The sequence below is a fragment of the Castor canadensis genome, chromosome 5, assembly GCF_047511655.1.
Source record: "Castor canadensis chromosome 5, mCasCan1.hap1v2, whole genome shotgun sequence".
NCBI classification, from domain to species: domain Eukaryota; kingdom Metazoa; phylum Chordata; class Mammalia; order Rodentia; family Castoridae; genus Castor; species Castor canadensis.
The window spans coordinates 93,188,553-93,303,683 of record NC_133390.1 but is presented as its reverse complement, the minus strand read 5'-3'; the positions used below and the strand labels follow the sequence as shown (position 1 = coordinate 93,303,683).

General features: G+C 35.8%; 1 long non-coding RNA gene and 1 pseudogene across 3 annotated transcripts; both read left to right on the top strand.

The window, feature by feature from the left end:
- Positions 1-2,691: 2,691 nt before the first annotated feature.
- On the top strand, positions 2,692-51,966 carry LOC141423288 (uncharacterized). 3 transcript variants are annotated; one of them, XR_012448021.1, is made up of 6 exons: positions 2,692-2,801; positions 5,346-5,402; positions 29,698-29,845; positions 47,771-47,982; positions 50,203-50,275; positions 50,990-51,966. It is a non-coding gene; the product is annotated as an uncharacterized lncRNA (long non-coding RNA). The 3 variants fall into 3 exon arrangements; XR_012448022.1 differs by having other exon boundaries at positions 29,698-29,853; XR_012448023.1 differs by lacking the exon at positions 5,346-5,402 and having other exon boundaries at positions 2,694-2,801.
- Positions 51,967-57,885: 5,919 nt separating this feature from the next.
- On the top strand, positions 57,886-61,885 carry LOC141423464 (zinc finger CCCH domain-containing protein 14-like; annotated as a pseudogene).
- The last annotated feature ends 53,246 nt before the right edge of the window (positions 61,886-115,131 follow it).

Here is a 115,131-nt window from a genome sequence, read left to right as displayed (position 1 = left end):
GGAAGGTTCATAATAACTAATTCTATGGATATAAAAAAAAATAAAGGAATACATCTATGACAACATATGATACCATAGATCACATAGTCTATGATAACAGATGAAGTGCACCAATTCCTTTAAAGAAACAGATTGCCAAAACTTATACAAAGAGAAATAGATTATGTTAAAAATACATGTTTATTTCTACAGCAAATATATATACAGAAGAAATAGAGTATCTTTCTCAAGTACCAAGTCTGGATGGGATCACTGATAAATATTACCTAACATTTACAGAAAAAAAATTAGTATTTCTTCACAATCTTTTCCAGAAACTACAAAGAGGAGGAATATCCTAACACATTTTAAGGGACATTGTTACTATAATAAGAAAATTAGAAGAGACATTGTAAGAAAGGAAAACTTCAGAACATTATTTCTACATGAACTTAGGTTTTATAATTAGTTCTTAGATAAGACTTTGAAAATTTGATATCTCTCCTCATGAGAGAAAAAAATGGGAATTTGGGCTTTGCTATAATTAATATCTTCTGCTCTGTAGAAATAGGAAAAAAAGCCTCAGACAAGATGACAGTATTTGTAAGGTTTATATCTGATATAGAACTAGTGTTCAAAATATGCAAAGAACTCCAAAACCTCAACAATAAGAAAATTTAAAAAATTGAAATAAGTAAAGTATATGAAAAGACACCTTGCCAAGAAAGACCTACAGATGACAAATGAACATATAAGCAGATACTCAACAACATTTGCCATTTGAAAAATTGCAAAGTAAAACTTTATCCTACTACAAACCTATTAGAATGGCTAAAATTGAAAAAAGCCAGACTTATCAATTACTAATGATGATACAGGAAAGAGAAAACTAATTTATTGCTGATGGAAGATAAAACAGGTACCACTTTGGAAAACAGTTTAGCGGTTTCTTCCTAGGCTCAACATTGTTTTACCATGACATAACAACTGTGGTATGGTATCGAGTTAACACATTTGAAAACTCATAGCAGAAAAAACAGCTTGCAAATATTTATATCACCTTTATTTATAAACTTCAAAACTAGAAGATGTTACCAATATGAGGATTTAGCAATGCAATGCAGAATGTAACAAAATAATGTACCTATATTACAAATGTGTGAAACTACCTCCCTGAATCAGGAGAAAGTACTGACCTAAGCAAATTGGAAATGAATATTGTCTGTAAGACTTAAAGGGTAAAAAAGAAAAGAAATTGAACTTAAGAGCTGTACTCTGGTTGGTAAAGTTGTGTCCACAGAAGTACAGGTTGATAATTCTGATATTGCATGCATATATACTGAAATTGACAATTACATGAAGAATTGAAGATGGTAGTGTCACCAGAGGACAGACGAGGGAGCTCCCACAGTTTCCCAGTTTCCATGCAAAATCACAGTCCTTGAGATCCACAAACATTAAGAAGCATTTCAAGGTGTCTCATAACAAGAAATCTCACAAGGAGGAAATTTTAGCAAAGATTTATTTTAGAATAACAGGATAAAGTACAGACAATGGGGAGGGGTAGACAGAAAAAGAAAATGCAGTAAATGGAAGCAAAGACTCAAAATGGTGGCCTCTACTTCTTAGTCTTGTACTGGAGAGCTGGGAGAATACACAAGGTCAAAGATAATGGGTCTGGGTGGCTAAGATGGCTGTTAAACAAGGGAGGGATCATCCTGGTCCACCCAAATCACAGAGACAATAGTTGTACTTTAGAACTTTCCTTTGATTATTCTCCACCCATCCAAACAAACTTGGAGCTTGTTAACATCTCAGAGGAAAGCAGAAGCAGATAGCAACTCTATGTCTCACTGTTCCTATAACTTAGCATCTTAAAGGACATGGGAGGATGCTAGCTCCGCTGGCTCTCCAGCCTTTTCTTCCTTGTTCCAATGTCTGAGTCTGGCCCCTTAAATATTTATTAAATAATATAATTTCCCTGTCTCCTCATCTAACTCTTCTGCCTCTTCCCTCCTGTCTCTTGTCTCCTGCCTCCCTAAGAGCCAAGTTTCTCATTGTTTCAGTGGGAGATTATACACACACATATTTCTTTGATATGTTAGCTGAGAGTCTCAAAACAAGGATATCTCAGTAGCAGTGAGTATACCTAGTGTTCAGATCTTGGCTTCTTATATAATTTCCTACAACTGAGTTCCTTGAACAAATGATTGACTTTAGGACTGAAGCAAGTATTATATAAGATGTGCTTGGAATATGCTACAGTGATATAAAGAATTGTTCAAAAAATCCTACCATGTTTTAGGTATGTCAAAAAACAAAAGAACCTACTTAATGAGCTTCAAATACCCCAAACTGGAACAATTTGAGCAACAAAATAATCAAGTATTGAACTGTAGCATAAATTATGAAATAAATATCCCTGATCCAAAGTGGTATAAATGATTGATGGAAAGAAGGAAGGAAGGAAGAAAGAAAGAGAGGAAAGGAGGAAGGACTAAAATACCCTATGGTTTTTCCGGCTCTTACTTTTGTGAACTTGGACTAGAATTTATGCCTTTGGTCCTCCTGATTCTCAGGTTTTCAGTCATGAAATAGAAGTACACCACTAGCTCTCTTGGATCTCCAACTTGGATCATGGAGCTTCTCATTCTCTAGGTTACAGAATCCAATTCCTTAAAATAATATACCCTGGGTGTGTTTGTGAGTGTATTTCTGAATAAGATTTGCATTTAAATCAGAAGACTAAGTAAAGCAGACTGCCCTTCCCAGAGTAGATAACTCTCTAATCTTTTGGAAGCTTGGATAGAACTAAAGATAAGGTAAAGAAGAATTCTCTTTCTCTCTTTCTCTCTCTCTCAATATATGATCTGTTTTTGTTTGTCTTCAGAAATAATAATAACATACTGCTATAAGATGCTTAACAGGAATATATGTGAATCTTATTTTTGTCATTTTTTCATGAAATTAAAATTATTCTAAAATAAGAAGTCTATTTTAGAAAATTGAATTGAATGTATTAATTAATTCTTTTCAAGTTTGTAATACAGGTTAAATGAAGCTAATTTGTGTAAAGTTCTTAGAACAATGCCAAGAACAAAGTAAATGTCAACAAAAGGCACCTGTTATTCTTAAAGTATTATAATTCATCATTTTTTACTAAGAAACAAATCTTATCACTGAGTACTGTTAGTTATTTTTGATATCACTGGGGATTTTTATTATTTTTGCATATGATAAGCTTTAGAAATTGAGGAAAAATGACTGAACTGCATTATTCAATGAGTATTTATGGAGGATATGTCCTGTGTTTTATATTAGTCTGTCTATTACAAAAATAGAAAAAGGAATGGAAGATTTTTTAAACAAGTCTACAGCTTATCTGGTGAGACATTAATTTTGGACTTAAAACAACTACTATGCACCTTTAAGAAATCTCTTAAAAGTGATTTGGTATCTGGGATAATTTTTTTTTTAATTCCGGAAATATCAGAATACATGTTTATGTACTTTCTTTTACATTCAATAATAATTTTATTAATTATTGATGTGTTTATTCCTTTTTTATCAATTTTTCTCATCCCATCTTTAGTGACTCATCTTTTTTGTCAATCATTTCATCTTTATCTGTATATAACCACATATATATTGCACTGTAATCTTTCATTCCAATTTTTTTGGTTGTAAACTGTATTTTGTATCTATTCAGATTTTCTCCCACAAAATACTGCTTTCAGATTTTTATTTTCAAAGGTTGTATATTCTTTTCCTTCAAATGTTCAATGACATTCTTCGGTATATGATTTTCTGTGTCTATTGGCTTCACTCCTGAGCACATACAACATTCAAATAGCCTATTATAACTGAATCTCTTGCTCATCATTTTGCTTCTCTCTTACTCAAACCATTGATCTTTTTTTTTTTAGTTTCACTTAAAATTATAGTTGCCATTGAACTTGTATGATGGTTCCATCATATCTATTAAATTTTTAGGAAAATGGCTGTTAAAAATATGCTCAGTGATAGTGTTGAATCATTTACAAAGAAAACAATGAAAAATACTTTCAATTTTACTTATAAAACTCTGATGCTGAATTGGGAGTACTGACAGCAAGCTTCCAGGTTCTTCAAAGAGGCAACTCTGTTTTATTGCCTGAATCAGCTTCAGGAAATTTTCAGTTCCCAGTAGCTCTATTTCTCTTTGAAGAGGATCATCTATCAAATGAAATGTAATAAATTGAAATCTGTCAAGTCTTTAGATTCTTTGAGTGGAGTTGAAATAATTATTATTTGCATTGAGGCAGGCAATGAAGATGAAAATGTTAAGACTATTTCATCACATACCGATAAGCAGTAGGTCAGTAAAGTCTTGGCTGGAATTTCTCCAGACACTCAGGTAAAATTTAAGGAAAAAATTCCTGCAGCTCACTTATAAGTGAAAGGGAGAGTGGGAAGGCTGGGAAGGCACTTATCTTGTTTAAAAGGACCAATTTAGCACTGAAGATTGCTAATGGGGGCAGCGAGATGAGACACAATTTATAAGCATTCCTGGCACAGGGTTGAAGGTTTTATAGCTTGGCGAACTGGGGGTTATGGGGCTGTGTTTTAATTTAAATGAAAATAGCAAAGATTTAACATCATTCCACTTTTCTTGTCAAAAAGTAGTTTTGCTTTTTTTACTTATGGAGTGTTGTGTGTGTGTGTCTAGCTCAGCTCAGTGACATAAAAAAATTCCAGAGACCTCATGACTATCCCCGAGGCGGATGGATCCTTCACTGGTTTGATTGTGTCATGAACTTAAACCCATGTTGACATGGTGTTTCTGGGGTCAGTCCACTGCTGGTCTCACAAGGCTACCTAAACTCCAGGAAAACAAACCTAGACTTCAGTTTTAAAAAAAACAAAACAAACCTGAGAAAGCTTTGGAATTCTAAACTGGGGTCTTTTCTTCTTCTATTCTCTTGCTTTTATTTAGAACTTTAAAGAATAGATTAAATTCATATCTTTTATTATGACACAATGTAAATAAAAAGAGTTACTATTAATTTAGTGCCTGCTGTGAGTTAGGGACATTTTTAATATTTCACATACATTGTTCCATTTATTCCAGGAGGAGTTATTGTTGTAGTCATTTTGCAGTTGATATAAGGCAAGGACTTCTGAAGTCATACAATATATATACTTAAGATCACTCAGCTCATAAGCAAAGGAGACTGAATTTGAATCTAGTCTTTCAATTCTATCTTTCACCAGATTTTCATTTTATTAAGATCTAAATTCAGAAGAGCTAAACCTACTCAAGAAGTGCATGACTTTAAGCCTAATGTTTTGCTATTCTCTTTGCATGCCAACTTATGCGTGTAAAGGGAAGAATCTTTCTTCTCCCTGACTCTTTTTTTGCCTGGCAGAAACATCTGCACAAGGTAAGTAATTAATATGGTTGCTACCTCATACAATGTGGTTCAGAGAAGAACTATGAGCATTAGACACAAGTATGTTATTGATGCTTCAGAGATCCTGCCAGTGCCCTATCAAATATAGCACTCCAGGGACTCTGGCTACACAGGAGTAATACTTTCCATGGAAAATACCATACTTGCTTTCTTTCTTGACTGGTAACATTCTGTACTTACTCTGAAATAGACTCAGAAGACTAGTGTAAAGAGAATGTAGTAATTTTCTTAAAGAAACCAAAGTCAACTTCATTTTGTCCTTTTTAAGCCTTATCTGCTTAAGACCCAATGAAACACTCCCCCCATTTGCAACCAAAAATAAAATTCCAAATTTCCCTTCATTTCCTGCCTAATCCTTTGAGTCATACTTCTCATCCCTATCTTTACCAGTTCAGCCCTTTTGTGACTAACATATTATTCCTCCCTCCTCTTCTCTTGCTACTTATCTCAGGGAATCCTGACTAGCTTTCTTGTTGAGGATTACAGTATTCACTACCAGAAGCTGAAAATTCTTTCCAGCAGTGGAAAGAAAGCAGGATTGTGGAAACATATAGAAAATATTGTACTGAGGAGGCAAGGTCATTGATGAATGACCACCACCTGCTCAAGAATAAAAAACTAAAGCTTTGTGGAGAAACAAAACAGCCCAGTGTAGAGAAGAAGGTGCAGATTGTGGAGAAGAGCTGATGTAAGCAATGTGTTACAATGAGAGGTTGGATTTTAAAGTCAGCAGCTGGTATCAAAGATAGCTGTACACTTATGATGTTACTCCACTTCTATAAGTCTTGGTTTCCTCATAGATTACATTAGAATTACACCAATATCTAATATTCATGTGAGCATTAAATGAGTTAATTATTTAAAGTCAAGTCTGTTTCTTTCCAGATTTTTATTGAGATAAAAGAGATGGTTTCTGTCCTTTAATTGTGAGCAGTAGATCATCTTCCCCACACTACCTGTACCTTCTATAGGATCTTTCCTTCCTCAGTCCTGGGAATATCTTGATGTCATGGTGAGCTTCATGTCAGGTTTGGGGATTTCACTGGGAGTCAGTAGGCTTTCTCTAATTCGTGGTACCATTCATAATATCTACTAAATACATTTGCATAATGAAAATGGATATTTTTAAAACATGCCTGGTTTAAAGCAGTCTCATTGGGCACTTAAAATATTTTCAGTAGAAGTACTGTAATTGGAGGGTGGTGGAAAAGACAATTTCTACACAGCTCAGTTACTGATATATGTGAGCAACTCATTTTTGTTTTGTTTTATTTTGTTTTTTTTTTAAGACAGCTTTCTCTTACAGGTGGGTGGAACAGATTCTGTTGCGGGGAGGGTGTTGGTACCAATGGGAGGAGGGAAATGGCAAGGAAAAGGGGATAGGAAGATGAATACAGTGCAAATAGTGTGTACACGTGTATGTAAATGCAAAAATTATACATGTTGAATCTGTTCCAAGAATCAGGAGAGGGGGGAATGAAAGAGAGTGGTGGAGGGGGTGAGTTCAAATATATTTTTGATACATTGTAAGAACATTTGTAAATATAAATGCCACAATGTACCCCCATCCAGCACAAAAATAAAGAAAATAAAATAAGAAAAAGAAAATTTTTTCTTACATATGGCATTTCTTACAGTCATTGCTGCCTTTAAGGAAGAGAAGTTTTAGTCCCTTGTCTCACTCACAAAAACAGTGAACGTTAGATTGCAGCTAAAGTATTGCATTGATCTAACCAATAACTCCAGAATTTTACTGTGAGGTATTCACATGTAGTAGGAATTACTGCTGTCTAATAATGACTCTAATTATCTTTTTATACTCTGGGTCAGTTCATTAAAACTGTGCTACTCAGTGACTACTCTTTTATCTTCTTCAGTGCACCCATTGTCACAACCTTTTTGCCAAATGCTCATCTTCACATACTAAATTGAGGTTTGCCTATAATCTTCAACTGGCTCTTTTATACATTTAGATATGTCTTCACCCAAAGTGCATTTGCTGCACTTTGAGAAATCTTTAAAGAAATCTTTAAGAAAATAATTTAAGCTATTACTAGCAATACTAAAGTGCATTTCAACATTATTGAAAAATGTAAATCTTTACTTCAAGGCTTAAAAGCTTTCTCTTTTTTTTCTCTAACAAGAAATCTACATGACTTGGGTTATTCATCTACCTTAAAGTAATCTTGATGACAAGAAATACCATAGTGAGAAAATGTCTTTGGTCTTGACAATACATGAAAAGAGATCCAAGGAGAGAAAGATGGTGTAAAGCAATAAAATAGTTTTGAAAAATGAATTTCCATTTTATTATTATGGGTTGTATTGGATTGAAGTGTGCCCTCCAAGTGGATATGTCCAGAGTTTTACCTCTAGAATTTGTGATTGTAACCCTATTTGGAAAAAGAAGTTTGCAGATGTAACGAAGCTAAAGATCTTGAAATGTTATCGTCATTAACTACTCTACTGAATACTAAATTCAATAACAAGATCCTTAAAAGAGACAAAAGAGAAGACACAGACACATGTAACAGAAGGCCATTTGAAAAAATGTCAGAAAAAGGCAAACATTGGAGTGACACAATCTGAAAAATGAAAGGAAAGCCAACAGCCACCAAGAGCTAGAAGAAACAAGGAAGGATTTCTTTTTCAGTCTTCAATGAAAGCACAGCTCAGGCCAAGCATAATGGTTAACAGTTGTAAACCCAGCTAATTAGAAAGCAGAGATTGGAGGATCATGGTTGAGAAACTGCCTAGGCAAAGTTAGTGAGATCATATATCAAGAACATGCCAGGCACAGTGATCCAAGTTTATAATCTCAGTTACTTAAGTGGAGTTAGGTGGATTGTGGTATGGCTAGCCTAGACAAAAGAATGAGACCATATCTGAAAAACAAACTAAAATCACCAAAATGAAACAAAAAACAGCTCATTTTAATTGGTTATGGCAGCTACAGGAAGCCAATACACTGGTTAAATAAGAAGTATTCAAGACATTCTTATTCACAACATTATCTCTTGGGGGATGACTTTTTAAATTGGCATAAACTTATTGAAAATGTAATTTTCACTTAGAAGCTAGCTGTATTGGACAATATTTGGAATGTTTGGATATCATGTATAAGTCCCTGGGTTAAATTGCCAGTATAACAAAAAAATAAAATGTAATTTTCTATACTGAATATAAATACCATTTGGAGCTGGGGCCCAGGTGGCTTACACTCATAATCCTAGCTACTCAGGAGGTAAAGATCAGGAGGATCACAATTTGAAGTCAACCTGGGCAAAGAGTTCTTAAGATTCTATCATCAAAATGCCAAAAACAAAAAAGAGCTGGTGGTGTCATGGCTCAAGTAGTAGAGTGCCTGCCTAGCAAGTGTGAGACCCTGAGTTCAAACCCTAGTACAGCCAAAATAAATAAATAAATAATGAATAATAATAATATTTGGAAAATCTCTGTGGAATAAATGATTAATCTTAATGTTTTTAAGTTTATCATCTATGTCTATGATATTTTGTAGTCTAATGAAAAATAATAAATTACTTTAGAGAGTTATATTAATATTTATTCAGAAATATGCTAGTACCACTTTATTTGCACAAGTCTTTGTACCTATAAAAGATTATTTGCTTTATATGGAAAGACAGTTGAGCTGGAAATTGGCTCTCTTTGATGATGAAGCTGACTTTTTATTCATTGATTAGTTTAAATAACTATTTATAGAATAGATTCTGTATTTCATCTTATTTGGCAAAGATACAACAGGGATTGTATGAACATCCCTTTTCCTTGTGAATCTTATATTCTATTGGAGAGATAAGAGGGACTTTTAACACATATAAGAAATTACATATTATCTTTAAAAACCTTAAGAAGAAAAAAATGTAGTGTGTTATAGGGGTTATAAGTTTAAATACAATGGTCAGATCTCTGGAAAGACATGAGGAAATGTTTTGATATGAGAGGAAAATTTTTTCCCAACATAAGAAGTCAGTGCTATAACCCAGGTATGACCACTCAAGAAATAGCAAGTAGGCCAGTGACAGCAGCAGATGCCAGTAGAAGATAAAGTCAAATTGGTGATAATATCAAGATATGTAAGACTCTTGAATCATGTGAGGATTTTGGCTTTTTTCTACAAATAAAGTACAAAATAGTGGAAGATTCAAACAAACATAATATAATCAGATTATGATTCAAGAGGAACATTTTTGAGGGCAGAAAGTGATGACAATTATAAGACGGTTGGGTCAAGAAAATCAGGAGGCTACTGGCACAGTCTACATCCAGGTTGTTTGCATGAAGATAGAGCAACATGGATGTGAGCAGGGGTAAAACTAAACATGTCTGACTGCTGGATTAGATTTGACATGAACATGATAAAATTTGAACTTCATATTTCCTAGGTACTCCAACATTTCCACAAATGGGATATGAGCACCCTTCCTGAGTGACCAGGTGCACCAGTGGGATAAGGCTGCTTCCTGGCACAAGTTTCCCTTCTTACCCACACTTGACTTTGACCTGGTGACATGTAAATGCAGTAGTAAAATCCCTTCATGGCTTTGCCTAAGCACTCCAGTCTGACACCTAATAAAAGTGTTTGCCCAAAGTCCCACCCTTTTTATGGGCCTACTACCTGAGAACTGTGCTCAAAACTCCTGTCTCTAGACCTAAGAGTATAACATAATAGATTCTTTAGCTTCACTCATTTCTTGAATTTAATTTCTGCAGCCATGTTGAAATGATCTTAAAAAGGATCCTAGTGTCTCTAGACAGGGGACATTATTCTCCATTTACAACTCAAGGTGAGGAGAAGAAAGAGAAGCTGAAGGAGATCAAGAAAGATGGTCGATTGTTGTCATCCTAAAAGCCCAGCAGCAACTAAGTACCCCAAAGAAGGAAGATCAGGGAACCCCAAAACACACCCATGGGGTCCCACAACCAGCAAGAAGCAAAATCCTCTCTGAATCCACAAATAGAGAAGCAACTAATCACAAGAAGAATAGGATGGGCAACACGCAGATCAAAATTCCCAATCACCCTAAAGTCTCTGTGCAGCTCCAGGCTCCATTACTCTGCACTTGGAAGTAAATCCTGCTCCCCAGCACACACAGGAATTCAGAGCCCCATGCTCCCCTCTACTGCATTTCCTGCTACCTGCACCCCGAAATGCCAGGGAAGCCTGGGCCCCTGCGTAAGAAGGACCAGGGCTCCCACTGGTCCATGAGTAGCAGAAGGCACAAGCTTGTAGACTTGGTTCTCCCATGACTGCAGCAGCTGCTACAGCTCTTGGAAGCCCATGCACAAGCACAAGTAGACCCAAGGGTTTCTGCTGCCTTGTAGGTACTAGATGATTCAAGCCCACCATCTTTACTGCCACACATACAAGTATCTGCTGCCCCGTCAAAGAGCAGAAACCCAGCTCATCCACTGAGTGGTAATCTGCCATTCTGTGGGTGCCAGGAGACCTGCTTCACTAAGGCACAAAAAGGTGCAGTGCTTCCCACTGTGCCTGAACATAGGAGAGCCCCCACTTGTCCATTAAAAAGTGAAAATGCCAGATTCCCCACTGAGGGGAGGAAAGGTGTAACCTATTACTCAGTAAGTGGCACCAGAAGGCCTACCTCTTGAGGTGCACAGAGGCCCAGCACTTCATGTTGCACTGCCCTTCAGGAGAAGGGCAAGAACTGTACAAGAATTGTCCAAGAACTAGAATCCCAGCTCCTTCACTGAGTAGCAATCCAGTACTCTGCAGCTGCCAGGAGGCCAGTATCCCAAGGTACACAGAGACAAACATTCCCCATTGTGCCTGACAGCAGGAGAGTACCCACTCCGTTAGAGAGCAAGCATACTAGATTCCACACTGAGGTGAGGAAAGGTGTAAACTGCTACTCTGTAGAAAGCACCAGACGTCTGCCTCCCCAAGGTGCACAGAGGCCCAGCACTTTAACCTTGCCTCCCTGTAAGACAGCCCATTCTCTCCTGTCCAAGGGCTAGAATCCCAGCACCTCCAATGAGTGACAATCCACTACACTGCAGGTGCTAGGAGGCCTGCCTCCCACAGGGCACAGAGACCCCTAGCTCCCCACTGTGACTGTAAGGAAGTACCTGCGGAGAGAAAAGAGGTAATCTGAACCACCACAAGAACCCTGAAAGAGGTAGTGTTTCCAGCACACTCCTCACTGAGGAAAACTACTGGAACTCCAGGAGAAAAAAACTCAAAACCCCAAGAGATTAAAACCCAAACCAAAAATAACTCCAGATGTGTAAATTTCAATACAGAATGAAACAGCAAGACAACAACTCTCCCTCAAAAACCAATTCCACCATAAGGATCTAAACACCTGTGTAGAGGAAGAAATATCAAATAATGAATTCCAAAGACAGAGTCACCCAGGTGCATGAAGTTACAGAACACCATACCATCAGGACCAGAAAAGAAACATACCAAGACACATCATAATCAAAACACTCAGCACACAGAGCAAAGAAAGAATTCTGAAAACTGCAAAAGAGAAAAGACAAATCACATATAAAGGCAAAGCCATTAGAATGACAACAGAGTTCTCGACTCAAACTCTAAATGCAAAAAGGTCATGGAATGATGTAATTCAGGCCCTGAAAGAAAAAAACTGTCAAACTAGACTAGTCCATTGAGCAAAATGCTTCCTAATTGAAGGAGAAATTAAAACCTTGCATAATGAGGAAAAACTAAAGTTTTTCCTCACTAAGAAGATACTTACAAGACTTTTACATGTAGAAGAAGAAACTAGAGTGAGACAAGAAGACAGAAGAAAGAAAAAACTCTTTTCAGCAAGCAGAGCAGTAAAAAGGAATAGGTAAATCTAAACAATAGGGAAACAAGAATGGCTGGAAATAACAGGCACCTCTCAATATTAACACTAAATATAAATGGCCTCAATGCCCCAATCGAAAGACACAGAATAGCAAACTGGGTTAAAAAAACAAGACCCAAACACATATTGCTTACAAGAGACTTATCTCTTTGAAAAATGAAAACTGGCTTAGAGTCAAAGGGTAGAAAAAGGCTTTCTAAGCAAAAGGACCCCATAAACAAGCAGGAGTAGCTCTACTCTTATCTGACTCTTAGTCTGACTTCAGACTAAAATGAATAACAAAAGACAATGAAGGTCACTTCATATTAATTAAAGGAGCAATTCATCAAGAGGAGATATCAATCCTTAACATATATGCACCAAACACAGGGGCACCCAGCTACATTAAAAAAAAATTAAAAAACATTAATGGACCTAACAGCACAGATGGATTCTAACACAGTGATAGGGGGAGAACTGAATACCCCACTGTCATGAATAGATAGGTCATGCAGGCAAAAGATCAACAAAGAAACTTCAGAGCTATTCCAAACATTAGACTAAGTAGACATGGTTGATATCTACAGAGTATTTCACCCAACAACAGGCAGTATGCATTCTATTCTGCAGCTCATGGAACTTTCTCCAAAATAGATCATATTTTAGGACATAAAACAAGTCTTAACAAATTCAAGACAATTGAAATGGTCTCCTGTATCATATCAGATCACAATGAAATAAAACCAAACCTCAACAACAAAAGAAACCACAGAAACTATTCAAACGCAAGAATACTGAACAGACTGCTGAAAAACCAGTGGGTGACTGAAGAAATGAGGGAAGAAATCCAAAAGTTCCTAGAATCCAATGATAATGAAAATAAAACCTACCAGAATCTGTGGGATACAGCAAAGGCCATGCTAAGGGGAAAGTTTATAGCTATAAGTACCTACATTAAAAAAACAAAAAACCCGAGATCTCTCATATAAACAATCTAATGATGCACCTTAAGCTCCTAGAAAAACAAGAACAAACCAAAGCTAAACCCAGCAGCTGGAGAGATAATAAAGGTCAGGGCTGAGATCAATGAAACCAAGACCAAAAAAACTACACAAGGAATCCATGAAACAAAAAGTTGGTTCTTTAAAAAGATTAACAAGATCGATAAACCCTTAGGCTACATGCCAAAACAGAGAAGAGAAAAGACCCAAATTAATAAAATTGGAGATTTTATTATCAGGGACATGACCACAAATACTAACAAAATCCAGATAATCATTAAAGAGTACTTTGAAAACTTCAACTGGAAAATTTAGATGAAATGGATGAATTCCTAGATGCATATAATCCAACTGAAATTCAATCAAGAAGATATTAAACACCTAAATAGTCCTATCACATGCAATGATATTGAAGCAGTAATAGAGTCTCCTTACAAAGAAGAGCCCAGGACCTGATGCAGTCATGGCTGAATTTTATCAGACCTTTAAAGAAGATCTAACACCAACACTCCTCAAACTTTTCCAGGAATTAGAAAGGGAAGGAAGGCTACCAAATTCATTCTATGAAGCCAGCATTACACTCATTCCAAAACCCAATAATAGACCAATATATTTTTAAATTTTTTTATTATTCATTTATTCACATGTGTGTACATTGTTTGGGTCATTTCTCCCTTCTGCCCCCTCCCCCTCCCTCCCTCACTTCAGGCAGAACCTGTTCTGCCCTTATCTCTAATTTTGTTGTAGAGAAGACATAAGCATAATAAGGAAAACAAAGCATTTTTGCTAGCTGAGTTAAGGATAGCTATACAGAAAGATTCCTAGCATTAGATGCAAAGATTCTCAACAAAGTACTGGCAAACAGAAATCAACAATATATCAGAAAGATCATACAACATGACCAAGTCAGTTTCATTCCAGGGATGTAACGATGGTTCAACATATGTAAATCCATAAATGTAATGCAGCACATAAACAGAAGCAAGGACAAAAACTATATGATTCTCCCAAATGATGCAGAAAAAGCCTTTGACAAAATCTAACAACCTTTCATGATAAAAGCTCTGAAGAAACTAGAAATAGAAAGAATGTTCCTCAACATAATAAAGGGTATATATGACAAATCTAGAGCCCACATCATACTAAATAGAGAACAACTAAAACCATTCCCGTTAAAGTCAGGAGCAAGACAGAGCTGTCCACTTACACTACTGCTATTCAGTGTAGTTTTGGAATTCCTAACCAGAGTAAGACAAGAGCAAAAAATAAAAGGGATTCAAATAGGGAAGGAAGAAGTCAACTTATCCCTATTTGCAGATGATATGATTCTATACCTAAGAGACCCTAAAAACTCTACCAAAAAAGTATTAGAAGTCATAAACTCTTTCAGCAAAGCAGCAGGATACAAAATTAATATACAGAAATCAGTAGCCTTCCTATATACCAACAATGAGAATACAAAGACATCAGGGAAATAATCCCATTTAAAACAGCCTCAAAAACAATAAAGTACCTTGGCGTAAACTTAACAAAAGAAACCAAAGACCTTTTTAATGAAAACTATAAACCACTGAAGAGAGAAATGAAGAAGACATCAGAAGATGGAAAGACCTTCTGTGCTCATGATTTGGTAGAATCAACAATGTGAAAATGGCCATATGACTAAAAGCAATTTACATGTTCAACACAATCTCTATCAAAATTCCAATGACATTTTGCACAGAAATAGAAAAAATCAATCTGAAATGCATATGGAAACACAAAAGACCTCAAATTGCCAAAGCAATTCTGAGCAAAACCTCCAGTCCTGGAGGCATTGCAGTATCTGACTTCAAGCTATACTACAGAGCCATAACAATAAAAATGGCATGATACTGGCACAAAAACCAACAGGAAGACCAGAGGATCATAATAGAAGGTTCAGACATAAACCTACGCATCTATAGCCAACTGCTATTTGACAAAGCAGCCCAAAACACATGACAGCCTCTTCAACAAATGCTGCTAGGAAAACTGGATATCTCCATGTAGAAGACTGCAACTAGATCCTAGTCTTTTACCCTGTACCAAAATCAACAAAAAAGTGCACCAAAACCCTTAATATAAGTCCTGAAACTTTGAAACAACTCCACGAAGCAGTAGGACATACACTGAAACAAATAGGTATAGGGAATGAATTCCTAAACAGAACTCAAAAGGCTCAGCATCTAATAGAAGCAATGAACAAATGGCACTGTGTCAAATAAAGTTTCTTTACAGCAAAGGAAACAGTCACCAGATTCAAGAGACAGCCCACAGAATTGGAGAAAATCTTTGCCAGCTACTTATCTGATAAGGGACCAGAATCTACAGAGAACTCAAAAAACTCAGCCCCCGAAGAATCAACACCTCAGTGAGGAAATGGATACATGAATTCTCAAAAGAAGAGGTATAAATGGCCAGTAAATATGTGAAGAAGTGTTCAACTTCCCTGGTTATATAAGAGATACAAATAAAAACAACAGTTAGATTTCATCTCACCCCAGTTAGAATGGCCATAATTAAGGGTAACAACAAATGCTGGCAAGGATGTGTGAAACAAGAACCCTTATACACTGTTGATGGGAATGAAAATTAGTACAACCACTATGGAAACAGTATGGAGATTCCTCAAAAACCTGAAGATAAAACTGCCATACAAACCAGTGATACCACTCCTGGTCATCTACCCGGAGGAACGTAAGAAAGGCTACAATAGAGACACCTGGACTCTGATGTTCATCACAGCACTATTCACAATAGCCAAGCCTTGGAAACAGCCCAGGTGTCCTATATGAAACAGAACTAAGAAACCCCTCGCAATTGCTATAAGTGTGGCAGGAAGGGGAGTGAGGGGGAGAGATGATGGGGGTTATGTAAATAATGTACAATATAAGTCCAATTGGAATTGTCACTATAAATCCCCCCTGCATTAATGAATATACCCTGATAAAATATTTATTAAAAAAGAAAGAGAAACTGAAGATGACTCCAAGGTTTTCAGCTGTCTAACTGGAGAGATGGAGGCTATCACTGACTGGAATCCGTGAGAAAGCAGATAAATTAGGTTTGGAGGGACAAGATAAGGACATGCTAAATTTCAGATAACTACTTGAAATCCAGAATATTGAGTTAAAATTTAAGAGAGTTGGGCTAGAGAGTGGTCCTCGGTAGAGATGTATGTTGAGGGGTCTTATCCATACCTGTGATATTTAAAAGCATGCAGCTGAAAAGAGGACTAATGTGAAATAACACAGAGAAAATAAAAGATCGAAGGACTGAGTACTGAGGGACACCAAAGTTGGATCTCTGTGACATAGTTTGTGAACCAAAATTTTGTGGTTTCACATAGTGAGCACTCATCAAGTGATTTAGTTTAAAAGGAAGCAGGAAAATGGGTCAGTGATTAAAGGAGTGGTTATGTCAAAATAACTTTTAAGTGAGAAAAATTATAGAATCATTTCTCATAGAAATCTTCCAACAAAAAGAGAAAACTTAAAAATGCAGGAGTGAAATGAAGTTGTAATGATGTCCTACATTAGGCAGAAGGAAGGAATGTGAGGGTGTAAGTGAAATGTTTGGAATTAAGGAGGACCAAAAACATTTAGACTCCAGAAACAAAAATCAGTGTGTAAGATCCAGATGGTACCATTGGATGAAGACACAGCGTTGAGAATGCCTTTGATTGTTTTGATTTTATTTGTGAAATTAAAAGTAAGATTATCATTTGAGACTAGGGTGGGTTAGAATTGATCAGGAGATAGAATGAGGACAAGATACAAAATTAATCAGGGAATGTGTAAGAGCAAATGTATGAAGAAATATGAATGATTATTGTGCATAGTTAGAAGTACACTTGAGGGCTAGGTATACAGGGAAAGTGGTAGAGGTCTGGGTTCAATCCACAGTAAAACACACACACACACACACACACACACACACACACACACACACACACATGAAACTTGAAAGCTTGAAGAAACTGGCTATGAATTTGAAGTAGTACTAGTCAGCCACGTTCAGTTCTGTGAGAACAGGTGAAAAAAGAAGAGCCTCCAATGTAAGATCCTACCTTGCATTTAAATGTCAGTCTTTTTAGTATTTTACAATCTGTCTTGGTTCTTTGAACTTCTCTTTCTCTCATTTTGCTTTATTCTGTTTTGAACAACTATGACACTATTGGCCAGTTACTTTGTAGATGGTCCCTCAGTTTGAGTCTGTCTGATGTTTGCTCAGAATGAGGTTGAGTTAGGTATCTTTGTCAAGAATATCACAGAAGAAATATTTTGCACTTCTAGGTTCAGCACATCAGGAATACATGATGAAAGCATTGCTTATTACATGAAGTTGACTTTGATCTTGTTTCAGATCATATCTGCTAGGCTTCTTTACTATACAGTTATTTCCATGTTTGTAACTAATATTATCATGTGTGTGCAAACTTCACCAAGATCCCACTTTCCATGAGAAGTTTATGCACAGATATTAGTGTCTTTCTATGATCTTGTCTACAATAATTGTTACTGTGGCATTAGCATAATAGTTATCTTCTTTTTCTATTTTCTTTCACTTTTATTAACTGGAATCTTACTATAAGGAAGAGTTGCCATTTCTCCAACATTTAATTTTTTTAATTATTTTGTTGTTTATATCATAATGGTCTCATTTATTTCTATTATTATAAAAAAATACACCATCTATATTGCTGGTGAAATTCTTCCATTTCACCACTGTGAGCTTCTTCAGGTTGTTCCTTATGTCATTCATTCCAACATGACTTTTTGAGCACTTTCTTATTTTCTGGAGGCACAAGATAATCTCACTTAGTCTTGTATGTTCCATTTCTCCAAGGATCTCGTTTTATTTATTGATAAATGGAACTTAAACTCCAAAATTTGAGTTTTAGATGTGTTTATTTATTCAAGGTTGTCTTTTGGACAAAGGAAGATGGACATCTGCACATCTTCAACTGAGTCTTCACAAAACCTTTCCTATGTGTGTGTATGTGTGTGGAAAGAGAGAGAGAGAGCAAGAGAGACAGAAAGAGAGAGAGAGAGCGAGATCTGGTGTCTCCCTTTTTATAAGTTCACCAGTCCTATCATATTAGGGCCCAAAATTTATAATCTCATGAAATTTCAATTATCTCCTTAAAAGCCCTCTCAAAAAGCAGTCACATTAGGGGTTAGGGTTTCAACATATGAAGGATATAATTCATTCTGTAACATCTTCTTACTAGTATTAATTTGTTGAAGATTTTGATAGTACTTTAAAAGTATGATATGTATAATTATTATACAATTTGAAATATTAAATTATTATATTTTATGTAATACCTAACTTTATTATAAAATTAAATCTAATTGGATAGATGTTATGTTATATTTGATATACATTAATATTTCCATGAACTATTGTCCTTGGATTATTTTCTTTGTGTTAAGAAATTTACTTAGGTGCATATATTTTTGTTAATTCAATAACATAAATCCTTAAGGTAGCTATCAATGTGAGCTTATGTATAAATGTACTGATATTGTTTTATCTATTCTTAATGAGATCTAAAAATTGGTCTTTACATTTTTTCAAAGGAGATTCAGAATAAAAATTTGACTCAGTTAACTATCTACCTGAATAATCTTGGTCATTGTCCACAGCTGACAACAGTATTATGTATGCATGGACCTGGTATCAGGATGCAATAAATGAATGATAGATGTAAGATCTGAGCCCTATGTGAGTGCTCCACAATGTGACCTACATGATGAAGTGAAAGATATATTAATTATAATCATGATTCCCAATTTTTTTTACTTTATAAGTTAATTTATAAACATGTGATAACTATCAGGAATAATAATAAAAATTCTAATATGAAAGTTATCAGAGTTCTTAAGCTTCATGTGGCTTATTCAATATTGTTTCCCATTTACAGGAGAAAAGTTAGACTTCAAGGCAAGATCATGTAATATTTTAAAATCACACTGGCTATGTATTCTCAAGATAAGATTAAGCATCCTAGATTGGTATATGGGGAGATCAGCAATACCAAGGAATATCCCTATAATTACAAGTAATCTTGTCTTTGCACATTTATGCAAACTTAAGTGGCAGAAACCAGATTTTTAGCCAAGATGACATGAAATCTTGATCTACCTGGCTTATTGGAAGCATTGCCTATTTAACCTAAATGATGAGAATATAGTTTCTATTTCTCTATTTACAGATTTGTGTCCCGTCCTGCAGGACACATCAGCGTGGGTAGCGAACCTAGAAGGGGAAGAATGAAGGGACAAGAGACACGAAGGAGACAGCAAGACATGAGTTCTGATCAAGCTGCAAAATTTTATTGTTCACACAGGGGTATTTATGTGCTGAGGGAGTGAGGGGTATGACGAGGTGCAGGCTGGTTGGCTGGTTCTGCTATAGGACTTCTGATAGGGTACACGTTAGCGCCGGCGGCAAGGTAAACTCCCGGAAGAGAAGCGGGGATGGCGCCATCTTGTGCTGGAGATGGAGAAGTTGGGACAAACAACCGCAAAATGTTCCAGGGCAAGGTCAAGACAGAATGGCTCACAAAGGGAGCCTTGTCTCTGACAGATTTGGTTTAATTTAATGATGCTTTTCTAGTCATCCCCACTCCTTCTTCTTGTATTATGTGGTTAAAGAATAAGAATAGCCATTATAACACTTTCAATGGATTCAATCTAAACATCCTTCAGAAGTTTTATTCCATTGGTTACTATCAAAGGAAGCTACTTAATTTACCTTGCCAATGATCTTCATGATTCATGAATGGATTTAACTAAAAAGCTTTATAAATATGGAAAAGTTAATTTCTTTCAAAATTACAAAAAATTACTTCTATAAAAATTAATATTGTTATTAATGTTGTTTTTGAAAATAGGAGGCTCTCCCCTCCCATGAATTCACTGGATATCTTCTATGAATACCCCTTTTCAGAAAAGGATTTTAAAGTCATTCACACAATAATACACATGACAGTTGCTACCCTAGAAGCTGACTAGTTCCTATGACTACGCCTTCAGATTCTCTCCTCTTTCTTTCTTCATCAGTTTTCTAGAAATTAATTGTGTGATCCGTTTCTTATTTCACAATATACTTTTTACTTTTTTTTTTTTTTGGCAGTATGAGGGATTAAACTCAGGAATTCTTGCTTGCTAAGCAGGCACTCTAGCAATTGAGTCACTCTGCCAGCCCTACAATTTAATTTTTAGTGAAAAATTTGTAGTGGATTACATAGCCATGTGTCTGTAAAAGAATTTACCAAGACAAGCGAGTAAAACCGATAGTGTTTTATTAGAAGACTGCTAAGAGATACAGCAGGCAGCTAAGCAGCAAGGAAGTGCTGCTGCCCCATAGGGGAGCCAAGGCAGGCTCTTGTGGTATTATTTGGTCTAGTGGGCCTTGTTGATTAGTTGCTTGTTTTTCCTGAGAATGTGGTTTGAATCTAACTGAACATTTCCTGTGCTTGACCCTTACTTCTTCATTTAGCTTTTCTCTTGGTATTCTGTTCCTGTCCTGCCTCCTTAAGGGACTTTCCTCCACAAAACAGTTATCTTCTTTGAGTGTCTCTTTAATAACCAGCAGATTCTTTTGTCCATAGTTGTCCTCCAAGAGATAATTGTCTAACATAATTTAAAACACAGAGCATCAAGAAGATAGAATAACTGGGCAGGGGACAGCAGTTGTGGCAACCTCTTGGCAACCTAGCAAAAACTGTTTGAGCTAAGTAGGAGGTTCAAACATTTTTAAGGGCAGTATTCAGCAGTTATGGCAGTGAGAGATTGGTTTCAATCTATAAAATTTGTTAAATAAGTTTGTACATTAAAAAAAATAGTAGCTTTGAAGACAGGAGTATAACTATTAAAAGAAGAAAACTGTAATGAACCAGGTAGTACTGGGTTACAATTGAAAATAGTAGTATAAACTTAGGTCTTTCAACACATATGGAGACAAATTTACATAGAAATGGATAGAAATATAGTTGTGTATATACACACACATATTTGTACATATATGTGCATGTATTTGTGTATATATATTTGAATCTATGTATAAACTTGCATAAATATACATACACAAAAAGCTTTGGTCCTAGGAGCAGTTCATTGCTGTAGGAAGAAGAACATTTAGAACCCAGTTTTTACTCCAGAGGAACCTGCACACCCATGTTTATTGCAGCACTAATCACAATAGCCAAGTTATGGAAACAGCCAAGATGCCCCACTACTGACAAATGGATCAAGAAAATGTGGTATCTATACACAATGGAATTTTATGCAGCCATGAAGAAGAATGAAATGTTATCATTCACTGATAAATGGATGGAATTGGAGAACATCATTCTGAGTGAGGTTAGCCTGGCCCAAAAGACCAAAAACCGTATGTTCTCCCTTATATGTGGACATTAGATCAAGGGCAAACACAACAAGAGGACTGGACTTTGAACACATGATAAAAGCGAGAGCACACAAGGGAGGGGTGAGGATAGGTAAGACACCTAAAAAATTAGCTAGCATTTGTTGCCCTCAACGCAGAGAAACTAAAGCAGATACCTTAAAAGCAAATGAGGCCAATAGGAGAAGGGGACCAGGAACTAGAGAAAAGGTTAGATCAAGAAGAATTAACCTAGAAGGTAATACACATGCACAGGAAATTAATGTGAGTCAACTCCCTATATAGCTGTCCTTATCTCAACCAGCAAAAACCCTTTTTCCTTCCTATTATTGCTTATACTCTCTCTTCAACAAAATTAGAGATAAGGGCAAAATAGTTTCTGCCGGGTATCGAGGGGGTGGGAGGCAGAGTAAGGGAGGGGGTGGGGGCAGGGGGGAGAAATGACCCAAGCATTGTATGCACATATGAATAATAAAAAAATAAAAATTAAAAAAATAAATATTATTCATTTAAAAAAAAACCACAGTTTTAAAAATTTTAATTACTCCTCCACTAAAATGAACTGAGAATCCTAGAATCAAAGGCTGATTCTAGGTTTTAACCAGGAAAAGAATGAGATGGACATGAATAATTTATGTTAAAAAGTAAGAAAGTACTCAGAAAGTTGAAGGAATTTGCCAGACTCGTAGAAGAGCCACGATGTGTACAATTTGAACTTCAAACAGGCAAGAAGTATACAATTTGATGCAGACCTTCAATGTAAAGGATCATACTGATTTCACTGAATAAAGTAGGAATCCATGAATGCATGCTGACATAAACAAATAATAAATAGAAATAGCAAGAAAAAGAATATTTGGTAGTCTGATACTGTTTTCCACATAACATATAATAATTTCAAAAGAAAAAAGATATGATTACAGTAGAAAGCCTTGGTAAATACTCCTTTAGTTAAGTAATCCTCCAAATTAACTGGCCTGCAATCTTTAAAAGTGCCAAGGGAATGAAAGTTAAGGTAAGGCTCTGGAAGTCTCAAAACTGATGGGAACTTAAGAGGCAGCACAACAACAAATGCAGTGTGTGATTCTGGATTCTCTTTCCATAAAGGACATTGTGGGAAAAAACTGGAATGCTTAAACAAAGGCTAAGTTCATTCAGGAGAGGCAGAAAATGACCCCATAAGCTACTCATCTCTGACTGAATATATCGCACTGTGAATGCAGAATATTTATATGAGTAAACCCTGAAAACTACCTGAATTTTGAAAGCATTCCTTAAAACAGGCACAGGTCCTCTGACAAGGTGTTAGGCAAAATCTCTGACCAATCACTTCTAAGACAAGGTGTTAGGCAAAATCTCTGACCAATCACTACTTGTACACTAAATTATGCTAACAAGAGACAACCCTCAGAGACTAAACTAAAGATAAAATCAAGAATTAAAAAACAACTGAGAAATAAATAAAGTAAAATAAAATGTGAAAGATAAAATTAAAACACCAACCATTGTTTTAAAAAAAATTGAGAAGAGACATCAAAGGGTACACACTGCATATAAAAAAATTCCTAAGATTTATTCCAACAAATTCATTATACAAATAACCAACAACTACCAGGTAAGGGGAAAGACCCCACAGTTAATTTAGTATATTATTTAAACAGTTTTCAACCACAATAAAACCATAAAAGACAGGGGAAAAAAATGTGACTTCTAATTTGGGAAAAAAGTTGTCATTAAAAACTCTGAAAGGAACCAGAGATTAAACTTAGAAGAAAAGCACTTCAACTATAATATATATGTTCATATAATCACAGTAAATTATGTTTTACATTTTAAAATAAGTACAGTGGAAATGATCAAATAGATAATATTAAAACAGAAAAAAGCCAGCATACTTGAGACTGAGGCAGGAAAATTGTAAATTTGTGGCCAGTGTGGGCAATTTGGCAAGAACATGTCTCAAAATAAAATTTTATACATGGAATGCAGATGTAACTCAGTGGTAGAATGTTTGCCTTGCATGAACAAATCCCTGGTTTCAATGCACAATACTGCAGAAAGAGAGGCAAAGATAAAGAGAGGAAGAGGGAAAGAGAGAGACAGAAAGACAAACAGGGAGGGGAGGAGGAGAAACAGATCATAAAAAAGAATGAAGGAGAAATTCTAAAGTTGAAAGCATAACAAAAATATATTCAAATCACTGAAGATGTTCAACAGAAGATTTAAAATGGCAGAAAATCCATAAACTTAATAGTTAATCAGTATATATGCTTCCAATCTGAGAAACAAAGAAGAAAAAATGGAGAAAAAAAAAAATGAAAGGAGCCTTAAAGATTTTAAGATAACAGAACTCCCAGACAGAAAGAAGAAACAGGTAGAAAAAAATTGAAGGAATGATGACTGTAAGTTCCACAAATTTGATGCAAAATGTTAACCCATTATATCTAAAATGTAAATTAACAGCACAGTAAAGACTAGTTGTATAATTGAGTTTAAAAGAGAGCATACACATATGCTTATCTCTTATGCAGAATTTATTTAAAAATAAATTTTAATTATAAAATATTGCCATGTGACTAATATGTAGAGTTATTATATGGGATAATAAAAGCATAAAGGAGGGAGGTGAGAATTAAGGTGTGTATAAGAGTAAGGAAATATCATCAGATAATAACTAAAATATATAGGAATATATTTCATCTCAATAAATTTGACAACTAAGACAATAAACATTTCTTGAAAGACTAACAAGCTTAACTTATAAAGATACATATCAAATATATAGCATATATAATATGTAACTTATATAGATGATATATAGTTTATATATATATGCATGTGTGTAAATTGCATACATATGTATTTAAAACTGAATTGTTGCTTTGAAAAACCATTCCTAGACACAGATGACATCATTAATAAATATTACCAGATGTTTAAAAAATAATACCTAATATATGTTAAGTGCTTCCAGAAAATGAACAAAGAAGAAATATTGCCAACTCATCCAAAGAATGACATTACCCTGACACAAAAACTAGACAGACATCATTAAAAAACCTGAAGAAAAGCATTCTTCTTAATAACTGACACAAAAATGCTTAATAAACAATACCAAACAGAATCTGGCAAGGTGTAAAGATGATATCTACCTGACCAAATGCAGTTCAATAAAGCAGTCTAGTATGTTTTTTTAGCATCCTAAATTGAATGGTGTGTTTACCAGAATAAAGGACTAAATTCACATGATCATTTTTTTATTCATATGTGCATACAATGTTTGAGACATTTCTCCCCCCTTCCCCCATCCCCTCCATTACCTCCTCACCCCCTCTCTCTCCCCCCTCAACCCTCACTACCAGGCAGAAACTATTTTGTCCTTATCTCTAATTTTGTTGAAGAGAGAGTATAAGCAATAATAGGAAGGACCAAGGGTTTTTTTTTTAATTTTTATTTTATTCATATGTGCATACAATGTTTGGGTCATTTCTCCCCCCTTCCCTCTACCCCCCCTCCCCCACTCCCTCCCTTTCCCCCCTTTACACCTCACTACCCAGCAGACACTATTTTGCCCTTATCTCTAATTTTATTGAAGAGAGAGAATAAGCAATAATAGGAAGGACCAAGGGCTTTTCCTAGTTGAAATAAGGATAGCTATACAGTGAGATTCCTCGCATTGCTTTCCTGCACATGTGTATTGCCTTCTAAATTGATTCTTCTCAAACTAACCTTTTCTCTAGCTCGTGGTCCCTTTCTCCTATTGGCCTCTGTCGCTTTAAAGTTTCTGCATTAGTTCCTTTGCATTAAGGACATCAAATGCTTTCTTGCTTTTTGGGTTTCTTACCTATTCTCATACCTCCTTTGTGTGCTCTCTCCTTACCCTGTGATCAAAGTCCAGTCCCCTTGTGTGTTTACGCTTGATCTAATGTCTGCATATGAGGGGGAACATACGGTTTTTGGTCTTTTGGGCCAGGCTAACCTCACCCAGAATTATGTTCTCCAGTTCCATCCATTTACTTGCGAATGATAACATTTCATTCTTCTTCATGGTTGTATAAAATTCCATTGTGTATAGATACCACATTTTTTTAATCCATTCATCAGTAGTGGGGCATCTTGGCTGTTTCCATAACTTGGCTATTGTGAATAGTGCCGCAATAAACATGGGTGTGCAAGTGCCTCTGGAGTAACCTGTGTCACATTCTTTTGTGTATATCCCCAAGAGTGATATTGCTGAATCATATGGTAGATCTATGTTTAGATTTTTAAGAAGCCTCCAGATTTTTTTCCAGAGTGGTTGTACCAGTTTACATTCCCACCAGCAGTGTAAAAGGGTTCCTTTGCCCTTGCATCCTTGCCAACACCTGTTGTTAGTGGTGTTACTAATGATGGCTATGCTAACAGGGGTGAGGTGGAATCTTAGTGTGGTTTTAATATGCATTTCCTTTATTGCTAGAGATGGTGAGCATTTTTTCATGCGTTTTTTGGCCATTTGATTTCTTTTTTTGAGAAAGTTCTGGTTAGTTCACTTGCCCATTTCTTTATTGGTTCATTAGTTTTGGGAGAATTTAGTTTTTTAAGTTCCCTATATATTCTGGTTATCAGTCCTTTGATGTGTAGCTGGCAAATATTTTCTCCCACTCTGTGGGTGTTCTTTTCAATTTATAGACCATTTCTTTTGTTAAGCAGAAGCTTTTAGTTTTATGAAGTCCCATTTATCTATGCTATCTCTTAGTTGCTGTGCTGCTGGGGTTCCACCGAGAAAATTCTTGCCTACACCTATTAGTTCAAAGTATTTCCTTCTCTTTCCTGTACCAACTTTAGAGTTTGTGGTCTGATATTAAGATCCTTGATCCATTTTGAGTTAATCTTGGTATAGGGTGATAAACATAGATCTAGTTTCAGTTTTTTGCAGACCGCTAACCAGTTTTCCCAGCAGTTTTTGTTGAAGAGGCTGCTTTTTCTCCAATGTATATTTTTAGTGCCTTTGTCAAGGACAAGATGATTATAGTTGCATGGCTTCATATTTGGGTCCCCTATTCTGTTCCACTGGTCTGTTTTTGTGCCGGTACCATGCTGTTTTTATTGCTATTGCTTTGTAATATAGTTTGAAGTCAGGTATCATGATACCTCCTGCATTGTTCTTTTGACTGAGTATTGCCTTGGCTATTTGTGGCCTCTTGTGTTTCCATATAAATTTCACAGTAGATTTTTCAATCTCTTTAATGAATGTCATTGGAATTTTGATGGGAATTGCATTAAACATGTAGATTACTTTTGGGAGTATTGACATTTTCACTGTGATTATTCTACCATCCATGAGCATGGGAGATCTCTCCACTTTCTATAGTCTTCCTCAATCTCTTTCTTCAGAAGTGTATAGTTTTCCTTGTAGAGGTCTTTCACATCCTTTGTTAAGTTTACCCTAGGTATTTGGTTTTTTTTGAGGCTATTGTAAATGGAATTGTTTTCATATATTCTTTCTCAGTTTGTTCATTATTAGTGTATAGAAATGCTAATGATTTTTCTATCACATGATCATCTTAACAAATTCAGTAAAAACATTGAAAAAATACATGATGCTCAGGAAGGAAATCTGCAACATACTTGGAACAAAAAGAAATGCCTTCATCTTAATAAAAGGTACCTATGAAAAATATAAAACCAGCATTATACTTAATTGTGAAAAATGGAATGTTTTCCCCTAATTTTGGAACAAAGTGAGGATGTCTATTCTTAATTACTTTTGTTTAATGTTATATCAGTGAATCTAGCCTTTACAATAAAAGTAGCAGAGGAAAGCCCTTTGAAATAGAAAAGAAAAAAATAAAACCATCTTATTCACAGATGAAATGATTCTATACCTAGATAATCCAAAGAAATCCATAACAAAACCATAATGATTGACCATTTTATCCCAGTTGCACAATGAAAGATTGATAGACAAAAAACATTTATATTTCTAAGTACTAACAATGGATAAACCAAAAATAAAATTAGGAACCAATTTTCTTAGTAATATTAGCACAAAAACTAAATAGGAATAAATTTAGCAAAACTGCTGAAGAAAGCTGACAAAATTAGATAGCAATGTTGAAATAATCAAAGAATTAAAGAACTAAAATGCAGAGAATATTATTAAGATGGCAATTATGCTAATTTACGTATGCAACATAATCATAGCAGACCACAATCTCGTATGAGTGTAGACTATTCCCTCACATCTATACAAGGTTAACCCAAGTATATCATACACTTAAACGTAGGAGTTAAAACACTAAAACTTTTAGGAGAAAATATAGGAGCAAATATTTGTGACCTAGGTTTGGGCAAATAATAAATAAATAAATAATAAATAAGATATATCCCTAAATTACATCCTATAAAAGTAATTAATAAATTACCTGTCATAAAAATTAAACACTTTTTACTTCAAAATACAATATCACAAAACATACAGTGTGAGAAAATATTTGTAAATCATAAGTCTGATAAAGGATTGTTACCTTGAATTTATAATGAATGTTTACAACTCAATAACAAAACAAATAAAGTGATTAAAAATGGTCAAAGTATTTGAATAGCCCTTTCACAAACAGATAAATAAAATGGTCAGTAAGCAGAAGAAGGAGTAGCTTTAATCATTTGCAATGAAGGAAATTCATATGAAAAATAGCAACACATATGACATATATAATAAAATAACAAATAAAATGTTTTATCAAAGATGTGGAGGAACTTGAAATCTCTTCCTTTAACTCTGCAATGAAAAATGTTGCAGCCATCTTGGAGAACAGCTTGTAAGTTTTTGGGTTTTTTTTTCAGTACTGGGGTTTGAACTCAGGGACTACACCTTCAGCCACTCTACTGGCACTCTTTTGTGATGGGTTTTTTTTGAGATAGGGTCTCACAAACTATTTTCCTGTGTCTGGTTTTGAACCACAATCCTCCAGATCTCTGCCTCCAAAGTAGCCAGGATTACAGGTGCCCAGCTTACTTATAGATTTATGAAATGTTAAACATACAAATGACTCAGTAATAGCACTACTAGATTTCTATCAAAGAGAAATGCAAGCAAATGTGCAGAGATTTGTACAGAAGCATTCATAAGAGCATTTTAGATAGTAGTCAAAAGTGAAAACTATACAAATCTCTATCAATGGTGAAATGGGCAAAATGTGATATATATCAATACAATGGAATATTATATTAATCAATAAAAAGGAAAGAATGTGAAAGGCTATGCTAAATTAAAGAAGCTAGATTCAAAAGAGCATATATTTTTACTTCCATTTATTTATATTTGTATTTTTATTCCATTTATATGAAAAGTCCATACATGAAAGTTAAGGAAGGACCACAGGAGTCCTTCCAAAAATTATCCAAAAATGTGATAATTGGCCAAGGAGACACTTCTCCTTCCCAGGAAACATCTGTTTACAAGTGAGAGACATCTCCACCCTGGGTCAATAAAAAAGGTTATAAACCCCAATTTCCAACCTGACCCATGAGACCATGGGTTTCCAGGTCTTACTGCATGCCCTATACAGCCTTTCTCTTCTCTACAAATAAAATCTTCCTGATGTCTGCTGCTGGAGTCCACCTCTGCTTTCAGTCTTATAGTGGACCCAAGAACCCTCAACAGCTGAACATTCCTGTATGTTATCTGTGTATCATCTGGTGACCTATGAAGGGACACTTCTTTACCTGAGGTCAGTACAGATTGTGCCAAACTGGAGGGGACTGATAAGGAAGTATCCATGATTACCCAGAAGCTGTCCTCCACCACAGCTTGGCTATGTTGGATCTCTCAGGCTGACTTTCTCTCTCTCTCTCTTGTGAGGAAGACTTTCTGTTTCCGGAACCTGGGGAAAAAGCTTCCAGCCCTTTACAGCTGTTAAGGCAGGCAAACCAAGAAATGTGGGGCTGGCTGGGGGCTTACACCAATGCTATGTGGGCAGAGCTAAACTTAAACTCTCTCCCTTTCAGATCTGACCTGTTTAGGAGGAAGTCTGAAAACAGCTGGTGGAAAAGAAAGTTTCTCTTCAAGCTATATTGTTGCTCTGGCTGGGGCAACTCCCTGGTGACACCTGAAGGCTAACAATGCAACTTCCTGATCTGCCCTGAGGCTCCAAAGGTGGCTAAGTATGGGACCCCTCCAGTGATATCTCTGGCAAACAAACAATCAGATCTCTACACTTTCTTACAGTTCCCATGTCCCAAGAGTGATGGTCACCCCTTGCTTCCAGTGGCTCCAGTACTGCCTCTGGTGGGATTGACCTGGACAGCAGTGATGACTAATAATCCCTCATGAATTGAGCCTAGGAACTCTCTTTCCCCCAATCCTCAGCTTCTTCTTCTTTCCCAAGTAGGTCAGGATGAGTGGCTTTGCCCTTTGTCCTAGATAGCAGTGGACTTCTTCCTTCAGCTGAGTCTGGAAGAGATTCCTACATCCTGCATGACAGACACCAGAAAGTGCTACTCTCTAACTTGAGCTTAACTGTTTTGTTAGGCATCTGGTTGATCTGGTTAAGAAGGTTCCTGTAGTATGCCCTCAGGGGAGAAAGAGTTAAGGAGATAGAGACCTCCATTTTTGTCCCTTACCACAGTAAAAAAAAAAAAAAAATTGCCTTCAGACACTTCCTCTCTTTTCATAGAAAATATATGTCTCACAGGATATATAGGGGGACAAAAGTCTACCTCATCAAAAGTCCCTGACCACTCCTCCACAGGGGTCCTCCCTCTGGCAATGCAAGCCCTCTTGTTTACTTTGATAGAGTGTTTTTTAAATTATAAGCCTTTAGCTGATAGAGGAGAACCAGGTACCTGGGTCACAAGGCAAATACGCAAAAAAATTGATCAGGGTCACTCCAGCAATGTGGCTGCAGCCGGATATACCTACTGTCTTCCCCATGACCTTCGCCACAGGTGGCAGTGGCAGGAGAGCACAAGAAAGAGGGCTGTCCTCTCCCATGTAAACACCCTCTCCCTCTCCTCACCTGTGGATGCCTAGGTAAAAGGAGAAAACCTCTGTTAAGATGATCAATTTTCCCTTGCTTCCCTTTTTAGATGGGGAATCAAGCTTCCAGGATCCTCGAAGGATCCCCTCTTGCCTGCTTACCAAAACATTGGAAAGACTTTGATCCAGAAAGTCTTCAGTGGAAGCAACTCAAGTTTATTGCACCCAGGCCTGGTCACAATATCCTCTGGGAGATGGGAAAAATGGCCAAAAGGAGGGAACATTAATTATAATACCATTCTTCAATTAGATATGCTCTGTGAAAAGGAGGAAAAGTGGACTGAAGTCCTGTATATTCAACTTTTCTTTTTCCTAAGAGACCACCGAAAATGGCTAAGCAAATGCAGGCTAGATACCCAGACCATGGTGACCCTTTACAAAAAGCCCCCAAACTCCCTTAAGGAACCAGAACCTAAAAAGCCATCTAATGCCAAGGGCCTCCAACAATGTCAAAGGGGGACTCCCCTGTGACAAAAATCAAATCTTACTTCTCTGGAGAGACAAGAAATACTAGATCAGGCGCCAAAGCTGAGGATGATTATCACTTAGATAAATGTGGCCCTACAGGCCTATCTCAGACTGGGAGAGGAGAAGGGGAGGGAGAGGGAAAGAAAGAGACATTGCATACCTAAAAGAGAGTCCTGATTCCCAGTTCCTACAGGAGATCAGGCAGTGCCTAGGTATGATCCTAAGTTGGACCCTGAAAATGATAAAGATGAATGGACACATAACCACTTATCCACTGCATTCTTGAGGGCCTAAGGAGAGCCAAGATAAAACCCTTTAATTAATCCCAAGTCACAATTGTATAGCAAGGACCCTTAGAAACCCCAGCAGCTGTCCTATAGAGACTTAAGGATATTTTTAAAAACATACCAACATTGTACCAGAGTCACAGGAGGAGGAAATATTCCTAAAAGATAAATTTCTAACACAGTCAGCCCCAGATATTCATAGAAAGCTTCAAAAACTGGTGGCTGAAGGGAACAGAGATCTAGACCAATTGGTCCATATAGCCACATGTGTATTCTGTAATAGGGACTTAGAAAAAAAAAAAAAAAAGAATGACCTGGAGAGGGAAAAGAGAAAGGATAAACAGCAGGAGGCTCTGATCTCAGTGCTCAGAGAGGGTCCCCTGGGACAGAGTCCAAACCCAAGGACATGATTTCAATGTACAGACAGGCCATTTTAGAAGGGAGTACCCCAGGAGAAAGCCACTTCTGGGACCCTGCCCCATTTGCTGGGGAAATCATTGAAAGGCACACTGTCCTTTGTTCCCCTGGGAACCAGGGAGGCCAGAGCTTCCCACACAATGACAGGTCCTGGGGCCTCCCATCCAGGCTCCTGTAACCACCATAAAAGCAGAGGAGCCCCAGGTGATACTTACTATTGAAAATCACAAGGTCAGCCTTTTTATCAATACTGAGCCAGCATTTCAGCTATTCCTTTCTCTCCCAGACCCAGGTCCTCCAAGAAAATTACTGTTTGGGGCATATCAGGCTGGCCCCTGGAGCACTATTATGCTCAGCCTCTGGCCTGCTCCTGGGGAGATTTCCACTTCTGTCACTCCTTTTTATTTGTCCCAGAAACCCCTACTCCTCTGCTAGGGTGAGACCTTCTATCTAAATTTGGGGTACAGCTCCTTTTACCCCCAGGAGAGTACTTTTGCTTGCCCCTGATAGAGGAACAAGTAGACTCCACAGTGTGGGTGGATGGACATACCATGGGTGGGGCACAAATATCGGTCCCAGTCCTAATTCATCTCAAGGACCCCTCTTGTTTTCCCCATCAAAAACTATATCCTTTAAGGTCAGAAGTTAAGGAGGAAACTAATTCCTATAATCAAAGACTTAAAGAGACAGGGACTGCTAATAAAATGCTCCAGCCCATGTAATACTGCTATTCTCAGTGTCAGGAAGGAACCTAACAAATGGAGGCTAGTCCAAGATCTCCTCCTGATCAATGAAGCAGTAGTGCCTCTCCACCCTATAGTTCCAAATCCCTATATGCTTCTAGCCCAAATACCCCTAGGTACTGCCTACTACTCTGTCCCAGACTTAAAGGATGCCTTCTTTTGCATTCCCTTATTCTCTAAAAGTAACCTATCCAACCATTTGAGGACCCCATATGAAAGGCTCCACAGGTCACCTGGACTGTCCTCCCCTAGGATACAGAGACAGCCCCATCTCTTTGGGGGTGGTTCTAACCCAAGACTTGGCAAAGTGCAATATCCTGGAAAAAGAAATGAGGGCTCAAGGAGAAGACAGAATCTGTCTGATTCTGATGTTTTTTCTACCTAAGACTCTAAAACAATTGAGGACCTTTTGGGGGATGACAGGATACAGTATAATTTGGAGCCTGGGATATGCAGACCTAGCCAGGCCCTTATATCAAATTCTTAAGGAAGCACAAAAAGATCCCCAGCCCTTTATTGAATGGGATGACAAGTGAAAACATGCATTCTACCAGTTAAAAAAGGCCCTTATGACAGCTCCTGCCCTGGATCTCCTGGTATAGGACAAATTTCAATTATATGTCTATAAAAAGGGAGGATTGGCCCTGGGAATGGTGACTCAGCTCCAGGACATCACTCCCTAACCAGTGGGATACTTAAGTAAAGAATTAGATCAGGTAGCCAAGGGATGGCCAGAATGTCTTTGAGCAGTCTCTACAGTTAGTCTTCTAGTGCCTAAAGCTCAAAAACTGGTCCCAAACTGCCCCTGACAGTTTACACCCCACATGACCTAGGGGAAGTTTTAAACTCAAAAAAGAGATTACTCTAATAGTTTAAGGATAACAGCATTGATTACAGCCCTAGCTGGAATAAGCTATGGGGTAATTGCCAATCATGTAACTACGACAAACCTAACAAAGTAGTAGAGAGCACCTCAGACCAGGTAAGCCTTGCCATTAAGGACATACAAAGGTCATTGTCATCCCTTGCCTATATGGTCATGGACCACCACCTGGCCCTAGATTTTCTTTTGGCTAAACAAGAAGGGGTATGTGCCATCACCAATATTTCCTGTTACACATACATAAACATTATCACCTCCTGTCAGCAGGAAGTATACACTGAATAGGCTTCATCATCCCTATCCCTAACAGCAGTTAGGGCAATCATTGAGAGGGGGGACTTGAAGGAAGAACTGCAGGAGGTCCCAAAATGTGATAATTGGCCAAGGAGACACTTCTTCTTCCCAGGAAATGTCTGCTTGCAACTGAGAGACATCTCCGCCCTCAGGCAATAAAAAAAGGCTATAAAAACAAAATTTCCAACCCAACCCAGTGGACCACAGTTTCTGGGTCCTGCTGCATGCCCTTATGTAGCCTTTCTGTTCTCTTCTCTACAAATGAAATCTTTCTGATCTCTGCTGCTGGAATTCGCCTTTGCTTTCAATTTCAGAGTGGACCCAATAACCCTCAACAGCTAAAAATTCCTGTGTGTCATCTTGTATCAAAAGAATCAAATTTATAGTGCCAAAAAGTAAATTATGAGTTGCTTGGTACTGAAGGTGGTAAGAGAGAGTAACTGCAATTTGGGATTGTAAAAAAATGTTCTATCTTAAGTGTGAAGCTCTGAGTTCAAAACCCAGTCCTACCAAAAAGAAGAAAAAAAAATCCAGCTATCTACTACTTTGTACTTGTAGATGCACACCTTTGTATATTTACTAAAATTATTGAATGGTACACTGTACATTAATTACTTATGTGGTATGTAATGCAAATCATATTCCATGTGGTAGACTAAGACCCCCAAATGTATCCAGATCTTAATCCCTTGGAACATTGAATGTAACATGTGGTAAGCAGATTTTGCAGATGTAATTAATGTAACAATCTTGAGATGAGATTTTCCTGCATTATTCATGTCATCTCTAAATGTAGGCAAAAGTGTTTTTATGAGAGAAAGGCAGAGAGAATTTTGGTGACAATAGCAGAGAAGGCAGATGTTAATGAAAGAAGAGATCAAAGTGATGCAACCACAAGCTAAGGTATCCTCACAACCACCTGTACTTTGAGGAAGCAAGAAATAGTTTGCCCATTGGAGCATCAGGAAGGAGACAGGCCTGCTGACACCTTGACATTACAGTATTGATGAAAGAATAACCTCACAGACTAATAGAATACAGAACCCAGAGCCAAGCGTGGTGGTGTAACTTTAATCCCAGTACTCAGAAGAAGGAGTTAGGACAGGAGTTAGAGACAAGACTTAGCTACATAGTGAGATCCTGTCTCAAAAAGAAAACCCTAAAAACCTGCAAGCACTGAGTCTTAAGTTCAAACTTCATTACTGCAAAAAAAAAAAAAAAAAAAGCAACATATATAAATAACAGAAAACCTAGAAACTGACCTAAGCAAATATGCCCAACTGATTACTTGATAAAGGTGCAAAACTTTTTCAATAGAAGAAAGATCACTTTTCTGACAATTGGACATCCATAGGTAACTGGACATCTCTTACCTTCTACAAGAAGATCTTGAAGTGTGTAATATGGAACTATAAAATTTTTATGGAAAGACAAAGGAGAAATATCTTTGAGATTTTGTACTAAACAAAAATTACTGTGCCAGGCACTAAAAGCTTAATTCATAAATAGAAATAAAAATTAATTGTACCTCATCAAAATTGTAAATTTTTCCTCTGCATAGATTTTTTTTAGTAGGATAAAAAAGCAAGCTTCAAAATGGGAGAAAATATTGGAAAATCACATGAACTAACATCTCAAATAATTAAAAAACTCTCAAAACTCAACAATAAAAAATTTAAAAGTCCCAATTTTAAAATAGGCAAGAGAAATGAAGACATTTCTCTGAGGGTAATACACAAAATGCATGTAAGTACCTAAAACTATTTAACATCTTTAGCCATACATGTGCATACATGATATCTAATGCACCTTAGATATGTGTACTTCTCTGAAAGACAAAAAAAATATTGACAACATGCAATGCTAGCATGGGTTATAAAATATATCACTGCTGCATTATTATGGAAATGTAAAATGGTAAAGCCAGTCTAGAGAACAATTTGTCAGTTTCTTAAAAAAAAAATGTAAGTACTTAAATAGCTCAGCAATTTAACTCCTGGGCATTTATCTGAAATAAATGAATACATATCTTTACATGAACAATCCCCACCCAGGACTATTTGTATCAGCTTTATTTTTAATAGCCTTGAACTATAAATAATGGAGATATCTTTCATTGGGTTGTATGGTTTTTAAAATCCCTAAACTGTTGTACAGTCATGCTATTAAATGTTGTTCAGCAATAAAAAGAACTAGTAATCCACACAGCAGCCTCAATAAATAACCACAGCATTATGCTGAGTACAAAGTCAAAAGGTTACATGCTATATGATTCCATCTATAATTTTTTTTTTTTCCTGTGGTGTTGGGGTTTGAGCTCAGGGCTTACATCTTGAGCCACTCCACCAACCCTTTTTTGTGTTGGGTGTTTTTGAGATAGGCTCTTGTGAGCTATTTGCCTGGGGCTGGTTTCAAACTATTATCTTCCTGATCTCTGCCTCCTGAGTAGCTAGGATTTTAGGTGTGAGCCACTGGCGCCCGGCTATATAACATTCTTGAAATGATGAAATTGTAGAAATGGAATGAGAACTAGTGATTGCCAGTACTTAAGGTGGGGTAGAAAGAGAAGGAAAGGAAGTGAGTGTGGCTGTACAAGAACAACTTTTTGTGAGACATTACTTTTGGGAGAAAGTGAGTGCAGAGCATGTAGGGTATCTATTATTTCTTACAGTTGCATTTGAATATACATTATTCAAAATATGAAATTTAATTAAAAAGTTTAAAAAGAAGGGAGTAAAAAGACAAGCTACAAAGTGGGAGAAGCTATTTGTATTTTATTTATATAATATAGTTTCTATGAATGATATAAAACAAACTCCTGCACATCAATGAGAAAAAGACTGGAAATTGTAGCTGGATACAAAGTATGTCTTTATCAAATAAGAAAATTGAAAAGGTATGGACTTTATTCTCAGGATATAGCTAGATATCATTAAATATAACTTTTGAAACATTGGAAATTAAGAAGTAGTTAATCAAATATATCAAGTGACATATGTGAATCAAAATAGAAATAAAAATTGTTCTGAAAAAATTTTTGAAATACAATTATTTTGAAAGCAATGAAAAGTGGCATATGTTATTGCATAATTTTGCATAATTGTACTCCTAGGAAAATGTATCATGTAAATACTTTCCATAATTTGTAGTATTATTAGAAATAAAGGAAATTACACGTTTAAAATTCTTAAATATAAACCAAAAAACAAGAGATTACTCAGCAGATAGCCAAAGATAATAAAGCAGGAAAGAACCAACTGCAGCACAAAACTTGCTTGAATACAATGCTTTTCTTTTGAAAAGATATAGATGAACTGCACGTGATTGCACAAAAGAAGGAAGGGGAAGAAACAATGCAGATTTGCTATACCAAAGAAAGACATCTTCAAAAGCAAAATAGAATTACTATGCTCAACTCTTTAGACAGGAAAAAAAAAAGAATGCCCAAAGAGCAAGGCTGGTTTTCTTGTTCAACTTAAATTACTAAAATATACACAAGAAAATGAAGAAGCCTGTGAAAACCTTAAAATGGGAAGATAATTAAAATCAGCTATAAAACAGTCTCTGACACCAAACTGTTTCACAACAGAATTCTACCTCACATCCAATGGATTTTGTTTATTTCAGTTTTTATTTTATATTATTTATTCACTTATTTCACAACAGAGTCTCATAAGTAGCCAAGGTTGGCTTGGAACTTGAGATCCTCCTGCATCAGCCTACAGAGTGCTAGAATTATAGCTGTGATGGTGAATCAATGGAGTTTTAGAAATGCAAAAACTATTTAAGGTATAGTCAGCAATACAAAAGATGGAATTTTCTTAATTTTATAAGGATAGAAAAGGGATACCAGCAAAAATGTAATATCGTATATTAGTGAAATATAAATGTTAAGCACAAGTGTTAGGAACAAAGATCCATAAAACTTTAATGCTTAAATAAGAAAATATTACTTTGTGGCTAAATTCAAGATGAGTAGGAAAAAAATATGGTAAAATAGTAAGAATCCTTAGGATTTTGAACAAATAATCTTTTAATCAAAATTGTAGAAAAATAATAAGTAAAACATTGTAATAGAAAATACATAATCTCAAAAATGTCATAAACATCTTATTGAAAGACAAAACAGTATATAAAAATGGAAAGCTAGTAATTTTTTTTGAGTGGGATGGATTTTCAATAAATATGTAAATTTTCCCAAAGTTAAGATATAAAATTAACATAAGTACAGTTTAGAAAGGAACAATTTTTTTATATTTTGGAATTCAATTAAATGTTAATAAGGTTTAGCTGTAAAAATAAGTAAGAAAAGAACATAGGGTTAAAAACAATGAGGTTATTAAAATATAATATGCGATTATATTTTAAAGCCACTCCAATTGAAGTAATGTGGTACAGAGGCTAGAAAGTTGTAGGAAGGAGATTTAGAAATATATTATAACATATGTAAGAATTTATTGATAATGCAAAACATTGAATTGAATAGGTTAAGTCTCAGAGATAATCCCACAGAAAATCAAATTAGACTCTTATCATTTTATACATATATCTATCTATCTATAGATAGATAGATTTCTTTTTGGTAGGACTAGAGTTTTAACTCATGTTTTGCACTTCCTCTACCACTTGAGCCACACTTCTACTCCATTTTGCTCTGGTTATTTTGGAGATGGGAGCTCATGAACGATTTGTCTGGGCTGGCCTTGAACTGTGACCCTCCCTATCTCAACCTTTCAAATACCTAGGATTACAACCATGAGCAGTGGGCATACAGCTCATCTTTATATTTTAAATGAATTCCAGACGAAATGAAGACATTTTGTTAGTAAACATTTTTGATGACTATATGTAGAGATGAGAACATTATTAGGAAGGAAAAATATATGTACATGCACAATATTGTTAAATATTTCAGTTCTGTCCAGAATTTTTCTTAACAAAATTAAATGGTTATGTTCTGAGAATTTACCAAAGGCCAATAAAAGAACTATTTTAATCACTAGAAGTATTTCTTTGGGACAGACTCTGGGCCTTTAAATAAACTTGCGATAGATCTCTGCCCAGACAACGTCCTTTGGAAAACATTATTCCATCTGTCCAAATAAAATAACAACTCTGCTTTAAAGAAAGTAAGAAAACACTTCATTCTGAGCCAAATGTAAGTGACCACGGTGTGGGAACACAGATTCAAGTGACCTCGAATGACATGTTACACAACGGAAGAGGTTACATGAGCTTTTACAAACATACTACAAAAGAAAGTAATAAATACATTTACCAATTACATTGTAATTGTAATTGTAATGTGCATCAGATAGGCAGGTCACAGAAATCTGTTCACTAGGTTTCAGATGTTATCTTACAATATTCTTAGCTTTTGGTTTGGGGGAGGGAGGGGACTGTGAAGCTTAGTGATGCACCCCAAGAGTTTTATCTAGTAGTCATGAGGGTGTTAGGTCAGATTACAGAGGTGGGTAGTAAATTGCTAATAAAGGGCCTGATAGCCCAAAACAATTTTGGTTCTCAACCCACGACCTTCTACCTCTCCACAATCATGATGTTCTAGTCTGTTAGGCTCAAAGCAGTTTGCATGATATTTTATACAGATGCAGTTTCTTCAGAGAACTTCAGCTCACACTTCTTTGTCCCTTCTTGTTTTTGTCTACACTTTGTTGGTTCTGGTGTTGGACTGCCTTCTAGACTATAATTTCTGTGTTTGCCCTTGCTCAGACTTTATAATGGAGTTTGTCTTTAACTCTATTTTCATGCTAAACAGTACTTAGAGGTCTGCTTCCTTGGAATAAAAGAACATTCTTTTGCAAAAACACTTACTTAAGAGACATGTAAATGAATTCTGGTCTCAGGCAACATCACTAAGAATTTTGAGAAGCTCAAATACAAGGAGGGTCTTAGCAGAAAAACTCTCTGTTGATAAACAATACTTGTTTTAAATAAATAATATGTGCAGACTTATATCTCACTCATCTGTATCCAGATTAATTATTATAATCCAATAAATTTCTTCTTTCTTTTAGGATAAACCTTTATTTTGGTTTTGATTTTGTTTTCTCTGAGAGTTAGTTTTTATACTAGTGTATGTTTTCATGTCTGACAAATTCATTGGCTGTGTCAGTCAGCTTCCCATCACTATAACAAAGTACTTGATAAAATAAACTTGGAGGAAAGATTTATTATGGCTCAGTTTCAGAGGCTTCAGCCCATAATGCTGGCTCCATTGCATTGGGCCTGAGGTGAGGCAGAATATCATGGTGCGTGCAGTATGTGGCAGGGAAGGTAGCTAACCTCAAGCAACCAGAAGCAAACATAGAGAGAGGAAGGCACTTGGCGGACAGGAAAGTGTCCGCCGAGTGTTAACACATGGGTGGTCTTTGAAAGACCCTGGTCCACAAGATCTCAGGCTCTGAGTCTCTCGAACAGAGAACTAGGCAGAGACACAGATTGCAAAGCCATAGTAGAGTTTTATTGAAAGGAAAAGGAAAGTATAGGCACCACAAAAAAAAGAGTGGTGGGCTCTGGCCAGGTGAAACAGAGGCGCTAACCTTTATTCAAAGGACATTTTATAAGTTGTAAGAGCAAACAGGGAGAAAATTCTGGACAGTCATTGAAGGATGGCCTATGGTGAGTAACAGGTTTGTTTGACAAGGTCTTTAATTATATGTATGAGATATGACCAATATTCAGAAGGTTTTAAGTAGAGGGCTTTAACTAAGAGGTCAAATTGAGGTCAGATTTGCCTTAACTGAGCATGTGCTATTTTCCAAGCTGAATAAGCCAAGAGGTTCACTTGTCTTTTGGGGAAAAAGGATTTATAACTAAAAGGGAATTTACAACTGAAGGGATATCCAGCAGTGGTACTGGGTGGGGAGAAGGAATTCAGCATGGGGTGATCTTATGCTGAAGAGGATGGAGTCCCATGGAGCGTTACTTCCCCCATTACTAGCCTGCCTCACAAGGACCCACTCCCTTCAAGTAGATCCTGCTTCCTGAGTTTTTATCACCCTAAATAGCCTGACAAATTATGGACCTATCACTGAAATAATCCACTGATGAGGTCGGAGCCTTCATGATCTAATCACTTTCCGAAAGCCATACTTATGAATTTTTCTTCATTGGGTAAAAGGCATTCAACATAGAAGCCTTTGGGGGTACATCGCAGATCCAACCCAAACTGGTCATTCAGTATAGTGTCTTTTTCTGCTTTACTTTAAATGCTGACATCTGTGCAAATGCTGTGTTTGTGAAGATCTCAGTGTTTTGAGGATAGGAGTTTCAGAAAGATGCTGCCTACCATCCTGAGAATATTTCTATCATTACATTGTTGCAAAAACATCTTTGTTAACAGAAAATTCATCACCAGTATATAATTTCCCTATCTAATAGCTAACTGCTGCCTAACATCTTGACAATACCATGTACTATGTTCCTGAGTAGTTCTACAATATGGATTCATTCAATAAATTCTCACCTAAAGTCAATGCCATATAACACTGCTTTCTTGATCAAGCAATCAGAATTATCCAAAGTTGTAAGAGGTGCTTTAACTACTTTTGCTGAAAAGCTCTGACTCCTTACTTGTGCCCATGAATTAACTGAAAACAGAAGAAAAGCCTGGCATCTGCATTTCAGTACTTACTGTCCTTTGCTCTGAACCATTCTTTCCTGTAGTCACCTTGGAATCAAGGAAGGATAAGAATGATCAATAACATCTTTATGACAAGGAACAGAGCAAAATGGAGAGGAAGTGAGGCTCAAGCTACCCCTAAGGAAAGGCAGAGTCTTGCAGAACAGGTCATCCCTCCATATGAAGACAAGTACCTATAATGATGAGGCTGCTCCCTGGGGCAGGAGTGATGATCTCGTGGGAATCAGATTGGTCCCCTCAAGTAATGACAGTAATAACAATTTCTCTGGAACCCTTCTCCAGAACACTCAGGATGAGCTAATGGTCAACCAGAACACACCCATGACTGGGACTATTTACATATACCGTTTGTCCCTTGCCCTAATTCTTTGTCTATTTAAAGCTAAAACTTGTGTCTGTATCCTGAAGATGGATGAAGATGGATGAAGACGGGGCTGAGTGCTTATTCTGCTTCTTCCCATAGCATGTCCTGGCAGTGTAATAAATCTCTTTTCTGTTCCCTTCACCATGCCTCTGTATTTAGCATAAAGTGGTGAGTGGCCATACCTGACATATGGAATCCCAGGAGTTTGGTCCTTGGGTCCAAAACTCCAGTTTGAAAGTGTCTTCTCTTTTTATCTCTACTTCTATAATAATGCTGAATAAATTGTTCATCTACACTCAAAAACCTATTTGCATGCTTTGTAATATTTATTCATTCATGTATGAAATATTTGAATATTCTTTTGTTATAAATGTTACTGTTGATAATGTGTTTAGCTTTTGATGTTGCCTCATAATTTTATGTAAAATACATGGACATTACATTTATCTACTGAGGACCTAAAAATATATATTTTTTTGGCAAAACTGGGGTTTGAACTCAGGGCTTCATGCTTGCTAGGCAGGCATTCTTACTAGGCAGGCATTCTTACTGCTTGAGCCACACCAGCCTAAATATATTTCTTTATTCTTATTGCTTAAGATTGCACATCCTTTTTACTGAAGTTATATGTCAAAACAAGTGGGTAATTGTGAGTAGACATGATTTTAACATGGACTTGTCAGTATATGAATATATTCTGACTAAAATGCTTGATGCATGGTCTAAGAAAAAGTGTGCCTTATTTTATGGCTCCTAATGGGTAATGTTGTTATTACCTTTTAGACTGCATAGGCCCCAAATGCCTTATCTCACATGGCATGACTTACAGTTTAAAATATCATATAAAGTTGTGTATTCAACAGTGGTTGTGGGAGACTTTAACACTCCATTATCATCAATAGATAGGTCATCCAAACAAAAACTCAATAAAGAAATCCAAGATCTAAAATATGCAATAGATCAAGTGGACCTAGTAGATGTCTACAGAACATTTCATCCAACCTCTACACAATATACATTCTTCTCAGCAGCCCATGGAACCTTCTCCAAAATAGATCATATCCTAGGGCACAAAGCAAGCCTCAGCAAATATAAGAAAATAGAAATAATACCATGCATACTATCTGACCACAATGCAGTAAAAGTAGAACTCAACAACAAAAGTAAAGACAAAAAACATGCAAACAGCTGGAAACTAAATAACTCATTACTTAATGAAGAATGGATCATCGATGCAATAAAAGAGGAAATTAAAAAGTTCCTAGAAGTCAATGAAAATGAAAACACAACCTACCGGAACCTATGGGACACAGCTAAGGCAGTCTTGAGAGGAAAGTTTATAGCCATGAGTGCATATATTAAAAAGATTGAAAGATCCCAAATCAATGACCTAATGATACATCTCAAACTCCTAGAAAAACAAGAACAAGCAAATCCCAAAACAAATAGGAGAGAAATAATAAAAATAAGAGCTGAAATCAACGAAATAGAAACCAAAAAAACCATACAAAGAATTAATGAAACAAAAAGTTGGTTCTTTGAAAAAATAAACAAGATCGATAGACCCCTGGCAAACCTGACTAAAATGAGGAGAGAAAAAACCCAAATTAGTAGAATCAGGAATGCAAAAGGGGAGATAACAACAAACACCATGGAAGTCCAGGAAATCATCAGAGACTACTTTGAGAACCTATATTCAAATAAATTTGAAAATCTAAAAGAAATGGACAGATTTCTAGATACATATGATCATCCAAAACTGAACCAAGAGGAAATTAATCACCTGAATAGACCTATAACACAAAATGAAATTAAGCAGCAATCAAGAGTCTCCCCAAAAAGAAAAGTCCAGGACCTGATGGATTCTCTGCTGAATTCTATCAGACCTTTAAAGAAGAACTGATACCAACCCTCCTTAAACTGTTCCATGAAATAGAAAGGGAAGGAAAACTGCCAAACACATTTTATGAAGCCACTATTACACTTATCCCAAAACCAGGCAAAGACACCTCCAAAAAGGAGAACTATAGGCCAATCTCCTTAATGAACATTGATGCAAAAATCCTCAACAAAATAATGGCAAATCGAATTCAGCAACACATCAAAAAGATTATCCACCACGACCAGGTAGGCTTCATCCCAGGGATGCAGGGGTGGTTCAACATACGAAAATCAATAAACGTAATAAACCACATTAACAGAAGCAAAGACAAAAACCACTTGATCATCTCAATAGATGCAGAAAAAGCCTTTGATAAGATCCAACATCATTTCATGATAAAAGCTCTAAGAAAACTAGGAATAGAAGGAAAGTTCCTCAACATTATAAAAGCTATATATGACAAACCTACAGCCAGCATTATACTTAACGGAGAAAAATTAAAACCGTTCCCTCTAAAATCAGGAACCAGACAAGGATGCCCACTATCTCCACTCCTATTCAACATAGTACTGGAATTCCTAGCCAGGGCAATTAGGCAAGAAGAAGGAATAAAAGGAATACAAATAGGTAAAGAAACTGTCAAAATATCCCTATTTGCAAACGACATGATCCTATACCTTAAAGACCCAAAAAACTCTACTCAGAAGCTTCTAGACATCATCAATAACTATAGCAAAGTAGCAGGATATAAAATCAACATAGAAAAATCATTAGCATTTCTATACACTAACAATGAGCAAACGGAAAAAGAATGTATGAAAACAATTCCATTTACAATAGCCTCAAAAAAAATCAAATACCTAGGTGTAAACCTAACAAAAGATGTGAAAGACCTCTACAAGGAAAACTATACACTTCTGAAGAAAGAGATTGAGGAAGACTATAGAAAGTGGAGAGATCTCCCATGCTCATGGATTGGTAGAATCAACATAGTAAAAATGTCGATACTCCCCAAAGTAATCTACATGTTTAATGCAATTCCCATCAAAATTCCAATGACATTCATTAAAGAGATTGAAAAATCTACTGTGAAATTTATATGGAAACACAAGAGGCCACGAATAGCCAAGGCAATACTCAGTCAAAAGAACAATGCAGGAGGTATCACAATACCTGACTTCAAACTATATTACAAAGCAATAACAATAAAAACAGCATGGTACTGGCACAAAAACAGACATGAAGACCAGTGGAACAGAATAGAGGATCCAAATATGAAGCCACACAACTATGAGCAACTTATCTTTGACAAAGGAGCTAAAAATATACGATGGAGAAATAGCAGCCTCTTCAACAAAAACTGCTGGGAAAACTGGTTAGCAGTCTGCAAAAAACTGAAACTAGATCCATGTATATCACCCTATACCAAGATTAACACAAAATGGATCAAGGATCTTAATATCAGACCCCAAACTCTTAAGTTGATACAAGAAAGAGTAGGAAATACTCTGGAGTTAGTAGGTATAGGTAAGAACTTTCTCAATGAAACCCCAGCAGCACAGCAACTAAGAGATAGCATAGATAAATGGGACCTCATAAAACTAAAAAGCTTCTGTTCATCAAAAGAAATGGTCTCTAAACTGAAGAGAACACCCACAGAGTGGGAGAAAATATTTGCCAATTACACATCAGACAAAGGACTGATAACCAGAATATACAGGGAACTTAAAAAACTAAATTCTCCCAAAACTAATGAACCAATAAAGAAATGGGCATGTGAACTAAACAGAACTTTCTCAAAAGAAGAAATTCAAATGGCCAGAAAACACATGAAAAAATGCTCACCATCTCTAGCAATAAAGGAAATGCAAATTAAAACCACACTAAGATTCCACCTCACCCCTGTTAGAATAGCCATCATCAGCAACACCACCAACAACAGGTGTTGGCGAGGATGCGGGGAAAAAGGAACCCTTTTACACTGTTGGTGGGAATGTAGACTAGTACAACCACTCTGGAAAAAAATTTGGAGGCTACTTAAAAAGATGGACATCGATCTACCATTTGATCCAGCAATACCACTCTTGGGGATATACCCAAAAGACTGTTACTCCAGAGGCACCTGCACATCCATGTTTATTGCAGCACTATTCACAATAGCCAAGTTATGGAAACAGCCAAGATGTCCCAGCACTGACGAATGGATTAAGAAAATGTGGTATCTATACACAATGGAATTTTATGCAGCCATGAAGAAGAACGAAATGTTATCATTCGCTGGTAAATGGATGGAATTGGAGAACATCATTCTGAGTGAGGTTAGCCTGGCTCAAAAGACCAAAAATCGTATGTTCTCCCTCATATGTGGACATTAGATCAAGGGCAAACACAACAAGGGGATTGGACTATGAGCACATGATAAAAGCGAGAGCACACAAGGGAGGGGTGAGGATAGGTAAGACACCTAAAAAACTAGCTAGCATTTGTTGCCCTTAATGCAGAGAAACTAAAGCAGATACCTTAAAGCAACTGAGGCCAATAGGAAAAGGGGACCAGGAACTAGAGAAAAGGTTAGATCAAAAAGAATTAACCTAGAAGGTAACACCCACGCACAGGAAATCAATGTGAGTCAATGCCCTGTATAGCTATCCTTATCTCAACCAGCAAAACCCCTTGTTCCTTCCTATTATTGCTTATACTCTCTCTACAACAAAATTAGAGATAAGGGCAAAATAGTTTCTGCTGGGTATTGAGGGGGGGAGCGGGAGGGGTGGAGTGGGTGGTAAGGGAAGGGGTGGGGGCAGGGGGGAGAAATGAACCAAGCCTTGTATGCACATATGAATAATAAAAGAAAAATGAAAAAAAAAAAAAAAGTTGTGTATTCATGTATGTCTACGCTATGCATTTAAAATAAGAATTTATTCCTTTAAGTTTCCAAAAAATTCAAAATAGCCTTAAATGTTTGAAACTTAAAAATAATTTTCACCCATGTTTAAAGATATGTAGTGATATTTATGACAACTGTTTTAGAAATAGAGCTTCTGTTGATGTGGAAGAAATCTAATTTAGGATGTGTATGTTTATTTATTAATACAGATTTACAAATTCCTAAATTGTTATCAAATATTGGTATGTTCCACCTTTTCTAGTTTTATTTTATTTATTTATTTTTTTTAGTTCAAACTGGGGTTCGAACTCAGGGCATCACACTTGCTAAGCAGGTGCACTACCACTTGAGCCACTCCACCAGTCCTCTTCTAGTTTTAAAAAGTCTTAAAGCTTCTTCTGCAAAGTGTGCTTCAACTGTTTTTGATGAAAAGCACTGACTCCTTACTTGGGCCTATGGATTAACTAAAAACAGTATAGCAGGGGCAGAAAACAAGCAAGCAAGTCTGTGTCCTGATGCAATAGGGGGCGTGGCAGGGAGGAGGAGGGGTTGTCATAGCAGGGAGATAAAACTTAAGGAATCTGAGGAAGGTACCTTAGCACTGAGAAAAATCTAGCCAATGAAATAGTAAGTAACCATATATGGATTAAACTTTGTTTCTGACTTCTGTAACCTGCTTAAAATGGTATATAAGGTAGAGCCCTTTTGCTCTTGGGGCTCAGCTGCTGTGTGAAACAGCAAGGGAAAAAAAGTCACCACTTTGCAGGAAGCAGGAAGTTTATTATGCTACTGAACTCAGGGGAGATAATTTCTCAAAGCCCTTGAGTCCCAATCTGTGTCAGGATCTGGGTTAAATACTTACAGACTTTGTCCCCCAGCCCCCTACAGGATGTGGTCACCATTACAGGAAACATTGCAGAGCTAGCTAGAAGCTTCCAACTTTGCAGAGCTACCAGAAAGCTCCTTGTAGACTCAGAGTGAGGAAACCAAGGTGACTACCAGATATAGTAAATCCCAGGAAAATAGCTAAGTGGGCCCCAACATGCCTTCAAATGTGAATACGCTGAGCCGCTGTTGGCATGCTAATAAATGTTGCTTCCTGAAAAGCTGTGGTGTCCCATTTCCTTGTTATTGAGTATCCTGCAACATTTCTAGGTCTCATCCAGGGTTTGGAGATAGTGTTTTCATCTCCTCATTACTGGGACTTGGTACCCCTTGCCATTGTGAGAGCATCCCACCAGGCACCAGTGGACCTGTTGATTTGACGGAGGGACTCGCCTCTCTCAGCACACTGGAGAGCCAGTCTGTTGCACAAAGGAACTCAGAGAAGACTTGGGAACCAATTGGGAGCCCTGCCCATCAGACTGGTAAGTACCTGGGTTCAAATAATTGTCTAGCGTTTAGGAGGCAGAAGGGAAGACTGATCAAATCCCAGAGACACCACAGTAACCCTATCTGGGGTGAAATCATGTCTCTCAGTTTTAGGGAATGGAGCAAAAGTGTGTGAGTCATCTCTGGGAATTATGGAGGTTGATCACCTATGGGGCTTTCTTCCCAGCAAGATGGATCAGATGGGGAACAATACAAGTGAAAAGAAAGCATTTTGGGTAAAATTCAAGAAAACTTCAGGATGGGGGGTGTTGAGCTTCTCAGGAATTAGCCACAAGGGATGCATAACAAAAATTCAAAGAGGGAGACTCACAAGAGAACAGATGCATCATCTACCATTCCACCAGATGGCCTCTGGGTATAATTTTAAAAGACTTTTTTTGAGAGTGCACTGTAAATTAACATATTAAAATATTGGGCAAAATTTAATTTGCTCCTGAAATTCTAGCTCATCTTATATGTGCTTAAGTTGACATTTTTTTCTGGCATGCTTAATTTATAAAATGTGTGTGTGTGTGTGTGTGTAAAACATCTTCAAAATAGTTCTTAAACTGCTGTTACAAGGTTAATGTGATATTCAAGATAACGAAAAACCAGGGTGATTGTGTTAAAGATCTCTGTTATAAACTGCCTACGCTTTTTATATTTGAATATGTAAGCATCTTGAGGATGGTTCTTATTATAGAGTCAATGTAAAAATTGTTACTTTTATTCTGTGCTACTGCTATTTTTAAGAAAATCAGTTTTCAAACTTATTTCAATCAGGTCTCCCTAAGATGCAGGCATTCAGGGGTTAACACGTCTGTTCAGACCAGAGGAGAAAAAAAAGGGGGCTGTGGGGATGGGGGAGCCACAGCCTACGGTAGGAAATCTTGAAATTTGACCTTAGCCTGTTTTACTCTGTCATAAACAAAATCTGGGATTTAATTCTCTCATAATATATGTGTGTTCTATAAATTGTTTTTATATAAAAATAATTTTAAGGTTGTTTTCTTTCTGTTTTTTTCATGCAAATATAAGGCTCCAAGTTAAAAAGGTTTTAAATAAGTTGTCATAAAGGTACAGAGTAAATTGTCATAAAAAGATGGAGCTTATAAATGCTTATGTAAGTGATTAAGTTGACTAAAATCTAAAAAGTACATTAAAGGTTTTGTAAGGTCAAAATTTAATGTATGATGTTAAACTAAAACTTAATTCTGTAAGCTCATAACCACAAGGCTGTCTTCAAAATACTGTATTGTTCTTGACAATATTTACAAAAAACTGTCTTAAAAAAAGGTTTTTGTTTTATCAAGATAACTGTCAAGAATTTTTTGGTTCTGCAGGTTAATCCAAAAATTTATCAAGACAGCAAGAGTTTATTAAAATACAGAGAAGCAATAGACAGCTGAGCACTGGGAGTGCTACTGCACTGATATGAGGGTTGAGACAGATTTACCTACATAAAGCAAAGTAAAACAAAACAAAAACAAAGCCAAAGTGCAACCTTCAGATAGGAGAAAGAAAAAAAACTGAAAAGGAACACTATATGGCCAGATTGGGCCTGTTATTTTATGGGGGCTCCACTGACTACAGGTTGGTGGGATCCTGCTCTATGTCATAAGCCATCTGTTAATGTCAACAGTCTGGGATGTGATCTCTTACCAACATCTGAGCCATGGTTCTTGGCCACTAGGTTTCCTAACTCCACACTTAGTCCCCATAAATATTTACCTATGTTCTCTGGTAATTTTTGTCAGGGTTTTGACTACCAAGGTAACTGAGTCATAACTAAATAAAAATTCATTTAAAAGTTGGCTTATGTAAAATTTTCTAGATGATATCATAATTATGGTTAAACAACTATTGTCTTGGGTGATTCTGATGTAGTTGGTACCCTGTATGTGTCTGTGACTGGGTTATTTGGGGTCACTGACACTGTTCTCCCCGTCCAACCAATAAGAAAATTGAAGATTTTACTTGAACAGCAACAACTAAACTGATATGTATATATACCTCTATAAAGCTGTAATAATGCTGTTGCCAGTTCCTGCATATTAAATATATTTATGTTTTTCAAGTATATCAAGCCTTCTAAAATGCAAAATTTAGAAAAACACAGAAACAAAAAGTTAATGGTACTGATATACTGTTCTGTTAGTTGTTAAATTGTCTATTAGAATTTTAACCATAGCTCTTTTAAATTTTTGTCATTACAGTTGTGATCCTTCTGGAGAATTTACAATCAAGTTTCTGGAAAAAGAATCTAATAAGTATTTATGCATCAACCAGGTTAGCTTTTTGGATGTCTGCATTTGTTGGATTTTGTCCTTGCCTAGAAGCCCACTGTCTAAGAGCCACTCCTTCTAAGCCCCTCTTTGTTGATTAAATTTGGCCAAAAGGGTCTAGTTGGCACTGACTCCCACCTGATCTGCTTGTTACCCCCCCACCCCCTGACATGGGACCAAAACCAACCAAACAAACAAACAGCCAGTCAAGAAAGATCTTCATACTACCCTGTACGTGCCCAGTCTCATCTGGTCTTGGAAGCCAAGCAGGGTCGGGCCTAGTTAGTACTTGGATGGGAGAAACATCTTCAAAGGAGACTACTCAGAGACAGTTGGGAAATGCTGTAAAAGTTCAGCTGGAGTCACTAGTGCAAGACCTCTCAAAAATAACCAAAGTCAAGAGGATTGAGGAAATGGTTCTTATACACCTGTGGCTACCTGGCATTAAAGCCCATCCAGGCAAAAACTCTTGTTTTTCAGATAGGGCCTTCTACTTAAATAGAGATAAAATGACTATTTTTACTGGCTCTACACATGTCCTTTGATACTTAAGATGGTGTTTTTAACTTATAATATATTGTTGCCATGGTAATTCTTCTCAGTAAAAAATAAAACAAAATTTCAGGAGATATTGTCTGGATAAAAGAATAAAATGTTCAACTATTAAAATCCCATTGGAGGGGCTCCTTTGTTGTTATTTTGTCTACCCCCACTACAGTTAAAGTAGAGAAAATGCTCTCTGGATCCACCACAACCTAGTGAAGCCAGCCTCTCCAAAGTGTGAGTGCGTCCCTGACCCAGCCTCACCATGCAAGATCACCCTCCAAAACACCTGTGCCCTTCCTCAACAGGACCCTGCTTCCCAGAAAACAACAGGAGACCACGAACAATGGACCACAGCCCTGCTCTAGTCACTCTGGAAGCTGACTAGTCTATGCTGGGTGGAACCTCAAACATGGGACACACCCCTGCTCTCCTCTAGAAAGGTTTCCCCCATGTACTGAATGTTATAAGAGAGCCATTGTTGGGACCTCCACACAGCCATATTTTGTATCATACACCCACCAACAGGTCGGGTGTTACATCAACTCATATACTCCCCAGGTTTGCAAGTTTGCTGGTAAGTGATACTAAAAGTCCCAGAGTAAGGGAAACAATATTGGCTACATTTGTAATAAAAAGCAGGATGATGGGTCTTGTCTTGGGAGCATGTCTGTTGTTACCCTGCCTGGTTCCCTTGGTATTGAGGTCCATCAGGACTATTATAGAGGACACTATAGAGAGATATAAAATAGCCATCCATACAATGATGCTATAAAAATATAAATCACTAAATCAAGATGGCTCTTTGACCCTGGATGGGTCCAAACATCAAAGGAGGGAATAATGTAGCAGGGATGGGGGCCAGAAAAGAAGCAAGTAAGTCTATGTTCTGAAAACGTAGCAGGGGGAGGAGATGGCAGAGCAGGGAGACAAAACTTAAAGAATCTGAACATGAAGAAGGTCACTTAGCACTGAAAAAAAGCTAGCCAATGAAATGGTATGTAACCATATATGGGTTAAACTTTGTTTCTTGCTTCTGTAATCTCCCTAAAATGGTATATAAGGCATGGCCTCTTTGTTCTTGGGCTCAGCCTTTGGATGTGAATCCACTGAGCTGCTGCTGGCATGCTAATAAACATTGCTTCTTGAAAGTCTTGGTGTCCTGTTTCCCTGTTCTTGAATATCCTATAACAGCAGGAGAAAAGGTTGTTATTTCTATCTCCATTTTTTATTTGTCTTTTCTCTAAGTCATTCTCTCTGCAGTCACTTTGCAATTACCTTGGATTCCAGGAAGGACAGAACTGATAACTTCTTACCTGACAAGGGATGGAAATTACCCCTAACAGTAGAGCTTCCCCAGGACAGACTTCTGCCAGGTAACCATGACTCAAGATAACAACTTCTCCAGAATCCCTGAAGAACAAGGACTGAGATAATGACCAATAAGACCTCACTTGTGACTGTTTAATTATGCACACTTTTCTCCTCCATTTTCCCTCACCCCTGCCCTAATTCTTCGTCTATTCAGAGCTAAAACTCACGGCTGACTCGAAGATGGCTGAAGATGGGCTAAGTGTTTACTTTGCCTCTTCTCACGGCATGCCCAGGACCATGTAATAAATCTTTCTCTGTCCTTCACCATGTCTCTATTTGGCTTACAGGGGTGAATAGCTGGACCTGACATGTGGAAGCCCTGGAGCTTGGGCCTGGGGTCCAAAACTCCTACTTCACTTCCATCCTACTTTTTTTTTTTCAATTTTTAGGATAATTTTTACTTCTAATTCTGTTTTTTAGTATCTAATATCATCTGTTACATTATTCCATTGTTATGTGTTCATGGAAAGTTCTGCAATTAATAGTTAATTGACATGTCATAAAAACATGAAATGACTTGAGTATCCACAGCCCACATTTTCAAATATTTGGGCAATATTCATTATTTAGTGTCTGAATTCTTACTTCTAATCTGTACATAATGCACGACTAAACACTTTATCAACACCATAGTTTCAGACACATTTTGTATTTGACAAAATACAAAATAAAACAATTTCAATGTTAGATTTCATTCAGTAATAGACTTTAAACTTGCCTTTCTTTTTTCTGGCAGTTATTGACCTTTCCTGCAAGAGATTATTAGCTAAAGGTCAACGCCTTTTTATTTTGTTACCTTAAAGCTAAAGAATTTATTATCTCATCCTTAATACTTTGGCAGATCATTTTCTTCATGGGCTGTGTAGTACATAAATAATGCAAGATTTAAAGTCTTAGAATTCCTTTATCAGCAGATAGCAAGTACTTTAAAAAACCCTTCCTCGGTTTGAGGTAACAGTTCACTTTGATGCTGAATCTATTTGAGGCTTGTGAACTGCATCTACATGAGAGATAAGGCAGTGATTCTGGACAAATCTGAGGACAGACCTGCCGCAGATGGAGTCTACCCTCCATAAAATTCACTAGTAAGATAACCAGGAAGTGCAACTTACACGTTTAAGATTACAATTTGCATGAATCCACCTCCTTTTACTTCCACGATCTATTAGAATAAGAAAGTGAAATAATAGAAAATATTCAGTCAGAAAGGGAAAATGGGATAAGAAATCATATAACTGTGATGCTCGGTAGAAGTATTTTTGCAATTCAAAACAGAATGACCATATTTACTTTCCTTGGTAGAGTTTAAATAAAAAAGATGTCAGGAAAGTCCTGACTGATGGAAATAGAACACGTTTCTCAAATGTTACAAATTCTATTACCACCCAGAGGAGGAGAAATAAAAGTCAATATTCTACTTTTCCAAAATGCATGTACTGGAATAGTGCCAAGTAATTATGTGGCAACTTTTGACTTGCTTTAAGATGGTTATCAACAGAGGGTTCAAAAGATCAGCAGTTCTGCCACTAGAAATTCAGAGGCCTAATTAAACGTATTTATGTATTCTAAAAATCACTTTAATTTTTAAAGCACTATTAAAAACAAGCTTAAGCATTCGATTCCCAAGCCTCCCTAATTTTGACAGATGTTAAACAGCAACAACCCTGTAAAAAGAACCAAAGAATCTTCAATTGACCTGGATCATTTTCTGCATTAAATGTTTGAATGTCAAAATAATTCCATTAGCTGGTACTGGAAAATGATAATAAAAAGAACAAACTTTCAGTGGGGAATACTATAAATATCTTACATGTACAATATAATGATTATGGATATTTGAATATAAGTTAATTTATTTATAAAGATTTAGATACTTGTCTTGCTTTTCTTTATTTCACATCTTGCTATGAAACTAAGTAATTAAGCAAACAAGAGAACAGCTGACATGTTTTTCAAAACTTTTCGACAGCTGGGCACCAGTGGTTCACACGTATAATCCTAGCTACTCAGGAGGCAGAGATCAGGAAGATCGTGGTTTGAAGCCAGCCCAAGCAAATAGTTCCTGAGACCCTATATTGAAAAAAATCCATCACAAAAAAGGTTGGTGGAATGACTTAAGGTGCAGGTCCTGAGTTCAAGCTCCAGTACCACAAAAAAAAATTTTTTTTACAACATATGTTAAAAAAGTGACTTTCCATGTATTCTGCCAGCAAAATATACTATATTATATAATATTTTACTTTTAGGTCTTTCACTAAACCTTTTCAGAGCAGAGGAAAAATGAATTCACCAAAGCTCTAATTGAAGTTAGGAGTAAAATCTTTTTATCTGCTTTAATTAAATTAGTATTCTCATTTTAAAATAAAAGAAAATAAAACCAGTACAGTTTACCTCTTCATATCTATTAATACCTGCCATAAAAATTTTAAGTATCTCTACATTTTCTACCACAAAGTGTCAGATGGATTTGATATTTTGAATAATTTAATATTAGAAAATTAAGTTGACCTTATGAAGACAAAATGCTGTGAAGATAGTCTGTAATTAATTTATTTGAAAAGATTTTTCATTCAAAAAATGTGTAGTGAATATTTGCTTAGCACAAAGTGTAGGAAGATGAGTCCTGGAAGATAAATAAAACAGATTTTAAATTACAGAAATAGTCCAATGTAGATATAAAAATGAAGAAATATTTGTAATTGAAGTCATGTGATAGAGGTACAGATAATGTGGCAATAGGAGTTTCTGAGCAAGATATAATTTGATGGAGATAGACAAGATATTTATAGCACTTTAAGTAGTTTTGTGCATATTAAGTAGTTTTATAGCTGGGGATTTCCATAGTGAAATACACTATGGGACAAAAAATGATGGAGCCAAATACGGGTTAATGGTTTATCAGAAACAATATTCATTTGTGTTTATTTAAACATGGAAATATCATAATAGTATGATAACATCTCTACTGGGCCCATTAAAACTTAAATTGTTTTAATATTTGTTTTACACACTACTAACAAAATAGGACATCATAACCCTTCTGCTCTAAAGGAAATATGTTCTGAGTGCTGTTGGAAAATAAAATAAAAGTGTGGTCTTTCCTGTAAATATACTCATAAGCATTTTGAAGAAGCAGATTACTGACTTGGTGAGAAAGCTCTTCTGCCATATTATGTAAATAAGCATTTAACAACTTTGTAAATTTCAGGTCAATGGTCCAATAGACCAAAAAGTCTTGGAGATATTACAGTGTATTCTGTTAATACATAGTGAGCATAACAGATTATTGACTTGATTGTTGATACAAAGTAACTATTATGGTTTATCAAGTAATTAAATACCCTATCATAAAAAGTACATTTATAGAATACAATTATAATTTATGAGCAGAATTCAGTGCAATATCCATTCTAAAACTATGTTGGGAGAGGGGAGTAAAAGAGAATGATAAAGGGGTGAACTCAACTGTGATAAATAGTAAGAACATTTGTAAATGTCACAATGTACCCCCAGTACAACAAAAATAAAAATAAAGTGAAAAAAAAATAAAAAGAAAGAAAATGTGAACAAACCTATATTAAAAAAAAATGTGGTTAATTTTTAAATTCTTTTTAGGTACCTCTTCTACTCTTCCCCATGTTTCTTCCATGAATAAATAAACTTGACTGTGACAATTTTACAGACCTTTACAAATTTTTTTGTTTTTGTTTTTGTGTATATTTTTTTGAGGCGACTGTAGTTTGCAAAGCAGGCACTCTACCACTTGAGCCATGCCTGCAGTCAATTTTGTTCTGGCTGTTTTGGAGATGGAGTCTCATGAACTGTTTACCTGGGTTGGGCTCAAACTGTGATCTTCCTGATCTCATCTTCCTAAGTAGCAAGGATTACAGATGTGAGTCACTGGTGCCTGGCTGCAAATTTGTATACAAAATATTCAATATACCACCTAAATGAAGTATGACAAGACTGTCAAACATTTTCAAAGCATTGTGACTTCATTAATTATAATTCAGATAATGATTTTCTATGTATTCCTCTACTATAAAGCAATTTAAAAGATTTTCTTTTGAAGTTGCCTGTAAAAAGCATCTATGTGTGGAAGTTACTAAAGGACTTGAGTACTATTTCCCATATTGGTTGAGAATTTAGCACTCCCTTTTGTTCATGGCATTCATAATTTTACTTCAATTTGCTTTGGTGAGTTTTTAGATTTTTGCTGATAGTTGATACTGAATCTGTTAAAACGGATCTATTTTACTCATTTAGATAAAAATCAGCCATCTAACTTAAAAAATGTTATTTACTAGAAAGCCCAAATTAGATAAAGTAAAATTAAGTTGTACTGTTTTCCTAAAATGTGATTTTAGAATAACATTTCCTATAGCTATCAGTTTTCTTCATATTGTAATTAAAATATTAGTTTTTCAAATAACTATAATTCTAACATTATTCAAATAAAATGTGCTTACATGTAATGTCTAGAACATTTTTTAGTAATATTTCTTATCATTTATAATAATGATGGCAATTATAGAAATCAGTGTGATGAGTCCTTAAAAATCTGAAAGTAGAAGGACCATTTAATTTATGGTGTACAGTGTCGTGGTCATAAGAGGCTAGGAAGGATAGCAGGAAAGAGTATGGAAGGAAGTCAGACACTAGCTACTGAAATGTAGCTATATAGAAAAATGAAATCTATTGCTGTACAGCACAGCAGGGTGACCATGGTGCACAGTGATTTTTTATATATTTTATAAAGAAGTAGAAGAGGGCTGGGTGCATGACTTAAGTGGTAGAATGCCTGCCTAGCAAGCATGAGGCCCTGAGTTCAAATCCCAGTACCTGCAAAAGATTAAAAAAGAAAAGAACTAGAAGAGAAGTGTTTCAAGGCTCCCAATACAAAGAAGTGGTAAAAGTTTAATGAGATAGAAATGCGAATTACTCTGATTTGACCATCACACATGTATACATGTGTTAAATTATCACACTGCACCACAAAAACATATACAATAATTATATGTCAATAAAAATTCCGTGAAAGGAAATACTGACATTTCTGAACTAAAGGAAAATTTAAACACATTTATTAAATGTGTTTCTGAATATTGAAAATTTATATTTCCTTTCATTTATTTCCTTTTTGTTCTTGAACTATAAAATATTTCTTTCAAAGAAATATCTGAATTTTTTTGTCTATTGTTATTTTGAGGAAAAGCTGTAAACCTTATAGAGGTCATGAATTTCTGAGTTCCTTCACATCTGGTTTCCAGATTGCCTTTCCTTCCTAACCCTTTTATAGACCCATCATGTAACCTATGCAGAATCCAACATGGCTTTGTGTATTTAGCCACATGCTGTGCAGATTTTAAATTGGAGCACTTAGTCTATTTATACTTAATATAATTGTTAGTGTATTTGGATTAACTCTATTTATTTGTTAGTTATTTTCTATTTGTTCCAAATATTCACTATTTCTTTTTTACTTTTTAAATTTTTCTTTTGAATTAAGCATTACTTTGCTATTTGTTTTTTCCATTTTGTTCTAGGGAAATATTTTATATTAATTATAATGAAAACCTAAGATATTACAAAATGCTATGCAAATTTATTAAACATTAATAAGTTATACTTTTACCATTTCTCAGACAATGTAATGACCTTAGAACACTTTCAATTGTTTGCACTAGTTTTATGATAATGGTGACATGTGTCATAGAAGACAGACAGAGAGAGCGAGATGGAGAGACAGAGAGGATGGGTAGATAAATTAACAGATAGGTAGGCAGAGAGATTATAGGAAGGAAAATATCATTCCTAGGTCTGCATCTGAGTCCCCTGTACAAAAAAGAAACACTAACAAAAGCAAGTCATATAAATTTAAGTTTTACATTATATGGTAGACCTTATAAAGAAGTGAAGAATCAAAGCAACAGTTAAACCTAATTATTTTTATGCTAGAATTAATGAGGAGTGAGGATCCATGGAGAAATGTGATAAGATAAATAGTATGATCTAAAGGCAATAAAAAGGGATGTTTAACATGCCCTATTGAGATTCTCTTCTATGTCCTGTGTCTTCTGTGATTAGAATGCATTGGAAAGGGTGTAGGAGGGTGAATATGGTGCAAACATTGTGTATACATGTATATAAATGGGAAAAATGAGACCTGTTGAAACTGTTCCAGGAATGGGGAAAGGGGCAATAAAGGAGAATGATGGAGAGGGTAAATTCAATTATGATAGATTGTAAGAACTTTTGTAAATGTCACAATGTACCCCCAGCACAACAACAATAAAAATAAAAATAAAGAATGTACTAGACACAGGGAGGGAGCTTCTCCAGGAGGGTCTGTGAGTAAGAGGGAAAGTCGCTGTGAATTTCTTGCTTCTCCTGATTTCTCAAGCTCCTTCAGCTTAAAATATTCAGTGGCCCACATTTTGAGATAGTGTGTACTGACCCTATCCTGAAACATGCACACATTTAGAAACCAAAAATATTATTGATATAATTTTATTAAATCATTTATTCAGATCCAGCCATATATTTAATATTTCTTTTGTTTTTCATCTTTAACTACTTCTTCCTGCTTTTAATCTGTGATGAGTTTTCTTTAGGGTAAATGGTTTTCTACAGTATTTATTCAAATAGTATTAATTCAAATCTCCTGATGAAACTTTTTTCCATTCTTTGTTTATCTTAACATGTAGAATGTCATTATTCAATTATGGGTAAAGTATACACAGCTATACAAACTTATGTATATTTTTAAATATTTCTTACCTCATATAAATGTTGACAGCTATAGTTTCTTACTTCATTGTATAATGTTATTAATTGTATACATAGAATAATGATTCACATAATACTACAATCCAAAGAATATTTCTACTCAATTGTTTTCTTAATTATTGAAAGCAATTTATTTTCTTCAAGATGGATAGTCTTTTCAGAAAATTTATTCTTTCAATGGCAAGATTTAAATTTTGAGACTATTAAGTAAATTTTCTGTAAAATTTACAATATTCTCAGACGTTATATTTGGGAAAAAGAGTTTTAAAAACTTCATCTTAGGCCAGGAATGGTGGCTCAAACCTATAATCCTAGCTACGTTGCAGGTTGCTATCAGGAGGTTTGAGGCCAACCCAGGGGAAAAAAATTTGCAAGACCTCATCTTAACCAATGACTGGGCACAGTGGAGTGTGCCTGGCATCCCAGCCAATGGTGAAGGACAAATAATAAGTTGGAAGTCCAGGCCAGTCCAGACATAAGGTGAGATCCTATCTGAGAAATGACCAAGGCAAGAAGGACTGGGAACATGGCTCAAGTGGTAGAGTGAACCTAATAAGCACAAAGTCCGGAGTTCAACCCCTTGTATTGAACAAAAAAAGTCATCTCACTTTATGCCTATATTGGGTCTGGACTGTGATCCTCTATTTGTGTTTCTCTGAGTAGCTTGCATGACAGGTGTGCACTACCACACTCAGCCTTTGGCTGAGCTGGGGTCTTGTGAATATTTTGTCTAAGTTGTCTTCAAACTGCACTCCTCCCAATTTCCACCTCCCAAGTAGCTAGGATTTTAGGTTTGAGACACTGCACCTGGCCTTTGGATTATTTTAAAATTAAATAATTTACTTTCTATTTAAACCATCTAATGTTAATATTTTTTTAAAAAATGGTATATGATTTGATACAAAATCATCTTTCTTGAGTCCAATCATTAATAGTTATTGCTTCACTTTTCTAGATGCATAAAATCTTAGAAGATAAAATTGATCATATGCATTTCCAAAGAACAAAAATTATTTAATCTAAATGAAAAAAATCATACTTCATGTGTGTATATATATATATATATATATGTATGTATATTTTACAGTTTACTTATATTCTAAAGTTACAGGTAGTAAATGATAATGTCATTCAAGGTATTTTTAATAATAAATATATTGAACAGAATTTGAGGATACTTTTTCAGCAAAATTGAGTTTTCTGGTTTTCACGTGGTCACCAATTCCAAATGCACCATTCAATGCATGTAGGTTATTCACCAAATTTGGGAAATTAAAAGCTGGAACCTCATTTTCACTGAAAAAATGCTTCCAGTGTTTTAATGACTTTCTTCTGAAAAGGTTTATTGCAAAATCATTTTTAAAGGCATGGCCAAATTATTAAATAATGGTTTAAGACTTGCAATATATAATAAATAAGAAAACCATTAGATCAAGATCACCAGACTATTCACTCTAAACTCCATAGAGCTCATTCTCTATTCGCCATATATTTCAGGTACAGAAACCAATGCATATGCACGTTTTCCATCAACCTTGCCAACCAACAGCCTTACAACACCCCATACCTCAGATTACAGCTTAGAGTCAACAATATGTCTGTCACAAGTGGAGTATCCTAGATGAATTAATCTATGCATGGTTTCTTGTTAGTGAATATAATGCATGCTGTCTTAAAAATAAGTGTTAAGTTATCATGTTTGGAAAAAGTCTGGAAAAGACAGGCAGGCAGTCACTGGTGATCTATCAAATTTATCTAACTATTATAGTGAGAGTTCTAAGTAATGCATCTATTCTTAGACATCATAGGCATAACACATGAGTGAAACTATTAGTAGATGTTGATAGTTTAACAAGTCCATCCAGGACTGTTTTAAATGTAGCTACTACTGAATATTTATCCACATATAATTGAAATATAAATAATTTTATTTGAGAGTATACCAGTTAGAAATATTCAGGACATAATGAAACTCACCAAATCCTGGAAAAGAGGGAAAATAAAAATATAATGGAGAGTATGAACTTGTTCAAAGTACTGTACACACATATCGATTATCAGAATGAAATCCCCTCATATGATTAATGTGCTAATTCAAAAATAAAATAAAATTTAAAAAAATACATTGAAACAGTAGTGGCAGCAAACCAAGAGTCAGGGATGAAGACTGCAGCTATCCTTCAGCTACTTTTGGGACACTTTATGCAGACACTAAATCTTGTGCAACCAGATAAACCTGCAAGTCCCAAATTTATGGTGACATTGGATGGTGTTCCCATTCCCCAAAGATACATGCAAGATCAAGAGGAGGACATGTGCTGTGAAGGAATGAAACCCATAAACAAAACTGCAGCCTCAAACAGGGGACTCAGAGATCTCCTCCACCCACAGCAGTTGCAGTTGATGAACAGACAGCTTGAGGGCCCAGATGGTAGCTTTACCAAGGCTGAGATGAGTGAGCTGAGCCTGGCACAGAAACCAGAAAAGCTTTTGAAGCACTGCAAGTACTGGTCTGCTTATAAAAATTGGGATGAGTATGTATACCACCATTCCATTGTATCTTGCAAAGCCTTCCTCAATTGTAAGTTTGCTGAAAAATGTTTGCTCGCTCATCTAAATTGTAAATATGATGCCAAGTGCACTAAACCAGATTGTCCCTTTTCTCATATGAGAGTAGAAGAATTCCAGTATTGCCTCCAAAACCAGCAATTAAAGCACCAGAGCCATCCCCTAGTGGTCAGCTCTGCTGCTACTTCAGTTTGTAAGAAAACGGAATGTCCCTTTTATTACCCAAAACATTATAGATTTAATACAGTGTACCAGACCTGACTGCACATTTTATCATCCCACCACTACTCTATCACCAAGACATGCCTTGAAATGGATTCAACCACAAACCAGTGAATGACATGCATCCTACCTGGCAGAAGATCATGCAGTGTGAAAGCTTCAATCCACCAATGAAAGATATTCTACAGACTTGTCAAATCTTTGAAATTTGGAATATATTGCATTGATAATATGAAGTTTTTGGCTATCTGAAGTATCTAATTTTTCAAGTTTGTAAGTTTATTTAGTAGTTTTAGCATTGATTTTTTGCTGTTATTTTTGTTGCTGTTTTGTTACTACGAAAAAGACAATTTAAGGAAAAGCTAAATTCTACTAAAACATTTGAGGCATGTTTGTACACTGCTGTGGAAGAGTCAGAATTTATAACGTAACATCATTGTAAGTGACAGTACTGAAGTTGAGGGCCACACAGCTGTAGTGAGGCCAGTGTCCTGAAAACTTTCAGTTTTCTCAAAGATGAAACATGTTTTAATCCACCATGGAAACAGGTGTGGCCAAAAGTACTGAGGCAGCTCAATGTAGTCTTTCAAATCTGCTTCCTAATTTATAGGTGACTTTACTTTGGGAAGCTTCTCGGTTTGAGTGCTACCTTGGTAAATGGTCGTAGGCCCCTTGGCTTCTGCTGGAGTGCAGAGGAAGGGAGGGTGAAAACATGTAGAATGAGAGGTGCCAGAATTATCAGCAATTCCTTAAGATGTTTTCATTTGCTTTTTAAAGAATTTGTGGGGGACAACATTATCACAAAATCATACAAAAAGTTTTACAAGTATATCAGAAAACCCTCTTTAAACTCACAAGATTAGAAATATACATATATATACCTACATTCTGAAAAAATAACACTCTCAGCACATGCCACAGAAAATATACTTAGTTATTACTGAAGAGAACTTTTGAAATGAAAAAAATTAGATTTAAGTAGAATATTTTAAATGACAGAACCATATAATCAGAAATCAGATGGGTAAACTTCAGAATAGGACAATACTTGGCCTACTGTATTAATTATGGGGTTTTTGTGTGTATGTTTTAATTGTTAAGGCAAACAAAGTCAAGTGTTCTAGACTTAAATAACAAATGGATAATTGATTTCAAAGATGTGATATACAGTAGTGTTTTTCAAAGAGCTTAAGAGGTGGTTAGTAAAGAGTGAATTAATGCAAAAGGGATAATAAAGACTCAAATGTTCAGGACCAAATTAAACTTATACTGTAAAAAACCATCTCCAGAACAGCTGGGCATGATGGGACACATCTATAATCCCAACTACTTAGGAGGTGGAGGTAGAATGGTCAAGAGGTCAAAGCCAGGCAGGACAAAATTAGGGCAAAAAACGAAAGGGCTGGGACACAGCTCAAATAGGAGGCCCTTGGTTCAATTCCCAGTACCACAATATATACATACATACATCTATATATATATGTATATAGATGTATGCATGTGTGTATATATATATATTTTTTTTTTCCAAGATAATAAGAAACAGGATGGGATTACAAAACAGATATAAGTTTGTTTCTTTTGGAAACTTGGGATACACGTTTTTCTACCTCAATAGTGACATTTAAATGTCATATCATGAGTAGTATTTGACTCATTTTGTAAAACCACACATCTTTCAACTTAATTTTTTAATTTTTTTTGGTCACTGAGCTTTTTTAGGGTTTATCACTGCTGTGAAACCAAATGAAAAAATAATCTACTTTTACAACCTGTATTGTTATGATAATCCTAGTATCCATACAATTGATATATTCTCTTAAGGTAGGAAATGTCCTTTACTATCCTTCACAGGCCAGAAGCCCATGGGACAAGATGGAACCAATGGAGGGAGTAGCAATGAAGGAGCAGGAGGCTCCTCCCATGCTTGTGAAGCCATGCTGTGGAAGGTGGTCCTTTCTAGTTACCCTGAAATATTCTAAGTTGATGTGGTAATCTTCATTCATTTTCCTCAGAAAATAGCTTTCTTTTTCCTTTCCATTTTTTTTTTATTGTTGTGCTGGAGATACATTGTGACATTTACAAAAGTTCTTACAATATATCATAGCTGAATTCACCCCCACCATCATTCTTCTTTATCTCCCATTCCTGGAATAGTTTCAACAGGTCAGAAAACAGTTTTCAAAATAAGCAGTTAACAAATGAATAAATAAGGGTTAGAAGTTTTTCTCCATGGTACCTATCTCCATAACTTTTACTCTGATATATGTATGTGTGTGTATATGCATATACACACATATATTTTTATTTTTGTTAGCATTGTTGCACTGGGGATACTTTGTGATTATATTTTATATTTATGCAAATACAACTATTTGTGTGAATGAATTTTAATGCAAAGGCAGAGTCTGAATGATTGTGGCAAGGCAAATATCACCAGCACTGAGGTGGAAACCAATCCTTATTTATGTGATATACACAGTTTTTTTTCCTCAATATGCATTCTAAAGAGAAAGACACTATTCTTCCACACTTTAGATTCTCAAAACACTTTTTTAAAAAGCAGAGTAGCTTCAGGTCTTCTTGTTTTCTGCTCAGGTGAAGATATTATAATTTTTAAATGGAATACTACTTTATCATGAAAAGAATATAGGGATGTCAGATTAATAAAATCACAGAGTGATGACAACTTGTCATAAAGTTATTATAGCATCTCTTGAAGCCTGTGTGCTTTTAGAATGTAACTCTTTACCAGATTCCCTTAACTGGACAGAAAAGCATCTCCCAAATTTTTATGGTAAGAATGTTTGTTTTTCTCCCTACGTGATTGAAATTTTAACACTTACCATGATGGCATTAGGAGGTGATACCTTTGGGAGTTGATTGGTCATAAGAGTGGAGATTTCGTGATTGGGATTAGTGCCTAGAGAGCTAATATGCTCCTTCTACCATGTGAAGACACAGAGAGAATGAATCAGCAAGAAGGCACTAACCAGACACTGAATCTCCTGGCACCTTGATCTTGTCCTTTCCAGACTCAAGAAAAACAAATTTCTGTTGTTCACAAACTATCCACTCTATAACATTTGCTATAGCAGTCCAAAAGTACTAGACAGAAATTGTACCAATTTGGTACAATTGGTACCAAATTTGGCACAGAATTGGTATCAAGAAGAGGTACCAATTAATAGATGCCTGAAAAAGAAGGGTTGCATAATAGATGCCTAAAAATATAAAAGCAGCCTTGGAACTGGGTAATGGATAGAGACTGGATGAATTTGAAGGTGAATTCTAGATGAAGCCTACATTGCAATGAACTGACCATTACTGACAATTTTGGTGAGGGCTGAAAAGGAGAGGAGGGGAGCTATAGATCAATCTCTTAAAGAGACTACCTTAATAATTATAAGCTGAATGTTCCAAGAAATATGGATGGTAAGTAGCCATTCTGAGAAAGTCTTGATGGAAATGAGGACCTGGTTACTAGACAATAGCAAGGGTGAAAAGATAATCTTTGCTAAAAAGTAGCAAATAATTTGGTTGAATTGTATTTTTTTGCTAGTATTTCATTGAAGACAGAACTTGAAACAGGATATTCGCCTAGGAAATTTCCAAGCAAAGTTTTAAAGAGTGGCCTGGATTTTCTTGATGGTTTGTAGTAAAATATAAGTAAAAGGAAATGATTTAAAGATACAATTGTTAATCAAAAAGAAGCAAAGCTTAAAATGTTAGAAATTAGCCTACTAACAATAGGAAACAAAAAGTAAAAGGGAAAACTTGCTCCAGAATTAAGGCTAAGTGACAGCTTGGTAAGGAGATTAATATCAACTAACCATCTCAATGAGAGCTACATGTTATTCACAATGAAACTGGGAGATTAATCTAGCCATTAAGACAGAAATCAGTATTCTGGTCCAAAAGTATGGATCAATGACCTGGAAGGCAATTAGGGAAATATCAGGGATACTAATTCCATCATAGGTTCACAGTACAAAAGCCATAGTTAATTCAGGGCCACAGCACAGTGGCCCCATTAAGTCAATACCAATCAAAGTTATAAGGACCAGCCTTCCCCTGCATCCTAGAGAAGCAGAGCCATCTGTTTGTGATTCCAGCCCAGGAGAGCTGCAGCATGTTCCTACAAAGCCAAGTAGGTACGGCAATGGCCTAGTAGGACTGGGAGATGAGACCTTGCCCCAGTGGGCCTGCAGGGGAGAGCATCAAGCCAAAGAAGATGGCTCGATTATTGAACTTTAATGATATAGACTTGCTCAAGACTTGTCACTCCTTTCTTCTTTCCTTTCCCTCCCTTTTGGAATGTAAATGCCTGTCCTGTGCTGATCCCATCACAATATTTTGGAAACACATAGCTTGTTTGATTTCACAGGTTTATATCAGAAAAAGAACACACTTCAGGATGAATCACATCTTGATTCTCACCTACATCTGATTTAGATATTTTGATGAGACTCTGGATATTAGACTTTTGAGTTGATGCTAGAATGAATTAAGGTTTGTGAAACTATTGGAATGAAATGCATGTTTTATTTGTAAAAAGAACATGAATTTTGAGGGACTGGAAGAAAATACTGATATGGTCTGAATGTATGCATGCCTACAAAACTCATACATTGAAATCCTAACACTCAGGAGAAGGAATTAGTAAATGAGGCCTTGGGGAGTTGAAGAGATCATGAACCCTTATGAGTGTGATTAATGTTCTTGTAAAATAAATCTCACAAAGCAAGCTTACTATTTTTACCATGTGAAGTCATAACAATAAAGCACCATGTAGGACTCATAAAACAAGCCCTCTCCAGACACTAAATCTTCCAATGTCTTGAACTTGGACTTCCCAGTATCCAGAACTATGAGAAGAATATTTGTTACTGTTTATAAGCTAGCTACTCAGTCTACGGTATTTTGCTCTAGCAATCCCAATGACTAAGACACAGACATTGATCTAGCATCTTTATAAATTCAAAATGCCATTAATTAAATCTAGAGAAAGAACTATGCCTCAAAAGGTTGTGAGTGTGGTTTTGCCATATATAATTTCTGGCTATAAGCACAGTTATATGAGAAATGTGGAATGTTTGAAAGAGCTACACTAACCAAAGTCCCACCATATTAGTCTGTAAGAGGTCTAAGCTGTTCAAATGTCAAGTCTCCTGTATAGAAACAAGCCCAGGGAAGAAATTCTGTTACCAAGAAATATCAGTTATTCATATTTGACTAAGGAAGACAATAGTAAAAGAAGGTTTTATTAGAAGCTGAAGCAAAGAACTGTAACAAACAGTTGACAGAGGAGTTACTTTCAGGACATGAAAGAGGGAGTAAGAGAAAATGGCAATATTTGTCTGGAAGAATTCCCCAATTACTTTTATACAGTTTTTACTGTGTACCTCTCATATTGACCCTTTTACATTCACAAGTCTCAATATCAAGAGAAATTTTAAATGGTCTCAAATTTCAGGTCTTATGACATGGTGGGAAGAAATTTTGGAAGTTCTGGGAACAGATGAATATATTTTACATGGAGAATGAATGAGAATAACTAAACTAACAGGTAGATTTCAATAGATTGCAAAAATTTCCCTACTTCTTTACCCTTTCTTGTATTCATGAAATGTCATGTAACATTTTAGTGATCTTCCATGTGACTTATAAATGGCCATGTGATTGTCTGACCAATATTAACAAATATGATAGAAGCAGAAAGTGGAAAAGCACTGGCTTGTACTCTTGTTCTTCATGTCTGTTTTCACCATGAGAAGATGATTTTCCTCCTGCAGTGAAGTGAGAGTATGGAGTAGAATTAACCAAGTTGGCCTATATACTCAATTGATCTACAGATGCTTGAGTCCCCAGACCCTCACATCAGCTGAGACCAAAATGTTAATAAATAACAACCAAGAAACACTACCCTAAATCTTTGTCCTTTATACTCATGAGCTTAGTAAATTATTATTGTGTGCCACTAAAGTATTGTGGTTGTCACACAGTATTATGACCACAGATCACTGATGCTGAGCAGAATTTTTCAGATTTGGAGGCATATATAAGGTTCTACAAATCTAACTAGTGGGAAGGAGAACTGGGAATAAATCAATATATAGTGCTTTTACACATGTAAAAAATCTCCTCAAATCATTTCTAAGATGTTGTTAAAATATTTATTTATTAGATGTTCTAGAGGTAGCCAAATTATGGGTTTCATTTTTCTTTTGAAAGTGAATTCCCTTAGTTAATTTAATTTTCACATTCTCTCTTGTCTTCTTATTTCATCTTCTAGCATAATATAAGAAAAAAGAGCATTGGGAAAATTCAATAGAAGTCTTATCTATCCTCTTCTTTAGAAATTATGCATTTGATTTTGTTTAAAGACACTTAATGTGTTATAAATTTAGTAACTTCTATATTTGATATAAGAAAATAAGAAATGCTTCCTTGAATCTCCAGGGTTCCTATCTTCATATAGGGCATTTGTATTTTATTTAAAAAAACAAGTCCAGGATGTAGTGGCATTGGCATTAATGGTAGTGACACGAATACATTGTAACTAAAGTCTCATTATACAGAATACTAACAAACACATTTAGTAATTAAGACCTTCCATGCCATTGAAATAAGATATTCACTATCAGTTATTCTTAATATCTTGCATTAAAATCAGCTGGATAATTTATACTCAGAATTTCCAAAATTCCCAATTTATTTGGCTCAGATGTAACTTAGTGATAGATGTTTTAAAAACAGATCTTCCTAGATGATTCTAACAAGCAGCCAAAGGTAGAGAAAAAGTATTGCTAATGTTTTTATCTATAAGTTAAAATTCCTTGATGTCTCACAAAAAGTTTGACTATGAATATTCTGGCAATTCATAGCAATACAACACTGCTATATCCTCAGCACATATAATATTATTTTGCAAGTAATGAGTGATCAATTAATATTTATTGAGTTAAGAAAAAGCATGAATGTGACACACTTACACTCAATCTTGAGATGGGGTAATTATTCTGTCTATGATAATATTTCACAAAATAATACCTAAACTGTGTTTCATGAGTTTGTAAATCACGTTTTTTGTGTTGCTTTACTCTAATTATTTTCATCCTTAGTGCATAACAGTATTACCTGGAGGCTTGTTAAAACACACATTGCAAGGCCCCAACTCCAGAGGTTCTGATTCTATAAGTCAGGGTGAACATAGAAACTTGTATTCTAACAAGTTCCCAGGGGACGCTGATGTTGCTGGTATGGATCCTTTAAATTACATATGCAACCCCCTGTTTTTAAAGTCAATGTAGCTGATTTAAAGACCTTCTTAATGGTCAAACACATGCTGCTGTCTGATAAACTGGCAGATTTCTCTGTGGGAGTTGGAATGTCCGGGCTCTTGCTGGTAGTATCCTTTGTTTCTAACCCAGAAGTTTCATGTCTTCTGTGAGGATTCATGAAATTGTGAATTTGCAAGTTGGGAGTATTCTCTGGTTATTCACAAGTCTTGACAATAGTGGTTAAAATATAAGTTAATTTCAGGGCTTTACTTCTTTACAGCATGATGGACAAACAATTTTTCTGGCATACTGTAACAAAGACAGTGAAAAGATCTATAGCATTTTTATTCAGAAGCCCTGAATGGTTTCTTTTTCACAAAGCCTCAAATTTAGTTTAGGTAGAATTTTTACAGTTCATAATTCCTAAAAGAAACAACAACAACAAAAAAGAAAATTAATGTGTGAGTCAGGTCCCAGTCAAACCAGAAGAACCCTGCTGTGTCTGACATTTTTTAGAGCCTAAATATTCATTCATTTTTAGATCTTATTCTATAAACAAACAACAAAAACAGATCAAAATGGCTTACACAATCTCACCAAACAGAATGGCATATCCAGGATAGTTTATGGCTGGTTTTTGAGATAAACTCAGCACACCATGTGAGGATTATTATCTATCAAACATTTGAAGAGGGCTGGTGTTATTTCGTTTTGAAGTAAACAAACCATGTGAAGCTAAAACAATGATCAGACTCATTGCTCCTCTTTTCCTAAACTCTCATAGTACATTGTAATGAAAAATAAAACAAACATCTTACATTTTTTTTTGTACTTCAATCTTCATATTCTTCTCATTAGCCATTCATAGCAGCCAGATTGATCAGCAGGAAATGCTGTAGCTGACAAATAAAAATAGTCAGGCATATTTTCTCCATTATTCCCTCACTAATCCCACCCCCTTTCGTCTTCTTCATGATCCATGAGCTGAGCATGAGAGAAACGGGAGAAGAAGGTTGTTAACTTCTTGTGGTGTGGTGTTGCTGATGTCAAGAAAATTAACTGCGTATGTCTCACAATGACTCTAATGGTTTTCATCTAAAAGTGTAAGCTGTTTATTCTTGGAATTTTGACTGTCTCTCATAAAGACAATGCTTTGATGTGAGAAACTTAGAATGTTGAATTTATAGCATACATTTATTTTCATTCTGAATGAATCTTTCAAAAGAACCCCTATTTTTTCACTTGCAGCTGCTGTTATTCTGATAGGCAGCAAAAATAAAAACAAAGTCATTCAATAAATTAAATGTAAATTTCTGATCTACCAAATTTAACCTACAATTTTAAAGTCTTCTCTTACCTTCTACTTGACTTGGTAGTTTACAAATATTGGCTTTGTTTTTTAACTAAAATTTAACTGGCATTCACCACTCAATGTTCTTTGTTCATCTAAAAATTAAAGGGAAATGCACGTGTCTTTTTCTCTCTCTAAAATACATATTTTTTTGTTCAAACAGGAATAAATTCAAAGTATATTTGGAGATACTAGAAAAGTTCACACACATTTCCTTTTGGTTTGGTGTTTGGAAGAAAGACAATCAATATCTTCAGTTCATGTTTCTGTTTTCAGGGATAGGCGAGGAATAGATGTCATGTGGCCAAAGCACCAACTGGTCTTTCACCTCAATATTTTCCACCTCCCCTTTAATCATAAATTCTCTTTTACCTTAAACTACCTACTTTACTTTTACTTAGCATGTTATTTCTAAAACTCCTTTTTCTAGTTTTTAAATGCTTTAATTGGAGTTACCTAGGCATGTAACTTAGAACTGTTTCTTGAAATTTTTCTTCTGTATTTTGCATAAGAACAAAGAAAACTTACAGGAAAATGAGCTTCTATCTATAAGAAGTAGGGGGGAGGCAATCCTAGATTTTTCTGCCTTACTGTTCATGCTATGAGGCAACTGTTACAACATGTCCACCAATATGGTTATGTCAGTTCACATTCTTAATGATTCTGAGGTATAGGCTGATGAATGTTCTACAGTAAAAAGTTTACTTCCTTTATAAAAAAATCATTGCCAGGCAAGATAAGAACTAAGACTCTACAGAAAGGGCCATCTATCCACATCTGGCCTTCAAATTGACTACAGAAAGAGGTGCTACCAGCCAACAAGGCAGGAAAGGGAAGGTCTGTTTGTCAAAATTCAGAGCACAATATATTTGGAGTATCTATAATTTATTCATATATTTAAAACAGAAAACCAAAGGATATTAAGCCAGGATTGAGGTTTTAATAATGAAATAAAAGTTATAAATCTGAATTATACTCAAATATCAAAGTGTTATTATAACCATAAGTAAATATTAGTGTCTAAAGATTTTGTTAGAACAAGGTAATATATTAATAGAAATGTATAAAAATAGGAGCTAATGCATGTTTTTGTCTACTATTTGCTATCTACCCAATTATGTATGTTGTTATGTTAGATGTGACATTAAAAAAAAATAAGTTATTTTCATTGTAGTGAAATACACATAACATAAAATTTATATTTTAATCATTTTAAATGTGTAGTTCAGTAGTATAAACACATTCCTAATATAGTACAATAATCATAAGTCTTTCATCTTATAAAACTGAGACTCCATACCCACTAAACAATAACTCCCCATTTTCTACTGTCACTCCTGGGAGCCACCATTCTACTTCCTATCTCTATGATTTTGACTGCTTACTCTAAGTATCTTGCATAAGTGTCATCATACAGTATTTGTCTTTCTGTGCTTGTTTTATTTCATTTAGCATAATCTCTTCAAGATTCATACATGTGGTAGGATGTGTCAGAATTTCTTTCCTTTTTGAGGATGAAAAAATTCTATGTATATACCACATTTTGGTTATTGATTCATTCATCTGTCGACTGACACGTGAGTTGCTTGTACATGTTAGCTATTGTGCATAGTGCTTCTATAAACTCAGTTGTACACATTGGACTGACAAAGTGGCTCAAGTTGTAGAGCACCTAGCAAATGTGAGGCCCTAAGTTTAAATCCCAGTACTACCAAAAAAACCAAAAAATCTTGCCTATATAGTCACCTTATCTCCTTGAGAATCTGATTTTAGAAGTGGAACTTTTACACCATATGGTAATTCTATTTTTAATTTTTTGTGGAGCTGATACTCACAAACTAGTGTGTGGTGCTGTGGAAATTAAAATTTTTTTTCCTTGACACTGAAGTCTGTTTTCTTAATGATTCGTAAGTATATTTGCATATCCGTAGGTATGTATGAGATAGACTTCCTGTACGAATTATAAATTGTATAGCTATTCTGACATGTGAAATACTTCTCAGGAGTAGTAAAAATATAATCATAACAGATTTTGCTTCATTATTTGTTGCTTCTCAAGGAGATGTGGCTGTCATTGATTGAAGCTAAGTGTGCTACTGGGTAACATGCTAGTAGTGCTCTTGCAAGGCTCATCAGAAAGACAGAACTGGCCCTCTTATTTTAAAGGCAGCATTCCCTACGTCCAGAAACCCTGCCACTTTTCTATTTTATATCATACTGCTTCATTTTCTACATAGCTCTCAGTACTATGCAAAATTATTGTGTGCATCGAGTTATGTTTTATTCTCTGTGTGCCTTCTTAGCATGTAAGCACCATGAAAGCAGAATCCTCCTGGTTTAGAACAATGATGGAAACAATAAGAACCATTCGACAAATATTTGTGGAATGAATAGATAAGAGCAAGAATGGGTAAAAAATAAGAACCATAAGTAAGTAGCTGTAAAGAAGTCCATATATGGAAGTGAAGAAGGTAAGGAATCATTTCTAGAGACCCCTTAGCTATATGTTAACTTTTTTCAGTTTGAGAAACTAACTCACTAGTATTAAAAAAGGAAAAATAAAAACAATTGTAAATATAAGTTGTGAACGCTATTTGAAATAAAGGCAGTGATACCATTAAATAACTACTAGGGACTAAGGTCAGCTTTTTTAGAAGGTTTTGAAAGGTAACCCACGAGACAAGTCACTGAGAAAAATGCTAAGTTGAAATTGACTAAATTGTGTCAAAAATATTTGCAATGTGAAAAAATACCTGAGAATTTCTAGCTACTAAAACTCAATAGCATACAAAGATATTTTCGACCAAAAGTAAATCTGGATTTTTCTGAAAACGTAGTAATTCATTTTTAAATACCAAGAAAAAATTTGAAAAATTTGGCAAATTGGAAGAATATTTGCAAGAATAAATGAAATATGGAACTTTTTTTTTCTTTTTTTTTAAGGGACACTAGTCTCATGCTTCAACAGGTTGTGGGCTACCTTCCTGGAAAGTGTGACTAGGATGTGAGAGAGATTCCTTCCAGGATGGGGAGCAAAACATTCATTAACCTTTTACTCAGTTGGGCTGAAACATATGAGAGTATTATTCAACCTTGAAATACCTACAGTCTGTGGCTTATGGTTTTCAAATATTAGACAGAAACTGAAGGGCATGGAGTCCAGGTGGTGTTTTCATACATTTTCCCTATTTAAAGGTCATACCTTGGAAGAGAAAAGAGGATATGAGAAAAGAACAGCTGGTTGCTTAAATGACATCAAAGAACAGGATTTGGGTTTTTGAGCTATTATACTAAAATCACTAAAGCCTGCAGAGATGAAGTATAACACATGGGTCCAGCAGTTTATTTTTTTTCTTTTCTTTCTTTATTTTTTTATTGTTTTATTATTCATATGTGCATACAAGGCTTGGGTCATTTCTCCCCCCTGCCCCCACCCCCTCCCTTACCACCCACTCTGCCCCCTCCCTCTCCCCCCACCCCCTCGCTACCCAGCAGAAACAAAAACACATGGGTCCAAAGAGAATGTATTTTCTAGGATATTACTGACATAATCAAAATGATTCTTAAATATCAACAGAATAGTGGATCTCATGAGAAAAGAGCAATAATAAACAATATGGCAGGTATCAAATAAAAATGTAGAAAGGTGAACCAATGACATTGATATCCTCTATTTTCAAGGAAAAACCAGTAGGCTTATTCAGAATGTAATTTAATGTCTTTTTTTTTTTTTTGGCAGTACTTGGGTACTTGAACTCAAGACTTCAGACTTCTTAGGCAAGTAATGTACCACTCGAGCCATACATCCATATCCAACTTAATGTCTTTACATTTCTCTATAACAATGCTGAGATTAAGGAAAATAAGATTAGTACAAAATCTCAACATGAAGACAGCCAATATAAAATGGAGCATGCATCTAAATTACTATATGAATTTTTTTTACCATGATTAGGAATAACAATCCTAATAAAAAGAGAAGAATAAAGTTTTATACGAAGATTATATATAATTATTTGTAAATTCAATTAAAGGGAAGGCCCTTGGTTAGGGAAAAAGATAACAAAGATATTTTGTTTTGAAAATGAGGTACATGTAATTTATCAACCACAATGATTTCCTATTGAAGATTAGATATAAAATCAGCAAAGCTGCATGATGTCTTAGTCCTGTGATTTACCTAGGAATTCCAGTTAGGAAGCTCAATACAGGATAAATTTCTCAAATTATCTTGCCTTGATAATAATTTTCTCTTTCAAATATTTTAGAAAGAAACTAGATCTTTTATGCATATCTAATACTATCTCATGTGGGAAAATTAAGAAAGAGGTATTGTAAGTGATAATAGAATTTTTGAAAAGTTTCTTCTGTCTTCTAAATGTCTATAATTGGCACAGATCAAAATGTGGTTGGTATTATAAGGATTTGGAAGCTAGAATCCAACTTTAGGGAGAGGGGAGAAAGCATGATTTTGTGATCCAGATCTCCATAGCAGTGGCCCACATCTGTAGGCAATTTTCCCCCAGGAGACATTTGGCAATGTCTGAATACATTTTTTATTGTCATGACCTCAAGATGCTACTGGCTTGTGGTAGATAGAGGCCAGGGATGCTGCTGAACATCTTGCAATGCACAGTACTGGTTCTACAAAAAAAGTTGTGGAACAAAATCTCAATAAAGTAAAGTTGAAAGCCCTGCTATACTTAACAGAACTCCATGAATATGTGACATAATAAAATATAAATAAATAAACCACAAAATATTATAATGAGAAGAAAGAGGTATATTTCAATGAAAATTCATGACTGCATGAAAAACTCCCTGTTGTGTTTGGAAAGCGACTTGATTCAGCAGGCCTAGTATTCAATGCCATTTCTGCCACATCCTTTTAAAGCATTGAGGTGAAGTCATTTTCTGAGGTGTGAGCAAGAGCTGCAGAGTAACAGAGTAGATTTCATATCCTAGATCTGACAACTACTAGCTGAAGACCTGTGCAAATTCTTTTCATAAGCTTCATTGTGTATATGTTTCCCTATAAAATAAGAATGAAAACAGTATATACCTCATAAAGTTTTTGTGGGTACTTGATGCAATAATAAAATTAATGTACTTAATAAAATGTTTACAATAGTAATCACAGGGCAAATAACAACTTTTATATATCACTATTCATTTGTTTGACTCATTTTCTTCCACTTTAAATTAAGGATACTGGAGAGGTTAATCTTCAAAATAAGATATAAGAACTGAAACTTGGACTGGCAAAGTGGCTCAAGTGGTAGAGTACCTGCTCACCAAACATGAGGCCCTGAATTCAAACCTGAGTACTGCAAAACAAAAAAAAACCCAAAGAACTGAAACTTCGTTTTTTAAATTCCATGAAAAAAAAAAAACAAACTGAAATTGAAAAGCAAAGAAAAAAATACACAATAGTAATGTAATAAAAAGATCCTTTTCAAAAAAGGGACATAGACCTATAATACACTAAATTCAAAAATACAGTAAATTTTTTAAATAAATACTTTAAAAAACCTTAAAAGATCTTTCATAATCTACCCAGACCAAAAGTGATGGGCATAAATACAAGAAAACACAAGCTTACAATTTGGAAAAAATTAAAGAGAGGAAAAGTAGAATTATGTAATTTCAATCTTAATTTAATTGTTTAAAAAATGGATCTACCTATTAAACCCTCTTCTAGAAACGTCAGAATATTTTTCTGTTTTGTTTTCTTTAAGTTTTCTTAAAATAGGCCTCTGAATACTAATTAGCAAACATGGAAGTCATTCTTCACAATAATGTTGGATTTCTTTTGTATGTGAAAATCAGATATAGCTTACAAATAATAGAAATATTATGAGTATTATGGATATAAAAACATGTTTTAAAACTCTATTTAGATACTCCTGCTGTGAAAATTCGAAGAACATTTATTTTTCATTTTTTAAAATAGGGACTTTATCAGTTGTTATTTTAAAAGGGTTAAATAAATACTAATATGAAATTAGAATCTTTATTGATGAAATGTAATTTTATAATTGAAAAAGGAATGATTCAATATTATTTAATTAATCACTAATCATTTAAACCAGTCTACCAAATTAAGTAATTAGATGGTTATCTAAAGTTATCTCAAATCACCAGAGGTATTGTGCTTTTGAGAAAACATACTGGAGAAATGACCAGAGTAACCTGGGAAATTTTCCAAGTCTGCTGATGCTCAAGCCCTCGGAGCAGACTGGATTACATTGATCTGAATCAAGCCTGGACATTGTATTTTCAAAACTCCCAGATGACTTCCATCTCTAAGCTTCTGCAAAACAATACACAGAAAGAACTGAAAGAAATATTTAATATGTGATTTGGGGGCACTTAGAAAATAACTTATTTAATACTAAGACCCATCCTACTTCATTTTATTTTCTGATACAATTTGTTGACTAATAATCAAGGCAAAATAACATATATGCTGAATTTCAGCAATGCATTGAAAAAATGAGTGCTACACAATAAGAAAAATAGTTTGGTTAAGCTAATTTTCAAAGTATATCTAGAGGTGTGTGTGTGTGTGTGTGTGTGTGTGTGTGTGTGTGTGTGTGTCAGATGTGCCTTACACCTTTGCTTCCTATTTTGAAGTGGAAGAACCTTTATCAATGATGTGACTGGGAGGCTGACTTGTAAAAATTATGACATGATATGAGAAACAACATACAACACATGATATGACAAAATGACTTTATGCTCGAATGCTAATGATAATATTTAATAGAGGTGAAAACTGTTGAATTTTGATTTTGAAAATTGACTATAAAAGTACATGACAGCCAGGTGTGGTGGTATGTACCTGTAACCTCAGTACTTGAATAGGCAGAGGCAGGAATCCTCCTGGTCAGCCTGGGCTACTACCTAGTAAGTACAGTGCAGGATAAAGATTTTGTTGCTTAGATATATGTAAAAAGATTTAAGAATTTAGGAGTTTGAATGTTCACTAGGAATCAGTGGTATATTGTGGCTATGAAAACAAGACAGAACAGTCCTCTCTAAGATAAATTTATCTGCATTAGAAGAATAGTCACCATGTAGTATAAGTAATACTCTTCCTTCTGCTGGATTATACTGCTCTTAGAATTCTATTCTCGAAGTCAATTTTTTAAGGTCATGTTAAATAAGAGTTTATGCAAAGAGGAATGAATAGGATGAAAAAGGATTTCAAAGTGCTTTAAATGGTTCAATGATTCATTGTTTTTTTGCAAAATAAATACATGTGAGTTATGGACAGTGTCCATAACTGTCATCATTAAACATTTGAAGGGTTCTCATTCCAAATGAGACTTTTAATAGATTTTTTGTGGGAGCGTGGTGAGCTAAACCAGAAAAAATTATTTCTAGACTTAAATTTAACTCCAAGTATGCCTGAGGTTATTCATGTGCAATGCCCTGTACCTAAAGTTAGGGGATTCCTTAAATCTGGAAGGGGTTTCGACAAAGAGACACCTACTTCCTCTGAGAATAGTGCAGTTCGGGTGCTTGCAGCATTGCTGAACATCTGATCAAATTTCCTATTAACTTCTGTACAGTTTTAACATTTATTTAACACAAAATTCACAGGGGAAAGAAGTTTGTTTAAGAGTATATCAGAAATGAAATTACAAGTAGACTTTTAAAATCTTCCAACATAGAAAGTTGGATTTTTTTGAGCAATAGTTACATATGACAATACACATATTTATTGCCATTTTCCTACTATATTCTATTTCAAATGGTCAAAGTGATTCTGAAGAAGGCAGAAGTGTGTTTCTTACTTATAATAAGAATGCAATACATAGCATCAATTTTCGAATCATAAACGATTCAGACTTGGAAAAAGTACATTTTATAGCATAGCTATCTATGCTTGATAACTGTGGGAATAAAATTTTGGGATATATTAGTGTGTCATAAAACTAGCTTTAGAAATTATGGCCTTAAACAAGTTCTTCTTTCTTTGAATGAATGAAATGCAAGATCATTGAAAATAACTTCTTAATGACTTCCATTTATTTTTGAAATCTACAGACATGCTGTGAAAAAGAAACTTTAGCATTTACCTTAAAAAATTCTTGAAATTGTAGATGACTATGTGCACATATTACCCTAGAAAACCAAGCAGTTAATAAATGTCCCTTCTATGGCTCAGGACCTCCTGAGCATAATCAAATTGAATAAGTGAAAGATCTATATCCCACATCAGACATTTAGTCATCTACCTCTCATAAAATGCCTGAGATGTGATTATAAAATGAATTAAGCATAATCTTTACTGAGGTATAAGTTGCACATATTTAATTTTGCATGCTTTTAAAGGTTAATAAATCAGATGAACAAAAATATATGCCAAAAGCAATAACAAATTTTATTCTCAATTAGATGAGGTGTGTTTTTCTTACTTTAATATGTAATCATTTAGCAAAAGTTTCTGTCAGTGAAGACTATAGTTCTACAAATACCCTAAACAGAATAGTAACATTTATATAAAATTATTTGTATGTCTCAGATGTGAATTATTTATTACTGAAATAAGTGATAAATCATTAGTCTGTATGTCTGGGGGGTTGTGGAACATTTCGTATTCAACACATAACAGAAATTTCAATAAAAATGAATGGATTACATATTATGTTAAAGAAGGTGAATAAGAAAAAATGTACTATTTTGGGAAGTTCTGGAAACTTTAGGAGGTAGGGTACAAGTGGGTAAAGTAGGTCACTAGGGGCATTCCTTTGAAAGTTATAACTGAGCCACAGTTCCCCCAGTCTCTCTGCTTCTTGACCCCCATGGTGTGAAATGCTGGGCTGGGGTACTGCTACTCCACCAAGACCCCCCTACCACGATGGCCTGACACCTCTGAAACCATGAGTCAAAATGTATCTTTCCTCATTAAGTTGTTCTCTCAGGTATATTGGTCATGGAGATGAGAAAGTGTGACTAATACAGTATCCAAAAGGTTTAATGTGTTTAGTTGAGACCTTTGGGACAAATTACATCAATTCACATTAGGATTTTCCTCTACTGACAATGTAGCCTGATCACTCAGGGTATGCTCCTAAGGTAACACTTGCCACAGGCAATAAATAGCTCAACACATTACTTGTCACATTTATGCTCTTAAAAAATACAAACAAGTGAGATTTCTCAGTTACAATGTCAAATAAATAACCTAGGATTCAGCATATATCAAATTATTCCTGGGAATCTTGTATTGCAATGAGTTCATTATTGTGATGGCTATGCAGATATCCCTTTCTTTGGAAAACAGCACCTTGGTTTTTTTCCTTAGTTATATCTCCTTATTCTGTGCAGTCCTTTGGAACTGAAAACAAAAGAAACCCTTTACATGTAAAAGGTGTGAATATTTAGCTCCAAGTAGCCAATTGAACTCTGTCTCCTAGGGTTTGAATCTTAACCTGAGTGATCCAGGTGTTGGGGTTTGAACTCAGCCTACACCTTAAACTGCTCTACCAGCCCAGGGTCTGGCAAACTATTTGCCCAGGCTGGCTTCAAACCACAGTCCTCCTGATCCCTGCCTCCTGAGTAGTTAGGATTACAGGAGTGAACCCCCAGCGCCCGGCCTCTTCTCAGAATTTTTGATAAGTTCTTGTTACTCAGCTACTGGCTTCTTTATTTTCAAAGTCTTATTGTCCATCATTCTTGTCAATTATGTGAGCTACAAGGTATACTTCAATTATATTCCTCATCTGTTTAATACTTTCTCTTGCTTGTAGTTAAAATCACTGATAAACCTAGAAAAGTAAACAAATAGGAAAAAAGAACAAATATGTGTGTAATTTACCATCCAGATAGGAAGAAAATACATATTTGTAAATTTTTTATCTCTATTTCTTATCTCCATTAGGTATCTCCATCAAATTTGGGTTTTTTAAAAAACATTTCATCCAATATTTCTCATCCTGATTTGACCAAAAAAACTCTTCCCCTCTGCCTCACCCCTTGTCCTCCAAACATGTGTAATTTCCAGGTCACATGCTCTTAGCTATGCGTAATAATGCATTCTTTCCAACCATAATGAAGGTGTTGAATCTGGAGAATTAAGCCTGGCTTCCACAGCCATTACTGCTTCCATTACATTCATTTCCTCCACTGTGCTTCACTTCCCCCTTTTATCTAAGCAATTGCATCCCATTTCTCAGCTACTTCAAAATCCACACTTACGTAAGAAAACCCATTTAAAATTGTATCACTTGGGCTTTTGCACAGTAATGTAAGGAAGTGCCATCTTTCATTATGCTAAAAAATGAGATCAGAAACTTACTTGGGTTACTAAATTTCTCTTTCTGCTTTCAACTGTATTGGCTGAAGGCAATTAATCAATAAGCAAGGACAAGGGGTGAGAACATGGTCTTTGATATTTAATAAATGAATTAGTGGAGTCCCTTGCTTAACCATATAAATTAATAAGCAATAGATCCTTTACTTAATGAGGAATTTCCCTTTTAAAACCTGAATGAATTATCGAAAAGACCATGGCATAAATTCAAAGGCATTTTCTGACCTTCTTGTATTCCGGCCAGCATGAATTTTTAACAAGATGCTGTATATCTGGTAGGTCTATTAGAGATTGTTCATATGAAAACTCTTCTTTAAAAAAGCCAAATGAGTGAAGCAAAGAAAGTACCTAAGATAGCAAGAGAATGTTTAACGTAAAGGAGATTGAAGTTTAGAAAAAGTGTTTATGATTTCACATTTTGCTCTGAAATATTAAGATAAAAATCTTTATTTTTATTAATAATTTTATCTCATAATCCATTTTAAAAATGTAGCACTGTATGAAATAACAGAAACATAACTGTGAGTGTCTCATTTAAGGGTAAATATCATAGATAAAAATAAAGTTTCCTATAATCATGCATTGTATATTATTACTTAATAAAATATGGTCTAGGAAGTATCTTTTCCAAGACTTTTAAAGTCAACAGAAAGTTTCTATGTTAAAATGTTACAAAAAATTATATTATACATAAGATACATTTAACAAAAGCATTCCAAAATGTTTGATCTGATCCTCTGACATCTAAGCTAAATTAAATGGGTTATATTTCCTCTATTATTAACTCTATGAGAAAAGTGGCTGTTAGGTAGTCTTACTGTGTGTTCTCAGCAATTCGATTAAGAACCTAGATACATATAAATCTAAAACTAATTATTTGCTCATACTCATATAGATTTAAAAATTATGGATGCAATGCAAAATTACAAAATAAATGTAAAATCTGATATCAGAATTGAATTAAATTAATAATATTAATCTACTGTGATTGCTGCATTGTTTAACTGAAAGGAAAACACTGATTACACTATGCAAAGGTTGTTGACTCTCATGGTCCAGGTTCTTTTAAAATTTCAGTGTCTAAGTACATATTGTTACGTAAAACTCAACTTCCAATCCTATATTATTAATTGAATTACTGAAAATCTGTATTGGTACACTGAATTATAACCTCCTTCTCCATTTTCTTGTAATGAAGAAATCTTTTTTTAGTAAATCAACCTCAGTTCTTTTGCTATTTGTCCTCAACAGTTACAAAAGAGCTGCATTTGGCATGAATAAGATCTTCAGCCTAATCCAAAGTGTGTCTGAAAGCGTGCCAGAGCATGGTTTTTTGTTTTTATGGTTATGAAGAATCCTCCCTTTAAACTTGAACATACTTGGTTAACATGAAAATACCAGAAAATGACTTAAAGAATTACAGTATGAGAAAAAAATGAGTGTCTCCATCTTAAAATGTATGATTAATGTACTCATACTTCTTACATTAGGAGTCTGCTTTAGATTCAGGTGATTTTGTACTGGAATTTTCTGATAGAAAAATGTGGATTTATGGAAAAAATTATTTCCTAACTCAAAAATAAGAGCACATTATTTTTGTTTTTCAAAAATGTCTCAACTTTTGCTTATATACTCTTACTGATAATATACCTTTAGACATAGCTGATTTTATGGATTATTTCTGGACAAAATAGAAAAATATACATTTTGTTTTAATATACAAGTAACTCTGCTTCTTAAAAAGTTTTTATTTATCTGTTTCTTTTTATCTTTTATAATTGATTTTTGGTACTATTTGTATGTTCCACATATAGTTCATGAAATATTGTGAAATACTTTATGGTTTTGTCATTTGTTATTTAATATTCTTTTATCATAAAAATATCAATTTCTCTATTATTACAATATCAAAGTTTTCTTTTGTATTGAGGTTTGATATCATTGTTGAAATGCTGTCTTAGGCTCAGTAGCTGTAAAATTGTTTTAATTTAAAATTTTTTAATGTAATTTACTTACATTAAATAATATGTTATATATTATATATTATATAAATATATATGTTATATAAATATATATAACATATTATTTAGAATTCATTTCATATAATCCAAGAGGCAAAGATATAACTCTATTTCCTTTTCAACGTATAGTTTTAATCTTTTTCTTCAACTGTTCCCTAAAACAATTTATTAAATATTATTTCTTACATTATTTTATATTGTTATCTTCATAATTCATTGATTTTCATAAGTTGGAACTACTTCCAGACTTTATTTAATTCTACTGGTATATTTGCCTTTTCATAGATAACTATTGTATTATTTTAATATCTATAAGTATTTAATATACTTTGATATGAAGTAAAGTCCTCAATATTCCTTTTTATTAGTGTCTCAATATTTTTGTATGTATAGATGTCAAAAAAAACCAGAATCAGATTAATTATCAATTTAATTGGGAAAATTTAACTTGTTTCTATAGTTTTATAAATAATACAATCATATATCATGTAAGCTTTTTTCTCTGTCATCTTATATCACTCAACATGGTTTTGATGTTCATACATATAATTGCACATATCAATAGTTCATTCTTTTTATTTCTGACAAGTTTTCTATTCAGGGGGTATACTACTTTTTTAATCTATTCACATTTTGATGAATGTTTTGATTGTTTCTGGCTTTTTGAGGCTATTACAAATAAAATTATTATAAATATCTATGTATGTCTTTGTGTTGACATATTTTGTTTGTTTCTCTTTGGGAACTATCTACAAGGGGAATGACTGGATTGTACGACAGGTGTGTGTTTAATTTTATATTCTAATCAATAACTTTAGCAAAGTGATTACACAAATTTCTCATTCCCACTAGTATACATAAGAATTCCATTTGTCACACATATTGATCAACACGTGGTCTTATCAATTTTTTAAAAGCTTAGCAATTTTTAGTGGGTATGTGGGCAAACATCATGGTTTACATTGTATTTTCCTCATAACTAATGGTCAGTGCATCTTTCCAAGGACATATTTACCAGCCATATACTTTCTGTAATGAGTCTTTAATGTGTCTACTTCCTGCTTTGGTTATTTGTGTAAATATTGAGTTGTATAGTCAGGATGCAAGTATTTAATAGATATTTGTACTGAATTTTTTTCCTATTGTTTGGTTGTTTTTCTGTTTTGTTAACAAAGACAAAGGGCAAATGTACTAGTTTGATAAAATCCTTTACGCATTGTATGTGTAAATTTGTGTTTTGTGTGTATTTAGAAAAATATTCACCTATCACAAGGTTTCAAATACTTTTTTCTATGATATCTTCCAGAAATACTGTTTTGTGCTTTTATAGTTATGTCAATGTTGCATTTGAAGTTAATTTTCTTTTATGTCATAAGGTAAGGTTCAAACTACGTTTCAATATAGGTACATTGCTTTTCTAGCAGCAGACATATGAATCTGTATTGAGATTGATAATTCTCTTCTGTGACCTGAGTATCTAACCTTTTGACAATATCACATTGTCAATTACAGCAGCTTTCAAGATTTTTTAAAAATCTGTTAGTTCAAATCCTCCAAATTTTATCTTTTAAAAAAACTGTTTTGGCAGTTCTCGCTCATTTACATTTTCACTTTTGGGAGAGTTAACATCTTAACAATTTTGAATTTTCCAAACAATGAACATGATGTAATCTTCATTTATTTAGGCCTTCTTTAATTTTATGATGAAATATATTGTAACTTCAAAAGAATCCAGTATTGCAAATATTTATTACATTTCCAATTTCTATTTTGTTCTTTTTAAATAGTTTGTATTTCTTTATATAAAATTTGTACTTTCCCTTTCATTTGAAGGGGGTTTATTTTACTTCATGAGGCATAGTCATAAAAATAATAGATGCCTTAAAACTTCTGTCTGATAATTTCAACATCTGGCCCATCTTTTGGTGATTTTTCCATTAAGAATTCTCCTCATAATTTATATATGGATTAATTTTGGATACTGTCTCAGATATTTTTAATATGTCATGTAGTGTTTGGATTCTCTTAAAATCTTTCAGAGTATAGTATCTTGTTTTAGCTTGCAATCTCCACTGATCAAGAATAGAATGAGATTTCTAGCTCACCTTAGACAGTGGTTCTAATGTCAAAGCAGTTACTGATCTCACTCCTATGTGCACAGGTCAGGAATAGTCCAAGATATGTTGGTTCATCCACTAAATTAAAATACTCCCTTTATCTACACTCTGACTCCAACAGGCTGCTTCTCCTGGTTCTGTGCCAATAAAGACATGCTGCTCTCAGAAATTGAGCAACCTGCATGCATTTCAACACAGTGCCACATCTCAACAAGTAGCAACAGAAAAGTAAGGGGAAACCCAATGACGGCTTCACACACAGAGCAGAGTCCCCAGTTGTTTATTCTTCTTGTCAGAAAGATGCTATTCAGGGTTTTCAGAGCATGCCTGGACATTACTGCAGTGTAACTGCATAATAGGGCTACCCTTGACAGGGACAGGAGAGAGAATATGAAAAATTTAAAAACCACATAAACAGAAATTCTACTTTGTATTAGTCTGCTAGGGCTACCATAATAAAACATCACAGAGTGAGTGATTTAAATAACATATTTATTTTCTCATAGTTCTGGAGCCTGGAAATTCAAGATCAAGATTTCAGTAAGACTGATTTCTAGTAAGGGCTCCATTTCTTGCTTGCTTGAGGTTGCCTTTTCACTACCTCCTCTCTGTGCATGTAAAGAGAGACAGAAAGATCTAGGGTTTCTTCCCCTAGAACTAAGAACACCACCCCTATAAGATTAAGGCCCACACTTATGACCCCATTTAATCTTAATTACCTCCTCTAAGGCCTTATCTCCAAACACAGTCACATTGGGAGTTAAGGCTTCAACACAAATTTGGGGAGATCACAAGTAAGTATGCAATACACCTGCTCAGCTCAGGTCGGGGGGACTTGTCTCTTTTTTTTTTTTTTTGAGACAGATAACAGGGACTCTCCTCTTCCTGGGACACTGGGGAAAGAGTTAAGCATTGTTAAAGAACTCTTAAGAACTTTTAAAGCACTGTTAAAGATAAATATCCCCTTTAGTATTTATTTTTCTTTTAAGTAGGTTAAGATGTAGAGGACAGGAGGATTATACTCCCTAATTGAATGTGTTAGACTCTTCCCTGAGGTCTCAGCTTTCTTGATCAAAGGTCCCAGCCAAGCAGCGAACTAGACTGTCCTCATGTCAGCACTGGCTGCTTTGAATACGTCATGGATGCTTTAAAAAAGTTACATGGCATCCACAGATGCTTGCTGCCATAAATCTCTGGTTCTTCAGCCTGGAGCAGTAGGCCCTTAGCTCTCAGGGTTTGGAGCTGTAAGCTTCTGAGTCTCCCAGTACAGCCCCTAAACATTGGGTTCTCAAAGGCCCAGGATTTCCAGCGCTGGAAGAGCTTCTCCTTGCCTCCCCATGATTCCTTCCAAGCTAAAGGATCTAAGCCAGGTGATTGATAATATTTTTGCTGGAACGATAAGATTTTTCTTAAAATTTTGCTTCCCTGGCTCCCTGTATATTTCTGCACTGGAGTCACAATGAGATTAAAGCCAGGAAATAAAAGTCGAAAATGCTAACCTTTTGAGTTGTTCTTCAAGTTTTGTCTTCAATTCTTAATTTGCTTTATTATGGTTAACCTTTTAGACTTCTTGAGTAGCTACTTTCAGTAATTTTTCATGTGTTTTTAATTGACAGTAGTGGGATAGACAGTCTCTATTATGCTATTTCATGTGGGCCAGTAGTATATTATTTTTAATTAACCTAAAATACATTTGCAAAAATGGATGAATTTTATTTTATCATAGTTTTAAAATTGCAAACTATATTGTGGTTATTATGCCAGGCAGGCAACACATGTGACTATTTCTTAAATATATTGAGATATTTGTTATGGTTCATTAGAGTTATAGATTAAAATACATAATTTAAAAATATGTATATTTTCATCTCAGAAAGAATAACATTGTACATACAAAAGTGCACATTAAGTTTTTGCTGTAGTTTTAATTATTTTTTCTTTAAATTTTTATTAAGATATATTTGTCATACAGGGTGGATTCACTGTGACAGTTCTGAATAGCCTTACATTGTACATTGGTTAGATCACCCCCACCATCTCTACCCCCCCACACACAACCCCCTCCCTACCCCACTTAAAGCAATAGCAAGAGGTTTCATCATTCTATTTTGTATATGTATACGAAGCCCATGAACCATATTCCCTCACCTTCATCTCGTCAGTTCACCTTCCCCCCTCCCACCACTCTATTTTATAGTCTTGTCTTCATTATTAATTCTAATATCAACATTCAAAGAGGATTCTTGATGTATCCCCACTGAGGGTATATGTTACTTTGATCAGTTCAATCCCTTCCTTTCCTCTCCTTTACCCTTTTCCTCTCACCCACCATTTTTCAATAGCTTTCAATAAATATCCTGTATTTTGATATTATTGACTGATATCGTTCTCTTTTCCTTTCCCTCCTTCCCTGAGTTCCACTATTACAAACATGTTCTATATGTAAATTTGTATATTACCATGTATGTTTTTGTGTATATGTTTATATTTTAGAACTCTTTTCCACATATGAAAGAAAACATGTGATCTTTGTCTTTCTGAGCTTGGCTTACTTCACTTAACATGATGTCCTTCGATTCCATCCATTTATCTTCAAATCACATGATCACATGGTTTCATTCCTCCTTATGGCTGAATAAAACTCTCTATATATAATATAAAATATATTATATATTATATATACATAATATATAACATTTTCTTTTTTGAGTTTTTTTTTGAAGGGCATGGCAGTTTATTTTAAAAAATTACACCACACCAATTATGATGACCAGTACGCATACACATGATCATGGCTTTTCTCTTGGGTGTTAACATGGCAGTATCTTTGCATACTGAAATGTTTCAATAGGACCAAAAACATTAAGAGAATAAAGATCTTAGATGAACAAGGACACTAGTAACTCTGGTGTTCTAACCCACAGAATTAATTTAAACCTCCTACGAATCACTGGCATTATGTTTTGTAACTATGAAGAACAAAAGTTCTCTTAGAAGTGGGCAGCATGAACTTACACTTCTTTGTACATCCATTCATCCATTGTAGAGCATCTGGGTTGTTTCCATAGCTTGAATATTGTGAACAGTGCTGCAATAAGTATCATGTGCAAGCATCTCTATTTTATCCTGTTTGCATTCCTTCCAGTATATGTCCAGGAATGGTATCACTGGATCATATGACAGTTCTATTTTTAGATTTTTAAGAACTCTCCATACTGCTTTCCATAGTGTTTGTACTAATTTACATTCTCACCAACAGTGTATAAGGGTTCCTTTTCCATTGCATCTTTGCCAACATTTGCTCTCATTTTTGCTCTTGAAGATGGCCATTCTAACTGGGGTGAGATGAGATATTAGTGTAGTTTTGATTTGCATTTCTTTTATAACTAGGAAATTTGAACACTTCTTTATGTATTTTTTGGATGTTTGTACCTCTTCCTTTGAAAGTTCCCTGCACGTGCCCATTTCTTCATTAGGATGTTGATTCTTTGGGGGTTGAGTTTTTTGAACTCTTTGTAGATTCCAAATATTAGGCCCTTATCAGATGAATAGCTGAAAAAGATGTTTTCCCATTCTGTAGGCAGTCTTTTAAGTCTAGTGATCATTTCTTCTGCGTGCAGAAGCTTTTTAGTTTGATGCAGTCCCCTTTCTTCATCCTTTCTCTTAACTGCTGAACTTTTTAAATTGTAATTTAAAACAATTTTTGTTAGGATATAGTCATTGTACAGAGAAGATTCATTGTAACAATTCCAAATAGGCTTATATTGTAAATTGGTTAGATCACCCCCATTACCTCTCCCCCTTGACCTCTCCCCACCCCTGCTAAAGCAACTGCAAGAGGTTTCTTTGTTTTATTTCAAACAAGTATATGAAGTCCATAAACCATACACCCTCACCTTAATCTCTTTCATTCACTCTCCCCTTTCCATAAGTACCCTCACCCCCACACACACATACACACTGTACCTATTTTACAGTCCTATCTTTCTTTATTAATATTCAAGTTGATGTTCAAAGAGGTTTCTCAATGTATCCTTGTTGTGAATATATACTACTTTGGTCCACTCAACCCCTTCCATTGCTCTCCCTCATCTTTTGTCTCCCAACCCTTTTTCAACAGATTTCAATACATATCTTTATATTCTCTACCTTCACAGATGTTATGTTTTATGATATTGATGATGCTCTATCATTCTCCCTTCCTTTTTCTACTTCCCAGAGTAGTTCCACTATTATAAATGTATTCTATATAAGTTTGTATATGATCATGTATGTTTTAGTGGATATGTTTATATTTTAGATCTGTCTTCCTCTTATTAGAAAAAAACATGTGTCCTTTGTCTTTCTGAGCCTGGCTTCCTTCACTTAACAGGATGTCCTCCAATTGTGAGAATCAAATAAATTGTGTCTTTTCTGTCAAACAGCTAGCTCAGTCTGTAGAGCATGAGAATCTTTATCTCAGGGTCCTGGGCTTGACTCTCTTCACCCCTAGTATCACACTATGGAATATGTCTGTCATTGTTTGAATATTAGCTAATTTTACCAGTTGTCTATGTGCTTGGTGGCACATTGCCTGGTTGTAAAGTTTCTGTCTTCTGTAGAGAAATTATTTGTCATCAGATGTCCTAAAACTCAAACTTCTTGTCTTAGGATAATCATTGTCCAAAGGAATAATTTCAGGCCTCAGTTTCCCTGAAATCCTAAAATTCTTGCCTTCTGGGTCATCTCTTTGTCTTTGATTTCACCAATCAAATTAAGTCTTGTGTTCTTGCTCACCAATCATTGTCTGGTCTTCCCCTATGACCTCCCTTAAACCTCAACCTTAGTCAGTCATAAAGACTGTGAACCCAAGCTCCTTAGACCAAAGGGACAATCCTGTGTAAGGGATAAAACTGAGGTGTTTCCCCTCCCAGTGTGTGTGTGTGCTGCCTTGCCTGACTTAGGTCAGAGACACACACGCCCTTCTGCAGAAGTAAATTTTGCTTTGTCCACTAGCTTTTAAGCATGTGTCTGATTTGTGATTGCCATTATTTCCAACACAATTGCATCCATTTACCTTCAAACCACATGTCATTATTCCTTATGGCTCAGTAAAACTCCAATGTGTATATATACCATATTTCTTGACCCATTTATCAGTTATACAGCACTTGGGTTGTTTCCATAGTTTGGCTATTGTGAACAGTGCTGCAATGAGCATCATGTGCAGGTGTCTCCATTGTATCCTGGCTTGTATTCCTTTGGATATATCCCCAGGAGCGATATACCCAGAGCATATGGCAGTTCTGTCTTTAGCTTTTTGAGGAATCTCCATACTGCTTTCCATACTGGTTGTACTAATTTGCATTCTCTCCAACAGTGAATAAGAGTTCTTGTTTCATTGCATCCTTGCAAGCATTTGTTGTTGTTATTGCCATTGAATATGGCCATTACAGCTGAGGTAAGATGAAATCTCAGCATAGTTTTTATTTGCATCTCTTTCATAGTCAGGGGAGGTGTATACTTCTTCATGTTTTGCTGGCCATTTGTACCTCTTTCTTTGAGAATTCCCTATTTAATTCATGTTCCTATTTCTTCACTGGAATGTTGATTCTTTGAGGTGTTGAGTTTTTTGAGTTCCTTGAAGAGTCTGGATATTAGTCCTTTATTGGATGAATACTTGGCAAAGATTTTCCTCCGTTCTGTTGGCAGTCTCTTGATTCTAGTGACTGTTTCTTTTGCTATAAAGAAGCTTTTTAGTTTGATGCAGTCCATTTGCTCATTCTTTATCTTAAATGCTGAGTTTTTTGAGATCTGCTTAGAAAGTCATTCCCCATGCCTCTCTGCTCCAGTGTATTTCTTATTACTTCCTACAGTTTTTTCAAAGTTTCAGGCCTTATATTAAGGTCTTTGAGGCACTTTGAATTGATTTACTACAAGGTGAAAGACAGAGAACAAGTTTCAATCTTCTACATGTGTAAATCCAATTTTCCCAGGAACATTTGTTGAAGAGGCTGTCTTTTCTCCATTGTGTGCTTTGGGCTCATTTACAAAGATCAGTTGGTTGTAGCAGTATGGGCTTATGTCTAGGTCTTCTATTCTAATCCATTGGTCTCCCTGTCTGTTTTTGTGTCAATACCATGTTGTTTTTATTGTTACAGCTCTGTAGTATACTTTGAAGTCAGATATTGTGATGCCCTCGGCATTGGACTTTTTGCTCAGAATTGCTTTGACTATTAGAGGTCCTTTGTATTTCCATATGGATTTTAGGGTGGATTTTTCTATCTCTGTGAAGAATGTAATTGGAACTTTGATGGGCATTGGGTTCAATGTGTAGATTGGTTTCGGTACTGTGGCCATTATCACAATGTTGATTCTACCAATTCATGAGCATAGGAGAGCATTTCATCTTCTGATGACTTCTTTGATTTCTCTTTTTAGTTATTTACACTTTTCATTAAAAAGTCTTTGGTTTCCTTCATTAAATTTACTCCAAGGTACTTTTTTGTTTTGAAAGTGATTTTAAATGAAATTGTTTCCCTGATTTTCTTCTCAGTCTGTTTATTGCTGGTATATAGGAAGGCTACTCATTTTTGCATATTAATTTTGTATCCTGCTCCTTTGCCAAAAGAGTTTATGATTTCTAACAGTTTTGGGGGGGAGAGTTTTTAGGGTGTTTTAGGTATATGATCACATCACCTGCAAATAGGAATAGTTTGACTTCTTCTTTCCCTATTTGAATCCCTTTCATTTCTTGCTATTGTCTTATTACTCTGGTTAAGAATTCCAAAACTATATTTAATAGGAGTGGGGAAAGCAGGCATCCCTGTCTTGTTCCTGACTTTAGTGGGAACAGTTTTAATTGTTTTCCATTTAGTATAATATTGGCTATATGTTTGTCATATATAGCCTTTATTATATTGAAGAACATTCCTTCTATTCCTAGGTTTTTTAGAGCTTTTATTATGAAAGGGTGTTGAATTTTTTTAAATGCTATTTCTGCATCTATTGAGAGGATCATGTGATTTATAAATGCTTTATTGCATTTATAGATTTACGAATGATGAACCATCCTTGCATCTTTGGGATGAAACTGACTTGGTCATGGTGTATGATCTTTTTGATGTGTTGTTGAATTCCGTTTGCTACTATTTTGTTGAAAATTTTTGTATCCATATTCAATAAAGATATTGGTCTAGAATTGTCTTTTCTGTTGCATCTTTATTGGGTTTCAGAATGAGTGTAACGCTGGCCTAATAGAATGAGTTTGGTAGTGTTCCTTCTCTTTCCATTTTCTGGAAAAATTTGTGTAGTATTGGTATTAGTTTTTCTTTAAAAGGGAATCCATCAAGTTCTACGTTCTTCTTTGTAGGAAGACTTTTACTACTCCAATCTCATTGCTTTTTGTGGTCAAGTTAGGTGGTTAATATCTTCTTGGTTCAATTTTGGTTGATTACATGCCTCTAGAAATTTATCCATTTTGTCTAAATTTTCCAGTTTACTTGAATATAAGTGTTGAAGATATACTCTAATGATCTTCTGGATTTCATTAGTATTTGTAGTTATGCCTCCTTTTTCATCTTTGATTTTATTATTTCATTGATTTGGGTCTTTTTCTTCTCCTTTTTGTTATATTGGCTAAAGGTTTGTCAATCTTGTGAATTTTTTCAAAGAACCAACTTTTCGTTTCATTGATTCTTTCTATAGTTTTTTGTTTGTTTGTTTGTTTCAATCTCATTGATCTTGTCCCTAATTTTTTTTGGTGATACTGGGGTATGAACTCAGGGCCATGTCTAGAGCCACTCCACCCACCCTTTCCATGATAGGTGTTTTTTCAAGATAATGTCTCGTGAACTATTTGACCAGGCTGGCTTCAAACCATGATCCTCCTGATCTCTGCCTTCAGAGTAAGTAGGGTTGTAGGCGTGAGACACTGGTGCCCAACAGTCTGGCTCTGATCTTTATTATTTCTCTCTGTCAGCTAGTTTTGGTTTCGGTTTGTTCTTATTTTTCTAGGAGCTTAAGCATCATTAGGTTATTTATTTGAGAAGTCTTTTTTCTTTTTTTTTTTTAATGTAAGCACTTACAGCTGTAAACTTTCCCATTAGCACAGTTTTTGCTGTGTTCCACAGATTCTGGTAGGTTGTATTTTCATTTTCATTGGATTCTAGGAGCTTTTTGACGTCTTCCCTTGGTTCTTCAGTAACCCACAAGTCTGTCAGCAGTTTGTTGTCCAGTCTCCATGCGTTTGAATATTTTCTGTGGTTTCTTTTATTGTTGAGGTCAAATTTTATTCCAGTATGATCTGATATGATGCAAGGGGTTATTTCAATTTTCTTAAATTTATTGAGACTTGCTTTGTGTCCTAAAATATGGTCTATTTTGGAGAAATTTCCATGAACTGCAGAAAAGAATGTGTATTGCATGGTTGTTGGATAAAATACTCTATACATATCTATTGTTTAGCGATTCTGAAGTTTTTGTTGATCTTTTGCTTGGATTGCTATCTACTGGTGACAGTGGGGTGTTCAGGTCTCCAACTATCACTGTGTTAGGGTCTGTCTGTGATTTTAGGTCCATTAGTGTTTTTTTTTTTTTAATATATTTGGGTGACCCTATATTTGGTGCATATATGTTAAGAATTGATATTTCCTCCTGAAAAATTATTCCTTTAATTAATATGAAATGATCATTATCTCTTCTGATTTTAGTCTGAAGTTTACTTTGTCAGATATAAGCATAGTTTCTCCTGCCTATTTATGGGGTCCATTTGCTTGGAAAACCTTTTTTCACCCTTTAACTCTAAGCCAGTGTTTATTTTTTTCAGTGAGATAAGCCTCTTATATGCAACCTATGGTCTGGTCTTTTGACTGGGCATTAAGGCCATTGGCATTCAGTATTAGTATTGAGAGTTACATGGTATTTACAGTAATTTTTATTTTTCTGTTCTTTTCTTTTTACCTACTCCTTTGTTGGAGACATCTTGGCTATTTTTCTGGGATTTACTATATGTCTGGAATTTACCTTGGCTTCCCCACACTGAGTCTGCAAACAGTTTTCTGCTAGCTCTGCAATGTTGCACACCCCCAGCTAGCCCTGCAAGGTTTCCTGCAACTGTACCCACATTCTATAAGGGGGTGGGAGGTGGCAAATCCTATAACCAACTTGTTTTCCTGTAACTGGCAAAAACCCCATACACTGCAAAAAAACCTCTGGTTGCCTACCCCACCAGGGGGCCATACAACCCATCTCCTGACCCTGATCAGGGCTCAGGGCTTTGAGAAATTATTTCCCTGAGTCTGCTAGCATAATGAAATTCCTGCTTCCTGCAAAGTGGTCTCGTTGGCTTTGTTTCCCTCATGGTTTCTCATAACATTTCTGGTGCATTGGCTGGGAACAGGAGAGACCAATGTTGGCATTTTTACCTCCTGGGTTGTCAGGCTGTGTCCCAACTCCTGGGGACTCAACCCAGCCAAGAGGCCACTGGACACTTAGTCCAGACATCTAGGGAAGCCTCCCACAGAGACTGAGACCTCAGGTGTATACACACCAATAGAACCAGGGTAGAGACCTCAGGACCCAGGAAAATTTGGAGCAGCACCCATCTGGAATGGGTAGGACACAGAACCATCAAAATAGGCCCGTCCATGAGAAGACAGAAGAGGGGCATGATCAATGCTTAAGGTTCCCACCAGTACCCTTGAATCTGGTTTTTTGTTTTTTGTAATTATTCAAGGGGAAGCTTGGACACCTTCCAGATTAGGTTTGTTGGGTTGGATGAATGTGTGATGTGCAACTGAGAGCATGAAAGGAGTGTGGCTTTGGTCACTACATGGTGTGTGGAGTCTGTTTCCAGAAGCCAGAGATGCTCTCATTTGATCTAGGGTGACCCCTCCTTGGGGCAATGGTCCGGGGTTTATTCAGACTTGCTACAGTTATAAGACATCTGAAATATCTCCATGAGAATGGCTAGGGATGGACAAAGCAAAAGTTATCTGTCTACCCTTTGTGCCAGAAACTGAGGATACCGTACCTCATTTTCAAACTTTCTGATCCTCTTGTACCTTGTCTCAATATGGATGGGAGCCAGAGTAAAAAGACTCATTTACAATGTATGCTTGACAACTTCAAGAGAGGGTACACAGGTGATTATGGTATGTAGCTCACACTACAGAAACTTTGGAAATTCTGTCAAATAGATTGGGTGTTCTTTAAGGTTGAATGACCTTGGGTCTATCAGGTAGTGACAGGGACACCAGATCATCCTGACCAGTTCACCTACATAGATATATGGCAGACCTTGGAAGCTCATACTCCTCCTTGGCTTAAGAAATGTTTTTAAAACAATTGCAAGATTATGATGGCAAGGGCAATAAATACTGGGACTCTTAAAAGAAAGGAAAAGGCCCCCTCCCCCCGGGGCACCAGGCTGAGCCTGATCTGCTCCCACTGTCATATGCCCCAGTTTACCCACCTGTGCCTTGGCTGCCCCTGCCTCTGGTGGATCCCACAACAGACTCAGAATGAGGACTCAGGAGACCCCTCTTCTCCTCCCTCATCAGGAGTTTCAGTCAGCCCCCCCCTGCAGAGTAGGGAGCTCACCCAAAATCCTGCTTGACAGCTCAGGTAGCTTTCCAGATGCCCCTCAGGAAGACCAGAGGGCCCATGTGATATAATCCAAATGGCAGGCTGCAAGGAGGTGGGCCCTTGTTTATTTATCAGTCCTTCACCACTACAGACCTCCTAAACTGGAAAAACTCATACCCCCTTGTACACTGAGAAGCCACAGGCTATGGTTGACTTGATTCAGTCCACCATCCAAACTCAAAATCCAACCTGGCAGGACTGTGGGCAATTATTCCAAATACTCCTCAGCATGGAGGAACAGTGACAAGTTGTCCAGGCAGTACTTCATTGGCTTAAGGCTCATGCCCCCAGTGGGACAAATGATGCATGAGCCTATGACCAGACAGCTTTTCCAGAAGCCAAACTTGCATGGGACCCAAATGAAGCAGAAGGCCAAAACAATTTGCATAGATACAGAGAAGCTCTGATGGCAGGTCTAAGAGAAGAGGGAAGAAAGGCCATAAGCATGAACAAAGTCTCAGAGATCTTACAGAAATCTGATGAGAGCCCTGCCCAGTTCTATGACAGACTATGTGAAGCATATCATCTATATTCTCCCTTCAATCCTGAGGCCCCTGAAAATCAGTGAATAATCAATGCTACTTGTGGGACAAGCTTAGGAGGACATTAGAAAAAAGTTACAAAAATTAGAAGGATTTGCAGGCATGAATGCATCCAAGCTCCTGGAAGTGGCAACTAAGGTATTTGTCAACCAAGCTCAGGAAGCCCAAAAGGAGGCAGAATGAAAAATGAAGACAAAGGTAGATCTCCTGGCAGCAGAATTGAATGGACAGGGAGGACACATTTCCAGTCAGGGTAGAGGCCAAGGAAGAGGCAAAGGGAAACTCTCCATAAGCACAGCCCCAGGGATCAGAGCCCCTAAAGGAGAATCAATGTGCCTTCAGTAGCCAACAGGGACACTGGAGAAATGAATGCCCACAGCTCCAACCCAAGTTCAGAGAGACAAAAGAGAAAGAGGACATTGTTGGGCTTGCAAGCATTGAGCAGGCTGATGATTAGAGCTGACTGGGCTTTTTCCTCCTTAGTTCCCAAGAGCCCATGGTCCATATGTCAGTAGGGGGACAACCTGTAAATTTCATGGTGAACACTGGCACTGAGCATTCAGTCGTGACCTGATGGGTGGCACCAATTTCAAAAAGATACCAGACAATTGTGGGAGATATGGGGACCCAGACCCACCACCCTTTTCACCAGCCCTAAAAATGTACTCTGGGAGGGCATCTTATGACTTATGAGCTTCTCTATATATCAGAATGTCCAGGGGCACTGCTGGGCCAAGATCTGCTAAGCAAGCTGCAGGCCCAAATCAGTTTTCAGGAGATTGGACAAACAGCTTTGAGCTTTAGCTCAGGGCCTCCTAGGGTCTTAGCCCTCATCACTCCCTGGGAAGAAGAATGGAGATTACATTCAGTAGAGGCTGCCTTAAGGAGGCAAGAGATGCCCCTTAAAGTCCCAGGAATATGGGCAGAGGACAATCCTCTGGGGCTAGCCGTCAACATTCCTCCAGTGGTAAGAGTCACTCTAGTAAGAGTGAGACAGTACGCAATCCCTATGAGGGCACAAGAAGTGATATCTCATCACCTCCAGAGACTCTTAAACTATGGAATTCTGAGACTTTGTCAATCTTCCTGGAACACTCCCTTGCTGCCAGTTCAGAAGCCAGGCACCAATGATTACTGTCCATTGCAAGATCTCTGGGCAGTCAAGAAAGCAGCAGTGACTCTGCACCTGGTGGTTCCAAACCCATACACTTTGCTGGCCCAGATACCAGCAGAAGCAGCCTGCTTCTCATGTTTGGACTTAAAAGATGCATTCTTCTGCATCCAGTTGGCACCTGTGAGCCAACCCATCTTTGCTTTCTAATGGGAGGAACCCCCAGTCAGGGAGGCAACAGCAATTAACCTGGACTTGTCTCCCACAGGGTTTCAAAAACTCCTGAACCATCTTTGGAACTGGACTGGCATCAGATTTGTCAGCATATCTAGCAGAGAAAGATACACTCCCTTACACTATGTGGATGACCTCCTCTTCTCAGCAGCTAACCACCAAGACTGTCTTAAAGGGACAGAGCTCTTACTCTGTCTCTTCTGGGAAGCTGGATAGAAAATATCTTGAAAGAAGGCTCAGATCTGTCAAAACCAAGTCAAATATTTGGGGTTTCATATCTCCCAAGGCCAGCGGAATCTCAGCACAGAATGAAAACAAGCTGTTTATTCAATCCCAACTCCGACTACAAGAAGACAGATCCATGAGTTCTTGGGAGCAGTTGGGTTCTGCCAGATTTGAATACCTAATTTCTCATTGCTAGTACAGCCTTTGTATGAAACCACAAAGTGGGGAGAAAGGGAACCCCTAATCTGGGAATCTGAACAGCAACAGGCTTTTTGTGCCACTAAGGAGGCATTAGTCAGTGCCCCTGCTCTAGGACTCCCAGATGTGAGAAAGCTTTTCTTCCTCTATGTGCATAAGAGAAGCTGCATGGCAATTGGGGTCTTGACCCAATACCTGGGCTCATGGCACTGGCCGGTGGCTTATCTCTCCAAGCAGTTAAGTTCAGTGGGAAAGAGATGGCCTCCCTGCTTGTGAGCTGTTGCAGCCACAGCCTTACTGGTATCAGAGGCAGAAAAGTTAACACTGGGAGGGGAAATAATTGTCAGGGTCCCACATTCTGTAGTGACTCTAATGTAATACAAGGGACATTATTGGCTGACAAATGCCAGGATGGTCAGATACCAGAGCATGCTCTGTGAAAATTCACAAGTGAAGCTAGAAGTTGTCTGGACTTTAAACCCAGCTACCCTCCTCCCATTGGCTGTGGTACCTCCAGATCATGACTGTGTTAAGGTGATTAATGAGGTCTTCTCAAGCTGCTCTGACCTCAGTGACCAGCCCCTCGCTCAGCCTGACCCCGAGCTATTCACATATGGGAGCAGCTTCCTTAAAGAAGGAACAAAATATACTGGGTATGCAGTGGTATGTCTGGATTCAGTCCTGGAAGCTCAGGCACTAGCTCCAGGCACATCAGCATAAAAAGCTGAACTCATTGCAATGACATGTGCCCTCCAACTGGCAGCTGAAAAGACTGTCAACATATACACAGACTCTAAATATGCTTTTACCACTCTTCATGTACATGGGGCTATATACAAAGAAAGAGGAGTGATTATCTCAGGAGGAAAAGACATAAAATATGGGTCAGCAATTCTTGAGCTCCTGGAGGCAGTGTGTGGGCCCCCAGGTTGCATCAAAAGTGCAAGACTCCAGTGGCATTGGTAAGTCAGAGAGTAGATCAGCAATCTCATGCAGCAGCTCTCTGGTCTCCACCTACCTTGCCACACTCCTCCTGACTCCACTGACAGGATGCATTCCATATTACTCCAGTCATGAATGTGAGTGGTTCACTCAAGAGGAAGGAAAATATTGCAAAGGCAGATGGTATCAGCTTGCAGATGGGCAAATAGTAATTCCAGAGACACTAGCTCCCATCTTTGTAAAAAATGCTCATTGGAACATTGAAGGGAAGTTGGCCCTTGAGCATCTACTAAGCCAACATTTCTATGTCCCCCACCTCACCAGCTTAGCCAGCAATATTTATAAGCAATGTGAAACATGTGCCAAAAATGATCCCAAACAGGGGCCACTCCCTAAACTGGGAGCTCACTATGAGGGTAGTTCCCCTTTTGAAGGCTTGGAAATAGACTTCACTGAGCTGCCTCAAACCAGAGGTTACAAATATCTTCTGGTGACTGTGTGCACATTTTCTGGGTGGGTAGAGGCTTTCCCCACCCAAACAGAAAAGGCCCAAGAAATGGTCCATGCCTTATTAAAGGAAATAATTCCCAGGTATGGGATCCCCATCTCCATTGGATCAGACAATGGACCAGCTTTTGTGGCAGAAGTTGTTAAACAACTAACAAAGGGGTAAAAATAACCTGGAACCTTCACACAGCATACAGGCTCCAGAGTTGAGGCAAAGTTCAGAGAATGAATCAGACACTAAAAACTCAGATCAGTAAACTCTGTCAGGAAACACACCTGACATGGAAACAGGTCTTGCCATTAGTTTTACTTAGGGTCAGGTGTAGCCCCACCAAACAGACTGGGTTCTTGCCCTATGAGATTCTCTATGGAAGGCCACTCCCACTAATAAAGGACGTTAAGGGAGATTTACAAGAGATAAGAAATCTAACCTTCCTCCAACAGATGCACAGTTTGGGAAAGGTCCTAAATGACCTACACCACCATGTTCAAGAGAGACTCCCTATTAGCTTAACTACTGATATACATTCCTTTAAGCCATGTAACCAGGTCTGGATAAAGGAGTGGAATCTTCAGCCTCTTCAGCCTCTCCAGCCTTGGTGGAGAGAGCCCTATTCAGTAATCTTGATTATTCCCACAGCAATCAAGGTGACAGATTTCATAAAAGCATCTCCTGAGTAGAAGAGTCAACTGGACTCCAGCGATCCACTCAAACTGACCCTAAGGAGGGTCACAAACCAGAAGCTGACTAGTCTATGTATGGCAGAAGCTTGAGGAGTCAACTGGACAGACAGTTAATGGACTGTTTTTTCTCATATACAGGGTTCTGTGGTAATGCTTGAGTTCTGCTATCCCTTCCCTATGTCTCTTTTTGGTATTGTAACCTTGTTTTGGTCAGTAGGAATAACAGCAACTGTCCCAGCAGGATGGACCTAAATCAAAAAGTTCTTTCTGGCAATCTTTCTCCTCCTGCTGACAGTATGTGATATTGTTTTTGGTTGTTTCTGTCCTGGGTTCTTTCTGCAAACCTAAACCCCTTGTCCTGTGCAGTACAATAGTACTACTTATTCAGTGTTGCTCTCACAGCAATCAGCACACCTGCTTTGACCCTGTTTAGCTCCCTCTGAAGAATGGCTAGAGGTCTGACACATGAGAGGGCCCCTAATTACCCAGACGCAGATCATTAATCCCCATCAGCCATTATCAGTCTATTTTGATGTTTGTGTAGCAGCTAGCTATAATTTTGATGCTGATATCTCTGGGTGTACAACCCTCCCGTGGGTGAGGAGCTATACTAAAGAAAACAAGTACATGTGTGAAGAACAGCCAACTGGATATAAATATGGTTGTTATGGGAACACATTGATGTGCCCTTTGCAAATTGTGTAACTTGGACCACATGGGCTGAAGCCCGTGAAAACAGTAAGTCTGCCATTTTCCAAAAGAGAGTTGCCCCACCTGACTATTCCTGGGGAGCCTGCAATCCTGTCAATTTCACTATCCTTCACTTCACACACCCCATGTGGAACTGGAAAAAGGGCCACATGATAGGTATCCACATAGATGGCCTATGGAACGACCCAAGAGCAAAACTAGTTTTTAAGAGGATCATAGTCTCATGCAAGACCACATCCTACAGGGTTTTTTATTCCTTCTATGAGGATATGGAAAAAGGCCCACCTCCCATTTCCTGCATTACCAGAAATTTTTTCCTGTCTTTATCAGAGACAATAGCTCAGTTTCTTTATGTTACTCCTTGCTATGTGTGCAGGGGAGAGCAAATATGGGGGGTCAATGGCTTTGGGAGGCCAACGAGTTAGATCCCCAAAGACCCCTCAGTGGGACAGAATGTCCTCATCTCTAGGCAGGAACATGTTTCCTAAAAACTTCCATTATTGGTAAAAACTGTCTTGTCCGGTGGGGAGGGAAGTTCAACAACTCCGTCGGGATTGACATGACTGGGTCAGAGATTTTATAATGCCACTGTCCAAGAAACCCACTGGTGGGGGTCTTCAAACAATTCTGAGCCAAACCCTCACTCCTTGTCCAGTTTCTATCACCTCCAACAGTCATGGAACAAGGTAGACACAAGCATAGAATGGTGGGCCCCAGGAAGATTGTACTGGATATGTGGAAGGACTGCCTATAGCAGGCTGCCCCAGTATTGGGCCAGGTCCTGTGTGTTAGGAACAATACATGCCTCCTTTTTCCTCCTTCCCTTACCTCAAGGTGAACAGCTAGAAATTCCAGTTTATGAGGAAAGAGGGCATCCAAGGAGTCAGTGGGCTATACAAAGGAGTATACAAATTGGAAACTGGAAAGATAGTGAATGGCCTCCAGAGTGCATAATTGAGTATTATGGGCCAGCCACCTGGGCTCGGGATGGCTCTTGGGGCTACCAGACTCCAATATATATGCTCAACCGTATCTTATGTCTCCAGGCAGTGGTAGAGATCATAACCAATGAAACTGCAAAAGCCCTCAATATTCTAGCTAAGCAAGGCACCAAGATGTGCAATGCAATTTGTCAAAACCGCTTGGCTCTAGACTGTCTCTGAGCCTCAGAAGGAGGAGTTTGTGGCAAATTCAATTTTAGTAACTGTTGTCTTCAGATTGATGACACAGGAAAGATAATAGAAGAGATCAAAGATAGAATGAGAAAGATTGATCATGTTCCAGTTCAGACTTGGAAAGCGTGGAATCCTGATGATTTGCTTGGAAGATGGTTCTCTACAATAGGAGGATTTAAAATAATGTTTGGGGTTGTATTAATTATAGTGCTGGGGTGTCTCATACTCTCATGCTTGTTGCCACTGCTCATGCAACAATCTTGTCTTGCTTACAGATACAATAACTTCATGAAAAGTTATTTCACTATTTTATCATCCATTGAAGTTTGCCTTCCATAAGCCTTGTTGGTTTCTTTTGGTATCTTAATTAGATTCTCCAACTTGTGGCAGGATCATGAAAACATTAAAACCAAAGCTTAATGTCACTGATGTTTCCAGATGGTCTCCATGGCTTCAACTCCCCTACACTTCTCTGAATTTTGAGACTTGTTGCCTGTACACTGCTTGAAAACCCAAATTATGAGTGCAATATGTGGCTATTACATTCCATGGATATACTAGCTTTTAGAAACTTGTAAGCAGATATAGTCTGCTAGCACTATGAATATCCTACCTAAAATTTAACGATTTTCTTTTAATCTTTCAGAAAATCACCTTGGCTCTTTTAAAAACTGTCAAATCTGTCCTTTGAGCAGGAAAATGCATCCTTCCAGGAGCAGCACAGGATGCTAGGTGTGTGATCAATATCTTCTTTCAATTTTAGTTACAAAGTAGTCATGATTATATCTTTCTTTGGATCCTACTCTGAGAAAGGAAGATGAGAAGAAATAAGAACTAGAATATTAAAAACAGAATATTTGTGCCTTTGCATTAGTATAACTTTCTGTGAAGTGTGATTATAATTTTATATAGTTATATTTAGGATACTTTCATATGCACAATAAAAGTAAGAGAAATATATAAGTGGTTTAATAAGTATTCTTGCATCAAAGGGCATGAGATGAGTACTTTAAGGAACAGAGAATAAAATGAGAGAAGAGCTAAATTTTGATTTACAGAGAGGTTAGAGAAATCAAAAGTAATGATTTTCAAATGTATTTCAAGGAATTTCTTGAAAGAGAAGCCAAGGTAGGTATGTGGACTTTCTGTCTGCTTTTCTTCTGTTTGATATTCTGCTACTGCACCAAGGCCTGAAATTTCTCTAAATAAAAGGTACACATCTACATATATATTAAAAATATATGAATATGTATGTGCATAAAATATAATTATGCAAACTGAAAGATAAAGATTTATGTTGAAAAGTAAAGGTCATCTGCAAAGAATAGGAAAACAAAGATGGTAATACTGGATCATAATTGGGGAGAATTTTTTTAAAGTTACATGCTCTTCCATTTATCTTCTAAAAGTTTAGAAATTCATAATATTCACATTTAGATAATGCCTTATCTCATAATTTAATATAATGGACAATTGAATAATTAAACCCTATAGAGCTGAAGTTCTTTGTTACAATTTCACTACTTCTGAAAAGATTTCAAGTTCTTACAGTCATCTTCATATCAGTTGTAACTCATCAAAATAGTTTGAAAATTTTAAAATGTCCTTGATGATTTAATCTTTAATTCTTGGACCTTACTTTTAATCAAATTTTAGTAAACCACAGTGATATTGAATTATTTATTCAAAACTTTGAACATGACATACATTCTTCTCTGGGTACACAAGCTTTTCCTCTCATTTGCTTATTACTTTCTCCCTCACTAAATCTTGTTCATCTGTCTACCTCTTATCATCTTCAGGTAAAATGCTTTAGAAATCATTCAAGATTTACTGAGAATAGATTATATGTTTTTCTAATGTAACACCCTATGCTTCTCTGTTATGTATTTTCTCACTATTTTGAAGAATAGCTATCATTTATTGAGGTCTTACCATGATTCAGGATCTGTAATATTTGCTAGTATATATTACTTTAATTCACAGAATGTAAGGCATACCTTTATTTTATATAAAACACACTACCAAATATAATCAAGGGACATCACCAATTATCCATCACAATGTGTTGTAAAGATTTTGAAATGTATGAACAAAGGGAGGCTTCTTGGTAACCATGGAATATGGTAGAACACATAATTTTCATGGCAATTGTGTAAATGACAGAAGAAAGAAAAACTTAAAGAGATTAAATAACTTTTCCCAGGATAAATGGAAAGTTAGAATTTCAACACAAGTAAGTTTGAGGCAAAAAGCTATTCTCTTTACAACTTACTTGTATTGTAAAATATCTGAGAGCAAGAGTGAAATCTATCTTGTTCATCAATACTGATGTTCCAGTTCTCAGCACAAAACAATTATAAATAGTAGTGAATTAAATAATGAACAAAATAACTTATTAATTGGGGTACAAACTGAGATGAGTTTTTCTCAGCCAGAGCCTAGTACCTTTACCATTATATTGTGACATTCAAAAGTACCAATTTGATGATCACAAGACTGAGAGTTGACAAGTTTTTTCTCATTTTATAAAATTCCTAAGGACCTGGGATTAATATCCATGAAATAACAGTAACTGGTAAGACAAAAGAAAAATTTAATAGGTAAGCATTAAATTCTGCTGGTATAATCTGGTAAGTGAAGAGTAGGAATAGAGAAGGCTGAAGCAGAATCTGAGGAGTTAGAGGTTCTAAGAACATTGTCTCCAGGGTTGGGTAAACTGACAGAGTAGATATCCATATTCAGTATGGGGATCCATAAGAGTATGCGATTGCTAACAATGTTTGACAAATGAAGTTAGGACACATTTGCTCATTTTGGAGTCATGAGCCTGACTTCTGATGTCCACATGTGTCAATTTGTTCAAGGTTTACACTCATAATGATATCACCATGATTTTTAGAAATACATGACTAGTAAATATATTTAGTGGGTGTAGGCCATGTCTCTCTGTTTCTGTATGGTATAATCTTCTTGACCATAAGAATATTTAGTAAATTGAAGAGCAAATAACATGAAACAACACCTAAAAGACTCACTCTTTAAAAAAATAAGCTTACTTCTTTGTTTTTTCTGCACTGTTGGGGATTGAACCCAGGGCCTTGTACATGCTAGGAAAATGTTCTATCACTGTGCTAGATCCCCAACCCTAAGATCTTATTATTTTAAACTTACCTTTATCTTTATTAAGGAATTGCCGATAATTTTTGTATGCACTTACAGTGTAAAACATAGTTTTAATATATGTATATTCTGTGACATGATTAAATCATATTGGTTTGTACGTTTGTGACCTGATACTTCTTGTGGTGAGAACATTTAAAGTTTGCTTTTCAAGTATACCGTAAATATTTATTCACTACAAATATTTTCAATAGATCTGCAGAAATTATTTATCTTGTCTAACTGTGCCCTTTGGCCAACATTTTCTCCATTTCCTGCCTGCCCAGCCTCAGCCCATGACAGCCACCATTCTACTCTGTGCTTCTATGAGTTCAACTATTAGAGTCTACATATAAGTGAGATCATGCATTGTTTCCCTCTGTGCCTGCTTACTTCACTTTACATCATGTCCTCCAACTTCAACCATCTTGTCACAAATGATAGAAAATCTTTCTCATTAAGGCTGAACCATATTCCATTGTAAATGTGTTTTCTTTGTTCCTTCATTCATTAATGGACACTAGGTCAACTCCATTTTATAGCTATTGTGAATAACACTGCAATGAAAATGGGAGTGCAGATATTCCATTGATAATGATCTCAGTTCCTTTAAATATAACACCCCAAAATGGGAATTTTTATAGTTCTTAATTTTTTTTAAGAACTGGAAACTCTTTTCTATGATGATTATATTAATTTGAATCCCCATATTAATGTTCAAGGGCTTCTTTTTCTCCACATCTTCATTAGCACTTATCTTTTTGACAAATTAATATTAGAGCTTCAATAATGTCCCTTGAGGGAGTTGGACAGTAATTCTCACACCTTTGTTTTTTTGTTGTTGTTTGTTTTTGGTGGGACTGGGATTTGAACTCAGGGCATTGTGCTTGAAAAGCAGCCACTCTACCATTTGAGCCATACCTCTAGTGTATTTTGCTCTGGTTATTTTGGAGATGGGGGGTCTCATGAACTGTTTGCATAGGATGGCATCAAAGAATGATCCTCCTTATCTCAGCATCCCAAGTAGGATTAAAGCATGAACCAACAGTTTCTGGCTAATTCTCACATCTTGAATCTTCCCTTTTGACAGTCATTTACTGACAAGAACAAGCTCAATTTTCAGAAGAGATTTTAGATATAGTGTACATTGTAACCTTAAAACATGGCTAATTCTTTTTATGGGCATATCCTTATAAGACACCATAAGGATGAATAGTAGTAAGTCATTTGTTTAAAAAGTATAACAATAACATGGACAAAATGGAAGGTAATTAAGTTGGTGAAATAATTCAGGCACAAAAAAACAAAAACCACATGCTCTCACTCACATGTACAATCTAAAATAGTTGATCTCACCAAATTTGGTAGCAGAATGGTGGTTGCCAGAGGCTGAAGTGATTAGGGATAATGGAGATATGTTGGCCAAAGTATGTATAATTATAGTTAGATAGGAGGAATACATTTCAAGAGATCTATTGTAGACAAGGTTGATAATAGTTAATGAGGACAGATTGCATTCTTGAAAAATGTAATATGTATATTATGTGCTTTCAACAGAAAAATTATAACTCAGTAATTGCATTTGTTAATTAGCTAGACATAACTAATTCAAATTATATGCATATGTACTTCAAAACATTATGGTGTATATAATAAATACATACAATTTTTTTCTGTCCCTTTTTAAAAACTAAAGTTTTATACAAAGTGAAATAAATACATAAATAAAGAAACAAATGGAAAAGCAGATTGTGCTTCAGAAGAGCCTGCTCTGGCCTCTTTTCCCAGGTTAAAAGTTATAAAGTAAACACTGACCACACTAAGTCAACACAAGAAGAATACGCCTGGAGTACAAATAAAATAGAAACTATAATAGGATAAAATCATTTGTGGCTATTACCATTACTGATTGAAATATAGCATTTTAGAATAATTTAAGTGTTTTCTTGACGTATATACAGTAAGCATCACATATTAACAGTGCAAAATTAGGCAAGTTTTGACAAACACAGACACCTGTGAAAGTATCACTGTCACCAAGGAAATGAACCCAATCACCATCCCAAATATGTCTTTATTCACCTTGAAAATCTCTCTGCTACTTCCTGTACCTTGCTTTCCCAGCAACCCATGAGCCTGCTGTCCCCGTAGATTTTTTTTTTCATTTTCTAGAATTATATATAATGCGTATGAGATATGTTCTTTTACTCCGGGTTTCTTTTACCCAGCATATAATTATTTTGAGATACTTTTCTATTGTATTTCAAGGATCAGCAAATATTCTTTTTGAAGTGACCACATAGTAAGTCTATTATGTGTGACAGATCATATTAGTGTCTGTCACATAGTCTTTGTTTATTTACAATATTGATTATGCAAAAAACATACTCATAGCTTGTGGATCATACAAAAACAGACCATGGACAAGATTTTTGTATTTTTCCATCATGGTTACCTTGAAGAAATGAATGGAGTAACTTATTCCTTGACACCAGGTACATACTTTATATATGCTTGTTGAAATGAAAGCTACTTTGTCCATCTCTTCTCCCATCATTTATTTCAGAACAACTTTAAGCTGAGCAAGAGTGATAGTGGAAGTTAACAAAAAAGAATAGCCAAGACAGTAAGAAAGAGATATTAGGAGATGAAAAGGAAAGATGGTCCATTGCTCAGGACTGCTTAGAAGTGTAAAGATACAAATGTCTTCATTGTAACATGGGAGATACCAAATTTTGTATTTACTCTGAAAAGTTGCAGCTTATTGCAAAAATTATTTACTTAAGGCATTATGGTGAGATAATGAATGAAACAACATTCTCTCTGAGGCCTTTTACAGACAAATATACTATTGGTGCTGTCACTTTTGAGGGCGTTAGATGAATTTAGTTGCCTGGTATTTGAAATGCACTCCTGGCATTTTTACCAGGACACGTACCTCTCCTAACTTACTTTCACATTGTGAAATATATCAGTTAGCTAAATAAAGCGATAGTGAAAAATGAGCTCATGGTTTGGTCACAGTCTGTCAAATTATAAAAACACAATTGAATCTTTGAACATTACAAACACCCTTCATGAAATCACACATATAAAACAAACAAACAAAAGCCAGAGACACTTTGACAAGTGAAGGTTAAATCCTTGCAACATGTAGCAATACAGGACCTATGTTTGGTATGTGAACTTAAAAACTTTTTGGAATTTCACCAAGTCTGTCTCATCAGAATTCATTTTTCCTGCCAAAGCATTCCATAAGTGTGGAAGAGATAAAACTGCAACACAGAAACATATGGGTAGAAGATAAAAGGAGATCAGTGAGCAGGAAAATATGTTTCTTAAAATCTGTGCTGCAGTCATTTTTCTTCTCAGCTTTGTTGTTTGTTTTGCCACTGAATGCCCAAAGCCAACATTAAGAATTTTTCTACACAACAGCAAAGAATAAATCAACTCAAACCAAGAAGAGTCAATTTAGTTAATAAAACATCAACAATAAACCCAACAACATTAACAAATAGAAATCAAGTTTAGTATTTTATAATAAATCAGTTGTTTTCTTTAGGTGGTGTGTAGGCATGGTCTTAATGACTACTGACAATTTTTCATTTAGAATTTGCTTTAATTGCAAACCTCATGAGTGGGTTTAGCACCTATGTTGTATTGATGTTTACTGTCCAGAGTCCTTTGCTGTCTTCAAAGTATTATATGTAAGAATTGGTGAATTCTATAAAGGAGAAAATGCTGTTTGAGAAATGCTGTTATATAAGGATAACAGGTGAGTGAAAGCCATATTTTTATCTAGTTGGTCTTCCTGGTATGGCCATTTCCACCCTCTTATTCTTAGATTATCTGGTGATTTAAAACCATCAAAGATACTTCTTTAAGGCATAATCCACGAGTTCATGGGTTAGATCCAGTAGTCAAGAACAAATGCCAGAACTCTTTTGGGACAAGGTTAAATTCTTTTAATACACAATAAGGAGATCAGCACCACTTTCTGTAAAACTATTGGAGACTGGGGACTTCTTCATCCGGCCAAGGTGTAGATCTACATACCAGATCTATGCTTCTGATTGAAACAACTAAAATGCTTGACAAAGTATAGGAGAGAGTGGTCTTTAAGATAATGTACAGTAGACAACAAAGGGCAGTGGTCTCAGAAGAATGGGGAACAAGTGAGGTTAACCCTGTGATTGGAGTTCTTTAGTGCCTGGAACATTTTGAGGAAGTGGCACAGTGAGCAGAAACACAGACACAAGGCTGAGATCCTGAGATAGCTAAGCAGACAGAATGCAGAAGAGACATCTGAACAGATCAAAAGCTCTGGAGATCTATAGAGAGACCTCCTTGAGATTTTATCTGAGTACCTATCAGAGCATGGGTCCCTAATTCCACCAGCCAGAGTGGAAAATTTCACGATCTATGAAGCAAATCCTCAAAAGAGTATTGCCTCAAAAGAAGGACAAAATGAATGCTGGACTAAATGCTAAATGTATCTTCAATACCACACACACACACACACACACAAAAAGAAAATGAATGTAAAAGAAAGCCCAGAAAGTCAAAATGGTTGTAAGTGATTTTATTGTGACCTAGAAAGAAATCAAGAATATTTTTTGGGATGCTATAACAAAATATCATAAAGGGAATAGTTTACACATAATAGACATTTTTTTCACAGTTCTTGAAGCTGGGGAGACCAAGATCAAGTTACTAGCAGATTAAATGTCTGGTGATATCATACCTTCTGGTTCACAGATGGGTCCTTCTTGCTCTGTCTTCTATGGTGGAAGTGGTAAGGCAGATATCTGAAACACTATCATAAAGCTAGACTCCCATTTGAGAGGTCTATACCCTTATGACCAAATCAAAGGCTCTACTTTCTAACACTGCCACAATGTCTTTCTAACACTACCACAATGTTGATTATGTTTCAACATGAATTTGGAGGAGATGCAACATTCAGAACATAGCACTGTCAAATAACTGTTGGAATTTTGAACTACAGTTGTCAATGATAATTACCAGAGAAATTTATTGAGACTACAATTTCATTGGCTCTAAAGATCCTTTGATAACAACTTAAAACAAAAGATGTATCTCCCTCCTCAAATGCAAATATATGAGATGATATCCAGAATGATTAAGAGATAAGAAAAGACTTAGTCTGGGTTATGTGTTGTAGAATAGGACAGTGTAATATTATATATAGTACATATGTATACATATGTGAGTATATACCTACATAGACATACACAAACACACACACACACACACACACACACACACACATATATATTTATATATGTTTTTGGTGACAATTCCTGGCTTATAATTTCTGCCCCATGCAGGCCATAGAAACTAAAACTTCTCCTACTCAGGTCATCTAAAGTTATATATCAATGTATACGAAGTTTACTGCATCATTGTTATTGTAGATCTGCACATAGTTGTCAAGACAATAAATACTGGCAAAAAAGCAGAAAACTTAATTCTTTGCAGAGGACTTCATCCCATTGTTCAACAATTGGACATAGTTGTGTCATTTTATCCTCATCTTGATTTTAAGATATTTTATCATGATTTTAATTTTCCTTGATTTACTTTCAATGCATTAGCGTTCTCTCCTAAGGAACTCAGAATGTTAACTTTAAGTGTCAATTCTGTAGAAACTATACATATATATTTCCCCAAATATCTTTATACTTTTGCAGTGTTTATGTGTAATTTTAATTTTTCTTTCCATATTTCCATAAGTGCTATGTGCATATATATAGAAGATCCCCTATTTAACTATAATTTGACTTAAATTTTTTTGTTTTACAATTATGTGAAGTTAATATGAATTCAACAGAAATTGTATTATAAATTTTCCAATTTGATCTTTGCCTGGCCTAACAGTATGCATGGTAATATTCCTTCGTGAGGCAGGACAGCAACATAGAGCCTCAGGTGCCAGTCAGGCATTTACACAGTCACGGGGGTGAACAACTGATACTCTTCATTGTACTCTGTTGCTCAGCTAAAGTGTTTTCTAGGTTACTTGTTTTAAATGCATTTTCAACTTATGCTATTTTCAACTTACTTTGCATTTTTTCAGCCATGATACACTGTCAAGTTGATAAGTATCACTATTTAAAAATATATTTGTATCTTTATATTTTTATTTATGTAATGTGACTGTATCTAACTTCAAAATTTTTCAAATAAAATATTGAAATAAAATTCAGTTTTAAAAGCTACAATCTATTCAACTGTACATTTGTTGTTTTTTTGATAAACACTTTTGGCATTAGATTTCTGACACTTATATCTTACAAATTTGGAATCATACTGAATTTTTAAAGTGAGGAAGCAGCATTTCCTGATCTGTTGGCTATCTCACTAAAGAATAGATAAGCTTGCATGTGTAACAGATTATTTTTTGTTCTTAATTTTATATTTTTGAAAATTAGAACAGATTCTTAAGGTCCAAGGGTTTATGCAGTCATCTGTCAATAGCCATAAAAGAAACAGCTCTTGCAACTACACATAAATGGATTTATTTACTTATTTAGTTTTCAGAGAATATGGGGTTATTGTATGCCAAAAAGGTGTATCATTTTCTGTGAAAATTTAGTGTTTCTTCCTGCTGACTACTGTAATTGATGTGATAAAAACAGCAGGCCTGAACTTCAGCTGATGTACATGGAGGGTGGAGCCCAACAGAGTTTATTGTCATGATAATACGATGATACATGCATATTCTTGTGCACATTGGCAAAATGCAAGAGGCAGGGCACTTGCTATATATTCATCTGTCAACCCGTCAAGTGGCTCAGGGAAAAAACAAATATATATGACCTAGATTTCCCAGCAGGTTTTTTTTTTTTAAACTATCTAGTTGATATCTTTGAAGGGCAGGAAGAAGAAATGAATGGGATAATAGAATATTTAAAAGTGAGATAATCATAATTTATTTTCCATACCATGACCTAAGAATTAAAATTACTAAGATATATTATTTAAAAATGCTGATCTGGACCAGATCACTGAATGTTTTAATATTCTAAGGAAAAATTTAAGAATTTAAAGAAGTTAGTAAAAACTTACTAACTTCACAATGTATACTTTTTATAGGTAAAATTCATTTTATAGGTAAAATTCATCAAACTCTATTTGATGTAGTAACTTTTTAAAAAAGATTTCTTCTTCATTTTTCTACAGTATTTTCATTATCTTATCCTATTGCCCATAGTATTTATATTTTTCAGTGCCACAGTCTCTAAATATATTTTGCTACAGTATATGCATGGAAGTTTTGAAAAACACTACTTCTAATATACATGTATCAAATCATGACACCGTATTCCCATGAATTTTTTAACATAATGTTTCTTATTTCTTCAAATGGACAAATAAGATATGAGAGAGATAGACAGCTTTTTGTAGTAATGAAGATGGGCTTAAAACAAAGGTGCAATTAAGTATTCTCAGGAAACATCTGTAAATATTTTTAAAAATCAATTGCAAATACAATCAATTCTGTTGTCACAATAGTAAGATGTCTGCATCCTTAGGGGAGAGTACAGGTGCATTGCGATGTGCTGCTGCTATGCAAGAGACTTCTGTATGGTTAAAAAGTCTTTCAACTCTTACCAGTCATGGCTTAGAATCTCAAATTCTCTCAGGATTAATGACCTTAACATCCACACATTTTCTCTAGAACAGTTGTATCTTGCAAGAGTGATCTCACCTTTTTGTGTCAAATATACTCTATGTATATGTTGAGTTTTTTTTAATTATGTGATACAAATATCATTGTTCTCTAATAATAGAATGTCTATCAAATTTTGCATGTTTGATGACAAGTAACACTTGAGCTTCATCTAAAATAAAAACAAAAGTGATGCTTCTGTATATTTGTCTAAGTCTTTCTAACATCAGAGCTTTGCAATTAAGTCAATTCTCAGAATAATGCTTACCAGAGGACCCAAGTCATTAAGAATGAAAAAAACCCTGAAAATCAATATTTGTCTGCCAATCTCACAACACTATTGCAATAGCAGACCCAAGAGGAAAAAATCACATTATTGTATGTACATATAAGGAAATTAAGTGTAGGCAAGTTTGGGTGAATTCTCATGGTTTTACAGCAAAATAAATGATGGGACTGTGATTAGGCTCACCATTATACCTAGAGGAAGTGTCCTCACTCCCTAGGCATGCTGCGTTGGGTTTCACTCAAAGCATGAAAAAGCTTTGCTATCATGGGGGATCCTGATGCCTCACTGGCTCCTTTTACTCAAGTTCCCATTATCCACATAATTTTCAAGTATGACTCTTCAGTTGCATTAAGGTAAAAAAAAATCAATACCTTATCTGAGAACAAAATTATGTGAATAAAATTTGACAAATATATCAAAATTATTTAAATATTAAAGCTGAAGTTTTCCCAACACCCTCCAAAGCACCATGACAACAATGTAGTTGAACAAGTTAGCTTTATTATTTTTTGCAGCAAAAAAATGATGCAGAGATGGAAAGATGATAATATGTAACATAGAAAATTATACATGATAATAATGTGTTTATACAGGTCAATTCAATCAATGAATTAAGTAACTTAAGACACATATCTTATAGCCTACATTCCACATACCGAGTTAAGAATTGGCTATCTAATTTATACCATTTTGATTTAAAATATAAAAGAACATCCAGATAGCATTTATACCTATAAACTTACTCTTGAGGAATAAGAGAGTTTTGTAAAAGTTTTGTACATCCTTCCTCACCAATCTATATTATAAATGTCTTCCAGTTTTTCCCCTTATTGTCCTATGACTTCTGAAACAAGGAAATCACTACTATATTACAGCCCTCCTTTTCATTAGAAATTGTTCTTTAAGATTTTGGAATAGTATGTTAGTCAAAGACATTAATTGTAAGATACTACATGACTTAGAGTATCTATGAAAAAGCTCAATTAGCAAAACCTAAACAACCTGCCAAACAAAGTGATAGAAACTACAGTAGCTGTGGGGTACTGAATATTTGACACTCAGATTAATGTGAGCATTTCCAATTCACTTCTGAGAGTATGGGTAATTAAAGACAAGCTGGGGGTAGATTTCTTTTTCCTTTCATTATAAATCATTTATGAGGAAGTTCTTATTATTTCTATCATTCGTGCTTATTGATCCACTATTCTTATCCTTGCTACTGTAATTTTCACAAAGTTTAACAAATCGTACCTCTTGATTGATAAATCAGTTTTTAGTTATCTTGATATAGCAAGACTTTAAAATTGCAACTAGCTTCATAACAAAAATTTCATTGTTCAACATGCCATAAAATGAAATCAATTATGAAATGTTTAGAAAAATAGAATTTCAAGAAATGACATTCCTGAAATCCTGCCTTAAATGATAGAAGGGTTATAAAAGTAGAGGAAAACTCATAAGTGAGAACATTATACATAAAAGATAGACCTTGAGAATTTCTTGCATACTTAGTGCAGATAGGATCAGAATTAAAGAAATAGAAACATCCATTTATAACTGCCCTTCGTAGGAAGATGGTGCCTTAATCATGGGATGTGAACAAAACAGAATTTGGTCAAGGTGTTCCACAAGTAGCATTTTCTTTTTGGCAGGGTATATTTGGATGCTAACATTAAAGTTAGGCTAAAGGAGAAAAATATAGGGCACTTTCCTTGGAATAACACAGTAACACTTATAAATAGTTGCATGAGGCATCCCAAAAGCCAAACTGAGTAGTTCTAACAGAAAGCATCCTTGGTGCAAAGAAAGCATTAAAGGCTTTTGTACTGAGCAAAAGATAAGAAATGGACCTGTAATGTAATTCTAGTATGGAAGCTAGACCAAAAAGAAAAACACTTTTAAATATGTAATGAAAACTTTATGTTCGCACAGTAGCTTCTCTAGATCTGGAGAGAGATTATACATAAAGAAATTCATTCCTGAGTCTTATGGTGCCCATTCCCACAGCCTCACTATTGGATGAAACATCGTCCTCATAATGGACTCTTATATTAATTACCAGCCCATACAGGCCAAGGAAGAAAGGGGACAGACTGGACGGGGTACTGATACTGTGCAAAAGGTTGGTATATTGTATCTTCAGTAAATTTTGAGCTACATAAGTAT